Source organism: Anolis sagrei, chromosome 10 (genome assembly GCF_037176765.1).
Source record: "Anolis sagrei isolate rAnoSag1 chromosome 10, rAnoSag1.mat, whole genome shotgun sequence".
Lineage (NCBI taxonomy): Eukaryota > Metazoa > Chordata > Lepidosauria > Squamata > Dactyloidae > Anolis > Anolis sagrei.
Window position 1 is genome coordinate 3949624 of NC_090030.1, and position 121896 is coordinate 4071519.

Here is a 121896-nt window from a genome sequence, read left to right on the forward strand (position 1 = left end):
TCTCTCCAATCTCGTCTACAAGGATTAATGAGCTGGAGATGGGAGCTTTATGTTGCAAGTCCTGACTCCGTCTTCTGGTCTTGGTAACAAACTTTTTATTGATTCGGTACGAATTGTATTTCATTAGCAAGGCCATTTATCAGCAACGAGAGGTATTGCTGCTTCGGAGCTTTAGAGCTGGTTGTCCACTTTCTTGCATTAAGAGAAGGAAGAACGGAGTCGATTATACCAAAATTAGCCAAGCACACTGAGTTACATCTCCCCCGAAGGCCATGATGTAATCAGCCATTGTGAGGAGATCAAAGGGGAAACCATTGCAGGTGGGGGAAAAGGATTCAAAAATTGGAAAAGTGCTACTCTCAGGCATAGTCTACATCTGATAATAATAATAGCCAGGACCCTAAGATCTTCTGGGGAGGCCCTGCTCTCTATCCCGCCGGCTTCACAGGTGCGGCTGGCGGGAACGAGAGACAGGGCCTTTTCTGTGGTGGCCCCCCGGCTTTGGAACACCCTCCCTATAGAGATAAGGTCAGCTCCTTCGCTGTTGGCATTTCGGAAAAAACTTAAGACATGGATGTTTGAACAAGCATTCGGATAATCCGACGAAACGAACTTTGACGATTAAGGACTGGTAATTACGGACGACGAATTTGGACTGTGATCCCAGTTACGAGATGCACTTGGATTGTTATTGGTGGCCCAATAATTCTGTATTTTATATGTGTTTTTATGCTTTTAAATTGAATATTGTTGTCTTTAGATGTTGTAAACCGCAATGAGTCGCCGACTTAGGCTGAGATATTAGCGGTATACAAGTGTAATAATAATAAATAAATAAATAAATAATAATAATAATAATAATAATAATAATCGTACAGATGGACTACAAACAGAGGCACAACTTTGTGGCCCAGATGATTCACTGGAACTCATGTCCCAAGGACCACTTGCCAACAGTAAAGAATTGGTGGGATCATAAACCCGCAAAGGTCACGGAAAATGAACATGCAAAAATCCTGTGGGACTTTTGAATCCAGACTGACAAAGTTTTGGAACATAACACACCAGTCATCACGATTGTGGAAAAGAAAAAAGTCTGGATTGTTGATGTCGCCATACTGGGTGACAGTCGTATTGAGGAAAAACAACAGGAAATATTCAGCCGCTATAAAGACCTCAAAATTGAACTGCAAAAGCTCTGGCATAAACCAACAGAGGTGGTCCCAGTGGTCATTGGCACACTGGGTGCCGTGCCAAAAGATTTCAGCCAGCATTTGGAAACAATAAACATCAACAAAATCATGATCTGTCAGCTGCAAAAGGCCAACTTGCTTGGATCTGTGCGCATCATTCGAAAATACATCACACAGTCTTAGACGCTTGGGAATCATAGAATCAAAGAGTTGGAAGAGACCTCATGGGCCATCCAGTTCAACCCCATTCTGCTAAGAAGCAGGAATATTGCATTCAAATCACCCCTGACAGATGGCCATCCAGCCTCTGTTTAAAAGCTTCCAAAGAAGGAGCCTCCACCACACTCCGGGGCAGAGAGTTCCACTGCTGAACGGCTCTCACAGTCAGGAAGTTCTTCCTCATGTTCAGATGGAATCTCCTCTCTTGTAGTTTGAAGCCATTGTTCCGCGTCCTAGTCTCCAGGGAAACAGAAAACAAGCTTGCTCCCTCCTCTCTGTGGCTTCCTTTCACATATTTATACATGGCCCTCATCATATCTCCTCTCATCCTTCTCTTCTTCAGGCTAAACATGCTCAGCTCCTTAGGCCGCTCCTCATAGGGCTTGTTCTCCAGACCCTTGATCATTTTAGTCGCCCTCCTCTGGACACAGTATTCCAGCTTGTCAATATCTCTCTTCAATTGTGGTGCCCAGAATTGGACACAATATTCTAGGTGTGGTCTAAGCAAAGTAGAATAGAGCATGGGGAGTATGACTTCCTTGGACGTAGACACTAGGCTCCTCTTGATCCAGGCCAAAATCCCATTGGCTTTTTTTGCCACCACATCACATTGTTGGCTCATGTTTAACTTGTTGTCCACGAGGACTCCAAGATCTTTTTCACACGTACTTTATTAGGAGATAAAAGGGAAACCATTGCAGGTGGGAGAAAGGGATTAAAAAATTGGAAAAGTGCTACTGAAGTCAAACATGCCCCCCCCCCCATAAAAGATAGTAACTTATAGTTTTGCTAAGGGCAAGGACACCAGACTGGATAATAAGGGTTAAGCCTTGGTCACTTTGCCAAGACACTAACAACAACAAGGACCCTTCCCCTGTTAGATAGTGTGTACATTTAATCAAGGTTTTATGCCCTAGGTTTCATATATAGCAGAAGGTAGCACATTTATTACTGAGAAACCATCTCCCTTTACACTTATGTGCTTTCTTGAATTTCTATGGGACTCTGGTGGGAGAGATAAGTGGGTATATTTTCTATAAAATGATTTCTATAATTTCATATTTTCTCCCTGTGTATCTGACCTTTTCCTGACCCTTTTTGGCCCATTTCCCTTTGGGAAAAAATGTATAAAAAATATAAGGAAGCCACCCTGACCCTGGAAAGGAAGAAATTAACTGTTGAAAGAACTCTTATCAAAAGACATTCTTTGCATGGACTATAACAAAGGATCATGACCTCTGGCATCGGAGGTTTTGGTCACCAGAGGAAACGGCCGCTTGGCAATTTTGATTATATCACAATGGGACAGAGGGGAGCCTTCGGAAAGCTGCACCTCACCCTGGTCTGTCAACCATTCAATCTCTCTACCAAAACATCCACTCAAAGTTTCCCCCCATTGTTCCTCTGTCTTGGCATGAAAGAAAATCCGGATGATGGCAGTCAATGTTTATTAGAACCACTCAAAGAACAATAGAAGGCTAGCTCATAGGCCTTTAGGACTCACCGGCCCCTTGGACATTTCCTGAATTTCCATAATCCACTCAAGAATGCATTGTATTCCCTTGTCCCGCCTCCCTCTCTCCTGATTTGCTGAAGCGCCCAGGCGGCCGAAGCCCTGTGATTGGCCCAGGAGCGCAGCAGAAGCTTTGTGATTGGCCCAGGCGCTCGAGAGGTGGCCGAGCCTCCTCCCAGCTGTTGAAGCGCCAGCCAATCACCTTCAAGCCAGGCGGAGGGCGAGGAGCGAGAGATTCAAACCAGACAACTCTGTTTTTCTATAAAAATGGGTTTTATTTGTACTCATGCATGCTTAGCTTTCCGAAATATTGCTGCTTTGCATCCTTTTCAGCTGAATAGCAATGAAATCATCTCGGTGGCGCTTTCTTCAACTTTGGTGAGATTTCTTTTGGGAATTTAGGAAAACTTTTAAATTGGGCTTCTCTTTGCTCACCATTGTAGCGAGCCCTTTTTTGGTGGGTCCGCAGGGTCTCTCCTTCAGGGCCAGACCCTTTTAAATTCCACCATGATTTCACTACTCTCAGGCATAGTCTACATCTGATTAATAATAATAATAATAATAATAATAATAATAATAATAACTACAAAGACACTGGCACAAGCCAGTCAAGGTGGTCCCAGTGGTGATCGGCACACTGGGTGCAGTGCCTAAAGACCTTGGCCTGCACTTAAACACAATCACCGCTGACAAAATTACCACCTGTCAGCTGCAAACAGGATCTATTGGCATTATTGTGATGTATCGACATTATTCGCCAATACATCACATAGTGCTAGACACTTGGGAAGTGTCCGACATGTGATGCAATACAACAACCAGCAGAGTGATCTTGTTTGCTATGTACTAATCTTGTTATGTTATAATAATAATAATAATAATAATAATAATAATAGGACCTCAAAATTGAACTGCAAAGGCTCTGGCATCAACCAGTACAGGTGGTCCCAGTGGTCATCGGCACACTGGGAGCCATGCCAAAAGATCTTAGCCAGAATTTGGAAACAATAAACATTGACAAAACCCTGTTCTGTCAAATGCAAAAGGCCACCTTGCTTGGATCTGCGCGCATCATTCGAAAATACATCACACAGTCCTAGACGCTCAGGAAGTGTTCAACTTGTGATTTTGTGATACGAAATCCAGCATATAGATCTCATTTGCTGTGACGTACTGTGCTTTTGTGTCAGTAAAATAATAATAATAATATAATTGGGTTGCTGTGAGTTTTCCAGCCTGTGTGGCCATGTTCCAGCAGCATTCTCTCCTAACGTTTCGCCTGCATCTGTGGCTAATGGCATCCTCAGAGGTTCTGTTGGCAGTGAGGCAAGTGGAGTGTATATACCTGTGGAATAATGTCTAGGGTGGGAGGAAGAACCCTTATCTGTCTAAAGTATGCATTTCACAATTTTTGTGTGTGTCAGAAGCGACTTGAGATACTGCAAGTTGCTTCTGGTGTGAGAGAATTGGTCGTCTGCAAGGATGTTGCCCAGGATGTTTTACCATCCTGTGGAAAGTTTCTTTCATGAAGCAGCCAGGCTTTGGAGTTGCAAGGCCATTCAATGCTACTAAGGCTGGCCAATGGCAACATTCACACTTGCCTCCAATAGACAAGAGTTCTCTCTCCCACCTTGGGCATCATTCCACAGAAATATAATCCCCACTTGCCTAGTTTCTAACCTCTGGGGGTGCCTTTCATAGATGTGGGTGAAACGTCAGGAGAGAATGCTCCTGGAACATGGCTAGACAGTCCGGAAAACTCACAGCAACCTTATGTGAGTTCAGGAAGATGGTGGGCTTAGAAACACAAGGGGTCAACACCTGCTATGTGTCCTCCGCCAACTCTGTGTGCTCTGCCATTGCTTCTGCCTCCCTGCTCTTCCTTTGCATAGAGTCTGTCATATATTCCAAATATTGGTCTCATCCCTGCAGGCGATCTTCCTCCCCAAGGGGCTCCTCATAGCTATTAAAAAACATTAAAATGCTTTGTCAAATCCCAGATCCCAATCATGATTTGCTTTAGGGCAAAACCGTTGTGATAGACCTATTCGCAGCCATCCATCAGACAGTGATGTTACAGCTGCTCTCGATGACCCTTTCAAGGCTTTGACGCCATAAGAGAAATGACTTCTCACACTCCGTAAAATACTTTCTGACAGCTCTTAGCAATGAATGGATGCGCCTCCTAACCTACGTTGGCCCTACAGATCAGGCTGCGCTGATTTCCAAGCAGGTGAGTTTTCTTGAAAATGTCATGCTTCTTAAGCCAGACCTGCAGAAATTGTGAACTCACCCCAAAGAGTAGGCTCTGCCATCATTCCCCCTTTGCACTAGAATGCGTTCCCCTGGGAAACAATGTCATAAGACTGAGGGTGAAAGAGGACTGCCTTTGTTCTGGAGCTATCAGAGAAAGTTCTTAAAATGGATTATCAGAATATTGGATTATAGGAAGATTGACGCTGAAAAACATCACTGCCTGAGCTCTGCGAGTGCAGCATTCCTCCAAATGAAGCAGAGAGTGTTTGACGATTGGGATATCCATAGGAATACCAAGGTGCTTGGTATCCCTATGGATACTTACACACACACACTCCACTTGCCTCACGTCCAACAGAACCTCTGAAGATGCCTTCAGGAGCTATCAGGGAAGTTCTTAAAATGGATGATCAGAATATTGGATGATCAGAATATTGACGCTGAAATACAACACCGCATGATTTCTGCGAGTGCAGCATTCCTCCAAATGAGCTCTGCGAGTGCAGCATTCTTCCAAATGAAGCAGAGAGTGTTTGACGATCGGGACATCAACAGGAATACCAAAGTGCTTGGTATCCCTATGGATGGTATCCCCTTGGTATCTCCTTGATATGCCTAAGTTAGTATTAAGTATACACACACACACACACACACACACACTGCACTTGCCTCACTTCCAACAGAACCTCTGAAGATGCCTTCAGGAGCTATCAGGGAAATTCTTAAAATGGATTATCAGAATATTGGATTATCAGAATATTGATGCTGAAATACAACACCGCATGATCTCTGCGAGTGCAGCATTCCTCCGAATGAGCTCTGCGAGTGCAGCATTCTTCCAAATGAAGCAGAGAGTGTTTGACGATCAGGACATCAATAGGAATACTAAGGTGCTTGGTACCCCTATGGATGGTATCCCCTTAATATCCCTAAGTTGGTATTACGTACACACACACACACACTCCACTTGCCTCACTCCCAACAGAACTTCTGAAGATGTCTTCAGGAGCTATCAGGGAAAGTTCTTAAAATGGATTATCAGATTATTATTGTGCTGAGTGATTGTGGTTAAATCTGGTGAAATTGCTATTCCAGCAAAAGGCACCAGCCACTCCCTCTGCAATGCCAGAAATACAGCTTAATAGTGTAACATTAGAAAATGTTGACCATTTCCACTCCCTTGGCAGCCACCTCTCCACAAAAGTCAACATTGGGACATCCATAGGAATATCAAAGTGCTTGATATCCCTATGGATGGTATCCCCTTGATATCCCTAAGTTAGTATTAAGTATACACACACACTCCACTTGCCTCACTTCCAACAGAACTTCTGAAGATGCCTTCCGGAGCTATCAGGGAAAGTTCTTAAAATGGATTATCAGAATTTTATTGTACTGAGCGATTATGGTTAAATCTGGTTAAAGTGCTCTTCCAGCAAAAGGCACCAGCCAATCTCTCTGCAATGCCAGAAATACAGCTTAATGGTGCAACATTAGAAAATGTACAACACCGCCTGAGCTCTGCGAGTGCAGCATTCCTTCGAATGAGCTCTGTGAGTGCAGCATTCTTCTTAATCTAGCAGAGAGTGTTTGAGGATCGAGACATCCAAGGTATCCCTATGGATGGTATCCCCTTGGTATCCCTTTATTAAATGTACCCACACACACTCAACTTGCCTCACTTCCAACAGAACCTCTGAAGATGCCATTAGTCACACATGCAGGTTTATTTATTTATCGTGTCAGGGCAACCAGACCATTGTATTTCATTTCTAACAGAACAAAACAAACAGATAAAAAAACACAAAGTTTGCAAACTTGGTAGTTGATTAAATGTCCTTTGACCAGTATCTGTCCCCTTGGAGTGCCTCTGGTGTTGCTGCAAGATGGTCCTCCATTGTGCATGTGGCGGGGCTCAGGTTGCATTGCAGCAGGTGGTCAGTGGTTTGCTCTTCTCCACACTCGCATGTCGTGGATTCCACTTTGTGGCCCCATTTCTTAAGATTGGCTCTGCATCTCGTGGTGCCAGAACGCAGTCTGTTCAGCGCCTTCCAAATCACCCAGTCTTCTGTGTGCCCGGGGGGAGTCTCTCATCTGGTGTCAGCCAGGGATTGAGGTTCTGGGTTTGAGCCTGCCACTTTTGGACTTTCGCTTGCTGGGGTGTTCCAGCGAGTGTCTCTGTAGATCTTAGAAAACTATTTCTTGATTTAAGTTCTGTAGATCTTAGAAAACTATTTAAGTCGTTGGCTGATACCCAAACAAGGGATGAGCTGGAGATGTCTCTGCCTTGGTGCTTTCACTATTGGCTGCTACTTCCCGGTGGATGTCAGGTGGTGCAATACCGGCTAAACAGTGTAATTCCTCTAGTGGTATAGGGTGCAGACACCCCGTGATAATGTGGCATGTTTCATTAAGAGCCACATCCACTGCTTTAGTGTGGTGAGATGTGTTCCACACTGGGCATGCATACTCAGCAGCAGAGTAGCATAGCGCAAGGGCAGATGTCTTCACTGTGTCCGGTTGTGATCCCCAGGTTGTGCCAGTCAGCTTTCGTATGATATTGTTTCTAGCACCCACTTTTTGCTTGATGTTCAGGCAGTGCTTCTTATAGGTAAGAGCATGGTCCAGAGTGACTCCCAGGTATTTGGGTGCGCTGCAATGCTCCCGTGGGATTCCTTCCCAGGTAATAATCCTCAGAGCTCGGGATGCCTATCTGTTCTTAAGGTGAAAGGCACATGTCTGTGTTTTAGATGGATTAGGGATCAGATGGTTTTCCCTGTAATAGGCAGTAAGAGCACCTAGAGCTTCGGAGAGCTTCTGCACATGCAGGTGAAACATCAGGAGAGAATGCTTCTGGAACATGGGCATAGAGCCTGGAAAACGCACAGCAACCCTATGCAGTAAGATATATGCTGGTGATTCAAAAGTAAATCCTGCTGAGATTAAATATGCAGAGGATTATCCTGTTAAATAAAACAAGTCGCCTGAAATATGTGTTGTCGTCTAACATCACATTTTAATTTCATCCTATCAATACAATTAAACAAAAAGCAGTGAGGGTTTTTTTTTCCCCAAGGAGCCAGTTCCTTTCAAGATGTTGTTTTTCCCTTCTTTTTATGAGCCTTTTTTTCCTTAGGAATTCCTTTTTTTTCAGACAAGCAATGACTGAGAAAGAGAGATCTTGCTTTAACACACCTGACTGCCTGCCGACAAAGTCTGAAAACCAGGTGGTATGGATCATTGCTTTGACCCAGTGAGTTTGTCTGGCCTGTCATTTTTTCATTACTTTCCTTCTGACATTCCTCTCCTTGCTTTCGGCAGCCTGCCTCTGTTTTCTGACCTTTCCTACACATCCATTTGGACAACGAAAACAGAAGTGTTTGCTCTGATCTCTTCCTAGCTCTAACAAACATTCTCCTCTCCTCCTGCACACCCTGCTCTATTTGATTACACATTTCTTCATCTCAAATGCACACATTATGATACAGTTCCCAGGATATTGGTTATGCGCTGGATATCTTGTTGGAAGGACGGATAGAATAAAATTCAGGGTTGTGGGTTGTGACACAGCTAGTTGGGAGTCAGCTGCATTAAAATCACTACTTACCGAAAGGTCATGGGTTCGAATCCAGCCCAGGTCGGAGTAAGCTCCCAACCATTTGTATAGCTTGCTGTTGACCTTTGCAGTCCGAAAGACAGTTGCATCTGTCAAGTAGGGAATTTAGGTTAGGAGGCTAATTTAACTAATTTATGACGCCATAAAAAAATCTCCAGCAGCATGCAAAAGAATGAGGAAGTACTCAATTGGTGTCACAAGTGGACGGTGAAGCGACAGCTCCCCCAGTGGCCAGAATTGGAAGCATATCCTCATGAAGCTGGAAAGTTAAATAGCCTCTATGCGTCTGTCTATATGTTGTGTGTCTATGGCATTGAATGTTTGCCATGTATATGTGCATTGTGATCCACCCTGAGTCCCCTGTGGGGTGAGAAGGGCAGGATATAAATACTGTAAATAAATAAATAAAATTCAAGATCATATATAATCCAGAAAGAAAGCTCACCACTCCCACGCTAGATACTCAGTTGTAGCTCTTGAATAGGGCAGTGCAGAATTAATCTTGGAAACAATATGTCTTCTGAAAAATACTATAATCTGGTTAGCATAATTATATTATAATTATATTAATAATTATATTAAATTATAATTAAATATAATTATAAACAGCCATAATTATATTCCCAGCTTAAGAGCATTATTGCTGACTCCGTTGTTTTTCTTCTGTTATCCCCTTGGACCTTCCAGACCATCCAACTACTGGGTAATAGACGTTCAATGAGAGACCTTTCAAACAGAGGCTGCATGGCCATCTGTGAGGGGTGCTTTGATTGTGCTTTTCTTGCTTGGCAGAAGGGACTAGATGGCACACATTTGCTCACCATATCTATTCTGTGATAGATATGGTGAGTAAATGTCTGGAGTTCAAACATTTCACCGTCAACCATGTATCTCAGTGACACCAAGATTTTCCAAGCATGACTATTGGAATGTCTTCAAACTTGCATTGAGAACAAGCCTACATGTCCTTCCCTTTTCTTTCTCATGAGCATAAGTTTTAACAGAACTCAGAGGAGTCCTCAAACCCAAGGAGAGCCAACCCATCACAGCCAATGATGGCATGGAGTTCATTCAACTGTTCTGTTGCAAGAAGGAGGTAAGAAGCATCCGAGTCTCCATCAATGTTCAGTGCTGTCAAAGGTGACAGCTCCAGCTTAAATTCTCATTGGGATCTGAACTATATTAGGTAGAAGGTTTTGGCCAAGCCTGAAATGTCATCCCTGATCATCTGCTCTTGATAACTCAAATGATAATATCAGAAGGGCACCATCATTTCTGTCACTCATTGTTTGCTTGCAAGCGCATCTATTGAAAACATAATATGCTATTGCCAGATGGCAATGACAAGTGATGAGTACTGGGACTTGTCCTGCCTCCGATGATGATTCGAAGAACATAAAGGCAGCGTTAATTTCGGCAACCATGGTGAGGGAGGCCAAAATGATCTCCTTGTTTGTTTTTAGTTTGGAGAAACATGCAACAGCCTTCCAGCAGAGGAGCTTTCTGTATTTACATCAAATATATATTTCCATCTACAACTCTTTGGTTCAGAAACTCTTCTGATTCAACTTCATGGCTACTGAAATGCTAAATTCAAGTTTGCTAATTGCAACAGTCACATTTTCTTTAAAGAGATAAGGGTTCTTTCTCTCACCATGGACATTATTCCTCAGATATATATCATCCCGCTTCCTTCACTTCCAACGGAACCTCTGAAAATGCTTTCCATAGATGTGGGGGAAATGTCAGGTGAGAATACTGCTGGCCATACAGCCCAGAAAACTCACAGCAACCCAGTGATTCCAGCCATGAAGGCCTTCGACAATACATCTTACCGCATTATTTTGCCTTTATTTTTCTGATTATTTAATGTTTTTAATATGGAGCCCCCGATGGTGCAGTGGCACAGTGGTGCGGTGGGTTAAACACTTGTGCCGGCAGGACTGAAGACCGACAGGTCACAGGTGTGAATCTGGGGAGAGTGCAGATGAGCTCCCTCTGTCAATTCCAGCTTCCCATGTGGGGACGTGAGAGAAGCCTCCCACAAGGATGGTAAAACATCAAAACATCTGGGCAATGTCCCCTGGGCAATGTCCTTACAGAGAGCCAATTATCTCACAGAGTCCCCGGTGATGCAATGGGTTAAGCCCTTGCATTAGCAGGACTGAAGACTGACAGGTCACAGGTTTGAATCTGGGGAGAGTGCGGATGAGTTCCCTATGTCAGCTCCAGCTTCCCATGCAGGGACATGAGAGAAGCCTCCCACAAGGATGGTAAAACATCAAAAGATCCTGGCGTCCCCTGGGCAACATCCTTGCAGATGGCCAATTCTCTCACACCAGAAGCAACTTGCCGTTTCTCAAGTCACTCTTTGAAGTGAAACATGACCCCCCCCCCAATAAAAGATTGTAACTTATAGTTTTGCTAAGGACAAGGACACTAGACTGGATAATAAAGGTTAAGCCTTGGTCAATTTGCCAAGATACTAACAACAACAAGGACCCTTCCCATGTTAGATAGTGTGTACATTTAATCAAGGTTTTATGCCCTATGTTTCATATATAGCAGAAGTAGCACATTTATTGCTGAGAAACCACCTCCCTTTGCACTTATGTGCTCTCTTGAACTTCTATGGGACTCTGAATGGAGGGATAAGTGGGTATATTTTCTGTATCATGATTTCTATACTTTCATATTTTTTCCCTGTGTATCCGACCTTTTTCTGACACTTTTGGCCCCATTCCCCTTTTGAAAAAGGGGAAGACATTCACCTCTAGTGTCCCCCATTGTTCCCCTGTCTTAATCACAAGAGGAAAACCTGGATTAATTGGTATCGCCCACATAAATGTTTATCTTGATCAATCACAGCACAATAGACTAGCTTTGCTTGAAGGCCGTTCCGGACTCGTTAAGCCCCTGGACATTTCCTGTATTTCCATGATCCATTCAAGAATGCATTGTATTCCCTTGTCCTGCCTCCCTCTCTCCTGATTCGATGGAGAGCCTAGGCGGCAGAAGCCTCCTGATTGGCTCTGGTGCACCGCAGAAGCCCTGTGACTGACCCAGGCGCTCGGGGGGTGGCCGAGTCTCCTCCCAGCTGTTAGCGCGCCAGCCAATCACCTTCAAGCCGGGCGAGGGGCAGAGAGTGGGAGATTTGAACCACGCAACTCTGTATCTCTATAAAAATGGCTTTTATTTGTGTACATTATTATTATTATTATTATTATTATTACTTTATTTGTACCCCACTAGCATCTCCCAAAGGACTCGATGCGGCTTACATAGGCCAAGGCCTCAAAACACAATACAGCAATACAATACCAAAGCAAATTAAAAACAGTTAAGCAGAATAAACAACAACAATAAACAATACATTGAGACACTATAAAACTGGGCCAGGCCAGAGTAATGGGTACAAGATTAAAAGTGCTGATGTGGCAGGAGGTATGTAGGATTATAAGTAAGTGCAATGTGCGGTGTGCAGTGATCTTAGTTCTACTAAAGTGCTTCTAGGACTTGGTATTGGAGGTTCCTAATCTGAGAAGGCACATCGGAACAGCCAGGTCTTAAAGTTCTTTCTGAAGACTGCCAGTGTAGGGGTCTGTCTAAGATCTTTTGGGAAGGTGTTCCAGAGTCGGGGGGCCACCACCGAAAAGGCCCTGTCTCGAGTCCCCACCAAACGCGCTTGTGACGCAGGCGGGATCACGAGCAGGGCCTCTCCAGTACATGTTATGCTTAGCTTGGCAAAAGATTGCTGCTTTGCATCCTTTTCAGCTGAATCGCAATAAAATCATCTCAGTGGCGCTTTCTTCAGCTTTGGTGAGATTCTTTTTGAAAACCTAGGGAAATTATTTTAAATTGGGCTTCTCTTTGCTCACCATTGTAGCGATCCCTCTTTGGTGGGTCCGCAGGGTCTCTCCTACAGGGCCAGACCCTTCTAAAATCCTCCATGATTTCATCTTGACACACGAAAAAAGAGTATTTTGAATATACAAAGGGAAGAAAATTCTACTAGTGATGTATCATCTCTACATAAACTATATGCATAAACAACATTGCAGCTAAGTCTTACTATGCAATCTGCACAATTTTTCTGATATTTTATCTTCTGTTGTTTTTGTTCTCTGAATGGTTTTGAAGCACTAGGTTGGATTTGTCTTAATGGCTTAGGTGGGGAATCGGAGAGCAGTGTCTTGGCTGCAGAATATTCTTGACTGTGGACAGCCCTGGGTGTGACTTTTAGCAGGACATTTGCAAATCCTTGCTGCATCCCTGATGCACACGCCATGGAGCAGAGGGAAGGTTTCTAATCGGTGAGGCTGAAAAGGGACAAGAGGAAAGAAGCACAGCCTGTGATGTTTCCACGCAGCATTCAATTGCAAACGAGATAAATACAGTGTCCCTTCACAGCGGCATTTGCCGCGGAAGGAAGGCAATCTTCCAAGCTTTGCTACGCCAATTTAACACCTGTTGCGGAAGAGAATGGAGTCGTTAAACAAATAGGATCAAACTCGCTAACCAACGTTCGTCCAGAAATTTCACACTGGATTTTTTCGCATTGAAGTTTATTGAAGGCAGCAACGTAATAGGCAGGGAGAGTGAAGTGACACAAGGTTTCCTTTTGGAGTTTCCTGCAAGAGACTATTCCTCAGGAGGAAAACATTGTGAAGATATGATACACAATATAGTATACTTTTCCCCAGATCAATATTATTAAGCCAAATATATGTGTGTGTGCATTCTGAATGTGAAGATACTCGCAAATTTCAGTACCCTTCATACTGTATCCTTCGTACCCTTCTGCATTCTGGAATGGTGACTAAAATGATGAAGGGTCTGGAGAACAAGCCCTATGAGGAGCGGCTTAAAGAGCTGGGCATATTTAGCCTGCAAAAGAGAAGGCTGAGAGGAGACATGATAGCCATGTATAAATACATGAGAGGAAGTCACAGGGAGGAGGGAGCAAGCTTGTGTTCTGCTGCCCTGGATACTAGGACGCAACGGAACAATGGCTTCAAACTACAAGAAAGGAGATTCCATCTGAACATGAGGAAGAACTTCCTGACTGTGAGAGCTGTTCAGCAGTGGAACTCTCTGCCCCAGAGTGTGGTGGAGGCTCCTTCTTTGGAGGCTTTTAAACAGAGGCGTCCTGGCGGTGGGTCCATAGGTGACTGTGGAGCCCTATTCTTGACCTGCATGTTCTCCTGCAGTGAGGGCATTGGTTTCCAGGTGGAAGGCGGTCATGGTCGGAATTGACACGCCTTCCTCTTGGCACATTTTTCTCTTTCGCCCTCCATTCGTGCCACTTCAAATTCTACAGCACTGCTGGTCACAGCTGACCTCCAACTGGAGCGCTCAAGGGCCAGGGCTTCCCAGTTCTCTATGTCTATGCCACAGTTTTTAAGGTTGGCTTTGAGTCCATGTTTAAATCTCTTTTCCTTCCTTCCAACATTCTGTTTTCCGTTCTTGATTTTGGAGTAGAGTAACTGTTTTGGGAGATGGCGATTGGGCATTTGGACAACATGGCCGGTCCAGCGGAGTTGATGGTGGAGGACCATCGCTTCAGTGCTGGTGGTCTTTGCTTCTTCCAGCATGCTGACATTTGTCCCCTTGACTTCTCAAAAGATTTGCAGGATTTTTCAGAGGCAACGCTGATGGAATTGTTCCATGATTTGCATGTGACATCTATAGATAGATTATCGGCTGTGTGGCCACCCCACTGCTAGGCACCGTGCCATTCCAAGGTCAGGGAGTGCAGGTCTTTTCAATTCAAGAGCGGTCGTATGTTTCTTATCCAAAAATCTATAAACTTCTATTTAGAAAAAAAAATCACTAAATGTATAATATTTCTATGGTTCCTTCCAGAAAGTATACTGTTGTTTTTCCCCCCTCGCTAACTTTTTTCTTTTATCGCTGGGCTTTGGATAACTCTCACATTCTGTAAATCAAAGTTGCATGCTGCACTTATTTGACCTTTTCAATATTCTGTAATTAGATTGGCTGAGATTCCACTTTCCTTCCTGTTTACAGCCTCACTAGCCTCTGGGAAAGGGGGGAACGGCCAGCTGCTCAACATATAAAATACTGCAAAGGTCAGAGTAGTGCAGCATCAAACTGCAATGAATTAGATTTTGCAAAGAAGGCTGAGGAAGCTACACGTTTCTGCAAGATTTATTGAGAAAGGCTTGTTACAACCAAACCCTTAGTCTTGGCCACCCAAACAGGCAGCCATCCATGGATCTCTGAGCTTACCTGTTCTGCCCCCACGCTATCTTAACTACATGGAAGGTGAACAGATTGGAGACTATATAGTTGAATCAAACAAGAATTTATTAATTGGCAAGAATTTTAGACTTTCTCTCATCCTGAGTCTCACTACAAAGTCTTTATGGGAAGAGGTAAAGTATTTGAGAGATAGACACACATCTTCTTCTTATTTCTTCTTATTGTCTCTTTCTTGCATGGTGTTCAACTGTCTCTAAGATGGTCTCAATATTTAACTCTATTTGTTGTTGTTTATTCATTCAGTTGCTTCCGACTCTTTGTGATCTCATGGACCAGCCCACGCAAGAGCTCCTTGTTGGCCGTCACCACCCCCAGTTCCTTCAAGGTCAAACCAGTCCCTTCAAGGTCAAACCAGTTCCTTCAAGGACACCATCCATCTACCTTGACCTTGGTCGGCCCCTCTTCCTTTTTCCTTCCATTTTCTCATTATCATTGTCTTCTCTAAGCTTTCCTGTTTTCTCATGATGTGGGCAAAGGACCTCCTCTTTGCCGCTCATATCCTTCCCTCCAGTGAGCAGTCGGACTTTATTTCCTGAAGGTTGGACTGGTTGGATCTTCTCGCAGTCCAACTCTTTGTTTGTCTCGCAAGTCAAATGTTCCCATCTCAACATCTTTAAACTTACTCGCCGAACGATACACAGTACTCACATCAACACCATTACCATAAACAAATTGCATTGTCTGGTTAATCTCCTGTGGGGTGACACCTTCTGCTGTCAAGAATTCAATGACTGTACACTGCTTAAGTCGCATGGACCGACCGTTTGTGCAGGGTTCCATACTTGCACTTTAACAACACAACCATACAATGCTAAGGCTTCCCGCCAAAATGGAACTGTAGAGGAGAGTCTACTCAACAAGCTAGTACCTGCTGCATTCCAGTACTGCCATCTGTTGAGGAGTTGCGAAGGTGGAGGCATTACTTTTCATTCAACCCTCGTATATTTTGAATTGGAACATCAGCCTGCGGAGAGTGGAGAAGAAACCTTAATTGACATTTAGAGATAAGTGCAAAATACGACAAGGCTAATGATACAATTTTGTAAAAAAAAACTTTTTGCTTTTGCCTGTAGTCAAAATAAATATGGAGCTCCTTTAGAAATCTTCTTCTTTCTCTCCCAGCCATCTCTTTTAAAATGCCAAGATGCTGCTCCAAGGCATCCTGAGTGCTTTTATTATGTTTTCCCCTCTCTCCTGAACTTTATCATTAATGCCTTTATTTAGTTGACTAGAGATTATTTAACAGAATGCAACAGATTAGGGAAAACAGATGTCAGAAAGGATCACGGTCATCAAAAACTGCATTTTTGTAAAAACAATGTGGAGAGGTAGTTACACAGCTGCAGCATGTTTAGTGCTCTTTGCTTCCATTGGGGTTGCCAGCAGCCTGCTTCATAAACATCTTCAGAAACGCACTTTGGCTTTTTACAGAAAAATAACAAATGTGGAAATAACTCCAATTAGTAGAAAGCTGGTGGCAGAATTACTCTCAGCACCTGCTGAGTATCTCTTTATGGAGTTTGAAGCTGATCTCTGGAGCACACTTTGGAAGAGTCAGACCACAACTCCCCAAAACCACGGACTTCTATGGCCAGTTAGAATCCCAAAGGAACTTTTCCAAGCCTGCTACTCTTTGCAACACTTGCTTTCTCCAAGTGGGCAAGAAAGCAATTTAGTTGAGGTGGTTTCCACTGTCCTTCTGGACATTTGTGCAGATGGGGTTCAGAAGGATGAGACTGGATTGCAATGCGCCCGTACCTTGGGAAGTCTGACTTGGCCACGGTAGTCCACGCTCTGGTTACATCCCACATAGATTACTGCAACGCGCTCAACGTGGGGCTGCCCTTGAAGACTGCCCGGAAGCTTCAGATGGTCCAGCGCTTGGCAGCCAGGTTGTTAACAGGAGCGGCACTCAGGGAGCATACCACTCCTCTGTTGAGCCAGCTCCACTGGCTGCCAATTTGCTACCGGGCACAATTCAAGGTGCTGGCATTAGCCTACAAAGCCCTAAACGGTTCTGGCCCCTCTTACCTCTCCTCCTATGAACCGGCGCGGACATTAAGATCGTCCGGGGAGGCCCTGCTCTCGGTCCCGCCTGCATCACAGGCACGATTGGCGGGAATGAGAGACAGGACCTTCTCGGTGGTGGCCCCTCGGCTATGGAATGCCCTACCGGTAGACATCAGACAGGCCCCCTCGTTGCTGGCGTTTCGGAGGAAGGTCAAGACTTGGCTCTACGAGCAAGCGTTTGGCTAATCAGTGCAACTGAACAACTGAACACAGGACGTCGGTAAAATTGAACATAGGAATGGCACAAGGATTATGAGAATGGATCTTGTTCTGTTGAGGCGTCATGAATTGATAAGGAATTGATAATAATTGTTGATCTTGTTGTAATGTGTGATGTGTTTTTAACTGTATATTACTGTATAACTTGCACTGTGTAAACCGCATTGAGTCGCCTAATCTAGGCTGAAAAATGCGGTATAGAAATAAAGCAAATAAATAAATAAATAAATAATCATTCTCTCAAAGTAGAGGGGCAATGAGGGCATGGGGTATATGCCGTTGCGCCTGGGGGCTATAACTCTTAGTGAAAGAGACATAGACATGACATCGTTCCCCCAGGGAATTGCTTCATGCCTTCCTTTAGAGAACTGGAACTCCCAAGGACTAAAACACTGAAGATAACTCAAAATAGATTTTATTGTTCACAAAGAGTTATCCCTTTAAGGCAATAAGCTGGAAGTTTCAAAGGGGTAAAGGAAATATTCATTACAGTCTCTGGTTGTCTTGGGTCCAAGGAGATTTCGCAGCTGAGAAGCTTTTCCTGTTCCCTCTTTTCTCAATGGCTGTGAAGGTCGGAACAAACACAACCCCCAGTCCAATGGCCTATGTTGAAGGCACAGAGTCTTCCTTTTGATGCCAAAGGACCGGTTTGGAGGCGCTTGGGTCTCCTCAACGTTGTCCAGGGCGATCTGGACATGAAGTATGAGTCCCAAGGGTAAAAACCTTAGAATTGGTGATGAGAGGTAACTTAATTAAGGGCATTAGAGCCAAGTCTCTTTCTCACGTCTATCTGATAGAAAGCTTGATGGTGGAATGTAAAAGGAAAAACTTTTACATTCCACAGGAAGAGGTGGAGCCAAGCAATTGAGCTGAAGAAGCAATATAACTGGTGCAAATAACATTGATTGACAGCTATAAATAATCAATCAATCCAACTATACATTTACAAACTATGCAAGTTTGGGCATGTTGTACAGTTTAAACCTTTGCACTTTAAAGTTCTACACACAGGTGGCACCACTCACGCCATCACAGGGTACATCCATGGTGCATGGTTTTATATTATTGTAAGTGCCATGGCTTGCATAAAATAAGCTGATATTTAGGGGACTGGAGAGACATTCTTTAGTAAGGAGAAAACGTGAAACTTTATGCTACCTCAGCTATAAATTCTGGTGTTTCATAACTGAATGGACAGTGAAATGCACATAAATATCTGCAGACGGCATTCACATCACTCTGCAACATGCATGCACATTAATGCTCAACATGCACAATGCATCTTGATGCAAAATATGTATCTGCATATACATATACTTCATGTTGAGTTCCACTGTCACGACTTTGAACTGTTCTACATTGGACAGAAATGTCCAATACCTTTTGTTGAGGAATGTAGTCATATGCAAGACAATGTGCCATGGTAGCACATTGGCGATGTCTATGACAACATTTCCTTGGCATGGAAATATAAAACAAGAGCACCTCCCCATGGATGAAGTTGAGCATTGCCTCCAGACGCCGGAGATGGAAGAGGAAGGCCTTTATCTGTGAGCATATATTTCAAGGTCTATTTCCCCCAAACTCCACCAGTGATCGCATTTGGACATATTGAGTATTCATGCCAAGTTTGGTCCAGATGCATCATTGTTTGGATCCGCAGTGCTCTCTGGATGTAGGTCAACTGCAACTCCCAAACCCAATGCCCACCAAACCCTTCCAGTATTTTCTGTTGGTCATGAGAGTTCTGTGTGCCAAATTTGGTTCAATTCCATCATTAATGGAGTTCAGAATGCTCTTTGATTGTGGGTGAACTATACATCCCAGCAACTATAGATCCCAAATGTCAAAGTCTATTTTCCCCAAACTCCACCAGTGCTCATATTTGGACATATGGAATATTTGTGCCAAGTTTGGTCCAGATCCATCATTGTTTGAGTCCACAGTGCTGTCTGGATGTAGGAGAACTACAACTCCCAAACTCAAGGTCAATGCCCATCAAACCCTTCCAGTTTTTTCTGTTGGTCATGGGAAAACTGTGTGCCAAATTCGGTTCAATTCCATCATTGTTAGAATTCAGAATGCTCTTTGATTGTTGGTGAACTATGAATCCCAGCAACTGCAACTCCCAAATTACAAATCAATCCTCCTCCCCGCCCCCTCACCAGTATTCATATTTGGGCGTATTGGGTATTTGTGGTAAATTTGGTCCAGTGAAGGCAAATACATCGTGCATATTGGATATTTACATTATGATTCATAACAGTAGCAAAATTACTGTTATGAAGTAGCAATGAAAATAATGTTATGTTTGGGGTCACCATAACAGGAGGAACTGTATTAAGGTGTTGCGGCATTCAGAAGGTTGAGGAACACTTGCAGGAGAGTTATTCCCACACACAGAAAACCCACACACACAGATAGATATCTACATAAAAACTCCAACCACCACCCAAGTCAAAAAAGAAGCACCATTAAAGCCTTGGCAGACCGTGCAAAAAGAATCTGCGAAGCCCACCTCCTCCAAGGTGAACTGAACCACCTCAACTGGGCTCTCCAGGCCAATGGAGACTCCACCTCAGGCATCAGAAGAGCTGCAAGACCACCGAGAAGAAGCCACGAGAGTCAAGACAAAGATCCACCCAGAGGAAAAGTGTTCCTGCCATACATCAAGGGAACCACTGACTGCATAGGGAAGCTGATGAGGAAACACAACACACAAACTATCTCCAGACTCACCAAGAAAATCCAACAAATGCTACGTTTAGCAAAGGACAAGAGGGATCCTCTCACCTCTGCAGGAGTCTACCATTGTATACCATGCAGCTGTGGACAAGTCTACATAGGGACCACCAAACGCAGCATTGCCCAGACACGAATCAAGGAACATGAAAGGCACTGCAGACTACTTCAACCAGAGAAGTCAGCCATAGCAGAGCACCTGATGAACCAGCCTGGACACAGCATTTTATTTGAGAACACAGAAATGCTGGACCACACCAACAACCACCATGTCAGACTACACAGAGAAGCCATTGAAATCCACAAGAAGCAGGTGGACATTTTCAAGAGAAAGGAGGAAACCATGAAAATGAACAAAATCTGGCTACCAGTATTAAAAAAAACTCTAAAATTACAACAGCAAAACAACAGAGAGGAAACAAACAAGGACATCTAATCACCTCTCAACAAAAGATTGCCCCAGGCACTGCCAGGCCATCAAATGCTAATCAATAGGTGTGGGTAACCACGGAAAAATTTGGTTCTAAACTCGTTTCGTTTTTAGGGGGAGTCCTTGCGTTTCGTTTTTTTAAAGAATTCCGAAATTTTCCTTTAAAAAAGTTCGAAATATACGTAATTTCGTATAATTATGAATCGATTCGTTAATGGCGGACTCGATTGCGCAATATGCTAAAAAACCCTCCAAATGGGACAGGGGGAACTTCTGAAGCTTCCCTCTCCCTCTGTTGTTGACTGTTGGTGTGATAATTTATTTTTTATCACTGATAAAACAAACAACAACCCTAAAACTTGCACCAGACATACGGAAACAATTTCGAAACAATTTCGAAACAATTTTGAACCAATTACGAAACAATTACGAAACAGTACGAAATAAATTGGAAAAATTGTTTCGATTTTTAATTTCTCCTCACAGTAGTCCTGCATGGCTCAATATTGGATCGTAAACTAATTTAAATACGAATTAATAACAAATTACGAAATTAACGAACGAAACCGCCCAAGCCTACTAATCAAGGGGGTCAGTTGAAACATTCACACCTAGCCCCAACAGACAAGAGTCCTTTGTCCCACCCTGGTCATTCCACAGATATATAAACCCATTTTCCTAGTTCCAACAGACCTCACAACCTCTGAGGATGCTTGTCATAGATGCAGGCGAAACGTCAGGAGAGAATGCCTCTAGAACATGGCCATATAACCCGAAAAAACCTACAACAACCCCGTGATTCCTGCCATGAAAGCCTTCGACAATACAGAGTTATTCCTCTTTGTGACCACTGGGGGCAGCAGAATGACATGTATATTTTCCCCACTTTGTTCCAAGGATCTGAAGATTTCAATATTGAATGGAGGGAATAAGTAAAAATAACCACACAACAGTATTGATGTCAATGATGGTTCAGGATAAAAGATGATTCACATGGGAGAGCGCTTCAGTGAATTGCTGTCCATTATTCACTGCAGTAAAAATTGAAGGCAGACCTTGCTTTGGAGAACTTGCTGCATTAAGTGCTACTTAACTAATTTTCCAGGTGATTTTTGTAAGCTGATCCATATCCGGAAGGAAGCATTTCAGTTCCTATCCAATTCTCAACAAATTGTGCCTGGCAAGAGTGATTAGCCTTGATGACCCAAATAAAGCCAGTTTCTGTCAATGATGTTGAAAAAGAAGAAATTTCACATAAGAGCTCCACACAATTTCCCCCCCCTTCCACCTTCATGGCAAGCTGCACCTGCTGTATGCCCATTATCTACAAAATTGCCTTCCCTAACTGTTCTTCTCTCTTTGTTTGCTCCATTATTTATATTTGTTTTGCCACAGGAATAGCTTCTCTGCCTTTTCTCCAAACAGCTCAGGGTCGTTTGTGAAGGACCTTTTTATGTCTTTCCATCCTTTCAAATGTGTTGAGGTTAGGTTGACAAGGAGTCAAGGACCAAGGGGAATTCAATGAGTTTCATGGCCGAATGGGAAACTGAACCGAGGTCTGGTTACGCCTAAATCTAAGGAATATACTAAGTTGTCGAAGGTTTCATGGCCGGAATCACTGGGTTGTTGTAGGTTTTTTCAGGCTATATGGCCATGTTCTAGTGGCATTCTCTCCTGACGTTTCACCTGCATCTATGGCAAGCATCTTCAGAGGTAGTGAGGTCTGTTGGAAATAGGAAAAAGGGTTTATATATCTGTGGAATGACCAGGGTGAGACAAAGGACTCTTGTCTGCAGCAGCTAAGTGTGAATGTTTCAACTAAACACCTTGATTAGCATTGCCTGGGGCAATCTTTTGTTGCGAGGTGATTAGATGTCCCTGATTGTTTTCCCTCTGTTGCTTTGCTGTTGTAATTTTGTGTGAATGTTTCAATTAGGTGTGAATGTTTCAACCGACCACCTTGATTAGCATTTAATGGCTTGGAAGTGCCTGGGGGGATCTTTTGTTGAGAGGTGATTTGATGTGCCTGATTGTTTACTCTCTGTTGTTTTGCTGTTGTAATTTTTGAGTTTTTTAATATTTTGTTCATTTTCATGGTTTCCTCCTTTCTGTTGAACCACCATGTCAGGCTACACAGAGAAGCCATTGAAATCCACAAGCATGTGGATAATTTCAACAGAAAGGAGAAAACCATGAAAATGAACAAAATATGGCTGCCAGTATTTAAAAAACTCTAAAATTACAACCGCACAACAACAGAGGGAAAACAATCAGGGACATCTAATCACCTCTCAACAAAAGATTCCCTCAGGCACTGCCAGGCTATTATATGCTAACCAAGGTGGTCAGTTGAAACATTCATACCTAGCTGCAGCAGACAAGAGTTCTTTGTCCCACCCTGGTCTTTCCACAGATATATAAACCCTTTTTCCTAGTTCCAACAGACCTCACTACCTCTGAGGATGTTTGCCATAGATGCAGGCAAAACGGCAGGAGAGAATGCCTCTAGAACATGGCCATATAGCCTGAAAAACCTACAATAATCCAATATATTAAGTTTTTGTTAAGATTAGAACCTGGTCATTCAACTATCTTGAGGTTTTTTTTTTAATCCTGTGTTTGAATTGGTATAAATCTCCTCCCACCTCCTCTCCAAATAACTAATAAATAAATATATTTGCTATGACTATTAAAGATACAAAAACACCATCCTCCTCTTTTGTATCTGAACAAAGGAAGAAAGAGCAGGTTCAGGACTGACCGAAGGAAAATGTTGCATCTAAAGCAGAGCCGTGTTCTTGAATCCACTTCCAAAAGATGGAGCAAAGCTATTATTTACATCAGCTGAACAGAATGGCCCATATGCAGAACTATCATGCTGGCTGAATATGAGTTGTTGGGGACAGCAATTGGACCACATCTTTCCTTCTCTCCTCCACTCGAAACTGTTTTTTTTGGTACAACACATGAGGACAATCAGATTGGAAAAAATCAACTTATATCCCCATACCAAAAAAGGGAAATGTCAAAAAATGCTCCAACTTTTGTAAAGTGGCCCTTCTTTCTCATGCCAGGAAGGTAATACTCAAGATCCTGCAAGGAAGACTCCAGCAATACATGGAGCGAGAGTGGCCAGGTGGACAAGCTGGGTTCAGAAAAGGCAGAGGAACCAGAGACCAGATTGCCAATATCCGGATGCTGGATAATGGAGAAAGGCAGGGAGTTTCAGAAAACCTCTATTTCTGCTTCATTGACTATTCTAAAGCCTTGGACTGTGTGGATCATAATAAATTGTGGCAAGTTCTTGGTGGTCTGTATGGGGAGACCAAATCACCTTGTCTCCTGAGGAATCTGTGTAACAACTAAGTAGCAACTGTAAGAACAGACCATGGAACAACAGACTGGTTCAAGATTGGGAAAGGCGACGGCAGCGTTGTCTACTCTCACCCAACCTATTCAACTTGTGTGCAGAACACATCATGCGATGTGCGGGGCTTGATGAATGCAAGGCTGTGGTGAAAATTGCTGGAAGAAACATTAACAACCTCAGATATGCAGATGACACCACTCTGATGGCCGAAAGCGAGGAGGAGCTGAGGAGCCTTCTAATCAAGGTGAAAGAAGAATGATTGACAACTGGGAAATAGAGAGAGAAAATGTGGAGGCAGTGAGAGACTTTGTATTTCTAGGTGCGAAGATGAGTGGAGACGCAGACTGCAGCCAGGAAATCAGGAGATGCTTCCTTCTTGGGAGGAGAGCAATGTCCAATCTCGATAAGATAGTGAAGAGTAGAGACATCACATTGGCAATGAAGATTCACATAGTTAAAGCAGTGGTATTCCTATAGCAGTGTTTCTCAACCTTCCTAATGCCGCAACCCCTTAGTACAGGTCCTCATGTTGTGGTGACCCCCAACCATAACGTTATTTTCATTGCTATTTCATAACTGTCATTTTGCTCCTGTTATGAATTGTAATGTAAATATCTGATATGCAGGATCTATTTTCAGTCACTGGACCAAATTTGGCACAAATACCCGATACGCCCCAATTTTGAATACTGGTGGGGTTGAGGGTGATTGATTTTGTCATTTGGTAATACTGGAGTTGCTGGGATTTATAGTTCACCTAAAATCAAAGAGCTTTCTGAACTCCATGAATGATGGTATTGAATCAAACATGGCACACAGAATTCCCATGACCAAGAGAAAATACTGGGAAGGTCTGGTGGACATTGACCTTGAGTTTTTGGAGTTGTAGTTCACCTACATCCAGAGAACACTGTGGACTCAAGCAATGATGGATCTGGATCAAACTTGGCACAAATACTCAATATGCCCAAATGTGAACACTGGTAGTGTTTGGAGAAAATAGACCTTGCCATTTGGGAGTTTTAGTTGTTGGGATTTATAGTTCACCCACAATGAAATAGCATTCTGAACCCCACCAACGATAGAATTGGACCACACTTCCCACACAGGATCCCCATGACCAACAGAAAATACTATGTTTTCTGATGGTCTTTGGCGACCCCTCTGACACCCCCTCATGACCCCCACAGGGGTCTCGACCCCCAGGTTGAGAAACACTGCCCTATAGTAACATATGGATGTGAGAGCTGGACCATAAGGAAGGCTGAGTGAAGGAAGAGAGATGCCTTGGAACTGTGGTGTTGGAGGAAAATGCTGAGAGTTCCTTGGACCGCCAGAAGATCCAACCAGTCCAGACTCCAGGAAATAATGCCCTGCTGCTCATTGGAGGGAAGGATATTAGAGACAAAGATGAATTCCTTTGGCCACATGAGAAGACAGGAAAGCTTAGAGAAGACAATGATGCTGGAGGAAAGGGAAGGGAAAAGGAAGAGGGGCCAACCAAGGGCAAGATGGATGGATGGCATCCTTGAAGTGACTGGATTGACCTTGAAAGAACCTGGATGGCCATGGGTGAGAGGGAGGTCTGGACTGGTCCAGGAAGTCACAAAGAGGTGGAAATGACTGAATGAATAAAAAATAACAACAAGGACAATAAACATACTTTCACACTGAGGCCAACAGTCCTGGTGCCAACTGGGAGTAGATGGAGATGAGTGCACAGACCTTTAAGTAACTTCACATACAAAATATCACTGTCTCATCCCTGAGTGCTGCTTGGTCTTCATATCCTTGCCTGAAAACCTGGAGAAGCACTACAATTCCATAAAACTTCCATCAGTACTTTGACGTGGTGCAATCTAGCGCATGGCCTTACCTAGTGCATATATTTTGTACAACGAAGCCCAGCAGTCACCGAAGTATGGCCGTCTTCTTGGCATCTTTACAACTGTCACTTTGCCTTGTGTTAAAATCACTGTTGTTCCAGGAAGGGGCTTTTAAAAAAGTGGTTATTAATCTAACACAGGGTTTTTGTAAATGGCAGGGAACTTGGTGCCATTTTGTTCCTAATGTAGTCTCTTTGTCATTTAAACTCAAAGGGGGAAAGAAAAATGTGCCCATGCTGCGAATCAGTAAAATGCAGCTTGAGTGGTCAGCAGATTCAGTAACTCGGGGAAAAAAGAGGGCACATTTTAGTGCTTGCGGTGCATCCCATTTTCCAGGGCAAGCTTCATTGACGATCACCAGGTTGTCATCATAGTTGGCGATATCTGCACTTCGGCCAGGCCGTTTTTCACCATTCCTGAGCAAAGTGGCTTTATATAATCTCCATCCACAAGTGGTTATGGTCCAAAAGTCTCAAAATTGGTTGTTTGGGAACAGAACGACGCAAGTTTCCCTTCTTGTCAAATTTAATAGTGCTGGTTTATATATACTGCAGAGGATCTAAAATTTGCGTCTTTTTGTTCTATTCCGCGCTGCAGTGAAAAATGCTGAGAAAATCAGAGACTGATTGTTGCAATCAATGAAATCTTTGTGAACTTGAATAAGCTTTGAATATGTTTTAATTGATTTTAATTGCGATCTTTAAAAATACTGCTTATATTTAATTCTGTTTTAATGTTTGCATATTTGCATATTTTACATGGTATTCTAATGCTTTTATGTGAAACCACTTTGGGAGAGATAAAGTGGGGTATAATTAATTAATTATGTTTAATAATAATAATAATAACCATCATTACACCCATGTAGTGATATCAACAGACCTTACCTGCCCAGAAAATCAGGAGGCAGAGAGAGGGCTTCTGCAAGAGGGCTTCTGCAGGGTGAGCTCCTGCTGTTAGCCCTAGCTTCTTCCAACCTAATAATAATAATAATAATAATAATAATAATAATAATAATAATAAGCAGAGGTGGATGATCTGGACAGAAAAACAAGAAAACTGATGACAATCCAATAAGCATTACACCTGCGTAGTGATGTCGATAGACTTTATCTGCCCAGAAAATCAGGAGGCAGAGAGAAGAGGGATTCTGCAAGTGAAACAAATGGTAGAAGAAGAGAAACATGCACTGGTAGATTATGTGAAAGACAGTCAAGAACCAACATTGATGGACGTTAATAGTAGAAAACTGTTTGAAGTGCAACAGACAAAGAGGGAATACCATAAAAATACAATGCAGAACAGAAGAGAAAACTGGCAAAAGAAGGCTCTCCATGGACAGTTCCTGGGGAAAATTGAGAACCAAATTGACAAAGAGAAAACATGGCTGTGGCTCACAAATGGGACTCTGAAAAAGGAGACAAAGGAGGGCCTGATTCTGGCAGCCCAAGAACAAGCCATTAGGACCAATGACATCCAAGCCAGAATTGAAAAGTTGACAACAGATCCCAAGTGTCAACCCTGCAAGGAAGCAGATGACACAATGGATCACAAACTCAGCTGCTGCAAGAAGATCATGCAGACGGACTACAAGCAGAGGCATAACACCGTTGCTCAGATGATTCATTGGAACTTGTGCCACAAATACCATCTGCCTGTGACAAAGAACTGGCAGGATCACAAGCCTGAAAAAATCACAAAAAATGAACACGTCAAACTACTCTGGGACTTCTGAATTCAGCTCTGCGAGTGCAGCATTTTTCCAAATGAAGCAGAGAGTGTTTGAGGACCAGAACATCCATAGGGATACCAAGGTGCATATTTATAAAGCTATTGTCCTCCTAACCCTGCTATATGCCTGCAAAAAATGGACTATCTATAGACGTCACATGCAACTCCTGGAACGATTCCATCAGAGTTGCCTCCGAAAAATCCTGCAAATCTCTTAGGAAGGCAGGCGGACATATGTCAGCATGCTGGAAGAAGCAAAGACCACCAGCATTGAAGCGATGCTCCTCTGCCATCAACTCCACTGGAAGGGCCACGTTGTCCGGATGCCCGACCACCGTCTCCCAAAGCAGTTGCTCTACTCTGAACTCAAAAATGGAAAACGGAATGTTGGAGGACAGGAAAAGAGATTGAAAGATCGGCTCAAAGCCAACCTTAAAAACTGTGGCATAGACATTGAGAACTGGGAAGCCCTGGTCCTTGAGCACTCTAGCTGGAGGTCACCTGTGACCAGCAGTGCTGTAGAATTTGAAGAGACACGAATGGAAGGTGAAAGAGAGAAATGTGCCAAGAGGAAGGCACGTCACGCCAACCCCAACTGGAAACACCTTCCACCTGGAAACCAATGCCCTCACTGCGGGAGAACATACGGGTCAAGAATAGGGCTCCACAGTCACCTATGTACCCACCATCAGGACACCGACCTTGGAGGACAATCTTACTCAGACAATGAGGGATCATCTAAGTAAGTGAAGTAAAAGCAACACAGGGCTGGTGTTGATTATGGTTAGCTGTCCCAGGAGCACAGGTTTCAAAGCAAACTCTATTTATTTGGTATTTAGACCCAGCTGTAGGAATCATCTCACCTTGATAGGAAGTGATTAACAGAAGAAAACATGCGAACGTTATATCCCCAGGCTGAAGGACCCTTTGACGAAACTGTCTTGGCTGGCTGCTGGCTGCTATTCTTCTTTCTGTTGCCTTGGAATAAAAAAGGGATGTACAACCTTTCTTATGTTGAGGATTGGATTTTCCTCAAGGAGGATATGTCAGAGGTTTTGTGTGAGCAGTGAGCAGGAGCAAAAGCAATTGAAGATGTACCTGCTAGGAAGGTTTTCCTTCAAGGGCTCCGTGGAGCACACTTTGAGAACCGCTGTTCCGTTGGATACTGGAGGAAGGTATAAACTGAGAGGTAGCAAGGAAGCCTTGAAGCTAAGTTGAGGGACACATCAAATTAGGCTCAGGGCCACAGGCTGTCCATCCTTGGACCTCAATGTCCTATTTTTAATAGGAGAAAGCTCCTGTTTCTGGCATGTTCTACTCTTCCCCTCTCCTTTCGAGACGAAATGTACAAAGCCAAGTCCCACTTTTAAATAAGTAATAAGTAAGTCAGCAAGCGTTGTCCTCTGCCTTCACTGCGGTGTAGTCACCTTGCCTAAGGCCAGTGGGAATTCTGCCTTTGGTTTCCTTGGAAACGTGGCCATCTTGCAAGGGCAGGCTGATGAAATATGGCATTTGGAATTACGAGCCATGTTGGAATGGGTCAAGAGTCATCTTTCTCAAGCTTCGTTTTAAATAACACTACAAAAAAAGCATTCTGTTTTGTTGACCTTGTTACCCTTCTTCACAACCACTGTAATTTCTACAATGATGCAACTCTCTCTTTAGTCAACGCTTCATCTTCCTTAGTCAAGCAGCATTTTGTCTTGTGTTCATCAAATGTCCAAGTTTATGCAGTTGGAGACACGACATAGAAGGAGGAATGAAAAAGATGTGCTGTCTCCAAAAAAGATCTATGTCCAAGTAGGGCTTTGATGGAAACTTGGCCTGAAGCAACCAAAGGTTACTCAAGAGAGGTGGCAATTTCCTTGTGGGAACCTTGGGTAAATTTCTACTGGTGGATCACAGTATACATAGAGTATACATAGAGTATACATAGGAATTTCATAGGAATGGAACAATGGACGACGAACCTGGACTACGCTTGGATGATGAGAAGATTGGGTACGGTTGTTTTTTTGTAATAATTGTGCATTGTAATTGCTTATTGGTAATTTATGGATAATGTGTTAAGTCAATTGTTATATGTTGTATGGAACCACTGCTGTTTCTACTGTTTTTACTGTTTGTGAACCGCCGTGAGTCGCCTTCGGGCTTGAGATACAGCGGTATATAAGCAAAGTAAATAAATAAGTAAATAATAAATACATATAATGCATTATATTGTATACTATATTACAAGGATATTGTCACCCATGTACAACAATCTATCACATATTAGCTATTTGTCCTACTTGTACCTCTTAGGAAATATGGATCTATCTATCTATCATCAATTTATCATCAATCTATCAATCTAATTTTTATTAACACAAAGGTTTCGTGTATATAAAACAATATTAAGGGAAAGGTACATACAGAAACTATGCTCTATGTACTAGGCATGTGCATTCGGGCCAAAAGGCATGCTGTTTTCAGATCCGTTTTTGTATGACTCCTCATTTTATTTTCCTGAAAGTTACTAAAAGAGGAGGGATATTTTCCGTTTCATTCGGCAGAGATTCGGGCCATTGTCTACAAAGGGAAATTGTAAAGGCTCAGTCCTCAGCCATTTTAAGGACTATCTGCATGAAACCTACCTCAGCTGTAGACCCCATTTACAGCTGTAGTCCTGTTAAGTTTCAAAACAACTAACCAATCTACTGATTCTTAAGAATTATTTTAAGTTTTAACCATGACATTTGGGAATTGTAGTTGCTGGTTGTGTGCATTTTCAGCCAATTAGAGCATGGATCCACCAGGCTTTTTATTGGCTGAGAGACACACAGAAAGAAAACTTCAACTCCCATCATGCTCTGAGAGGAACTTTCAATGGCCACCCTGTTGCACTCCAGGACAGGAATAACCCTCTGACTTTAAAACACCACATGTTAAGTAGCGAAAAACAATCATTTTATTGAAGGTAAGTAAAAGTAGCAAAGTAAAAAAAGCACTTTAAAGGAATAGGTAAATCCAATTGGGTAAGAAGATAACCAGGAATAAATTAGTCCAAGGTAAAGTTCAGCAAAGTCCACACTTCTCTAACAAAATCCAAAGAACCAGGAAACATTGATCCAAGGCATGAGTATGCAATCACAAGAGACAAAAAGCCAAACCAAGAAACAAGAAATCCTTAAGCATGAATCTTCCAACTACGGCTTCCATGAAACAAGGACAAGAACTGAGCAGGATTCTAAACGATGCTTCATCAAACTATATTTCCCATGCTAAACGATGCTTCATCTGACTATATTTTTAAGCCCTTCCAAGCACACAGAAACTGGTTTTGCTTTCCTTTCTTTTTCTGTCGGAGCCTGGCAGAACACCGAAGGCATTGCTCGACCTGTCTGTTTTGACTAATTTCCGCCCGCCTATCTATATGCTCATTAGTTTCTGCAGGTGCCGAGTTGTTTTCAAGCCCCAAATCCTGGGAACTCTCTTGGAGCAAACCATCATCCCTACCCTGTAGGAACATTCTCATGAGAAACTACACTTTGAAAAGGTGTCTCTATGTAATTCTCTGCATCAATATCACTGACCAAACAATTGCCATCTTGAACCTCATTTACATCATTCCCCACATCCAAAGCACCCTGATCCTGAAACACAATCACAGGCTGAACTCCAACACATCCTCTGCTAGTGCCACTGGGAAAGCAAGTTCCTCTGGAGGAGGAAGTAACTTTCCAAGAAGAAATGGGGGAATCTTCTTCTGCCAGGGAGAGAAAAAGATGCCGCAAATCCCCCTGCCTTAGGTATTTTGTGGACTTAACACTTTCTGAAAATATCATCTCTCTGAATCCATTGCACTGGTCTTTTTGTCTCTTTCTTCCCCTTTCTGTTTTCAGAAATTAAACGAAAACGGGCCTCTGAAAACTACAAATCCTTTTGTTAACAGTGATTTGAACCCAAGTCTACTAGGTACTACAAGCAATGCTACATATTAAAGGGAAGGATAACACAGGTAAGTACATAGCGCAGGCAGCAGAGGTGCACATCTTTCTTTGATTCATTCTCACATTCAGCAATGGATAATTAAAAGAAACACATTTGATCTGTGAGTTTGGGAGATTGGGTAGAATATTTTTTGCATGGAGAACTATATTTTTTGTGCACAAAGTTTCTATACAAAATGTTGTTTATTTGTGCACCTCACTCCCTTCAATGCAATGGATACCTTGAATGGAAAAGCCTCAGGCTGAGTAAACAGGATCTCACTTTGTTGCAGCTTTCCCTTGTAATGCAAAGTATTACTGACTCTTCCCCTCTCATCATATAACTCATGCTGCCTTTATAAAACATTATAAAGTTGAATATTTCCCACTAGCAGACAGAGACTGAGACAGGCATTACTTTCCCAGCCACTTAGATCTCTGTTGTGTCACCTCCATCTCGCTGCCTATTTAATCAAGTTGGGAAGGGAGGCCTCCTGAAGTTCAATTGACATCTTCAGCTATATTGAATTAATGCCCATATTTAGTTCCATGAGTGACACTCTGCAATAGGAGAAGAACATTTCTCAAAGGGGAAATCTTGGGTAGTTTGGTTTCATTTGCTGTGAATACATATCAGTTTTCATATTCATCTTGAATTCTTTCTAAAGTTCCTGATTCCTGGGGAGAAAAAAAAAAACACCATTGGAAAGAATAACCATGATAGAGGCTTCGATGCTTTCCTTGCTCTCCCCTTGGGAGGGTGCTTAACACAGGGCCAAATCATAAAGTTTCATTTCCCCACTTTCTTCCTTTAAGCCAGGGATGGACAATGGCACGTGAGATAGTCACTGATTTCCCCTTGCGTTGTATCCACCCATTCAGGATGCAAATACCTCTTTTTCTGGCCAAATATTGACTGGATGATGAGTGGTGTATATTCAAAACATGGGTCAACAAGTGTCCAACCAAGCAGCTGATTGATGTGTAGGAGCTGTCAAATAGTCTGATATGAGTCATATGAACAAGATGCAGGAAGAAGAATGAGAGTGGTCCAGAAATCATATCAGCAATTCAGAAGTCTAGGTACATGAGGCAGCAGAGCGTACACGGAATAGTCCAAAACATAGCAGTCTACGGTAGGACAAAAGAGGAATCTGAGACAGTATTGCCAGGCATCCAGAAAAGACAGTTGTCAGCACTATGGCTGAGAAGGAACTGCTGGGAAAATTATGGAGAGGTCCTCCAAGGCCACAGGGGGCTCAGTAGTAACTTTTAGGTCAGCGTCTAGTACTTAATCGGCACTGGGCTCAGAGTTTGTTCCTGTTGCTAAAAACTCCTGCTGGGCAGCAGTGCCCAACTAACTAAACCCACAACTCCTTGGACTTCAAGAGTTCCATGGTTTATGGCCAATCTGCCTCATCTGAGCCATCCACAGTTTATGATAGATAGCAAAAATTGACACTAAAAGATTAAACCATAGGGGAAAAAATAAACTGTGGGGCTGGGTTCAAAAGTGGGTTTATTTCCAAACCCTCACCAAATAAAATAATATATACACAGGGATAATTTGCAGATACACTTGCCTAGGTAGCCAATGGGTTAAAGTGCTGAGCTACTGAACTTGCTAACCAGAAGGTTTGAATCCTAAGAGTGGGGTGAGCTTCTGCTGTTAGCCCCAGCTTCTGCCAATCTAGCAGTTTGAGAACATGCAAATGTGAGTAGATCAGTAGGCACCACTCCAGCAGGAAGGTAATGGCCCTCCATGCAGTCATGCCTATGGTCACATGACCTTGGAGGTGTCTATGGACAATGTCGGCTCTTTGACTTAGGAATGGAGATGAGCACCAACCCCCAGAGTTGGATATGACTGGATTTAATGTCAGGGGAAAAACTTCCATCTAGGTAGCCAACAGGATCCTGGCCATACTTCTTAACTATACACATGAAGACAAATGCAATTTTTTTGCAACCATTTGTCTAGTTTGCTGTTGACCTTTGCAGCCTAAAAGACAATTGCATCTGTCAGGTAGGAAATGTAGGTACCACTTATGCGGAGAGGCTAATTTAACTAATTTACAATGCCATAAAACTCTCCAGCAGTGTGCAAAAGAATGAGGATGCACTCCATCGGTGTCACAAGTGGATGGTGAAGCAACAGCTCCTCCGGTGGCTGGAATTCAAAGCATACCCTCATGAAGCTGGAAAGTAAAATAGCCTCTTGTGTGTTTGTCTATATATGTTGTGTGTCTATGGCATTGAATATTTGCCATGTATATGTGCATTGTGATCCGCCCTGGGTCCCCTGTGTGGTAAGAAGGGTGGAATATAAATACTGTAAATAAAATAAAACAGAATAAAATACACAAATGAATAAATAAGTAAATCGAGAGAACACTGAACTGAAATAGCCTGGGAAGACACAGTTATCAAGGTGACTCCTGCAAGGCTGAGTCAGACTAGAATGTGCACAGAAATGCAAATTCTGGTTTGCAATTGCCTGGCCATTCAGATATATTTCTAGACAGGAGAAGGCTGGATTTATTAAAGCAGAAGTAAACATACTCTAGCAATCTGGGGGCCTATTGACCAAGGTTCTGCTATTCCAAAGGTTCCTGGAAGTCCTGGAATTTGGAAAAACTAGACGCAGAACATGGATAGGATGTTACATCCTGTTTCTTTCTCCTTGAGAATGCCTCTTGCTGGATCAGGGCACGCCTGCCTTCTTCTACTTGGAGCCTCTCTCTGAATGCTTTCTTATCTGGGGCAGTGTTTCTCAACCTGGGGGTCGGGACCCCAGGGTGGGGGGTCACGAGGGGGCATCAGAGGGGTCGCCAAGGACCATCAGAAAACACAGTATTTTCTGTTGGTCTGGTCATGGGGGTTCTCTGTGGGAAGTTTGGTCCAATTCTATCATTGGTGGGTTTCAAAAGGCTCTTTGAATGTAAGTCAACTATAAATCTCAGCAACTACAGCTCCCAAAATCAATCCCCCTCAACCTCACCAGTACTCACATTTGAGCATATTGGGTATTTGTGTCAAATTTGGCCCAGTGAATGAAAATACATCCTTCATAGCAGAGATTAACATTTGGGCATATTGAGTATCCGTGCAAAGTTTGGTCCAGATCCATCATTGTTTGAGTCCTCAGTGCTCTCTGGATGTAGGTGAACTACAACTCCAAAACTCAAGGTCAATGCCAAACAACCACTTCCAGTATTTTCTGTTGGTCATGGGAGTTCTGTGTTCCAAGTTTGGTTCAATTCCATTGTTGGTGGAGTTCAGAATGCTCTTTGATTGTGGGTGAACTATAAATCCCAGCAACTACAACTCTCAAAACCAACCCCCCTCAACCCCACCAGTACTCACATTTGGGCATATTGGGTATTTGTGTCAAATTTGGTCCAGTGAATGAAAATACATCCTTCATATCAGAGGTTCACATTGGGCATATTGAGTATCCATACAAAGTTTGGTCCAGATCCATCATTGTTTGAGTTCACAGTGCTCTCTGGATGTAGGTGAACTACAACTCCAAAACTCAAGGCCAATGCCCAACAAACACTTCCAGTATTAAATTCTTGTGGGGTTTTTTGGGCTATATGGCCATGTTCTAGAGGCATTTCTCCTGACATTTCGCCTGCACCTATGGCAAGCATCCTCAGAGGTGAGGTGCTTGCCATAGATGCAGGCGAAACGTCAGGAGAAATGCCTCTAGAACATGGCCATATAGCCCAAAAAAACCCACAAGAACTTAGTGATTCCAGCCATGAAAGCCTTCGACAATACACTTCCAGTATTTTCTGTTTGTCATGGGAGTTCTGTGTACCAAGTTTGGTTCAATTTCATTGTTGGTGGAGTTCAAAATGCTCTTTGATTGTGGGTGAACTATAAATCTCAGCAACTACAACTCCCAAATGACAAAATCAACCCCAGCAGTATTCAAATTTGGGGATATCGGGTATTTGAGCCAAATTTGGTCCAGTGAATGAAAATACATCCTGCATATCAGAGATTTACATAATGATTCATAAGGTAAAGGTAAAGGTAGTCCCCTGACATTAAGTCCAGTCATGTCTGACTCTGGGGTGTGGTGCTCATCTCCATTTCTAAGCCGAAGAGCCAGCATTGTCCGTAGACACCTCCAAGGTCATGTGGCCAGCATGACTGCATGGAGCGCCCTTACCTTCCCACTGGAGTGGTACCCATTGATCTACTCACATTTGCATGTTTTCGAACTGCTAGGTTGGCAGAAGCTAGGGCTGACAGCGGAAGCTCACGCCGCTCCCCGGAATCGAACCTGCGACCTTTCGATCAACAAGCTCAGCAGCTCAGTGCTTTAACCCACTGCGAAACTGGGGGCTCCAATGATTCATAACAGTAGCAAAATTACAATTATGAAGTAACAACAAAAATAATTTTCTGGTTGGGGGTCACCACAACGTGAGGAACTGTATTAAAGGGTCACGGCCCTAGGAAGGTTGAGAAACACTGATCTGGGGGATTTGCACAATGTCTTTTCCTGGCATTTTCCTGACTGACGGATGCAGGCAATCCCACCCGGTTTCCAGTGCTCTGTCAAGATCACGTCCCTGCATGCCATCAAAGGCACCAGCCGCTTTGAAAGTATATTCCAGCTGTTCAGATTTGGACACATTGAGTATTTTTGCCAAGTTTGGTTCAGATCCATCATTGTTTGAGTCCACAGTGCTCTCTGGATGTAGGTGAACTACAACTCCAAAACTCAAGGTCAATGCCCAGCAAACACTTCCAGTATTTTCTGTTGGTCATGGAAGTTCGGTGTACCAAGTTTGGTGGAGTTCAGAATGCTCTTTGATTGTGGGTGAACTATAAATCCCAGCAACTACAACTCCCAAAGGACAAAATCAACCCCAGCAGTATTCAAATTTGGGCATATTAGGTATTTGTGCCAAATTTGGTCCAGTGAATGAAAATACACCCTGCATATCAGAGATTTACATAATGATTCATAACAGTAGCAAAATTACAATTATGAAGTAACAACAAAAATAATTTTATGGTTGGGGGTCACTGTATTAAAGGGTCACGGCCAGGGCCATAGCCAGAAAAAAATTTCGGGAGGGGTTGAAAATTTTGCCGGGGGGGGGGGTTGAAAATTTTGCCGGGGGGGGGGGTTGAAAATTTTGTGGGGGGGGGGTCTGAAACCTGCCTCCTAGCTCACGCTGAAGCAAAGAGCACAGCAGGGGGCAGAGCAGCCTTCAATAGCCTGCAGTTCCGCCCCTGTCAACCACCTCCACCAAGTCTGGCCTCCTTAATGAGAACATTCAGCACACACACCCAACTTGGTTGCTTCAGTACATCGGCTATTGCTGCAAGTAATGACAGTGTGAATAAATTGTCAATATTTGCTTGAGATAGTGCTTGCAGTTCTGGAGAGACTCTTAATTTTTTGCATCTCATACACTAAGCATGGGAATTTGGTTAACCAGTTAAAATTCATGGGTAAACCAGGTTTTTTAAAAAATTCTGAAACACTTCGGGGGGGGGGGGGTTGAACCCCTAAAACCACCCCCTCGCTACAGGCCTGGTCATGGCCTTAAGAAGGTTGAGAAACACTGATCTGGGGGATCTGCACAATGTCTTTTCCTGGCATTTTCCTGACTGACGGATGCAGGCAATCCCACCCGGTTTCCAGTGCTCTGTCAAGATCACGTCCCTGCATGCCATCAAAGGCACCAGCCGCTTTGAAAGTATATTCCAGCTGTCCGGCACTCTGCATTTGCTGGCACTAATGAGATTTCATCATCAAACAGTGCCTGATTCAGCATTTTAGGGCTGACAGGCTAAGCCGTGCTTCCCACGCCAATGAAAATCACTTTGTTTGAGTTAATTTAATAAGCTGTGTGGCTTTGAAACTTGCAGTCAAGTTGGTCTCCAAAAGGGAGCACGTGGTTGAGATGTCAGTCCCCAAATATTGTCATTCTTTTCCAATAAGCACCTTGGTTTTGGACACTTTCTGATGACCTGCCAGCCTCCCCAAGAAGAGTCTGTCGTTATTCAAATTGCTAATGCTATATTCAGAAGAGCACTTCATGTCCTGGACACGCTGACATTTGAAAAAGGAGGGACGGCTGTCTAATGAGGCCGTACATTAGTGGAAGAGCACAGGGTTTGCAGCCAAAAGGCCCCAGGTCCAGAACCAATAGCATACCCAAAGTCATTTAAGAAACCTTCTGCTTTTGTCTAAGACTGAATCTATAGTGCATAATAATAATAATAATAATAATAATAATAATAATAATAATAACCTTTATTTATACTCCGCTACCATCTCCCGCAGGACTCGGTGTGGCTTACAAGAGGCCGAGCCCAAATACATCAATAAAACACAATGACAACAATACAACAATAAATAACTCATAAACAAAGCAAAACAATAACAATAATATCACAACGCATTTAAAAACCTGTGGCAGGGCCAAATGTAATGATTAAAATTTAAAAAAATGCTGGGCATGTCAAGTGAAATGGGATGGATATTTTAGGGATAGGTGGGCATGCAGATGATCCTAAATTTCCCGTAAAGTGCATTTGGGACATATTACTTGGGATTCCTTATTCTGGGAAGGCACACTGGAACATCCACGTTTTCAAGTTCCTTCTAAAGACTGCCAACGTTGGGGCATGCCTGATGTCCTTGGGGAGGGAGTTCCAGAGTAGTGGGGCCACCACGGAGAAGGCCCTGTCCCTCATCCCCACCAATTGCGCTTGCGATGCAGGTGGGATCGTGAGTAGGGCCTCTCCAGATGAACGAAGAGATCATGTGGGTTCGTATACGGGAATGTGGTCACGTAGGTAGGCGGGTCCCAAATCATTTAGGGCTTTGTAGGTAAGCACTTTCACCTTGAATTGGGACCAGAAGATGAACGGCAACCAATGGAGCTCCTTAAACAGGAGGGTTGACCTCTCCCTGTAAGGAGCACCAGTTAACAACCTGGCTGCCGCCCGTTGAACCAACTGAAATTTCCGGGCCGTTTTCAAGGGCAGCCCCACGTAGAGTGCATTACAGTAGTCCAATCTGGACATGACTAAGGCATGGACCACACTGGCCAGATCCATCTTCATGAGGTACAGTCGCAGTTGGCGCACGAGTCTCCATTGTGCAAAGTCCTTCCCGGCCACCGCCGACACCTGAGCTTCAAGCGTAAGAGTCCAGGAGGAAACCCAAACTGTGGATCTGTGACTTCATTTTATTAATTTTATTAATAAAAAATTTATTAATAAAATTTTATTAATTTTATTAATTTGGTTTCATACCACTTTAACTTCCATGACTCAGTGTTATTATATCATGGGGATTATAGTTTCACAAGGTCTTTTTAGCCTTCTCTGCCAAGGAGTGATTGGTCCTCAGCCAGCAATTTCACATAATATTCCATAGCATTGAACCACAGCAGTCAAAGTTCTGCCAAACCACATTCAATCTACAATGTGGATGCATCTTAGTACTTCATCATACTAGAGAATGCATCCACTTTAAATCCATTTACCTGCTCCCCGCAGAATTATGGGGTTTGTAGTTTAGTAGGATCAGGTTGTGGCGCAGCTGGTTGGGAGTCAGCTGCATTAAAATCACTACTGACTGAAAGGTCATGAATTAAGCCCGGGTCAAAGTAAGCTCCCAACCATTTGTGTAGCAGCCTGAAAGATAGTTAAATTTATCAAGTAGGAAATTTAGATACCGCTTATGCAGGGAGGCTAATTTAACTAATTCTGATGCCATAAAAATCTCCAGCAGTGTGCAAAAGAATGAGGAAGTACTCCATCTGTGTCACAAGTGGATGGCAAAGCAATAGCTCCCCCGGTGGCTGGAATTCGAACACACCCTCATGAAGCTGGAAACTTAACTAGCCTCTTTGTGTCTATCTATATATTTTGTGTGTCTATGGCATCGAATGTTTGCCATGTATATGTGCATTGTGATCTGTCCTGAATCCCCTGTGGGGTGAGAAGGGTGGAATATAAATACTGTAAATAATAAATAAATAAATAAATCAATAAAGGAGCAGCCTTAACCCGATGGCACAGAAGGTTAAACCACGGAGCTGCTGAACTTGCTGACTGAAAGGTTGCAAGTTCGAATCTGGGGAGCGGGGCAAGCTCCCACTGTACAGGTAAACTGGGCCAGAACTGTTTAGGCTCTTATAGGACAAGACTAGTACTTTGAATTGCGCTCGGAAGCGAATAGGCAGCCAATGGAGCTGGTGTAACAAAGGGGTTGTACGCTCCCTGCACCCTGCTCCAGTGAGCAACCTGGCTGCTAAGTGCTGGACTAGCTGGAGCTTCCGAACAGTCTTCAAAGACAGCCCCACATACCATAATAATAATAATAATAATAATAATAATAATAATAATAATAATCCTCAGCTGCTGCAAGAAGATCGTACAGACGGACTACAAGCAGAGGCATAACACCGTTGCTCAGACGATTCATTGGAACTTGTGCCACAAATATCATCTGCTTGCGACAAAGAACTGGTGGGATCACAAGCCGGAAAAAGTTACAGAAAATGAACTCACCAAACTTCTCTGGGACTTCCGGATACAGACAGACAGAGTTTTGGAGCACAATACTTCTGACCTCACGATCGTGTTAAAAAACAAAATATGGATTGTCGATGTTGCAATCCCAGGTGACAGCAGGATTGCAGTGAAACAACTGGAAAAGCTGACACGATACGAGGATTTAAAAATCGAATTGCAAAGACTCTGGCACAAACCAGTAAAGGTGGTCCTAGTGGTGATCAGCACACTGGGTGCAGTGCCTCAAGACCAATAATAATAATAATAATAATAATAATAATAATAATAATAATGTCACCTGGGAAGTGTCTGACGTGTGATCCAATACAACAGTAAGCAGAGTGTCTGCTGTGGACTCATCTTGTTGTGTTTATAATAATAATAATAATAATAATAATAATAATAATAATACGTCACACCATCCTAGACGCTTGGGAAGTGTGGGATGTGTGATCCAATACAACAGCCAGCAGAGTGTCTGCTGTGGACTCATCTTGTTGTGTTTATAATAATAATAATAATAATAATAATAATAATAATAATAATACGTCACACCGTCCTAGACGCTTGGGAAGTGTGGGATGTGTGATCCAATACAACAGCCAGCGGAGTGTCTGTTGTGGACTCATCTTGTTGTGTTTATAATAATAATAATAATAATAATAATAATAATAATAATAATACATCACACAGTCCTAGACGCTTGGGAAGTGTGGGATGTGTGATCCAATACAACAGCCAGCGGAGTGTCTGTTGTGGACTCATCTTGTTGTGTTTCAAATAATAATAATAATAATAATAATAATAATACAACAACAACAATGTGTAGGTGGTAAACAAAAGAAAACAATTTCCTCCTGCTACCTAGCAGTTGGAAATGCTAAACGCTGCTTCGTTGCATGTCATCATCACGGTCATTGTCACCATCATCATCCCCAACTTTTTCCCCAGTTTGGGATTCAAAGTAACTTATAACAACACATTAAAAAAAGACATAATTAAAATGATTTTATTTTGTTCATTGTACTGTAAAAACAATTTTCTGCCTACTCGGATTTGCACAGTGATGCACAATGCAATATAGAAACAATGAAGTACAACCGTCTTTAAAAATAGTCTAACACTGTTTTGAAAGCCAAAGTCTTAATAGCATAATGTTGTTTTAGCAAACTGTCAAATGCCATCCGTGGTATCCATAGAGTAGGATTTGTTTTCCAAAATACATCCGTGTCGCAAGGTCTTCCTTCAGCAAACTGTTTGTACTGGTAACTAAATACCATCCATGCCAAAGAGGGATATTCCTGATGTTATTTACCTGCTTTGACCCACTGGAGAGAAAGTTCAATTTTGTCTTTCTAAATAAATGTTCAAACAAGACCTTCATTTTTGAAAAATGAGGAGGAAAACAGCTATTTCAAAGCAAGCAGCAATTTCTGATATAATTGAAGGGCAACGGTGCAGCTGGATAAGTGTCAGCTTGTCCTTTTACCTATGTAATCACCATAATTGAAGCTTCTACATGGCAAAGGCAAAAATAGCAATGCTATAATAGAAAAGAAAAAATGCTTCTGCAGTTTGTTAGTCATGGAAAGTGAGGGTGGAGGTGATGGACATGTTCTATGACTGACTCCTGTATATATATTTTAAGATGTGAATCAATTTTCATTTATATACGATTTCCATTTTGGAGCTCTCTCTGGGTAAATGACAGCAGGGTCTAAAGTAGAGATGGCCGTTACGTAAGAACACCTGGAGCAAGGGTCAAGGCCATGAGTGGCTTACAGTGAGAGTCCCATGGAGAGTTGTGGGCTCAGCAAGACCCATGCCTTTCTCTTGCATCTGTTGGAGTTCTGCCTGTGATGGTGTTTAAGGATCAGGGTGCTTTGGATGTGGGGAATGATGACAATGAAGTTCATGTGGGTCATGGTGTTTCCATTGATATTGATACAGAGAATGACCAGGAGATCCCTGTTCAAAGTGTACTTTCTCATGAGAATGTCCCTGATGGGTGTAGGGATGATGGTGTCCTCCCTGAATTGAGAATTCCCATAGTTTAGAGCCTGAGAATAGTTTGGCACCTGGCCCAGTAGCAGAAATTAATGAGCAAATAGATAGACAGGATGTTATTAATCAGAACAGAAAAACAGACCAGTCACTTCGGCATTCTGCCAGGCTCAAATAAAGAATGATAAGGGATTCAAGGCTAAAGCGAAACCCATTTCTGGCTGCTTGGGACATAGCATAATGAGGAGATAAAAGTCTCAAGTACAGGATCTGTAGTCAGATGAAGCATCGTTTGGAATCAAGTCAAGATCTCGTTCCTGTTGCTTGGAAGTCTTCTCTTGGAAAGATTCATGTGCTAAGTACCTTTGATTCATGGTTTTAATTATTGGATTTTGTGATCATGTGCTAAGTTCCTTGGATTCATGTTCCCAGTTTTTGGATTTTACTATAGAAGCCTTTGTTTTTCATGAACTTTGATGGACTAATTTCCTGGACTATTTGTTTTGGCTTATCTTCCTACCTAATTGGATTTACCTATTCCTTTAAAGTGTCTTTTTAATTATCTTCAATAAACGGATTGCATTTCTACACAACTGTGTGGTGTTTAAAGTCAGATGGCTTTTCCTGGTCTGGAGTGCAACAGCATCCTCCTTTCACCAGAAGTATACAGTGTTCCCTTGCTACTCCGTGGTTCACTTTTCACGGACTCGCTGTTTTTTGTTTATACACACACACAAAAGTAGCAAGGGAACACTGAGCAGAAAGGCACCACCTCCTCCTCTTCACCCTCTTTACCTTCCAGAAGTGGTGGAGGAGGCACCTCGTCGCCGCCTGGCCCTCTTGCCGCTTCTTGGGCCCCACAACCAGTGCAAGGAGGGAAGAAGAGCCACTCCCATACCCTCTTTACCTTCCTCTTCCTTCTTTCTCATGGAGCCTGAAGTGGTGGCAAGAAGCCCAGGAGGTGATGAGGAAGATGAAGGTAAAGAGGGTGAAGCGGGAAGGGGATGGGGCATCCCTACTTTGCAGAATTTCACTTATCGTGGGTGGTCCTGGAACATATTAGCCGCAATACTGTAGTACCACAAGAAGCTCAAGAAAAGAAAGTGGGATGTCGGTGGACAGCAGAAGAAATTAAAAGATGGGCTTAGAGCTAACTTTAAACAAATGTGGAACAAACACCAAGAGAGAACTGGGAAGCCCTGGCCCTTGAGTGTTGCAACTGGAGCTCAGCTGACAACTGTGGTGCCATGGATTTTGGAGAGGCATGAATCGAGGGTGAAAGGGAAGAATGTGCCAAGAGGAAGGAGGCACCTCAAGCAAACCCTTGTCGGGACTGTTTTCCATCTGGAAATGAATGTCCTTTCTGCACAAGAAAGACCATGCAGATCTAATATAGGTGTCTACAGTCACTTACGAACCCATCGCCAAGGCTCTACACTTTGGAAGACAATCATACTCAGCCATAAGTGATAGTCTATGACAGAGGTTCTCAAAGTGTTGTTGTAGGTTTTTTTGGGCTATATGGCCATGTTCTCAAGGGCATTCTCTCCTGATGTTTCGCCTGCATCTATGGCAAGCATCCTCAGAGGTAGTGAGGTCTGTTGGAACTAGGAAAATGGGTTTATATATCTGTTCTCAAAGTGTGCTCCACGGAGCTGTATGGGGCTCTGCAAAGCATACTGAGCAGATCCCTCATCAACTTCCCTATGCGGTCAGTGGTTATCATTTAACTTGATACCATCATCCATCCCTATAGTTTGGTGTGAACTACCTTCAAGTCAACTTCTTCCAAAGAGTTCATTGCATAGTTTGTTGGAGCAAAAACAACAGCATCCTATGGCATCCGAAGGTTAACATTTCTTATGGCATAAGCTTTCGGGCACTACACAAAAGTTGTTGTAGGTTTTTTCAGGCTATATGGCCATGGTCTAGAGGCATTCTCTCCTGACGTTTCATCTGCATCTATGGCAAGCATCCTCAGAGGTACCTCTGAGGATGCCTGCCATAGATGCAGGCGAAACATCAGGAGAGAAAGGTACCTCTGAGGATGCTTGCCATAGATGCAGGCGAAACGTCAGGAGAGAAAGGTACCTCTGAGGATGCTTGCCATAGATGCAGGCGAAACGTCAGGAGAGAAAGGTACCTCTGAGGATGCTTGCCATAGATGCAGGCGAAACGTCAGGAGAGAAAGGTACCTCTGAGGATGCTTGCCATAGATGCAGGCGAAACGTCAGGAGAGAAAGGTACCTCTGAGGATGCTTGTCATAGATGCAGGCGAAACGACAGGAGAGAAAGGTACCTCTGGGGATGCTTGCCATAGATGCAGGCGAAACGTCAGGAGAGAAAGGTACCTCTGAGGATGCTTGCCATAGATGCAGGCGAAACGTCAGGAGAGAAAGGTACCTCTGAGGATGCTTGCCATAGATGCAGGCGAAACGTCAGGAGAGAAAGGTACCTCTGAGGATGCTTGCCATAGATGCAGGCGAAACGTCAGGAGAGAAAGGTACCTCTGAGGATGCTTGCCATAGATGCAGGCGAAACGTCAGGAGAGAAAGGTACCTCTGAGGATGCTTGCCATAGATGCAGGCGAAATGACAGGAGAGAAAGGTACCTCTGAGGATGCTTGCCATAGATGCAGGCGAAATGTCAGGAGAGAATGCCTCTAGACCATGGCCATATAGCCTGAAAAAACCTACAACAACCCAGTGATTCCGGCCATGAAAGCCTTCGACAATACACTACACAAAAGTTTATGCCATCACCAATGCATCACCTTTCCAGTACTAGCAGTCTCTTTGCTGATTTGGTTCTAAGTTGTGACGGTCTCCTCAAAAGTCAGTCCTAACTTATTCTCAACGTTCAACATGCTTGCAGAGCGAAGAGGATCATTCATTAAAATTGAATTTAATCAGAGTAATTAAACAAAGCACCGAGACTGACAAACTACGAAGAAATGAAGACGGATGGAACAAAACCTGCCCAAAGGCAACCAACAGATTTTTAATTTCTTTTCCTTTAACGAAAGCCTCTCTCTTACGTCTGTCCCATGATGCAAGATGTGACACAAAGATTCTCATTAAAGCCTAAATTATGTAGACTATGATGGATTAGTGAACACAAAGGAGCTACGACCAAAAGCATAAACTTAATAACTTTCCATTTATCTGTTCAATTAACCTTGCGAAATTGTGATGTGTAGCCTTCAGTTAAGAATCCTTGGATTCTTCCTAAATAGCGTTGGACATAAATTTGGGGGAAATTTAGAAAAAGCAGTTATCCTGCCACTATTCAAGAAATACTACTTAGGCCGATGTGTCGCTTTATCTTTTCCTGATACATTAACTGGAGGGTTGGAACTGAGCCTCTAAACAATCTCAGGTCATAACCAGGACTCTGCACCCAACTTAAATGTCAGTATGAATTTGACATTAGACAAGCCTACAAATCTGAAATAAGAAGTATGGAGATCATCTAAGGACCTCATCACACTAGAGAATGAATCCACTTTAAATCCAGTTGCTGCCTCCTGCAGAATTCTGGGGTTTGTAGTTTAACAATCATTAAGTCCAGTCATGTCCGACCCTGGGGGTTGGTGCTCATCTCCATTTCTAAGCCAACTTACTTTACTTACTTACTTACTTACTTAGGTGATCCCTCGTAGTCCGAGGATGATGGTCCTCCAAGTTCGGTGTCCTGGGGGTGGGTTCGTAGGTGGCTGTGGAGCTGTATTCTTGACCTGCATCTTCTCCCACAGTGAGGGCATCGGTTTCCAGGTGGAAGGCGGTCTCAGTCGGGGTTGGCTTGACACGCCTTCCTCTTGGCACATTTCTCTCTTTCGTCCTCCATTCGTGCTTCTTCAAATTCTGCAGCACTGCTGGTCACAGCTGACCTCCAGCTGGAGCGCTCAAGGGCCAGGGCTTCCCAGTTCTCAGTGTCTATGCCAGAGTTTTTAAGGTTGGCTTTGAGCCCATCTTTCAATCTCTTTTCCTGCCCACCAACATTCTGTTTTCCGTTCTTGAGTTCAGAGTAGAGCAACTGCTTTGGAAGGCGGTGGTCGGGCATCCGGACAACGTGGCCGGTCCAGTGGAGTTGATGGCAGAGGACCATCGCTTCAATGCTGGTGGTCTTTGCTTCTTCCACCATGCTAACATTTGTCCGCTTGTCTTCCCAAGAGGTTTGCAGGATTTTCTGGAGGTAGCGCTGATGGAATTGTTCCAGGAGTTGCATGTGATGCCGGTAGACAGTCCACGTTTCGCAGGCATATAGCAGGGTTGGGAGGACAATAGCTTTACAGACAAGCACCTTGGTATCCCAACGGATGTCCTGGTCCTCAAACACTCTCTGCTTCATTAGGAAAAATGCTGCAAAGAGCCAAAGAGCCAGCATTGTCCGTAGACACCTCCAAGATCATGTGGCTGGCATGACTACATGGAACTCCGTTATCTTCCCACCAGAGCAGTACCTATTGATCTACTCGCATTTGCATATTTTCAAATTGCTAAGTTGGCAAAAGTTGGAGTGGGAGCTCACCTCACTCCCTGGATCAGAGTCCCATCTAACAAGAGGATCCCATGGATAACAATTGTCTCCGGTTTCCTTCCCTCTCCAGCTGGACTGAGGCCAAAGAGTTTAGGACACTTCCCTTTTGCTACCAATCTGTTTAACAAGTTCTCACACTTGATAGCAAATATTTATTTATCACACGAAGCCAGACTGAAGCAAGCTGAGAAAATCGTCAGAGAATCAAGTTGATGAATAGCGACAGGCAGCCTGAGTGCAATCCAGGCTGAGAAGATTTATGACACAAGGATGAACATTACTGGCTGCTTCCTGATTTCCATCCTCCAACTGAAATGGGGGATGAAACGTCCATATCTGACCTTAGAAGTGGTAGCAACAAAGTCCCAAAGTTTTCATCTCTGGTGAGGTTCTCATTCAAGTTCCAAAGTTGGTAAGATGTCGGTCTTTAAACTGAGACTCTTGTCTTTGGATTACAGGTGGAGCTCCCAGTGGCGCAGTGGGTTAAACTGCTGAGCTGCTGAACTTGCTGACCGAAAGATCGCAGCTTTGAATCCAGGTGAGCTCCCACTGTTAGCCATAGCTTCTGCCAACCTAGCAGTTCGAAAACATGCAAATGTGAGTAGATGAATAGGTACCACTCTGATGGGAAGGTAACGGCGTGCCATGCACATGCTGGCCACCTGACTTTGGAGGTGTCTAGGGACAACACTGGCATTCTCCCACCCTGAATTGCCTAGTTTCCAACAGACATCACAACCTCTGATTATGCCTGCCGTAGATGTGGGTGAAATGTCAGGAGATAATGCTTCTCGAACATGGCCAGACAACCCAAAAAATTAACAGCAACTCAAATCTGGAAAGCTGCCACTGTCCTTCCTCTTTTCCTAGTTTGTGACATTATTTATTTATTTATAAGATTATTTATTTATTTATTTACAGTATTGATATTCTGCCCTTTTCACCCCGCAATGGACTCAGGGCGGATCACAATGCACACATACATGGCAAACATTCAATGTCATAGACACACAACATATATAGGCAGAGACACAGAGGCTATTTAACATTCCAGCTTCATGAGGGTATGCTTTGAATTCTGGCCACCGGGGGAGCTGTTGCTTCACCGTCCATTTGTGACACTGATGGAGTACTTCCTCATTTTTTGTACGCTGCTGGAGAGTTTTATGGCACCATAAATTAGTTAAATTAGCCTCCCTGCATAAGTGGAACCTAAATTTCCTACTTGACAGATGCAACTGTCTTTCGGGCTGCAAAGGTTAACAGGAAGCTAGACAAATTGTCGGGAGCTTACTCCAACCCGGATTGGCTTCGAACTTAAGACCTTTCGGTCAGTAGTGATTTTAATGCAGCCAACTCCCAACCAGCTGTGCCACAACCTGGTCTAATGTGCATCCACCCCCAGAGTTGGACACAAGTGGACTTAATGTCAGGGGAAAACCTTTACCTTTACCTTAAGCAAGGGGAACTTCAACACATTTTAATAGTGATATTTCAAATAGATAAGGAACCACATTTTCAATCACTTGCTGAGGACCGTCCACTTAAAATTCTCATTTCCAAGGTCTTCAATTTACCCGAATGACTGTTCTCATTAAAAATTTTCAAGCCATTGAACTTTACTGTCTGATTTAACAGAATGGAATATGCATGGATAGTTTGAACATCACGCGCCCGGGTTTATTTTTAAATATTGCCCTTTGGAAGGATGATCCTCTTTCAGAAGGCATTATTTATTTACCTATTGATCTATCCAAAAGGAACACGCATTTGGGTTGCTGTAGGTTTTTCGAGCTATATGGCCATGTTCTAGAAGCATTTTCTCCTGACGTTTCACCTGCATCTATGGCAAGCATCCTCAGGATGCTTGCCATAGATGCAGGCAAAATGTCAGGTGAGAATGCTTCTAGAACATGGCCATATAGCTCGAAAAACCTACAACAACCCAGTGATTCCAGCCATGAAAGCCTTCGACAACCGACCTCACAACCTCTGAGGATGTTTGCCATAGATGCAGGCAAAATGTCAGGAGAGAATGCTTCTAGAACATGGCCATATAGCTCGAAAAACCTACAACAACCCAGTGATTCCAGCCATGAAAGCCTTCGACAACCAACCTCACAACCTCTGAGGATGTTTGCCATAGACGCAGGCAAAATGTCAGGAGAGAATGCTTCTAGAACATGGCCATATAGCTCGAAAAATCTACAACAACCCAGTGATTCCAGCCATGAAAGCCTTCGACAACCGACCTCACAACCTCTGAGGATGTTTGCCATAGATGCAGGCAAAATGTCAGGAGAGAATGCCTCTAGAACATGACCATATAACTAAAAAAACCTACAATAACCCAGTGATTCCAGCCATGAAAGCCTTCGCCAACAAACCTCACAACCTCTGAGGATGCTTGCCATAGATGCAGGCAAAACGTCAGGAGAGAATGCTTCTAGAGCATGGCCATATAACTTGAAAAACCTACAACAACCCAGTGATTCCAGCCATGAAAGCCTTTGACAACAGACCTCACAACCTCTGAGGATGCTTGCCATAGATGCAGGCAAAACGTCAGGAGAGAATGCTTCTAGAACATGGCCATATAGCTCGAAAAACCTACAACAACCCAGTGATTCCAGCCATGAAAGCCTTTGACAACCGACCTCACAACCTCTGAGGATGCTTGCCATAGATGCAGGCAAAATGTCAGGCGAGAATGCTTCTAGAACATGGCCATATAGCTCAAAAAATCTGTAACAACCCAGTGATTCCAGCCATGAAAGCCTTTGACAACAGACCTCACAACCTCTGAGGATGCTTGCTATAGATGCAGGCAAAACGTCAGGAGAGAATGCTTCTAGAAGATGGCCATATAGCTCAAAAAATCTACAACAACCCAGTGATTCCAGCCATAAAAGCCTTTGACAACAGACCTCACTACCTCTGAGGATGCTTGCCATAGATGCAGGCAAAATGTCAGGAGAGAATGCCTCTAGGGCATGGCCATATAGCTCAAAAAACCTACAACAACCCAGTGATTCCAGCCATGAAAGCCTTTGACAACCAACCTCACAACCTCTGAGGATGCTTGCCATAGATGCAGGCAAAATGTCAGGAGAGAATGCTTTTAGAACATGGCCATATAACTCAACCTACAACAACCCAGTGATTCCAGCCATGAAAGCCTTTGACAACCGACCTCACTACCTCTGAGGATGCTTGCCATAGATGCAGGCAAAATGTCAGGAGAGAATGCTTCTAGAACATGGCCATATAGCTCGAAAAATCTACAACAACCCAGTGATTCCAGCCATGAAAGCCTTCAACAACCGACCTCACAACCTCTGAGGATGTTTGCCATAGATGCAGGCAAAATGTCAGGCGAGAATGCTTCTAGAACACGGCCATATAGCTCGAAAAATCTACAACAACCCAGTGATTCCAGCCATGAAAGCCTTTGACAACAGACCTCACTACCTCTGAGGATGCTTGCCATAGATGCAGGCAAAATGTCAGGAGAGAATGCTTCTAGAACATGGCCATATAGCTCGAAAAATCTACAACAACCCAGTGATTCCAGCCATGAAAGCCTTCAACAACCGACCTCACAACCTCTGAGGATGTTTGCCATAGATGCAGGCAAAATGTCAGGAGAGAATGCTTCTAGAACATGGCCATATAGCTCGAAAAATCTACAACAACCCAGTGATTCCAGCCATGAAAGCCTTTGACAACAGACCTCACTACCTCTGAGGATGCTTGCCATAGATGGAGGCAAAATGTCAGGAGAGAATGCTTCTAGAACATGGCCATATAGCTCGAAAAATCTACAACAACCCAGTGATTCCAGCCATAAAAGCCTTTGACAACAGACCTCACAACCTCTGAGGATGCTTGCCCTAGATGCAGGCAAAATGTCAGGAGAGAATGCTTCTAGAACATGGCCATATAGCTCGAAAAATCTACAACAACCCAGTGATTCCAGCCATGAAAGCCTTCGACAATACATTTGACATGCATTTGATGGTAAAACAATAACAACAACGAAAACCCTTTTTCAGTCTTGATGTTGGGGAGAGAATAGAAAGAGAGACCTTCCTTCAGGAGAATTTCTGTTGGAATTTTTTTTCCAGCTTTTGGAACCATTAAAAATACGTGGCATTTCATGTTGAAGGTCGATCAACAATAAGCGTCAGGACCTGAAATGATGACAAACGTTGGCACCACTTGGGCACGTCTCGGTACATATGGAGACCATTTCCGTGGCAAGCAATGTGGCCATTTAACCTTTTCTCCCCCTCCCCTTGGAAATGGATTTAAAGTGCATCTAAATGCTGAGCTCCTGCTACCGGGGATGGAAATAAAAAGGATTTAGACGTTTCTGTGACAGCCTCCATCCTTTTCAAACATAAATGCCAATCGCCTTAAGGAAAAGCCGTTCCTTAAATTGAAAACACAGTAATATACTTTTCTTTCGGGCACCTTTCTTCTCGCCTTTTCATTTATTGGTCGGATTTATATCTCACCTTCTGGACAAAATGGAGAGTCAGGGCAGGACACAACACCGTGCAGCAGCAGCACAAATACAAACCAGCTCTGAATCTTATATAAATAAAAATGTAATGTTCGTTTGTGGGATTAACATGACTCAAAAAGCACTGGTTGAAATGGCACGAAATTTGGACATAATACACCTAGCAGGCCAATGAATGACCATCACTCATAACCTCCCCTCAGAAAAAAACAGTGGAAAGGACTTAAAACCCTCCAAAAGCGAAATGACAAAAAGCTAAATGACAATACAGAAAAAAGGGAAGAGGGAGGGAAGGAAGGGGAGAAATAAAGAAAGAGGGAAGGAAGGAAGGAAGGAAGGAAGGAAGGAAGGAAGGAAGGAGAGAAAGAAGTATGGAAGAATAGAGCAAGGGAAGGAAGGAGAGAACAAAAGAAAAAAGGAAAGAAGGAAAGAGGGAGCGAAGGAAGGAAGGAAGGAAGGAAGGAAGGAAGGAAGGAAGGAAGAAAGAAAGAAAGCAAGCAAGCAAGCGGGAGGGAAGGAAAGAGAGAAGGAAGGATGGAAGTAAAAAGCAAAGGAAGGAAGGAAAGAGGTAGAGAAGGAAGGAAGGAGAGAAGGAAAGAAAAAAGGAAAGAAGGAAAGGGAGCAAAGGAAGAAAGAAAGAAAGAAAGAAAGCAGAAGGAAAGAAAAAAGGAAAGAAGGAAAGAGGGAGCGAAGGAAGAAAGAAAGAAAGAAAGAAAGAAAGAAAGAAAGAAAGAAAGAAAGAAAGAAAGCAAGCAAGCAAGCAAACGGGAGGGAAGGAAAGAGAGAAGGAAGGATGGAAGTAAAAAGCAAAGGAAGGAAAGAGATTGAGAAGGAAGAGAGGGGAGAAAGAGGAAAAGAAAAAGGGGGAAGGAAAGAAAGAAGAAAAGACGGAAGGAAGCAAAGAGGGAGCAAAGGAAGAAAGGAAAGAGAGAGAAAGAGGGAGGGAAGGAAAGAAGGAAAAACAGAAGGAAGGATGGAAGTAAAAAGCAAAGGATGGAAGGAAAGAGGTAGAGAGGGAAGAAAGGGGAGAAAGTGGAAAAAAAGGGAGAAGGAAAGAAAGAGGAAGAGAAGGAAGGAAGGAGGGAAGGAAAGAAAAAAAGAAAAGGAAGGAAAGAGAAAGCGAAGGAAGAAAGGAAAGAAAGAGAGAAAGCAGGAGGGAAGGAAAGAGAAGGAAGGATGGATGGAAGTAAAAAGCAAAGGAAGGTAGGAAAGAGGTAGAAAGAAAGAAAGGAGAGAAAGAGGAAAAGAAAAGGAGGGAAGGAAAGAAAGAGGAAAAGAAGGAAGGAAAGAGGAAAGAACAAAAAGGAAGGAAGGAAAGAGGGAGCAAAGGAAGAAAGGAAAGAGAAAGAGAAAGAGAAAGAGGGATGGAAGGAAAGAAGAAAAAACAGAAGGAAGGATGGAAGTAAAAAGCAAAGGATGGAAGGAAAGAGGTAGAGAAGGAAGAAAGGGGAGAAAGAGGAAAAGAAAAAGGGGAGAAGGAAAGAAGGAGGAAGAGAATGAAGGAAGGAGAGAAGGAAAGAAAAAAGGAAAGGAAGGAAAGGGAGTGATGGAAGAAGGGAAAGAGGTAGAGAAGGAAGAAAGGAGAGAAATATGGAGGGAAGGAAAGAAGGAAAGATGGAATCAAAAAGCGAAGGAAGGAAAGAGGTAGAGAAGGAAGAAAGGAGAGAAAGGGAAGGAAAAGAAAAGGGGAGAAAGGAAAGAGGTAGCGAAGGAAGGAAGGAGAGAAGGAAAGAAAAAAAGGGAAGGAAGGAAGGAAGGAAAGGGAGTGAAGGAAGGAGGGAAAGAAGGAGGGAAAGAAGGAGAAAAAGAGGGAGGGAAGGTTGGCCACAGCACCCCGTGGTGGGTACAGCTAGTTTAAAAGAAAATTAGATTAAGAAGATGATATGAAACATCCTCATAAAGCAAAAGGGAATGGCTGGATTATGAAAAACTGTGGCATAGACACCAAGAGAGAACTGGGAAATCCTGGCCCCTAAGCTGTTGGAGCTCAGCCTGTGATTGTGTTTCAGGATCAAGGTGCTATGGATATGGGGAGTGATGTCAATGAGTTTCAAGATGGCAATGGTTTGGTCAAGGATATTGATGCAGAGAATGACCTGGAGATCCCACTTCAAAGTGTAGTTTCCCATGAGAATGTCCCTGAGGGGTGTGGGGATGATGATGTGCTCCCTGAATTGCTACCAGAGAGTTCCCAGGATTTGGGGCTTGAAAACAACTCAGCAACTGCAGAAATTAATGAGCAAATAGATAGAAGACAGAATAGTCAAAACAGACAGGCCGAACAGTTTGTTCAGCATTTTGCCAGGCTCCAACAGTAAAAGATAAGGGAGTCTCAATTAAAGCAAAACCAATTCCTGAGTGCTTGGAACAGCTTAACCAGGGAACAAAAGTTCCAAGTATGGGAAATGTAGCCAGATGAAGCATCGTTTAGAATCAAGTTAAGTTCTCATCCTTGTTTCATGGAAACCTTGCTTGGAAGATTCATGTTTAATATTCCTTGTTTCATGATTTTGATTCCTATATTTTATGATTGCATACTCATGCCTTGGATTAATGTTTCCTGGTTTTTTGGGATTATATTAGAGAAGTGTGGACTTTGTTTTCATGGACTTTGCTGAGCTGTACCCTGGACTATTTTGTTCCTGCTTATCTTTTAACCTAATTGGATTTACCTATTTCTTTAAAGTGTTTTTATTTTGCTGCTTTTTAATTATCTTCAATAAAAGGATTTTTTTTAACCTATTCAACGTGTGGCGTTTAGAACCAGAAGGCTTTTTCTGTCCTGGAGTGCAACATGAGCGCTCTAGCTGGAGGTCAGCTGTGACCACTAGTGCTGTAGAATTTGAAGAGGGATGAATGGAGGGCGAAAGACCTGGAATATTGTGTCCAATTCTGGGCACCACAATTCAAGAGAGATATTGACAAGCTGGAATGTGTCCAGAGGAGGGCGACTAAAATGATCAAGGGTCTGGAGAACAAGCCCTATGAGGAGAGGCTTAAGGAGCTGGGCATGTTTAGCCTGAAGAAGAGAAGGCTGAGAGGAGATATGATAGCTATGTATAAATATGTGAGAGGAAGTCACAGGGAGGAGGGAGCAAGCTTGTTTTCTGCTTCCTTGGAGACTAGGACGCGGAACAATGGCTTCAAACTACAAGAGAGGAGATTCCATCTGAACACGAGGAAGAACTTCCTGACTGTGAGAGCCGTTCAGCAGTGGAACTCTCTGCCCTGGAGTGTGGTGGAGGCTCCTTCTTTGGAAGCTTTTAAACAGAGGCTGGGTGGCCATCTGTCAGGGGTGATTTGAATGCAATATTCCTGCTTCTTGGCAGAATGGCATTGGACTGGATGGCCCAGGAGGTCTCTTCCAACTCTTTGATTCTATGATTCTATGATAAGAGAGAAACGTGCCAAGAGGAAGGCACATCAAACCAACCTCGACTGGGACCGCCTTCCGTCTGTAAACCGATGTCTTCACTGTGGGAGAACATGTGGGTCCACAGCCACCTATGGACCCATCACCAAGACACCACATCTGGAAGACCATCATCCCCGAGTTAAGAGGAATCACCTAAGTAAGTAGTAAGTAAGAAGTAGTAATGGTGAAGCTGCCAACCATATTTTAGTTCTTGGGGAACATTGGAGATCCAGGGACCACAGGTTGGGAACCACTAACGTAGAGTGCTACAAGAGATTGCCTAAAACACTGCAGTTCGAAGTCAGTCCAGCATTTGAAAATATTATTCAGCATTGGAAAAAGTAAATTTTCCAGGCTGGTTCAATTGTGAAGGGTGATGGCATGGCTCCATAGAAGAAAAATAGAGTTAACTAATTGTAATTAAATCCAGACAAGACAGAGGTACTCCTGGTCAGTCGCAAGGCTGAACAGGGTATAGGGTTACAGCCTGTGCTGGACGGGGTCGCACTCCCCTTGAAGGCGCAGGTTCGCAGCTTGGGTGTGATCCTGGATTCATCGTTGAGCCTGGATCCCCAGGTTTCAGCGGTGACCAGGGGAGCATTTGCACAGCTCAGGCTCATGCGCCAGCTGTGCCCGTACCTCGGGAAGTCTGACTTGGCCATGGTAGTACACGCTCTGGTCACATCCCGCCTTGACTACTGCAACGCTCTCTACGTGGGGCTGCCCTTGAAGACGGCCCAGAAGCTCCAGCTGGTCCAGCGCACGGCAGCCATGTTACTAACAGGAGCGGGACGCAGGGAGCACACAACGCCCTTGTTGTCCCAGCTCCACTGGCTGCCGATCTGCTACCGGGCCCAATTCAAGGTGCTGGTGTTGGCCTACAAAGCCCTAAACGGTTCCGGCCCAAAAATACCTGTCTGACTGCATCTCGGCCTATGAGCCCACAAGGACTTTGAGATCATCTGGGGAGGCCCTTGGCTTGATCCCGCCTGCCTCACAGGCACGCCTGGCGGGGACGAGGGATAGGGCCTTCTCGGTGGTGGCCCCCCGGCTGTGGAACACCCTTCCTGTAGACATCAGACAGGCGCCCTCCCTTATGACATTCCGCAAGAGACTAAAGACGTGGTTGTTTGAGAAGGCATTTGACTAAGTGCTACAACAATTGGCAATGATGATTGGAACGGAATATGGATAACGAGATTGGATTGTGATTCTATGATGAGACGTCGCAAATGATTTAGTGTAATTGTATTATTGATAGTGATGTTGTTACTGTTGTTTGTGACATTGCCTTTATTGTAAATTGTTTTTATATGTTGTACACCGCCGTGAGTCGCCCTAGGGCTGAGAACGGCGGTCTACAAGTGCAGTAAATAAATAAATAATTAATTAACAGGGACGAGGCGCCTACAGACATCCACTTTCTCATCCCAGCTCTAACTCATGCTGTAAATTAACTTCCTTGTCTAATAGGCTGCTTGGCCTGTGTGCATATATACATATTAGATTTTTTTGCTGATCCAAATTTAAGTTTGACACTAAAAAAAATATAAAATTCCTAGCAGATAAATCAAAAGAAGCATTTAAATTCAAACATATTAGTAAACTCACATTGGTGCATCTCAGAGATCAAAGTTATGATGCAATGCCATTTGTTTTGTGTGTATATATATATATATATATGTAAATTGTTGACAATGGCATCATTATCACTCTTCCATAAATGTTCTCGGGGAGAAGGGGTAAATGACTGTTATTTCTTCAAGGAGGACATTAATGCTTTCTCATTTCACATCTATCGCATTTCTTTGGGTCCCACGTGGCCACGCTCAGCCTCCTGTTCTGTTGAGATGAAAAATTAATGCAGGCAAATAAATGTGGATCAAACTTTAAATAAACCGAAAGACATATTTATTAGCCACCTAGTATCTAAATCAATTGAGGGGTTTCTCCAGGGGCTTCAGGAAGCAGTTGATATCCTATGTCTTGGTTGCTGTGAGTTTTCCGGGCTGTCTGCCACTCTGCTGCTGGGTGCGCATGCACAATGTGGCACATAGAATCATAGAATCAAAGAGTTGGAAGAGACCTCCTAGGCCAGCGTTTCTCAACCTGGGGGTCGGGACCGCTGGGGGGGTCGCAAGAGGGTGTCAGAGGGGTCACCAAACACCATCAGAAAACAGTATTTTCTGTTGGTCATCTGGGTTCTGTGTGGAAAGTTAGGTCCAATTATATTGTTGGTGGGGTTCAGAATGCTCTGTGATTGTAGGTGAACTATAAATCCCAGCAACTACGACTCCCAAATGTCAAGGTCTATTTTCCCCAAACTCCACCACTGTTCACATTTGGACATATTGAGTATTCGTTCCAAGTTTGGTCCAGATCCATCATTGTTTGAGTCCACAGTGCTCTCTGGATGTAGGTGAACTACAACTCCAAAACTCAAGGTCAATGCCCACCAAACCCCTCCAGTATTTTCAGTTCCATTATTGGTGGAGTTTAGAATGCTCTTTGATTGTAGATGAACTATAAACCCCAGTAACTACAACTCTCAAATGAAAAAAAAAAACCAATCCCTCTCCCTCAACCCCACCAGTATTCAAATTTGGGCATATTGGGTATTTGTGCCAAATTTGGTCAAGTGAATGAAAATACATCCTGCATACCAGATAGTTACATGACAATTCATAACAGTAGCAAAATTACAGTTATGAAGTAGCAATTAAAATAATGTTATGGTTGGGGGTCACCACAACATGAGGAACTGTATTAAGGGGTCGTGGCATTAAGAAGGTTGAGAACCACTGTCCTAGGCCATCCAGTCCAACCCCATTCTGCCAAGAAGCAGGAATATTGCATTCAAATCACCCCTGACAGATGGCCATCCAGCCTCTGTTTCAAAGCTTCCAAAAAAGGAGCCTCCACCACACTCCGGGGCAGAGAGTTCCACTGCTGAACAGCTCTCACAGTCAGGAAGTTCTTCCTCGTGTTCAGATGGAATCTCCTCTCTTGGAGTTTGAAGCCATTGTTCCACGTCCTAGTCTCCAAGGAAGCAGAAAATAAGCTTGCTCCCTCCTCCCTGTGGCTTCCTCTCACGTATTTATACATGGCTATCATATCTCCTCTCAGCCTTCTCTTCTTCAGGCTAAACATGCCCAGCTCCTTAAGCCGCTCCTCATAGGGCTTGTTCTCCAGACCCTTGATTATTTTAGTCACCCTCCTCTGGACACATTCCAGCTTGTCAATATCTGTCTTGAATTGTGGTGCCCAGAATTGGACACAATATTCCAGGTATCTCACCATGTTAAAATAGTGGATGTGGCTCTTAATGAAATTTGCCACATTATCACAGGATGTCTATGCCTCACACCACTGAAGAAATTATACTGTTTAGCCGGGACTGTGGCACAACTGACTGGGAGTCAGCTGCATTAAGATCACCACTGACCGAAAGGTCATGAGTTCAAAGCCAGCCTGGGTCGGAGTGAGCTTCTGACCAATTTGTGTAGCTTGCTGTTGACCTTTGCAGCCCGAAAAACAGTTGCATCTGTCAAGTAGGAAATTTAGGTACTGCATATGCAGGGAGGCTAATTTAACTAATTTACAATGCCATAAAAATCTCCAGCAATCTTGCAAGGAATGAGGAAGTACCTCATCAGTGTCACAAATGGACGGTGAAGCGACAGCTCCCCTGGTGGCCAGAATACCCTCATCAAAAAGCTGGAATATTAAATAGCCTCTGTGTATCTGTCTATATATGTTGTGTGTCTATGGCACTGAATGTTTGCCATGTATATCTACATTGTAATCTGCCCTGAGTCCCCTGCGGGGTGAGAAGGGCAGAATCTAAATACTGTAAATAAATAAATAAATAAATATTTTACCATCTGACATCTGTTGGGAAGTAGCAGCCTGTAATGAAAGGATCAAGGTATTAACATCTTTAGCCCATCACCTGATTGGATATTAGCAAATGTCTTAAATCAAGAAATAGTTTTTTAAGATCTACAGAGATACTTGCAAGAACACCTCAGCAAGCGAGAGTCCAAAAGTGGCAGCTCAAACCCAGAATCTCAAGCCATGGCTGATAGTGAATGAGAGACTCCCTCCTGGGCACACAGAAGACTGGGCAACTTGGAAGGCGCTGAACAGACTGCGCTCTGGCACCACGAGATGCAGAGCCAACCTTAAGAAATGGGGCCACAAAAGTGGAATCCACGACATGTGAGTGTGGAAAAGAGCAAACCACTGACCATTTATTTATTTATTATTATTATTATTTATTAGATGCACTTATTGACCGCCATTCTCAGCCCTTACGGGCGACTCATGGCGGTGTACAGTATACATAAAAGACAGTTACAGAGACCAGTATCAACAACATATGACTATACAACAAATACAAACTACATAAAAATCCGCTTCGTCTCTTAGTAGAATCATAGCCAGTCTCATCTTCCTTATACCATTCCAGTTCTCATTACCGTAATGTTGTTGCTTAGCACTTAATTAAATGCCCTCTCGAACAGCCATGTCTTAAGGCTTTTTCGAAAGGACATGAGGGAGGGCGCCTGTCTGATGTGTGCCGGGAGAGTGTTCCACAGCCGGGGGGCCACCACCGAGAAGGCCCTCTCCCTCGTCCCCGCCAGCCGTGCCTGTGATGCAGGCGGGATCGAGAGAAGGGCCTCCCCAGACGATCTCAAGGTCCTCGTGGGCTCGTAGGCCAAGATGCGGTCAGAAAGGTATTTTGGGCCGGAACCGTTTAGGGCTTTGTAGGCCAAGACCAGCACCTTGAATTGGGTCCGGTAGCAAATCGGCAGCCAGTGGAGCTGGGACAACAAGGGCGTTGTGTGCTCCCTGCTACCCGCTCCAGTTAGTAACATGGCTGCCGCACGCTGGACCAGCTGAAGCTTCCGGGCCGTCTTCAAGGGCAGCCCCACGTAGAGAGCGTTGCAGTAGTCAAGGCGGGATGTGACCACCTGCTGCAATGCAACCTGAGCCCTGCCACATGCACAAGGGAGGACATCTCACAGTGACACCAGAGGCACTCCAAGGGGACAGATACTGGTCAAAGGACATTTAATAGAATGCCAAGTTTTGCAAACTTTGTACTCTTAAAAATGCATTACAACTGTACCCTCGGTTCACTTCTGATAAATAAATAAATTCCAGGGTGTCTGGCCATGTTCCAGAAGCATTCTCTCCTGACGTTTTACCCACATCTATGGCAGACATCCTCAGAGGATGTGAGGTCTGTTGGAAACTAAGCAAATGGGGTTTATATATCTGTGGAATAATGTCCGGGGTGGGAGAAAGAACTTGTGCCTGTTTGCAGTTGGCTAGCTTGGTTCGCAATGAATAGCCTCACAAAGCCTGGCTGCTTCCTGCCTGGGGGAATCTTTTGTTGGGAGATGTTAGCTGGTCCTGATTGTCAGGAATCTCCCTGTTTTCAGAGTGTTGTTCTTTATTTACTGTTTTGATTTTGGAGATATTTTAAATGCTGGTAGCCAGATTTTGTTCATTTTAATGGTTTCCTCCTTTCTGTTGAAATTGGCCACGTGCTTCTTGTGGATTTCAATGGCTTCTCTGTGTAGTATGGCATGGTGGTTGTCAGACTTGTCCAGCAGTTCTGTGTTCACCAATATTATCCTGTGTCCAGGTTGGTTCATCAGTTGCTTTGCTATAGCTGACTTTTCTGGTTGGATTAGTCTGCAGTGCCTTTCATGTTCCTTGATTCGTGTTTGGCAATGCTGCTGTGTTTGATGGTCCCTATGTAGACTGTGTAAATAAATAATGAGCAGTACTCAAAAAACAGGGAAATTCCAGCCAGAAAACAATCAGGGCCAGCTAACACGTATCAACCAAGGATTTCCTAGGCAGGAAGCAGCCAGGCTTTGAAGCTGCAAGCAGGGCCGTAGCCAGAAAAAAAATTCGGGTGGGGTTGAAAATTTGGGGGGGGGGATTGAAAATTTAGGGGGGGGGTTGAAACCTGCCTCCTAGCTCACGCTGAAGCAAAGACCGCTTGCAGCTCCGCTCCTGTCAACCACCTCCACCAAGTCTGGCCTCCTTAATGAGAGCATTCAACCCCCCCCCCCCAACTTGGTTGCTTCGCTACATCGCCTATTGCTGCAAGTGATGACAGTGTGAATAAATTGTCAATATTTGCTTGAGATAGTGCTTGCAGTTCTGTAGGGACTCTTAATTTTTTGCCTCTCATAGACTTAGCATGGGGATTTGGTTAACCAGTTAAAATTCATGAGTAAACCAGGTTTTTTTTTAACCCGAAAAATTTCGGGGGGGGGGTTGAACCCCTAACTGGGCAAGGCTATTCAATGCTAATCAAGGTGGCCATCTGCAATATTCACACTTCCCTCAAGCACATCAGAGTTCTTTTCCCACCTTGGATATTCCACAGATATATAAACCCCACTTGCCTAGTTTCCCACAGACCTCACAACCTCTGAGGATAGATGTGGGCGAAACATCAGGAGAGAATGCTTCTGGAATATGGCCAGACAGCCTGGAAAACTCACCGCAACTCAGTGATTCTGGCCATGAAAGCCTTTGACAACACATTCTAAGTCTTGTTTGGAAGACGGTTATTTTTGTATGTGTCTGTGTGTTTGAGGAGGGACTGAGACCTGTTTCTTAGGTAAAGAATATTGCATTTTTTCATGGGAAAACCCCTTTACAGAAATTCCACAGAAAAGGACACAAAGTGTGATAAATACTTGAAAAGGTGCCCCAAAAAACTGGCAACCTTGAGCAGTGGGAGTATAAAAGAAGGAAAAGGAAACGGAAGACGGGAAAAAGAAATAAGTGCAGATTTTCCTTCTTAGGTGAAATTGCAGCAGGGACGGCTTCCTGATGAGAGCAGCTGCATGAAATATATATATTGAGGGATGGATCTGCTTCTTTAGCATATGAAAGCAAAAAATCTTTCTTTTGCATAGGCCCTTTATGAATTTAAGATTTGCATGCCCGCGGGGGGAAAAAACTTGTAATACTTAATTTCATCAGATTCCTGCGGGCAAAAAGATAACATACATTCATTTCATCGCAAGCAACATCTGAAGCACGATGAACAGTATTTCCCCCCCAACATAAATGTATATGGATAGTAATTTTGTCAATCCGTAAGCGAACAAACCAGGTAGGGAAGCATAGTGGTTAAAGGTGCTGTTGGGTCCAGACTTAGGACTGCTATTTTGTAGGCTTGGGCGGTTTCGTTCGTTAATTTCGTAATTCGTTATTAATTCGTATTTAAATTAGCTTACGATCCAATATTGAGCCATGCAGGAATAGTGTGAGGAGTATTTAAGATTCGAAACAATTTTTTCAATTTATTTCGTAATTATTTCGTAATTATTTCGTAATTATTTCGTAATTATTTCGTAATTATTTCGTAATTGTTTTCGCATGTCTGGTGCAAGTTTTATAGTTGTTGTTTGTTTTATCACACCAACAGTCAACAACAGAGGGAGAGGGAAGCTTCAGAAGTTCCCCCTGTCCCATTTGGAGGTTTTTTTTAGCATATTGCGCAATCTTGTCCGCCATTAACGAATCGATTCGTAATTTTACGAAATTTCGTAAATTTCGAAATTTTTAAAAGGAAAATTTTGGAATTATTAAAAAAAAACCGAAATGCAAGTGCCCCCTAAAACGAAACGAGTTTAGAACCAATTTTTTCCGTGGTTACCCAAGCCTACTATTTTGCATTTTGCACACCCTAACTTTGCTCAGCTGGTTCGAGGTTTTGGGCTTGAGTGTTACCAGTACACTGATGTCACTCAGCTTATGTTGAAGATGGAAGGCCGACGGGACTCTGTACCCGATAATTTTCATCAATGCCTTGAGGCCGTGACTGGATGGCTGCATGCCAGCAGGTTGAGGGTGAATCCGGCAAAGATGGAGATCCTATGGCTGGGTCACCGGGGCAGTGGGGACATCCAGCTGCCTACCCTGGATGGAGAAGCGCTATGCCCGTCATCATTGGTCAAGAGTCTGGGAGTCCTTTTGGACCCTCTGCTGACGATGGAGGACCAGGTCTCTCTCCGCTGTGAGCAGAACCACCTTCTTTCTTTCACCTGCGGCAGGCTAGACGGCTGGACCCCTCCCTGTCCAGGGACGACCTGGCTACGGAGATCCAGGCTACGGTCATCTCAAGACTGGACTACTGTAACGCCCTCTCCATTGGCCTTCCTCTGTTGGTGATCCGGAAGCTCAAGTTGGTACAAAATGCAGCTGCTCGGCTTCTTGCGGGAATTCCAATGAGATGCCACATCACCCCAATCTGACCACAGCTGCATTGGTTACCCATTGAGCACTGGATCACTTTCAAAGTGATGGTACTCACCTTTAAGGCCTTGCATGGTCTGGGGCCGATGTACCTGAGGAACCGCCTCACCCCCTACCAACCCCAGAGATCCCTCCGCTCCGAGGACCAAGATTTATTGGAAGTCCCCAGTTTTAAGATTTTGCGTCTAACAGCAACTAGACGCAGAGCCTTTACAGCAGTGGCACCATCACTCTGGAACACTCTGCCACCTGAAGTCCGTGCCTTGCAAATCCTGCTTTCCGCAGGGCTTGTAAGACATATTTGTTTCGACAGGCTTTCGATCTTTGATATGTTGTTTTAAATTGTGTTAAATTTGAGTTTGTTTCTTGTAAGCCACTCTGAGCCCTAGGGGAGTGATGGCATATAAGTTTGATTAATAAATAAATAAATAAATTTAAGTCAGGATACAAACACCCCTGGATGGATGGATTGAAGGCTTTCATGGCTGGAATCACTGGTGTGCTGTGTGGTTTCTGGGTTGCATGGCCAAAGTGTTCTAGCAGCATTTTCTCCTGACATTTCACCTGCATCTGTGGCTACTGGCATCTTCAGAGGATCTGATGGCAGCAAAGCAAACAGAGTAAATATACCTGTGGAATAATGTCCAGGTTGGGAGAAAACAACATTTAACCAAGTGTAAAGGGTGCAGTTGGCAAGCCTGGTTTGCAAGTTTTTGAGCAGGATATCATATCATATCCAATATCACATGAGTAGAGCATCTGCATGGAAGTAGCTAGACCTTTGTTTCCTTTGAATTGTTTGCTGCCTGTAGACATCCTTAGCCTGGTTGGCACTCACTGGCCTTTGATTGTTTGCTTAATGGAGACACCACCACCACCACCACAACAACAACAAAAATAATAAAGGATTTAAAGATTGAACTGCAAAGACTCTGGCACATGCCAGTCAAGGGGATCCCAGTGGTGATCGGCACACTGGGTGCAGTGCCTCAAGATGTTGGCCTGTACTTAAACACAATCGACGCTGACAAAATTACCATCTGCTAGCAAAAAAAGGCCACCTTACTGGGACCTGCACACATTATTTGCTGATACATCACACAGTCCTAGACACTTGGGAAGTGTCCGATGTGTGATCCAATACAACAGCCAGCAGAGTGTCTGCTGTGGACTCATCTTGTTGTGTTTCTAATAATAATAATAATAATAATAATAATAATAATAATAATAATTTGAAACATTATTATTATTATTATTATTATTATTATTATTATTATTATTATAGAAGTAGCCTGGCCTTTTTCCCCCTTTGAATTGTTTGCTGCCTTGGAGACATCCTTAGCCTGGGTGGTACTCACTAGCCCTTGATTGCTTGCTGCCTGGAGACATAATAATAATAATAATAATAATAATAATAATAATAATAATAATTATTATTATTATTATTATTATTATTATTATTTTAGAAGTAGCCTCCTTGCACTGAATATGAAACTGACTTTGGGAGCTTTCCAAGATTTACAAAACTAAAAAATATATGGGGTCAGTTTCAATTTTAAAATATTTTGTTTGGGCTTCAGATATGGCTTCCGACTTACAAAACTTCCGATTTTCTTACGATTTCCGACACATTCAAATTTTTTGCACATGCCTAATAACAATTACTTTTCAATGTAAGGACCACATAACTAAATAGGATATTAACACTTTCAAATTTTGTTACATTGTGTTATTCTTCTGTTGGATGTGCTTTAGTATGTCAAGGTCTTTCTTAAACCACAAAGTCCAGATTTCGGCACAACATTCTAGTGTTTTTGGTATTGAGACGGTGCCTTAGGTTATGAGTAGGAATTGTGAGTTGCTGTTGAACTGCAACTCTGAGCAGGCTAGGCTATTGTAGCCAATGGTGAGGAAAGTGGAGAATTACAATCCATCAACACCTGGAGGGGCTGGCAATTCCCAGACCTGTCCTAAATAGGCTGAAATACTATTTGATTCACCTATGCGCTGTGGATCGGCTTCTGTTCTTGCCTGGCAAATCTCTCTCGGATGGCCCGCACGTCAGCTTTTCATAAGGTTAAAGGGGGTAATCACCGGAGGATGCAATTCAGATTCCTTATACACTGACAACTCTGATCTTCAAGAGTAGCTTCTGAGCTGCTGGAGGGATCCATAGTTGGATTAATAACACAATCAAAGTGAAAAATGGTTTTCCTCCCTCTGCTGTGGAGATTCAGAGCCAGGTTGGGCCGTATCCTTGCCTTACACCCCACTCGCCGCAAGCCGTTTCTGATTTCCCACTTGGGCCGGAGGTGCATTTGGCACATCTTGTGATTTATTGCACGTCTGATCTATAACACGTTAGGGCAATTCATCGCAAAGAATAACCCAGACCTTACCACTTCCACTCTTGGGAATTGTGCCTAAGTAAAGAGGGAATCTAAGCTGGCATTTGTGTTTCCCAGCAAAATTGTCTTTCCGGTTAGATCGGCGGTTTGCTGGATCATGTTTGGAAGAAAACAAAGCTTTTGATTGTCTGGCTCACACCTCCGTACTCCGGAATACATTTGTGCTTTCTTCCCAGATAGAAAAGTAATTTGGTTTATGGCTCATATATTGTAATGTTCGGCATTTGTCACAAAATTGCAGGAGTAGATTTCATTAAGGCTCAGCTTCCAGAACTCACTGGTATAATTCTCCGAGTTGGAGATTTGGACATTAAAACAAGAGAGCTGGAGCTTTTCTCATTCTTCCAAGGATATCACCAAGCTACAAGCTCTCACTTGATTGGAAATGTTTCATTTGTTATGCATGGAGAGCAGGCGCACACCTCTCCATGCTTATCTGGGAGGATTTCCCATTTAGCGCAGCAGGAGATGCAAAGTCAAAAAATGCAGGAGAGCAAGCCGTGAAATCAATATGAAACAGAGAAAGGTAGCGGATATTGGCCTGGGTGGCAGAAGGAACCCACACCTGGCAATTAGAGTAATCAAAACAACTATTAATTAACGAATAGATCTCCATTTTCCCACTTATCTTCGGAGTATCTTGCATGCGACTGCAATGGCAGAATTGTAAGCAGTGGGAACTCCAAGAGATGAAAACCACAACAAGTTTCATCTCCAAGAGATGACAACCACAACATCAGTGTGGTCAGCATAGCAAAATATGAACAAGAAAGAAAGGCCACACTAGGAAAGTGCGCATCAGCTAGCTTTTGAGTTGTTGTAAGTTTTTTGGGCTGTATGGCCATGTTCCAGAAGCATTCTCTCCTGACGTTTTGCCTGCATCTATGGCAGGCATCCTCAGAGATTGAGGGGTCTTTGTTGAGGGGAGGTTGAGGGGACTTTGAAGAAACCATGAAAATGAACAAAATCTGGCTACCAGCATTAAAAAGAACTCTAAAATCATAACAGTAGATAAAGAACAACACTCAAAATATTGTTGAAGGCTTTCATGGCCGGAATCACTGGGTTGTTGTAGGTGTTTTTGGGCTATATGGCCATGGTCTAGAGGCATTCTCTCCTGATGTTTCACCTGCATCTATGGCAAGCATCCTCAGAGGTAGTGAAGTCTGTTGGAACTAGGAAAAAGGAAAACACTCAAAATGCTGCATGTTTTTGATATTGTTGAATGCTGTATGTTTTTGATATTGTTATTGTTTATTGCTTATTGTGTATTTTTTGTTTTTGAGTTTATTTCAACTGTTTTGTATTGGTTTATTGTTATTGCTTTTATTTATTGATGTGTTGTGGGCTTGGCCTCATGTAAGCCGCACCGAGTCCCTTGGGGAGATGGTAGAGGGGTACAAATAAAGTATTATTATTATTATTATTATTATTATTATTATTATTAAAACAGGGGAACTCCAGACAAGAAACAATCAGGGACAGCTAATCACCTCTCAACAAAGGACTCCCCCGGGCAGAAAGAAGTCACACCTTGAAACTGCTAGGCCATTCAATGCTAATCAAGGTGGCCAACTGAAACATTCACACCTACCTCCAACAGGCAAGAGTTCTTTCTCCCATCTGGACATCATTCCACAGATATATAAACCCCACTTGCCTAGTTTCCAACAGACCTCACACCCTCTGAAGATGCCTGCCATAGATGTGGGTGCAACATCAGGGGAGAATACTTCTGGAACATGGCCATACAGCCCGGAAAACTCACAGCAACCCATTATCTATCTATCTATCTATCTATCTATCTATCTATCTATCTATCTATCTATCAAGAGAAGCCAGCTGAACACATTCATCCTGGAAATATCACAACAACCCAGTGATTCCAGCTATGAACACCTTTGACAACGTATTCCGCACCTTGGTCAGTTACTTTAAAGTAGTAGAGTTTGGGGAAAGAGTTAGTGCTGTCTGCAAGAGAGAATTCTAGGAGTTCTGTTTCACTTAAGTGAGAAGGAAATAAGGACGCCCATGCAGCCATGCCGGAAACATGACCAGGAGATGTGTATGGACAACACGCTCCTCAGCTTGGAAATGGAACAAGAGCACCTCCCCATGGCCAGAGTTGAGCACCGCCTCCAGAAAGCTGGAGATGAAAGGGGAAGCCTTTGCCCCTGGTCTGTGTACTTGTATGTCATTGTCATTCAACTGTATTCAAGGCACTGAATGTTTGCCTATTTGTGTATGTTGTAATCTGCTCTGAGTCCCCTCGAGGAGAGAGAACGGAATATAAATAAAGTATATTATTGGGTTGTTGTAGGTTTCTAGGGCTGTATGGCCATGTTCCAGAAGCATTCTCTCCTGATGTTTCACCTGCATCTATAGCAGGCATCCTCAGAGGTTGGGCCAGCCCGAAAAACTTACAGCAACCCAATTCTCATATTCGTTTCATTAGTTTAATTTCAACTTTGCCCTGCTGTTTGCGTTCATTCCCATTCTCTCAAGGGCAACTGAGATTAATGTGCGAGATGGAGGAATGTTTGAGCATCTCAAGAGAGAGCCACTCATCCTCCAGGCCAGTTGAAACTGATCAATAATTAACCACACTTAATGATTTTCCTGAGCAATGCCAAATACAATAGGTAACCTGAGACAATCTATTTACAGTCTTGGCTCAAGATGGGATTGTGACACTCAGGACCCTTCCACACAGCTACGTAACCCAGAATATCAAGGCAGATGATCCACAACATCTGCTTTGAACTGGGTTATCTGAGTCCACACAGTCATATAATCCAGTTCAAGGTGAATTTTATACAGCTATGTGGAAGGGGCCTCAGAAGCCAGGAAAAGTGTGAGATATATGTGAATGGAGATTTACCATCCGGAGATAAAGTGCGTTCATGTGTTGCTCTTTCCAAAACAAGTGCATTCCTTAGGTGATTCCTCTTTATGTTGGTAAATTGTGTAAGTAGCTTTCCTTTTCAGTTTAACCAGGTATTGATTTATAATGCGGTGTCATAAAAGCCATCTGCTTACCTCCCCGAAATGCCTCCGTCAGCATTAAGCGGAGTAGATATTGCTTTTCCCTGGCACAGTCCTCCTGGGTTCTCTTTTCAGTCAGCCTTCCTCTCTTTCCAGGCTGCTATAGGGTTTCTCTGGGAACAATAATGGATTCAACCTGCGGGCCAACATCCCATTTGTAGCTCCCACTGCTTCTGTCAAGAGGAACAGAAAACATTTAACCCTTTTTATCAACCTGAGGCTCCTCTGGAACCCACTGACCCATTCCTCCAAGTAATCCCTGGCAAATGACTTTTTGAATGTCATTTCTTACATCATTCTTAGATAGGGGTCCTCAAAATACGAAAGTATTGCAAATGTTACAATATTTTCAAATTATCCAATAGTGTGTTCAGGCCCGTAGCCAGGATTTTGATTCGGGGGGAGCTGAGTTTGATTTGGGGGGGGGGGCTGAGTCTGAGTGAAAGAGGGTCTACCCTAGCTAACCTTTTGTATCATTACCCCAATACCCCCATGCATATGGGATATACTGAGCATGGTGATCAGATCATGATATGAATAAACATAACAGTTTAAATAATGTACCAGTAAGACCTTCTCATGGACCACCATGAGAATTTCGAGGGGGGGGCTGAAGCCCCCTCAAGAACCCCCCCTCCCCTGGCTACATGCCTGAGTGTGTTAATTTAACAAATTACTACATCCCTGAGGGAATTTGTTAAAGGGAATTTGTCGAGGAAAAAGTGGGATATAAATAAACAGAAGGAGGAAGGAAGAAGAACGAGAAGGAAGGAAGGAGAAGGAGAAGAAGTAGATCGAGATGGAGTAGGCAAAGGAGATGGAGAAGGAGATGGAGTAGGCAAAGGAGATGGAGGAGATGGAGTAGGCAAAGGAGATAGAGAAGGAGATGGAGTAGGCAAAGGAGATGGAGAAGGAGATGGAGTAGGCAAAGAAGATGGAGAAGGAGATGGAGTAGGCAAAGGAGATGAAGAAGGAGATGGAGTAGGCAAAGGAGATGGAGGAGATGGAGTAGGCAAAGAAGATGGAGAAGGAGATGGAGTAGGCAAAGAAGATGGAGAAGGAGATGGAGTAGGCAAAGGAGATGAAGAAGGAGATGGAGTAGGCAAAGTAGGTGGAGAAGGAGATGGAGTAGGCAAAGGAGATGGAGAAGGATATAGAGAAGGAGATGGAGGAGTAGAAGAAGAAGGATATGGAGAAAGAGATGGAGATGGTGATGGAGGAGGAGAAGTAGAAGGAGTGAATCACAGGAAAGTGATTTTGTTTATATAACTCACACAGCTAGTGGCTGTCTTTATCAACACATTACTTTTGAAATGTGTTTGTTAGACTCTCATTGCCAAAACAGTGGCTATAAAATGCACAGAGCTGGTGTGGATGAAGGTAGCCTTAGACCATATGAACCAAAGTCATGGGTTGTTGCAAATTCATTCAGAGAACCCAGAGCAAACAATGACTTTGAGTCTGTGTCAGTTGTTCAATCACTTCTGAGACCGAACTTGCAGCAACTATTCACAGCATGTTCCCATATTTTACAGACTCAGGCCACCTGGAGACATGGGGATGGCACTAACTATTCCTCCCTGCCCCCTCCCCTAGTTTTGTTGGTGCATTCTTGGGAAGCCCTGGTCCTTGAGCGCTCTAGCTGGAGGTCGGCTGTGACCAGCAGTGCTGCAGAATTCGAAGAAGCATGAATGGAGGGGCAAAGGCAGAAACATGCCAAGAGGAAGGCACGTCAAGCCAACCCTGACTGGGACCACCTTCCATCATGTGGATCAAGAATTGGGCTCCACAGCCACCTACGGACCCACCACCAAGACACCACATCTGGAAGACAATCCTTGAGCTATGAGGGATCACCTAAGTAAGTAAAGTATTACATTCAAAAATAAAAGCAAACACAGTCATGGGAAAATAAACATCCATAGCTTTTCTGGATTGTATAAATCATGAAAATCCATGGATCACTCTTTAAAAAGAGAGGTGTTCCTCAGCATTTCGTTGTCCTGATGCGTAACCTGTACTCAGAACAAAAAGCTCCCATTAGGAAAGAACATGGAGAAGCAGAATGGTCCCCATTTGGCGAGAGGGTCAAGCAAGATTGCATTTTATCACCCTATCTATTTAATTTGTATGCTGAACATCATATCAGCAAGATGACGCTCTGCGGAAAGAGGCATGAAAATTGGAAGAAGGAACACGAACAATTTAAGATGTGCAAAAGGCATCATACTTCTAGCAGAAAATAGCGAATACTTGGAACAACTACTGAAGAAAGCCAAGGAAGAAAGGGCAAAGGCACTGTTATTGCTAAATATTAAGAAAACAGAAGTAACTAAAAGAGAAGTCTGGGTTGTGACGCAGGACCAAGTTGTAGCGCAGCTGGTTGGGAGTCAGCTGCATTAAAATCACTACTGACCAAAAGTCATGAGTTCAAAGTCAGCTCGGCATCAGAGTAAGCACCCAACCATTTGTCTAGCTTGCTGTCAACCTCTGCAACCCGAAAGACAGTTGCATCTCTCAAGTAGGAAATGTAGGTGCCGTTTATACAAGGATGCTAATTTAACTAATTTACAATGCCATAAAAAACTTTCTAGCAGCATGCAGAGAATGAGGAAGTACCCCATCGGGTCACAAGTGGATGGTGAAGCGACAGCTCCTCCGGTGGCTGGAATTCAAAAAGCATACCCTCATGAAACTGGAAAGTTAAATAGCCTCTGTGTGTCTGTCTATATATGTTGTTGTTGCACTCCAGGATAGGAAAAGCCCTCTGACTGTAAACACCACACCGTCGATTGGAAAACAATCCTTTTATTGAAGATAGTTAAAAAGCAGCAAGTAAAAAGCACTTTAAAGAAATAGGTAAATCCCATTAGGTAAGAAGATAAGCAGGAGCAAAAATACTCCAGGGTAAAGTTCAGCAAAATCCATAAAAACAAAGTCCACACTTCTCTAAGTATAATTCAGGAAAAAGGAAACATTAATCCAAGGCATGAATAGGCATTCAAACAATCCAAGAATCCAAACCATGAAATAAGAAATACTTAGACAAGAATCTTCCAAGCAAGGCTTCCATAAAACAAGGATGAGAACTACTCTTATAGAATCATAGAATCATAGAATCAAAGAGTTGGAAGAGACCTCATGGGCCATCCAGTCCAACCCCCTGCCAAGAAGCAGGAATATTGCATTCAAACCACCCCTGACAAATGGCCATCCAGCCTCTGCTTAAAAGCTTCCAAAGAAGGAGCCTCCACCACACTCCGGGGCAGAGAGTTCCACTGCTGAACGGCTCTCACAGTCAGGAAGTTCTTCCTCATGTTCAGATGGAATCTCCTCTCTTGTAGTTTGAAGCCATTGTTCCGCATCCTAGTCTCCAAGGAAGCAGAAAACGAGCTTGCTCCCTCCTCCTCCCTGTGGCTTCCTCTCACATATTTATACATGGCTCTCATCATGTCTCCTCTCAGCCTTCTCTTCTTCAGGCTAAACATGCCCAGTTCCCTAAGCCGCTCCTCATAGGGCTTGTTCTCCAGACCCTTGATCATTTTAGTCGCCCTCCCCGGACACATTCCAACTTGTCAATATCTCTCTTGAATTGTGGTGCCCAGAATTGGACACAATATTCCAGATGTGGTCTAACCAAAGCAGAATAGAGGGGTAGCATTACTTCCTTAGATCTAGACACTATGCTCCTATTGATGCAGGCCAAAATCCCATTGGCTTTTTTTGCCGCCACATCACATTGTTGGCTCATGTTTAACTTGTTGTCCACGAGGACTCCAAGATCTTTTTCACACATACTGCTCTCGAGCCAGGCGTCCCCCATTCTGTATCTTTGCATTTCATTTTTTCTGCCAAAGTGGATTCCAAAGTGGATTCTTGATTCCAACAATGCTTCATCTGACTATATATTTCATACTTGGAACTTTTATCCCCTCGCTAAGCTATTCCATGCACTTAGGAATTGGTTTCATTTTACTTGAGATCCCCTTATCTTTTTCTGTCTGAGCCTGGCAGACCACTGAAGGCACTGTTCGGCCTGTCTGTTTTGACTAATTTCCTCTCGCCTATCTATTTGCTCATTAACTTTTGCAGCTAGGCCAGGTGCTGAGTTGTTTTCAAGCCCCAAATCCTGGGAACTCTCTGGTAACAATTCAGGGAGCACACTATTATCCCCACACCCTTCAGGGACATTCTCATGGGAAACTACACTTTGCACAGGGGTCTCCTGGTCCTTCTCTGCATCAGTATCATTGACCAAACTATTGCCATCTTGAAATTCATTGGCATCACTTCCCACATTCAAAGCACCCGGATCCCGAAACACAATCACAGGCAGAACTCCAACAGTTGTGTGTCTATAGCATTGAATGTTTGCCATGTATGTGTGCAATGTGATCCGCCCTTAGTCCTCTGTGTGGTGAGAAGGCTGGAATATAAATACTGTAAATAAATAAATAAATAATTAAATAAGTCTATAGATAACTTCTTAAAGGATTAGGAACCTTTCTTGTTTTGGATCAAAAGGATGAAAATATTCAGATGCCTATGGGATTTGACAATTAAAATAAGACTATTGTAGTCAAGAGGTAGAAAAGATTACTGACTTCATATAATAAGGAGACGGCGGCTAGCTGATTATAGAGCAATGTCTTGGTGGGGATAAACAGCAGGAAGTCTCCTCTCGTAAGAAGAAGAGAGGATAATAAGTTGGCCGTGGAGTTCTGCACTTCTGAATGCAGTCCTATTTCACGTCCACCTGCAAGTGCCAATTTCCTGGGCTCTGCTTGCCTTTTTCCGAGGTGATAAGATAAAAGGTTAGCAGTTTATGCTTCCCACAGGGCACTGAGCATGACTTGGCAGAATAATTAAAAGCCAGCTGAGCAGATTTGTGGGGCAATTCTATCTAAAGAGATATGGAAGTTTGGGAAGTTCTGAAGCCCTCCTCTCGCATATCTTGTGAGATGAAGACCTGTTTTTCAAATGGCATGAAATAAAGGTGCGTGAAAATTTATTTCACGCGTCTTTGCTAAGTGCCACTTCTTCTTCCTTTGCTTCCTCCTCCTTTTTGACATTTTAATCAATTTTTTTTGTTTTTACATCAAGTGGAACCACATTCTTTTCCGTCTGTCTTGCGGCTGCTCTTTGGGAGCAATCTGCAATATTTAAAAATTGTCAAGGAGAGTGCCTCGTGTCTTTCCCCAATTAGGAAAGAAACAGATTGTAATTTGAGGAAGTATAATTCATGGTGAACATATGCATATAAAGAAACCCTTTATAACAGGCATGGGCCAACTTAGGTCCTCCGGGTGTTTTGAACATCTATAATTCCTAAAAGCCTCAGGCCCCTCCCTTCCTTCTCCATCTTCATCTTCATCTTCATCTCCATCTCCTTCACCTACTCCATCTCCATCTCCATCTCTTTTTCCCTCTCCTTCTCCTAGTCCTCTCCTTCTCCTTCCCCATCTCCTTCACCTACGCCATCTTCATCTCTTTCTCCATCTCCTTTCTCCTTCTCCTACTTCATCTCCTTCTCCTAGTCCTCTCCTTCTCCATCTCCTTCACCTACTCCATCTCTTTCTGCATCTCCTTCTCCATCTCCATCTCTTTCTCCATCTCCTTGTCCATCTCTTTTGCCTACTCCATCTCCTTCTCCTCCCCTTCTCCCTCTCCCTCTCCTTCTCTTCTCTATCTCCTTCGCCAATCCATCTCCATCTCTTTCTCCTTCTCCTAGTCCTCTCCTTCTTCTCCTCCTTCTCCATCTCCTTTGCCTACTCCATCTCCATCTCCTTCCTTCTCTTAGTCCTTAAAAAAAAAGGAAAAAGGAAAGGACTGAGGCTGTTAGGAATTATGGAAGTCCAAAACACCTGGACGGCCAAAGTTGGCCCATGCCTGCTTCATAAAGTCCTTATGCCTTGATCCTTCTTTGGTTTTTCAAAAAGAGGAATGCACAGACAATGCATTCTCATGAGGCTACAACCAGTCATTAATGAGATCCAAGTTCTGCTGCATCCTTTAGTGAATTGGGCCAACTTGGACCAGGTTTAGATCTGGTGGGGTTAGTTCATTTCTGGAGTAGAAGTGAAGTTGTAGAATGAATGAAGCCAACTTGGACATTAAGATACCAACGACAACACAGCACAACAAAATAAAACTTTGGGCCCTTCCACAAAGCCCTCTATCCCAGAATATCAAGGTTGAAAATCCCACAATATCTGCTTTGAATTGGGTTATCTGACTCCACATTCAGATAATATGTGGTTTCCTGCCTTAGTATTCTGGGATATAGGGCTGTGTGGAAGGGCCCTCAATTTTCTCAATGGAAATGAAAACACTCTTTTATAGATTGACTTTTCATGCTAAAACCCATAATAGCATGGCAGGTTAAACTGCTAGTTGGAGGAGTAGCTGCTGAGCAAAGGGTTAGCTGTTCAAAGCTGTGAGTCAGGGTGAGCTCCAGACTGTCAGCACTAGCATCTGCCAACCTAGCATTTTGAAAGCATGCAATGCGAGTAAAACAATAGGTACTGCCTTGGTGGGAAGGTAAAAGGGCACCCCATGCAGACATGCTGGCAAAAGGTTTGGAGATGTCTACGGACAGCAGGCTCCTTGGCATGGAAAATAGAACATGAGCACCTCTCCAGGGAAGGAATTGAGTATTTCCTCCAGACGCCGGAGATGGAAAAAAAACGGGAATGCCTTTACCTTGTTTGTGTATCATATGTCATTGTTTGTTGTGTAAAAGGCATTGAATGTTTACCTTATATGTTTAATGTAATCCGCTCTGAGTTCCTCTGGGGAGATAAAGCAGAATATGAATAAAGTGTATTATTATTATTATTATTATTATTATTATTATTACTATTACTATTATTATTGGGATGACTTTTGCATTTTCTAAACATGCTAATAAGTTTAATTATAGTGAGCAAATTCAGTTTGCTATGAGAAATAATACTGAAGTTGTAACAATACTACCGACACATAATGCATCACATCACAAAACCTAGATGTGCTACCGAAAAACAAAACACAGATTTGAGATCAGCATCAAAAATGTATCTAGTCAACCACAATTCATGACTGGGGCAAATAAATTCACCAGGGCTCTCCAATCAAATTGTTTATTGGGATGGATTTGGTGAGTTACATGATCCTACCCAGCTTTTTGTTCAGTTGCTAAATTTAGTTGTTAGGAGCAGATCATGACTTGAAGGAGATGTGGGGAGGATGCTGGCTCCTGATTGACACCTGAATGTTGGTCTCGGAGGGCCCGCCCACACTCCACAATTATACTGCTATGATTGGAATTTGACTGCCATGGCAACATCCTGCTATTTGAGGTTCAGGGAGGAGTATTTAGAAACATCAGCCTGACAGGGCATTTTAGTACTGAGTCACATTGTGATATTTGGTGTGAGTGCTCAAATGAGAACCAGTTGTTCCCCTTGGTTCAAAGATCAAGGGTCTTTACTTGATCCTGTTCAAGAAAGGCCAAGAAATATTAGGCAAGGATGAAATAACTTTATGTAGTCCATTATAGAGCAATGAGGGAGGCATCATTGGAGCCCCAGGTCTCGGCGGTGACCAGGGGAGCATTTGCACAGCTCAGGCTCGTGCGCCAGCTGCGCCCGTACCTCGGGAAGTCTGACTTGGCCACGGTAGTCCACGCTCTGGTTACATCCCACTTAGACTACTGCAACGCTCTCTACGGGGGTTGCCCTTGAAGATGGCCCAGAAGCTTCAACTGGTCCAGCGTGCGGCAGCCATGTTATTAACAGGAGCGGGACGCAGGGAGCATACAACGCCCTTGTTGTACCAGCTCCACTGGCTGCCGATTTGCTACCGGGCTCAATTCAAGGTGCTGGCGTTGGCCTATAAAGCCCTAAACGGTTCCGGCCCAAGATACCTATCTGACCACATCTCAGCCTATGAGCCCACGAGGACTTTGAGATCGTCCGGGAAGGCTCTGCTCTCGATCCCGCCTGCGTCACAGGCACGCCTGGCGGGGACGAGAGACAGGGCCTTCTCGGTGATGGCTCTTCGGCTGTGGAACGCCCTTCCCGTGGACATCAGACTGGCGCCCTCCCTTATGACATTCCGCAAGAAACTAAAGACGTGGCTGTTCGAGAAGGCATTCGAACAAGAAGTGCAATAATTGGGAATGACGATAGGAATGGAACAACGGAAAACGATATTGGATTGTGGCTTAACGATGAGACGACGCGAATGACTTTTTTGTATTTTGGTATTATTGATATTGAGATTGTTGATGTTGTTGATGACGATGTTTTGATATTGCTAGTTGTTAGATTATGTCTTGTAATTTGCACCTTATTCTCTACATGTTGTACACCGCTGTGAGTCGCCCCTGGGCTGAGAACAGCGGTCTATAAACACAGTAAATAAATAAATAAATAAATAAATAAATAAATAAATCATTCAAAAACATCCAGGGACAAAGAAACTAAGTGTTAGACCCTTTGAGTTACTCCTCAATAACTTCATAGTCAAAAGGTCCGGTCCAGTGGTCAAATGCTGAGAGTTTAATAAACAAAGTCCAGGGATCAAGAGTCCATACCGTAGTCAAAAACCAGTCCAAAGGTTCACGGTTCCAGGAATACAGGAGACAGGTCAAGATACTGAAAAATCCAACAGACCTGGGGGAAAAACCAGCAGCATCCACCACCAAAATGCAACAGATACTTTTCTCCCAAAGATCAGTCTCAAGGTTAGTTCCTTAAATCCAGTAACACCCAGCTGCAACCCATCTCCTGCACACCTCCACCCTTAATTGCTTTCACCCATGAGCTCCCACTTACAGATTACCAAACCCTCTAGAACTAATACATTAACCCTTCCACCACCAACCATCAACTGCAGAACATATGACATTGGACTGAGTTGTGGCGCAGCTGGAGTCAGCTGCATTAAAATCACTACTGACCGAAAGGTCATGAGTTCAAAGCCAGTCCTGGTTGGAGTAAGCTCCTGACCATTTGTCTAGCTTGCTGTTGACCTTAGCAGCCCGAAAGACAGTTGCATCTGTCAAGTAAGAAATTTAGGTACCACTTATCCAGGGAGGCTAATTTAACTAATTTATGACAGCATAAAAATCTCCAGCAGCATGTGAAAGAATGAGGAAGTACTCCATTGGTGTCACAAGTGGACAGTGAAGTGCTGGAATTTCGATGGCTGGAATTCAAACAAAGCCTCATGAAGCTGGGAAGTTAAATAGCCTCTGTGTATGTTGTATGTCTATGGCATTGAATGTATGCCATGTATATGTGCATTGTGGTCCGCCCTGAATCCCCTGTGAGGTGAGAAGGGCAGAATATAAATACTGTAAATAAATAAATGAAATAAATAAATCTGTGAAAGAAACATAGAGGCATGATATGTATTGAAGGCATGGAATGGAATGAATCCCACCAATGTCAAAATGACATCTCTGAGATAAAGGCTGACTGTTCCCAATGGGTCTTGAATTATGGACAACATGAAGCCTTGGAGGAACTGTGCCATCCAATCTCGGAGCAATTATGAGCTTGAAGAGCTGTTATGCGCTCAGAAGGTACTTGAGACCTGACAACATGGAAACTAGAGAGATACTTAGAGGAGCTGATAGTCTGGATGCCTTTCCAGACATGTGGCTAATGTTAGCTGAACATTGGTTAGTTTCCAACACAGTATATATCAGGATTGGCTCTAAGCATTGATGAACAGCTGGCTGATTTCTGGAAATGTGATTGAGATACAATATGGATTGGGAAAATATGACATAAATGTGGTTGCATTCCATTGCGAAGATAACATATCCTCAGAAGAAACTATGGGTTGACCTGGAGTTTTAGACAAGCTCCTAAATCAGTGGTTCTCAACCTTTTTCATGCCACAATCCCTTAATGCAGTTCTTCATGTTGTGGTGACCCCCAACCATAACCATATTTTAGTTACTTCTTCACAACTGTCAGTTGGAGCCTCCGTTGGCGCAGGGTTAAACCCCTGTGCCAGCAGGACTGAAGACCGACAGGTCACAGATTCAAATCCGGGGAGAGGCGGATGAGCTCATTCTATAAGCTCCAGCTTCTCATATGGGGTCATGAGAGAAGCCTCCCACAAGGATGATAAAAACATCAAATCATCCGGGCGTCCCCTGGGCAACGTCCTTGCAGACGGCCAATTCTCTCACACCAGAAGCGACTTGCAGTTTCTCACGTTGCTCCTGACATGACAAAAACAACAACAACAACAACAAAAACCTGTCAGTTTGCTACTGTTATGAATCGTTATGTGAATATTGATATGCAGGATGTATTTCCATTCACTGAAACAAACTTGGCACAAATACCCCATAGGTCCAAATTTGAATATTGGCGGGGTTGGGAGGGGGATTGATTTTGTCATTTGGGAATTGTAGTTGCTGAGATTTATAGTTCATCTATAATCAAGGAACATTCTGAACTCCACCAATGATGGAATTGGGCCAAACTTGACACACCGAACTCCCATGACCAACAGAAAATACTGGAAGTGTTTAGGGGGCATTGACCTTGAGTTTTGGAATTGTAGTTCACCTACATCCAGAGAGCACTGTGGACTCAAACAATGGTGGATCTGGACCAAACTTGGCACAAATACTCAATATGCCCAAACATGAACACAAATGGAGTTTGGGGAAAAATAGACCTCGACATTTGGAAGTTGTAGTTGCTGGGATTTATAGTTCACCTACAATCAAAGAATATTCTGAACTCCACCAATGATGGAATTGGGCCAAACCTGACACACCGAAATCCCATGGCCAACAGAAAATACTAGAAGTGTTTGGGGGCCATTGGCCTTGAGTTTTGGAATTGTAGTTCACCTACATCCAGAGAGCACTGTGGACTCAAACAATGGTGGATCTGGACCAAACTTGGCATGCATACTCAATATGCCCAAACATGAACACAGATGGAGTTTGGGGGGAAATAGACTTCGACATTTGGAAGTTGTAGTTGCTGGGATTTATAGTTCACCTACAATCAAAGAACATTCTGAACCCCACCGATGATAGAATTGGGCCAAACTTCTGACACAGAACCCCCATCACCAACAGAAAGTACTGTGTTGTCTGATGGTCTTTGGTGACCCCTCTGACACCCTCTCATGACCCCCTCCCCGGGATCCCGACCCCCAGGTTGAGAAACGCTGCCGTAAATTTTCTTAGTCCAAGGCTAATTTTTGATGGTTTAACCCAGGGATAAGCACCAGAATTTGCAGAGTATCATGAAGATAGCCTGAAGTGACTGCACAATGAAAGAGGGCTATTAAGCCCATGTAGATGAGTCCAAGACTTCTGCTTTTGGAGTACACATTCTGAAGCTTAGCTATAGATTTGACCTCAATAGACTAAACACAACTGTATGTATGTGTATATTAAACAGATTAGCACCACATCAGCTATGCAGTTATCTGGGTAACAAAGTAAGTAATTATCAAGCGTCATTCTTTAGGGAATGTGATTAAAGGAATAGCAATGGTTTTCAGTGTATTAAGGATCTGCACTGCTTGCCTCTCTCTCTCTCTCTCTCCTTCAGACACATACAATGCCTTTCCTTATTGTTTTCCCCCCTATATACACCACACTTCAATGAATTCTCTGGCATTCTAATTGCTTGGCTTTTGCGGAGATACCATATCAAGCAATCAGTGTTAATGCAGCAAAAAGCAAGCTCCCTTGTGCCTCTACAAAGCCAATTTAAAATATTTCCAGAATGCACTTTTTTTGAATTATATCCCCCCTCCGTGTTATTGCCGATAACATTTTGATTTAAATAATATTGCCTGAGGTACACTTTAGTTTGATCTCAAATTGCTGCTCGACTCTATCAGCTAATTCCGTGGCACAGTAATAAATTATTATCATTGGGGAGGAGGCGGCGGAGGCGCCTTCATTTGAAATTCAAAATATCTAGGGCACTAGCCAGTCGAGGAAATGAAGCCTGGCTGGTCCCATTGATTACAATGGGAGAGAGTGAAGCCAGACTGTTGGCTTGCTCCTATTGGGTGTTGACTTTCTCCCTCCCTCCTTACTTCCCTTCCACCTTCCCGTTTTCCTCCCTCCTTCCTTCTCTCACTTTCTCCTTCCTTCCTTTCCCTTCCCTTCCTTTCCTTTCCTTTCCTTTCCTTCTTCCCTCCCTCCATTCTCTTCCACCCTTCCTTCCAAACTTCTCTTCCTCCCTTCCTCCTCTCTTTCCTTCCTCCTTCCTTCCATCCTTCCTTCCCTTCCACCCTTTCATCCTTCCTTCCCTTCCACCCTTTCATCTTTCCTTCCCTCTTTCCTCCCTCTTTCCCTTTCTCACTTTCTCCTTCCTTCCTTCCTTCCTTCCTTCCTTCCTTCCTTCCTTTTCTTTCTCCTTTCCTTTCCTTCTTCCCTCCCTCCATTCTCTTCCACCCTTCCTCCCATACTTCTCTTCCTCCCTTCTCTCTTTCCTTCCTTCCTTCCTTCCTTCCTTCCTTCCTTCCTCCTTCCTTCCTTCCTTCCTTCCTTCCTTCCCTCTTTCTCCTTCCATCCTTCCTTCCCTTCCACCCTTTCATCCTTCCTTCCTTCCCTCTTTCCTCCCTCCTTCTCTCTCTCCCTTCTTCCTTCCTTCCTTCCTTCCTTCCTTCCTTCCTTCCTTCTTCCCTCCCTCCATTCTCTTCCACCCTTCCTTCCATACTTCTCTTTCTCCCTTCCTCCCTTCTCTCTTTTCTTCCTCCTTCCTTCCTTCCTTCCTTCCTTCCTTCCTTCCTTCCTTCCCTCCCTCCCTCCCTCTCTCTTTCTCCTTCCATCCTTCCTTCCCTTCTACCCTTTCATTCTTCCTTCCTTCCTTCCTTCCTTCCCTCTTCCTTCCTTCCTTCCTTCCTTCCTCCTTTCCTCCTGGAGGATGTTGATCTGGGAGAAGAGAAGGTAGAGAGGGAACAGGAGAACCATGTTTCAGGATTTCAAAGGGTGTCCCATTAAGTGGGGGGGGCGCACTGATTTTCCGCTGCTCTGAAGACCAGTTCACAAGGGAGCAATGTTTTCATGTAGCAGGGAAAGAGATTAGGAAGAGTGGTGGAGTCTCCTTTTCTGGAGACTTTTCCACAGAGACGATTGGGAGTGCTTTGATTGTGCCTTCCTGCATGGCAGGGGGTTGGACTGGATGGCCCTCGGGGGTATTTTCCAGCTCAAGGATTCTAGGATTCTATATCAGGAGTACGCAAGACAGGGTCTTATGGATACAATTTTTCTCTCCCATCTACCATCTCATCCTGACCAAGGCCAGCCCTTTTGGGATCTAAATGTTTTCTGTCTTTCCACTTTCTGCCTCTGAATGAGAAAAGGAAAGGGAGGAAGGGGAGATCTCCCCTCTTCAGCTACCTCTCAGCTTTCTTCCTGCCTCATCTCAAATGGACCCCCCTTCCCTTCCCATACACCTTTTTGTGTAAAGGTGGATCCAGCCAGAGTTTCTAGATCAGGATTATCCTAGAAGCGGAGTCTTCAGAGTCAAGATTCGAGGTGTAGTGTTGACCCCTTTGATCTCAAAGAGAATGGATTCTGGTGAGGTTTCAAGGGTGACACTACAAAGGGAAATGTAAGAAAGGATGTCCTTAATCATCATACTGTATTTAGAGATGAGCTTCCACTAAGGGTCCATCTTTTCTGAAACATTTGTGGTTAGCACCTAAGAAACATGTGCAATCAACAACTTTCACAAGACAGTTCAAGCAGAAGACTAAAAAGCTGATAAAGTGTCTATTGCCATATATGGGGGAAAGAGTGATTCGTACTTTCAATTATCAAGAAATCATGTGATTTACAAGAAGTCAGTTAGTCAATGTGCCAAATAAGGAATTAGAGAAATTAGTTAGTCAATGTGCTAAATAAGGAATTAAGCCTAGGTGAAAGTTTGTAATTGGATAACTTTTGCTGCAATGCCAAAGGGACTTGTCTATATAATGTGTGACTGAGAAACACTGGGCATGGCAGCCTCTTGAAAGTACCAAGACCTGCGTGTTTGGTATGGCTGGCCCGTCTCATCATGATCATGACGAAAATAAATAAATAAATAAATAAATAAATAAGTTTATTTATACCTCACCACCATCTCCCCAGGGGACTCGGGGCAGCTTACATGAGGCCAACAACACATCAGTAAACAACAAAGCAATAAGCAAATAAAACAATATAATTAATATGACTCACATATAGACAATAACATGCAAAAATTTAAAAACCTATGGCTGGGCCAGATGTAATAGTTTAAAAATTTTAAAAATGTTGGGCATGAACAGAGGTGAATCTAAGTAGGAGGGTTTTTAAAAGAAATGTAGTGAGGGCAACCCAACATGTAGTTAAAGTGCTTCTGAGGACATTTTGCAGGTAATTGTTTCCTTTATTCAGGGAAGGCACACTGGAACAGGCACGTTTTCAGGCTCCTCCTACAGATTGCCAATGTGGGGGTTTGCCTGATATTTTTGGGAAGTGAGTTCCAGAATTGGGGGGCCACCACTGAGAAGGCCCTCTCCCTCGTCCCCACCAATTGCGCCTGCGAAGGGGGCGGGAGTGAGAGCAGGGCCTTTCCAGATGAACGTGGAACCATGTGGGTTTGTACACACAAATGTGCTCACGCAGGTAGGCGGGTCCCAAACCGTTCAGGTTTTGTAGGTAAGAACCTGCACTTTGAATTGGGTGCATAGATTGACAGAATATTTCACCCAAATAATAATCACCAAGTCTGAAAAAGAAGCACACACAGAGAGTTTTTCATGGCTGAGATTCTTCACTCTTCGCTTGAGGACCAGAAAAGAAGGCCGGGTTGTTGAGACTCAGAGCCAAGCCCGAGATCTTGAATTCTGATAGATTAAAGCCAGGCATTTTCTGAACTGTAGACGATAGGGCTGGGCGGTTTCGTTTCGTTAATTCGTAATTCGTTAATAATTCGTTAATTTTTTCAATTACAAAACGATAACGAACCATTCTGGAGCAATTATAAAAAAAAGAATTTTCAAAAACGTTTTGTAAATGCTTCGTATTTCGATATTGTATTCGTTTCGTTATTGTTTTGAGGTCGTTTCGTTATTATTTCCGCATGTCTGGGCCAGTTTTATGGTTTAATTAGTGAAAAAAATTATAATATCACACCAACAGTCAACAACAGAGGGAGAGGGAAGCTTCAGAAGGTTTTGGAGGTTTTTTAGCGTATTTCGCGGTCGCGTCCGCCATTAACGAATCGATTCGTTATTGTTTCGGAAATCGATTCGTTAATTTTTTACCATTTACGAAATTTCGTAAATACCGAACTTTTTAAAATGAAAATTTTGTAATTATTTTAAATATCGAAACAAAAAAAAAACCCCAAATACAAATCGATTTTAGAAACAAATTTTTCCGTTGTTACCCAGGCCTAATAGACGAGTCTTCACAAAATATGTTGTGTGCTTTAAAAGTGACACAAAGGTTCAGTTCAGGTAACTACTCTGCTTTTCCCCTTAGTCTACAAGAAATTACAAAAAGTGGCAATGACAATGCGAGTCTACTCCAGGAAGGGAGATTACGAAAAGAGCAAAGTGTTCGCTGCCTGTTTGTTAGGAAGACGAAATGGACTGGCCTGTTCGAGTCAGATGAAAGCGCCTGTTCCGCTGGGTGAGTAACTTCAGATAAATGCTAATCTCTTCGCCATGCCCTTGAAAAGAATTCACATCTTGCCTTTTTCTGCACCGCTCTGCAACTCTTTAGAGCGCTTTCCCTTTTGAAACGGGATGCTAAATTCCTTGGCGCTTGCAATTATAGAAACCGGCCTACTGCTTTTCTTCACTAAAAGACCACATTTGCCATACAAAGATGCTCCTTAAATGGGTGCTTTTATTGGAGATCGGGAGTGGGGGCAGACGTATTAGCGGAGCAGAACAATCTATTTCTCTCTTTGATGCATAGACGCACCTTTGCGGTCCTGTAATTACAGCCGCTATTTCGTTCTGGATTTATCAGATGGGGAGAGAAGCAGCCCAAATTTGGCACACCTGTATTTCATTGTACGTTTTGAAAGTGCTGAAGCTTCACAAGGGAGAGAGATGTGTTCTTCAAGGTTGAAGCAACTCTCGCCTCTTTGCCTGTTTACTTGCAAAAGTGACTCAGATTTTTTTTTGGGAGGGTTGAGGAAGAGATACTCTTGAAGAAGAATTAGAAAGATGGGAATGGCCAAGATCTCATCCAAATTAAGCACTTTCAGTAGAACAAAGAACTATACATGCAACAAGGATCTGGAGAACAAGCCCTATGAGGAGCGGTTTAGGGAACTGGGCATGTTTAGCCTGAAGAAGAGAAGGCTGAGAGGAGACATTATAGCCATGTATAAATATGTGAGAGGAAGCCACAGGGAGGAGGGAGCAAGCTTGTTTTCTGCTTCCCTGGAGACTAGGATGCAATGGAACAATGGCTTCAAACTACAAGAGAGGAGATTCCATCTGAACATGAGGAAGAACTTCCTGACTGTGAGAGCCGTTCAGCAGTGGAACTCTCTGCCCCGGAGTGTGGTGGAGGCTCCTTCTTTGGAAGATTTTAAACAGAGGCTGGATGGCCATCTATCAAGGGTGATTTGAATGCAATATTCCTGCTTCTTGGCAGAATGGGGTTGGACTGGATGGCCCAGGAGGTCTCTTCCAACTCTTTGATTCTCTGATTCTATGTCAATACACTCAATCAGGTCTAAGCCCCATGCTTTCTTGGAGAGGTTTAAGCTAGAGCAGTGTTTCTCAACCTACCTAATGTTGCGACCCGTTAATACAGTTCCTTATGTTGTGGTGACCCCCAACCATAACATTATTTTTGTTGCTACTTCATAACTGTAATTTCGCTACTGTTCTGAATCGTAATGTAAATATCTGATACGCAGGATGTATTTTCATTCACTGGACCAAATTTGGCACAAATACCCGATACGCCCAAATTTGAATACTGGTGGGGTTGGAGGAGATTGATGTTGTGATTTGGGAGTTGTAGTTGCTGGGCTTTATAGTTCGCCTACAATCAAAGAGCTTTCTGAACTCCACCAACGACGAATTGAATCAGACCTGGCCACACAGAAATCCCATGACCAACAGAAAATGCTAGAACGGCTTGGTGGGCATTGACCTTGAGTTTGGGAGTTGTAGTTCACCTAAATCCAGAGAGCACTGTGGACTCAAACAATGATCAATCTGGACCAAACTTGACATGAACACTCAATATGTCCATATGTGGAGTTTGGGGAAAATAGACCTTGACATTTGGGAGTTGTAATTGCTGGGATTTATAGTTCACCTACAATCAAAGAGCATTCTGAACCCCACCAATGACAGAATTAGGCCAAACTTCCCACACAGAACCCCCGTGACCAAAAGAAAATATTGTATCTTCTGATGGTCTTCGGGGACCCCTCTAACACCCCTCACGACCCCCCCCCCAGGAGTGCCAACCCCCAGGTTGAGAAACACTGAGCTAGAGGATATACTGCTATGTCATTGCAGATGGTACATGGAGAAGGCCATCTATAATCTCTCACAGTTGGATGACCATCTACTTACAATCATAGAATCATAGTTGGAAGAGACCTGGTGGGACATCCAGTCCAGCCCCATTCTGCCAAGAAGCAGGAAAATCCCATTCAAAGTACCCCCGACAGATGGCCATCCAGCCTCTGCTTAAAAGCCTCCAAAGAAGGAGCCTCCACCACACTCCGAGGCAGAGAGTTCCACTGCTGAACAGCTCTCACAGTCAGGATGTTCTTTCTAATGTTCAGGTGGAACCTTCTTTCTTGTAGTTTGGAGCCATTGTTCCATTGCATCCTAGTCTCCAAGGCAGCAGAAGACAAGCCTGCTCCTTCCTCTCTATGACTTCCTCTCACATATTTATACATGGCCTTCATCAAGTCTCCTCTCTGCCTTCTCTTCTGCAGACTAAACATGCTCAGCTCTTTAAGCCACTCCTTATATGGCTTGTTCTCCAGACCCTTGACCATTTTAGTCACTCTCTTCCTCTGGACATATTCCCGATTGTCAACCTCTCCCTTCAATTGTGGTGCCCAGAATTGGACACAGTGTGATTCCAGGTGTGATCTGACCAAAGCAGAATAGACTACAGGGGTAGCATGACTTCCCTGGATCTAGGTCAGGGGTCCTCAAACTAAGACCCGGGGGCTGGATGCGGCCCTCCAAGGTCATTTACCTGGCCCTTACTCAGGATCAACTGAAATTTGAAATGACACAACGACAACAATTCTATCTCATCAGCCAAAAGCACGCCCACACTTCCAATTGAAATACTAATAAGTTTATATTTGTTAAAGCTGTTTTTAATTTTAATTGTTTTACTATTTTAAGTGTTTTTGCACTACAAATAAGATATCTGCAGTGTGCACTGGAATTCATTCATGTTTTTTCAAATTATAATCCAGTCCTCCAACAGTTTGTGGGACTGTGACCTGGCCCTCTGTTTAAAAAGTTTGAGGACCCCTGATCTAGGCACGAGACTCCTGCTATCACCTGGGATTGCAACATTGATGATTCACACTCTGTTTTTTTAACATGATTGTGAGGTCAGGAGTATTGTGCTCCAGAACTCTGTCAGTCTGAATTGAAAAGTCCCAGAGTAGTTTGATGCTTTCATTTTCCGTAACTTTTTTTCAGGCTTGTGAAAGTCCCAGAGTAGTTTGACATTCATTTTCTGTAACTCCTTCTCCTTCTCCTTCTCCTTCTCCTTCTCCTTCTCCTTCTCCTTCTCCTTCTCCTTCCCCTTCCCCTTCCCCTTCCCCTTCCCCTTCCCCTTCCCCTTCCCCTTCCCCTTCCCCTTCCCCTCCCCCTCCCCCTCCCCCTCCCCCTCCCCCTCCCCCCCCCCGTCCCCTTCCCCTTCCCCTTCCCCTTCCCCTTCCCCCTTCCCCTTCCCCTTCCCCTTCCCCTTCCCCTTCCCCTTCCCCTTCCCCTTCTCCTTTTCCTTCTCCTTTCCTTTTCCTTTTCCTTTTCCTTTTCCTTTTCCTTTTCCTTTTCCTTTTCCTTTTCCTTTTCCTTCCCCTTCCCCTTCCCCTTCCTTTCCCCTTCTCCTTTCCCTTCTCCTTCTCCTTCTCCTTCTCCTTCTCCTTCCCCTTCCCCTTCCCCTTCCCCTTCCCCTTCCCCTTCCCCTTCCCCTTCCCCTTCCCCTCCCCCTCCCCTCCTTCCCCTTCCCCTTCCCCTTCCCCTTCCCCTTCCCCTCCTTCTCCTTCTCCTTCTCCTTCTCCTTCTCCTTCTCCTTCTCCTTCTCCTCCTCCTCCTCCTCCTCCTCCTCCTCTTCCTTCCCCTTCCCCTTCCCCTTCCCCTTCCCCTTCCCCTTCCCCTTCCCCTTCCCCTTCCCCTTCCCCTCCTTCTCCTTCTCCTTCTCCTTCTCCTTCTCCTCCCCCTCCCCCTCCCCCTCCCCCTCCTCCCCCTCCCCCTCCCCCCTCCCTCCCTCCCCCTCCCCCCTCCTCCCCCTCCCCCTCCCCCTCCTCCCCCTCCTCCCCCTCCTCCCCCTCCCCCTCCCCCCTCCTCCCCCTCCTCCCCCTCCTCCCCCTCCCCCCCTCCCCCTCTCCCCCTCCCCCTCCCCTTCTCCCTTCTCCCTTCTCCCTTCTCCCTTCTCCCTCCTCCCTCCTCCCTCCTCCCCCTCCCCCTCCCCCTCCCCCTCCCCCTCCCCCTTCCCCTCCTTCTCCTTCTCCTTCTCCTTCTCCTTCTCCTTCCCCTTCCCCTTCCCCTTCCCCTTCCCCTTCCCCTTCCCCCTCCCCTTCCCCCTCCCCTTCCCCTTCCCCTTCCCCTTCCCCTTCCCCTTCCCCTTCCCCTTCCTCTCCTTCTCCTTCTCCTTCTCCTTCTCCTTCCCCTTCCCCTTCCCCTTCCCCTTCCCCTTCCCCTTCCCCTTGTCATGCGCTAACATGAGAAGCATGCGGATTGACTCTAGCCCAGTTAACAGTGTGTGATGAATTGGCTCATTAAAAGAAAAAATACATGAGACGTTGACTTCAAGTAGAAAAAAAAAATATTGTTGTATTGGCAGCATACAAAATAAAGTAGCAGGATTACTGTTTCCACAAAAGTAACATAAAACAATATCTTCTGAGAGATATCACCACTCAGCTGAGATAAGCAGGAATCCTTGTCCTCTTCTCAAGGCTGTGTCTTCACAGGACATCTGCAGCATAGTCCCCGACAGAACGGCACAGAGGCAAACACGCACAATGGCATTAAGGCACAATGGCAAAAAACTAAACACACAGTAGCTATCTTTATACACATGAAAATAATACTCTCAATTAACTCTTCAATTAACTGAAACAGCTGTAGGACAAACAGCCTTGAACCTTACAGTAAGTTAAAGGTATAGCACAAACAACATTGATCCTTACAACAACTTAGATAAAGTACGTTGCAACCTCTTAGTAGCAACATGCCCCTTCACTTTATCTAAGTTACATTATTTACAAATTTTGTTTTAATTCTACTAGGCCTAACTTTCTGGTTGCTTCATCATGCTTAGCTGCCGTTAGAGGTTTTGTAAAAATATCTGCCAAGTTATCTTCAGACCTACAATAAACCATTTTGATAAATCCTTCCTTGATTAAGGTTCTTATATTTTGATACTTCACAGCTATGTATTTTGTTGTATTCTTTAAACTTTCGCTTTCTGATATAGCTATACACGTTTGAGAATCGTCATACACAGTAATAGGCAATTTACATTCTACACCTAAATCATCAAATAACTGTTTAATCCAAAGTAACTCATTTGCAGCTTGAGACAACGCCGCATATTCTGCTTCAGCCGTAGAAACTGCAACAGTTGTTTGCTTTCTGGACCTCCAGCAGATAGGAGATTTTCCATGTAGCACTATGTATCCACTTATAGAGTTTCTATCTTTTTCATCAGCAAAAGAACTGTCGGCGTACATTACCAGTTCTTTGTCAGCCTCTTTAGAAAAACACAAACAATAATTAGCAGTTCCTTTTAAATACCTAATCAACCTTTTTAATGCTAGCCAGTCACTTATAGTTGGATTTGATACTTTCCTACTAAGTAAACTCACTGCATATGCAATATCTGGACGAGACCAATTTGCAATGTGCAAAAGACTTCCAACAAAAGAATGAAATAACTTTGTGTTTTTTAGTTCTCTTGTGTCTTCCATTCTTAAGAAATCTCCTGTTAAAGGAGTTTTAACAGCATTAGCATCTTGTAAACCTGCTTTGGTTACAAGGTCTAAAATCTTCCTTGTTTGATTTAGAAATATCACCCCTTCATTGTTTACTACTTCGATGCCTAAATAATGTTTCAAACATCCCAAGTCTTTTAGCCTAAAATGTTTTGACAAATACGTATATACAGTTTGTATTTTAGAGTCAGTTTGTGCGGCTATACATAGATCATCTACATAAATTAACACAATTATCTTATCTTTGCCTTCACCTAGCGTATAAACACATGCATCGGCCACACTTTGTTTAAATCCTAATTTCACCAATACTTCATGTATACACTGGTTCCATCTCCGGGCCGATTGTTTCAAACCGTACAATGCTTTCCGAAGCCGACAAACCTTTCCTGCTTGAATTTCGTATCCAGGCGCTTGCCTCATATATATCTCCTCATTAATTGTGGCATTTAAATACGCTGTTTCAAAGTCAAAATGTTTTAACTTAAATCCTTCTTGCTCAGCTAAAGCAATTATAATTCTCATTGATTCAGCTTTTGCTGTAGGGGCAAAGGTGTTATCATAATTTACGAATTGCTTTTGCGCAAATCCTTGAGCTACTAGCCTAGCTTTATATTTACAACTTCCATCGGGTAATAGTTTCTTCCTAAAAACCCATCTGCACCCAATAACTGGCTTATTTATTGGAACATCAACAATATCAAACACTTCTAAATTTAGCAAAGATTCAAATTCATCGTCCATTGCCTTTTTCCAATTTCTTTGTTCTTCTGGACTACAATTATTTAAATCCTGAAAGGTTTCAGGTTCCATTTCAGGCTGACAAATCATTACCCCCTGAATCACGAACCTATCTGGAGGTACACCTTTGTTAGATCTTTGTGACCTTCTTGGTATTACAATTTGCTCCTCAGCATCAGCTTCCTGTAAACTTAATTCAGGCTCTTCTTTTATAACAGCCTCACTTTGTTCCTCAATGTGTTCATCAGACTCAGATTTTAAATCTATCTTTGATGGCGTATGTTCCTTTAAATGAAAAAACACTTCACTATTCTGATGAACATGTTCCCAACCTGTATTCTTTTCAAAGTTTGCACTTCTTGAAATCACAATTTTATTATTGTCTTTAATAAAACGATACCCCTTGGTATCATCCTGGTAACCGAGAAAACGTAGTCTCTGCCATTTTTTCTGACCTTTTGTTCTAGTTTGTCTAGGTACTAGCACATTAGCATAGCTTCCAAATATTCTAAGATGTTTTAGAACTGGCCTTTTCTTATGCAACAAATAATATGGAGTATTATTTACACATGAACTCCAACTTCTATTTAAGATATATGTAGCAGTGGAAATTGCTTCTGCCCAATACCTATTAGACATTTTCGCATCTACTAACATGCAGTCTTTCATAGTTTTCAAAACACCTATTTTTCTTTCTGCCACACCATTCTCAGCAGGTGAATATGGGTTTGTTTTATGGTGTCTAATTCCTCTCTTTCTTAACCAGTCTTGAAATTGTGTCCCCATAAATTCTCCACCACGATCAGTCCTTAAACATGATACCTTAAAAGGAAATCTTCTCTCAACCATGGCTACCCACTCTTTGAATTTACTGAAAGCTTGAAACTTTGATTTCAAAATAATACAATAAGTGAATCGTGAAAAATCATCCACTAACACAAATATAAATTTTGCATTTCCAAGTGAAAGAGGAAATGGTCCTGCTAAATCAGCGTGAACTAATTCAAATGGTCTGGTAGTTGTGTTTAAACTCTTCTTAGGTATTGGATGTGCCTTTACTTTTGCTTTAGAACACACAGCACAGTCTAAATACTTTTGACATGGCTTTACCTCTAAATCAGTCACTTTTGATAACTTTTGTAGATAATTAAAGTTCACGTGACCAAAAACTCTATGCAAGTAATGAATACAATCATTATGTATAGGTTTGTTATTTACACAGGAAACATTTGGTGAACTATCTTTGTTACTCATCACATATACTTTGTTAACTAATTTACCTTTGGCACATAACTTATTTTCTTTCCATACAGTACACCCAGAACTATTAAGTTTGATGTCATATCCTTGCAGACACAAACTTGATGCACTTAATAAACAAAAATCAAGTTTTTCAACCAACATAACATTATCTAAATATCTTCCTAAACTAGGAACAAATGCTGAGCCTACAAGCTTGCACTCAGCTAATGATCCATCTGCTAAAGTAACATGATTAATATCTGGCTTTTTAGTGTCCTTTAACAATTTTAAGTTATTAACACAATGCTCTGCACACCCAGAGTCAAGTAACCATGTGGCCTCATCATACTTAGCCTTTGATAACACAGTCATTACATCAGCATTTCTTCCCCTTGCATTTCTGTCATGCCACCCAGGGTTCCTCTTCATTTCTTCTTTCTTCTTCTTCTTCTTGGGACAGGCCTTGACAAGATGATTCACATCTCCACAACTGAAGCACCTCCTTACGTTACACACAGCAGGGTTCTTTCTGCATCCAACCCCTTCACAAGCTGCATTTTCTGAAATGGTGTTTGTTTCTTTAAGAAACTGCTTTCTTCTTTCTTCCTCAAGAAGCCTTGCAGAAACCAAATCCAAGGTTAACTGTGCTTCAGGCACACTCTGCATACTGAACACAAAATTGTCCCAACTAGAGTCCAAAGAAGATAACAAAATGAAAGCTTTATGTGTTTCGGTAAACACCATTTGTCTATTTTCCAACTCCATCAACAAATGCCTGAGCTTTTGCAAATGCTCAGTTATGTTGTCACCCCTTTTTAGCTTCAAATTATAAAGCTGCCGGGTCAAAATAATTTTTATGCCAGAAGTTTCAGTTTGATAAACTTCCTTTAACTTCTGCCAACAGTCTGCTGCAGATATAGTGTCCCTTAAGTAAATTAATTGCCCGTCCTCAACAGCGAGAAAAATGCTCGCCCTGGCAATTCGGTCTTGCTTTTTTACCTCTTCACTCGAAGCTTCTGTGGGTGGGGTTTCAACCACAGTCCACAAATCTTCTCTTATGAGAAAACTCTTCATTTTCACATTCCAAGCCATGTAATTGTCAGCATTTAAACGCTCAAATGGTAAGCTTGCCATATGATGAGCCATAGCTGCTTACTTTTCTATTTAAGCACAAAAAACACACACAAAAAACTCTCCCAAAGTCTCAGAGTTATGGGCTTTGGAGTCTTTATGCCGCTATGCTGGGCCCATAACCTATGTCATGCGCTAACATGAGAAGCATGCGGATTGACTCTAGCCCAGTTAACAGTGTGTGATGAATTGGCTCATTAAAAGAAAAAATACATGAGACGTTGACTTCAAGTAGAAAAAAAAAATATTGTTGTATTGGCAGCATACAAAATAAAGTAGCAGGATTACTGTTTCCACAAAAGTAACATAAAACAATATCTTCTGAGAGATATCACCACTCAGCTGAGATAAGCAGGAATCCTTGTCCTCTTCTCAAGGCTGTGTCTTCACAGGACATCTGCAGCATAGTCCCCGACAGAACGGCACAGAGGCAAACACGCACAATGGCATTAAGGCACAATGGCAAAAAACTAAACACACAGTAGCTATCTTTATACACATGAAAATAATACTCTCAATTAACTCTTCAATTAACTGAAACAGCTGTAGGACAAACAGCCTTGAACCTTACAGTAAGTTAAAGGTATAGCACAAACAACATTGATCCTTACAACAACTTAGATAAAGTACGTTGCAACCTCTTAGTAGCAACACCCCTTCCCCTTCCCCTTCCCCTTCCTCTCCTTCTCCTTCTCCTTCTCCTTCTCCTTCTCCTTCTCCTTCTCCTTCCCCTTCCCCTTCCCCTTCCCCTTCCCCTTCCCTCTCCTTCTCCTTCTCCTTCTCCTTCTCCTTCTCCTTCTCCTTCTCCTTCTCCTTCTCCTTCTCCTACTCCTACTCCTTCTCCTTCTCCTTCTCCTTCTCCTTCTCCTTCTCCTTCTCCTCCTCCTCCTCCTCCTCCTCCTCCTCCTCCTCCTCCTCCTCCTCCCCCTTCCCCTTCCCCTTCCCCTCCTTCTCCTTCTCCGTCTCCTTCTCCTTCTCCGTCTCCTTCTCCTCCTTCTCCTTCTCCTCCTTCTCCTCCTCTTTCTCCTTTTCCTCCTCCTCCTCCTCCTCCTCCTCCTCCTCCTTCTTCTCCTTCTCCTCCTTCTCCTTCTTCTCCTTCTCCTTCTCCTTCTCCTTCTTCTCCTTCTTCTTCTTATTATTAAAAGAAGCATACTTCTCTCCAGACAAACACTTCCTGAGGCGCAAACATCGATTCGAAAGTGGGAGAATACAGAGGGAATTGTCTATGAGGGCGAGTTGACATATACATTCCAAAGAAAATGTCACTGCAGATGAACCTAGAGTAGGATGGCAATGTTAGGATTAGGTCTTGGATGTAAGCTCTTCAGAGGATGCTTTGTTGCAGGTCCCAACATCGCATGAAGTCAGATTGGTGAGTATACACAACAGGGCTTGTTATATATCAATGCTCTGATAGTAGGACTCCCAACTCAAGGCCGATAGGTTGGCCTCATAACTTGTAAGTTTCCCAAACAATGTATTTCTGCATGGCATTCAGTGTTTGGAAATGCTCTGGTTGTATTGTTCTATTGTTTTTATATCTTTATCACCCTGGGACCCTTGTGTGCTGGAAAGCTATACAGAAATACTTAAAACAACATAAGATAAATGTGTGATCAATAAGGCCTTTGTCAGTGGAAGCTTTCCAGGGCAATGGGAGAATAACTCATTCTCCAGATGGTCAGCCATGCAATATTCATAATCAGGAACACGATTAAAAGCTTTCCGATACAGAAAATATGTTTGGGGACAGTACGTGTTTTGATCTCCCCTAAAAGAGTGGCTGCAGTCATGCTTCAGGAAAATGGAGGAGGAAATTAGGAAAATTCAGCCTATGACTGGAAATAATAAAACGGCAAGCTTCCAGAAGACGCTTTTATGAAATGCTCACTCTGCGCAAGTGTCAGAGGGCTGTTCAGATAGCGGTCCTTCAATTAGCAAAAGCAATATTGATTGCCGCACTCATTGTATTACACCCATCACGCAGGCTGCCCCATTGCAAAACATGAACTGTGCCCAGCTTCCATTTATCTCAGTCGCACGGTGCTATCGGAGGCCACTGCTGCTTTCCAAACAAATGAAACCAAAATGATGGGTAATTAAGGCATAATATAGATCATTCAAATATCTCTTTAATTAAGAAGGGAGCCTTTATTCCCGGAGTCTGTTTAAAGCCTTTTTTTCAAGCCAGCCCCTAATCAAAACCTTATAAACTTGGGTATGGTTTGGATGTATTAGAATTGTTATTGTAGCTAGAGGCTTGCAAAATGCAATTTTCAGCTCTGTGTTTAATGATGTGTAGCAATTTTTATATAAAAAAAATGAACTAGTGGGTTGCAGCTTATTGAAAGCTATGGCCTAACTCGTATTGTTTGTCTCAACTAGAGCTGAGTCATCAAATAAGTGGAATTTGCTAATGTTGTTGAACCTGAGTCCAACCTAGTTGAGACTAACTAAGTAACTACATCTGAAAATTCAATGCTCCCTCTTTTTACCGCTCCTAATGCCAAGACACCATTAATACCAGAGAGAGGAATGGCAAGGCAGAGAGGCAGGTTTTTTTTTTTTTTTTGGCTTAATGGCGTTGCTTCCTTGCACTGAATATGAAACTAACTTTGGGAGCCTTCTGAGAATTACAAAACTAAAATGAAAAAAGTATGGGGTAAGTTTTGATTCTAAAATATTGGGTGTGGGCCTTTTACACTCCAAACCAGGAAAGCCCTCTGACTTTAAACACCACACAGCTGAGTAGATATGCAATGCGTATCTACTCAATAAAACAGTAGCAGTAAAACTCAGTAAAACAGTAGCAGTAAAACACAGTAGCAGTAAAACACAGTAGCAGTAAAACACTTGAAAAGAATTGGTAAATCCAATTAGGTAGGAAGATAAGCCAGAACAAATAGTCCAGGAAATTAGTCCATCAAAGTTCATGAAAAACAAAGGAAGACACTTCTATAGTAAAACTCAAGAACTGGAAACATGAATCCAAGGCACTTAACACATGAATCTATCCAAAGCTAGGTTTCCAAGGAACAGGAAAGATGTCTTGACTTGATTCCAAACAATGCTTCATCTGACTACAGACCCTGTACTTGGCACTTTTATCTCCTAATGACGCTATATCCCAAGTGGCCAGAAATGGGCTTTGTTTTAGCCTTGAATCCCTTATCATTCTTTCTTTGAGCCTGACAGAACACCTAAGAGACTGGTTTGCTTTCCTATTCTGACTAATAACATCCCGTCTATCTACTGGCTCATTAATTTCTGCAGCTGGCCCAGGTGTCAAGCTGTTCTCAGGCTCCAAATCATGGGAATTCTCTGGTAACAATTCAGGGAGCACACCATCATCCCCAAACCCTTCAGGAACATTCTCCTCAGAAAATACACTTTGAACAGGGATCTCCTGGTCATTCTCTGCTTCAATAGCCACCCCATCATTGCAAACACCAGTACCTACATGAACCTCATTGTCGTCATTCCCAACATCCAAAATACCCTGATCCTTAAACACAATCACAGGCTGAACTCCAACACAGCCACGCAAATGCTTCAGAGGTGGATTCTGCTCGCGATCCCACCTGCGTCGCAGGCGCGTTTGGTGGGGATGAGGGACAGAGCCTTCTCTGTGGTTGCCCCCGACTTTGGAACACCCTTCCCAAAGACATTAGACTAGCACCCACGTTGGCAGTCTTTAGGAAGACCTTGAAGACTTGGTTATTCCGATGTGCCTTTCCGGAATAGGATAACCTCCAGCACTTTGTCCCAGAAGCACTTTATTAGAGTTTAATACTCTCTGCACATTGCACTTGCCCAGAACTCCAACATACCACCTCACACACCCAGCACTGTTAACCTGTACCCATCATTGGCCCGGCCCTGATTTTATTGTATAATAGTGTAATGTTTTGTTGTGTTATTGCTTATGTTTTAATTTGCTTGTATCGTTATTGTTTGTTGTTGTTATGTTGAGGCCTTGGCCTTTGTAAGCCGCATCGAGTCCTTCGGGAGATGCTAGCGGGGTACAAATAAAGTTTAATAATAATAATAATAATAATAATTTGCAAAACTTCCGATTTTCTTGCAAATTCCGACTCTTCCGATTTTTTTGCACAGGCCTATTAGATAGCTGTCTGTGTCCGTGGACATTTTGCATCCCTATCCAAATTCCATGCAAAACCATGCCAGCCCCTGTTCCGTTCTGTCCATAACTCACTTTGCTTCTGTTGCATAAGCCTTAGGGAGTCTCTTCTGAAATATTTGGCACAGGGAGTTTCTTTCAGCAGTGGTCATAAATCCAGGAGGAAAAATGACCAGTCAGTCTATGAAATAAATAGAATCAATTTGCATGAAATATGTACCCAGAGAGACCCCATTTGAGAAAAACAAAATTGCCCAGTTCAACAGTGTGAAGCTATTTCCCCCTTGCGAACACAGACTCCAGATTATGCATTTAGACATGTCACTCTGAGTATGCAAATGGAGACTGGCTCAAATGTTGGCATAGTCGGTGTACCCTCCTGAAAATCAACTGCAATAACAGTTTGTAAATTCTCTTTCCTCCTTTCTCTCTCTCTCTTTCCAGGGCTTGACGTAGCATGAAAAAAGGCTGCACGCACCATGCCTCGCACCCCTGATTGATGCAATTTTAATAAAGGTTTCTAACTAAATGTTGTAGAGTAGATTGAAAAGTAAATAATTTTATTTCCTCATAATGCGAAAAAATATATTTCGGCGAAGTACAACCTCGCTGCCAAATGTCACAATCCAGAAAGAGGGGGCACGTAATGAAACACCCACGAGATGAATGTTTCAAAGCTAGAGCGCGGCTAGTTTCATTAATTTTAAATACAGGCAGAGAAAATAATTGCAAATGCCCTGGGCGTGCTTTTATAGCTCGTGCTTCGAAATTCTATTTCCTCTTTTATCTCGTCCTCTTGGCCCGCACTCTTCATGGCTTCATTAAGAGTCACGTGCGTGAGCCGTCAGAAACGGCCACCTCTGTCACACTGATAATGCGCCGAATGCCACGGCAGTCATGTACAATGTGGAAAGCAGGCGCCGGGATATGTCTTGATCATTGGGCGCATCACTGAGCCCTTGGAGAGGAGTTTGTGGCCTTGAAGAAGACAGTGGTAACAGGACTACTTTTTGGACTATCGCTCCAGCATGGCTGAATGGTTCCAGATGTTTTAGCCGAAAGAGCAATGCTCCCATGCTGTGATGGGAACAAAAGAAGCTACCTTAACATTTGTCAGATCATCAAGCTCAATAACGCCTATACTAGGGATGGGGATTTGCTGGGTTTACAAAACCTTTTAATAAAATAGACTTTTAAACCAGATTTTTTACTATAACTCTCAGATCTGACAATCAAAAGGCATGCCGCCAGAACCAAGTGAAACAGACTTTCCCATTCATGTTTCCTGGCTATCTATATAAATAAAAGTGTAATGTTCATTTGTGCGACTAACAAAACTCAAAAACCGCTAGACGAATTGACACCAAATTTGGACCGAATACGCCTAATAACCCAATGAGTGACCATCACTCAAAAAAATTGAATTTTGTCATTTGGGAGTTGTAGTTGCTTGGATTTATAGTTCACCTACAATCAAAGAGAATTCTGAACTTCAGCAATGATGGAATTGAACCAAACATGGCACACAGGACTCTCATGACCAACAGAAAACACTGGAAGGGTTTCGTGGGCAGTGTCCTTTGGTTTTGGGAGTTGTAGTTCACCTACATCCCGAGATCTCTGTGGACTCAAGCAATGATGGATATGGACCAAACTCTACACGAATACACAATATGCCCAAATGTGAACACTGGTGGAGTTTGGGGAAAATAGAATCTTGACATTTGGGAGTTGTAGTTGCTGGGATGTATAGTTCACCTACAGCCACAGAGCATTCTGAACACCTTGAGTTTGGGAGTTGTAGTTCACCTACAGAGAGTTCTGTGGACTCAAACAATGATGGATCTGGACCAAAATTGTTACGAACATTCCATATGCCCAAATATGAACACAGATGGAGTTTGGGGGAAATAGACCTTGACATTTGGGAGTTGTAGTTACTGGGATTTATAGTTCACCTACAATCAGAGATCATGATTAACCCCACCAATGACAGAATTGGGGCAAACTTCCCACACAGAATCCCCATAATTAAAGCCATCCAGTCCAACTCTCTTCACCAAGACAAGAAAACATATTCAAAACCCTGCTGACAAAGAGCCATCTAGACATAGTATATATGATTCACACACACACAGATATAGTATCATAGATTTGAAAGGGACCCCTAAAGAAGGACAATTATATCTCGCATATTCCAGAGTAGGCAAACCAGACACTCTCCACATCAACACTGATAAAGAAACAGCAAGAAATACTGTTTACCCGCAAGCAGAAAGACTTGACATAGATTAGAAACCAACACTTTCTCATTACTTTATTTTCCAGATCACCAGACTGGGCCACAGTAATGCATGGCAAGGGACAGCTAGTATCTATATATATATATATATATATATATATATATATATATATATATATATATAAATGTAATGTTCATTTGTGCAATTAACATAACTCCACCAGAGAGTTCCACTGCTGAACAGCTCTCACAGTCAGGAAGTTCTTCCTAATGTTCAGGCGGAATATCGTTTGTAGTAGTTTGAAGCCATTGCTCCATTGCGTCTCCAGGGCGGAAGAAAACAAGCTTGTCCCCTCCTCTATGACTTCCCCTCACATATTTATACATGGTCCTCATCATGTCTCCTCTCAGCCTTCTCTTCCTCAGGCTAAACATGCCCAGCTCTTTAAGCCACTCCTCATAGGGCTTGTTCTCCAGACCCTGGATCATTTTAGTCACCCTCCTCGGGACACATTCCAGCTTAGAGTCAACACATTCCAGGTTGTGTATTATATTCCCAAGTAAAGTCTGGCCTAAAGCCTGATTTGCAAATATCATGGGGCATTTCTCAACCGAACTTCCTAAAGTCTTCAGTATGATACATGAAATGATATCCTTTTAAAGGAAATGCTACACCATTACAGCTAATGGACGTGGTTGTAGTCTAGGCAGTGTCCATTTCAAAGAAAACATTAAAGAGTGCCTGCAAATGACAAACGCATGACGGAGAGGCACCCGCTGTAATAAATGGCACAGCAGGAGCCTATAAAATCTGTAGGTTGTGGGCAGAAAACAAGGGAGAACAAACTAATGGTGTTATTTTAGCACATTTCATTTCGACAGCGTTTTTTTTTAAAGCAGCAGAATGTCATGGTGAATTGCATCCTCGGAGGATACATTTAAAAATGAATATATTTACCAGATTCACTCAAGCCTATTGAAATAACATTGCACGAAAAGGTATACTCATCCGGCTGGTATGCCATGGTTATTTTACAGGGTAAGAATCAGTGATGTCCAGAGAACAAACCTCTTGCAAGCATACTATTCAAGTACAGCCATGACTAGGGACTTCATCACATGCAATAAAATCAGCCTTTATACACATTCAAGAATCAGCAACCCACGGAGCCCATCCCATGATGCAAGCTTCAACCGTGGGTTCAAAGTATTTCACCATTTCTAAATGGTGGGTTTTCTCCATGATCCCCAAGTCAATTGGTAATTTACTTCTCTTTCAATTCCCCAAATAGAGACATGTAAAAATGTTGAAAATAGCAACCTTCTTCAAGCCTCCACTAGTTATGTATCTACTTCAGATTGCTTACTGTATTGTTTATGTGTGTATTGGTATGTGGTTTCCCTCAACTCTGTGTTGTGGGAGGGGCTGTAGACCATGAAGGGTTAGAAGGCAGGATCATCAAGTTTGCAGACGACACCAAATTGTGAGGGAGAGCCAAGACTCCAGAGGACAGGAGCAGGATTCAGTAGGTGTGAAAAAGATCTTGGAGTCCTCATGGACAACAAGTTAAACATGAGCCAGGAATGTGATGTGGTGGCAAAAAAAGCCAATGGGATTTTGGCCTGCATCAAGAGGAGCCTAGTGTCTAGATCTAAGGAAGTCCTGCTCCCCATGCTCTATTCCGCTTTGGTTAGACCACACCTGGAATATTGTGTCCAATTCTGGGCACCACAATTCAAGAGAGATATTGACAAGCTGGAATGTGTCCAGAGGAGAGCGACTAAAATGATAAAGGGTCTAGAGAACAAGGCCTATGAGGAGTGGCTTAAGGAGCTGTTCCAAGTGTAGTTTCCCATGAGAATGTTCCTAGAGTGTATAGGGATGATGGTTTACTCACTGAATTGCTCCCAGAGAGTTCCCAGGATTTGGGGCTTGAAAACAACTTGGCACCTGCAGATACTAATGAGAATATAGATAGGCAGGTAGAAATTAGTCAAAATAGACAGGCCGAGCAAGGCCTTCGGCATTCTGCCAGGCTTCAACAGAAAAAGATAAGGGCCGCCCAAGGAAAGCAAAACCTGTTTCTGAGTGCTTGGAAAGGCATGGAAAATGCAATCAGATGAAACATCATTTAGAATCACACCTAGTTCTTGTTCTTGTTTCATGGAAACTCTGCTTTGAAGATTCATGTTAAGATGTTTCTTGTGTCATGGTTTTTGATTCCTGGATTTATTGATTGCCCATCTAAGCCTTGGATCAATGTATTCCTGTTTTTCTGGATTATATTAGAGAAGTGTGGACTTTGCTTTATGGACTTTGCTGAACTCTACCTTAGATCAATGTGCTCCTGCTTATCTTCTTACCTAATTGGATTTGCCTATTCCTTTTAAGTGCTTTTTATTTAGAGGCATTATACTTGTCTTCAATAAAAGTATTGTTTTCCTATTCAACGTGTGGTGTTTAAACTCAGAGGATTTTTCCTGTCCTGGAGTGCAACACTTTCAGACTAGAGAGAGACTCCATTAGACTCTCAGAAGAGAGAAATGCTTTAGACTTTGGACTGTTAGAAAGATGCCCTGTGTTGCCTACTAGGCTTGGTTGATCCAAAAAAAAAAAATGGTTCAAAATTCATTTTGGATCTAGGGGGAGCTGTTAGTTCAATTCAGAAGTCATTTTCGAATTTTCTGAAGAAGTCAGAACTTTCCGAAAATTCCAAATTGCTTCGTTAATGGTGGATGCAATTGCGCAATGTGCGGAAAACAGCATTGGCACTGGGGAAACTCCAGGTTCTTCTCCTTCCCTCATTTTTAGACCAACCCTGATGAAAATTGCTACATTGGTAGAACACATCCTCCTATATTAGCATGCCATATTTCAACATGTTCAGATGATCCAAAATGTTATAGGGGATCTCTATCCCCAACTTACAGGCACACGTAAAAATGTTGGAAATAGCAACCTTCTTCAAGCCTCCACGAGTTATTTGTTATGCATCTAATTCAGATTGCTTATAGTATTGTATATGTATGAATTGGTATGTGGGTTTCCTTAACTCTGTGTTGTGGGAGGGGCTGCAGACCTTGTGATCTGGGACTTTTCTGCTCAGACTCCATTTTAGATCTCAGACTCCATTGGACTTCCACACTAGACAGAGACTCCATTAGACTCTCAGAACAGAGAAATGCTTTAGACTTTGGCCTGTTAGGAAGATGCCCTGTGTTACCTACACAGAGAAACTACTTCAAATCACATCTGTAATAATACTACTAATAATAATAATCCTTTATTTATACCCCGCTACCATCTCCCGCAGGACTCGGTGCGGCTTACAAGAGGCCGAGCCCAAAATACATCAGAACAAAAACACAACCACAACAATACAATACAACAATAGATAACTCATAGCAAAGCAAAAACAAAATATCACGACGCAATTTAAAAATCTGGCAGGGCCAAATGTAAAGATTAAAATATTTTAAAAAATGCTGGGTATGACCAGGTGAAAAAGGATGGATATTTTGGGGGGTAAGTGGGTGTGCAGACAATTCTAACTCTCTCATAAAGTGAATTTGGGACATATTGCTTGGGATTCCTTAATCTGGGAAGGCACACTGGAACATCCATGTTTTCAAGCTCCTTCTGAAGACTGCCAATGTTGGGGCATGCCTGATGTCCAGAGTTGTGGGGCCACCACCAAGAAGGCCCTGTCCCTTGTCCCCACCAATCGCGCTTGCGATGCAGATGCACGAAGAGATCACGTGGGTTCGTAATTGGATTGATAAGCAAAGTACCTGTATGCTAAGTACATGAACTATATGAGTAAACCAACTATGTTACTTTTAAAGAAGTCTACTTTATTTTTGTCTCTTGAGAGCATGAATTTAACTTAAGGGAGAGTAGATGTTTTGGGGCAACTAAAAGAGCACTTCTGAAACTCTGCACTCTCTCTCTCTTTCTCTCTCTCAATCTCTCTAAGTTTTGTGCATTGGCATATTTTTGTCCTTTACAGTTCAAAGAGATACCCAGAAGTTTGAACAATGCTACATCCCCACCCCATCAGATAGATGCCTCTATCCCCATCATATTCCCTGGAGCAATTTCCACTAATGTTAGAAAATGATTGATTAAACTTGACAGGCATGAGAATGCATCTGAAAAGTGATGCCAGTATAACTTCCTTTTAACTCCAATGACTGTCCATAACATTTCCAAAAAGTATTTTCAGATTCTTCTATGTGCCCAAATGAGCAAATTGCCCTACAATTCCCACCATGCTTTCTGGTTATGGTATAATAGAAGTGTGATGGTTGCATGCGTGAATTTTGCACAGAATCCATTCTGAACTGCACATAGTAGGCTTGGGTAACCACGGAAAAATATGGTTCTAAACTCGTTTCGTTTTTAGGGGGGCCTTGCATTTCGTTTTTTTTTAAGAATTCTGAAATTTTACTTTAAAAAATTTCTAAATATACGAAATTTTGTAAAATTACAAATCGATTAGTTAATGGTGGACACGATTGCGCAATATGCTAAAAAACCTCCAAACGGGACAGGGGGAACTTCTGAAGCTTCCCTCTCCCTCTGTTGTTGACTGTTGGTGTGATAAAACAAACAACAATTATATTATATTATATTATATTATATTATATTATATTATATTATATTATATTATATTATATTATATTATTATAATATAATATAATTATATTGTTGTAAATTATATTGTTGTATATTATATTATAATATTATTATATTATATATTATTATATTATATTATTATATATAATATATATAATATATTCTATTATATTATAATTGTATATTATATTACATTATAATATAATATATTATGTATATTATATTATAATATAATATAATAATAATATAGTAATATAATATATAATATTATAATATAATATACAATACTATAATATAATAGTATTATAATAATATAATGAAATATAATATAATATATAATGTATATTATATTATTATAATATTATTATATTATATATTATATTATAATTGTATATTATAAAATATAATTACGAAATTACGAAAATAATTACGAAAATTGGAAAAATTGTTTCAATTCTTAATTACTCCTCACACTATTCCTGCATGGCTCGATATTGGATCGTAATCTAATTTAAATACGAATTAATAACGAATTACGAAATTAACGAACTGGATTGCCCAAGCCTAGCACATAGTCTTTGAAAACTGTAAATTACTTCATCTCAGCCTAGTGTGGTTGTCCAAAAAGCCTGCCTATCTATCTATCTATCTATCTATCTATCTATCTATCTATATACTGTTATCCATTCTGAGTGCCACTGGGGAGATAGAGCAGAATATAAATAAAGTGTAATAATAATAGTAGTGATGATGATGATGATGATGATGATGTTTGGTCAGTGCCAGTTGAATGTTTGAATGTAACTATAATAAATAATAATAACAAAACTTAATTTATATACCGCTCTATATCCCCGAGGAGGACTCAAGTACATTACCAAAACATACAGAGCAAAAAGCATAACATAAAATTAAGAAAACAACATAAGCATAAAATTATCACAATAACACATCGATCTTAAAAATAATCCTGCCTATTCAGAGCAATTAAAAGGCCGTGCCAAGGCTAGTGCAAACTCAAAATATGAAGAGACCGTGAATTAAGTACTATTAAGTGCTATAATAGGCTAACAGCAATAGCAGGTACGGGTCTGTGGCTGCTCATTTTCAGGGCCTATTTGAGGGATGACTGGGGTAATAGGTAGGAAGTAGAAGGCCATATTCAACAATATTTTGGGCTGAGCTAGAACTGGTCATTCTCAAAGGCTTGTTGAAACCACCAAGTCTTCAAGCTCTTACGAAAGGAGGGGAGGGATGGGGCCTGTCTTATTTCCCTTGGAAGGGTGTCCCAGAGATGGGGGGGCACCACTGAGAAGGCCCTCTATCTCGTCCCCACCAACTGTACTTGTGATGATGGTGGGAGTGAAAGGAGGGCCTCTCCGGAAGATTTTGGGCCAGTTCATAGAAGGAGGTGCGATCGCAGAGATAGGTGGGGCCCAAACAGGGGCGGCTCAACCCATTATGCAATGTAAGTATTTGCAGTATAGTTGATTTTGCCCAGGGGTGCTCTTGGGGGAAAATAGACCTTGGCATATGTGAGTTGTAGTTACTGGGATGTATAGTTCATCTACAATCAAAGAGCATTCTGAACTCCACCAATGAAGGAATTGAACCAAATATGGCACACAGAACTCCCACGATGAACAGAAAATATATGTCAGTGATTGGTTGGGGGGGGGGGTGCCAAAATACTGTTTGCTTACCATTGAAAATTACCTAGGGCTGCCTCTGGGCCCAAACCATTTAGAGCAAGGGTCCTCAAACTTTTTAAACAGAGGGCCAGTTCACAGTCCCTCAAACTGTTGGACGGCCGGATTATAATTTGAAAAAAAAAAAAACATGAATGAATTCATATGCACACTGCACATATCTTATTTGTAGTGCAAAAAACACTTAAAAGCAATACAATAATTAAGATGAAGAACAATTTTAACAAATATAAACTTATTAGTATTTCAATAGGAAGTGTGGACCTGCTTTTGGCTGATGAGATAGGATTGTTGTTGTTGTTGTTGTGTGCTTTCAAGTCGTTTCAGACTTAGATTGACCCTGAGTGAGGACCGGGTAAATGGCCTTGGAGGGCCGTATTCGGCCCCTGGGCCTTAGTTTGAGGACCCCTGGTTTAGGGCTTTATAGGTCATGACCTGCACTTTGAATTTGACTCAGCAACTTATCAGCAGCCAATGAAGCTGTTTTAATAGGGACGTTGTATGCTATCTATAGTTTGCTCCAGTAATGAGCGTTTGGTGGGGACGCGAGACAGGGCCTTTTCTGTGGTGGCCCCCCGACTCTGGAACACCCTCCCCAAAGATCTTAGACAGGCCCCTACACTGGCAGTCTTGAGAAAGAACTTGAAGACCTGGCTGTCCCGATGTGCCTTCCCAGAATAGGAAAACTCCAGCAACCTGTCCCAGAAGCACTTTATTAGAACTAAGATTGTTGCACACTGCACACTGCACTTGCCCTATAATCCTTACACATCACCTGTCACATCAGCACTTTTAATTCTTGTACCCATTACTCTCATCGCTGAGCCTGGAGCCCCAAGTCTCGGCGGTGACCAGGGGAGCATTTGCACAGCTAAGGCTTGTGCACCAGCTGCGCCCGTACCTTGGGAAGTCTGACTTGGCCACGGTAGTCCACGCTCTGGTTACATCCCGTTTAGACTACTGCAACGCTCTCTACATGGGGTTGCCTTTGAAGATGGCCCAGAAGCTTCAATTGGTCCAACGTGCGGCAGCCATGATACTAACAGGAGTGGGACGCAGGAAGCATACAACCCCCCTGTTGCGCTAACTCCACTGGCTGCCGATTTGCTACCGGGCTCAATTCAAGGTGCTGGCGTTGGCCTATAAAGCCTTAAACTGTTCCGGCCCAAGATACCTATCTGACCGCATCTCGACCTACGAGCCCACCAGGACTTTGAGATCTTCCGGGGAGGCCCTGCTCTTGATCCCGCCTGCTTCACAGGCACGGCTGGCGGGGATGAGAGATAGGGCCTTCTCTGTGGTGGCTCCTCGGCTGTGGAACACCCTTCCCATGGACATTAGACTGGCTCCTTCCCTGATGATATTCCGCAGGAAATTAAAGACTTGGTTGTTCAAGAAGCCGTTCGAACAGGAAGTGCAATGATTGGTAATGACTATAGGAATGGAATAACGGAAAATGATATTGGATTGTGGTTTGGATGATGAGACAACGCTGAATGGTTTTCGTAGTAATAACCATGTTTTTGTATAATTGCTGTATTGTGAATTGTTTTTATACTGTGTCTTGAATTTTGTTGCTCCTATGTTGTACACCGCTGTGAGTCGCCCCCGGGCTGAGAACAGCGGTATATAAGCAAAGTAAATAAATAAATAATAATAAATACTCTGGCCCGGCCCAGTTTTATAGTGTCTTGATCTATTGTTTATTAATTGTTGTTTAATGCTGCTTTAACTGTTTTTAATTTGCTTTAGGTGTTGTGTTGATGTGTTTGTGTTTTGAGGCCTTGGCCTTTGTAAGCCACATCGAGTCCTTCGGGAGATGCTAGCGGGGTACAAATAAAGATAATAATAATAATAATAATAATAATAATAATAATAATAAGCCTGGCTGCTGTCCGTTGTATCAGTTTATTTGGGGTTCTTTTACCCCGCCCTTCTCACCCCGGAAGGGACTCAGGACGGCTTACAAAAGCAAAGGCACAATTTGATGCCTGCATCATAAAACAATCATACACAAAATTACATCAATTCACAGTTGACAACAATTCATGCATTATAACCATAAAATCAATAAAATCAATAAAACCAAATACAAACCCAATTCCTCCTCCTACATGGTCAGCGTTCGCTAACTCATAGTTCTAATTTTCAGTTCCACTTCGTCAATACTGTTGGTCTTACTTGCCTGATTGTCTTATTTAATTGCCAGATTGCCCAAAGGCCTGGTCCCATAACCACGTCTTCACCCTCCTCCTGAAGGAGAGGAGGGATGATGATGCCCTGATTTCCCCCGGGAGTGAGTTCCACAGGTGAGGGGGCCACCACTGAGAAAGCCCTGCTCCTCGTCCCCACCAGCCTCACTTGTGACAGTAGTGGGGTCGATAGCAGGGCCTCCCCAGATGATCTCAGACTCTGGGGTGGGACGTAGAGGGAGATACGTTCGGACAGATACACTGGACCGGAACCGTACAGGGTTTTGTAGGTCAAAACCAGCACCTTGAATTGTGCTCGGAACTGAATTGGCAGCCAATGGAGCTGTCACAGCAGGGGGGTGGTATGCTCCCTGTATGTCGCTCCGGTGAGCAATCTGGCTGCTGCTCGCTGGACTAGTTGAAGTTTCTGAACTGAAGTTGAAACTTCTGGGCTGTCTTCAAAGGCAGCTCCTCATAGAGTACATTGCAGTAGTCCAGTTTGGATGTAACCAATGTAAAACCCATGTTTGGAAAGGTGGTGGAACAGAGTGTTCATTCTCTGTTCATTTTCCGCGAAACATGCTCGAGCAACAAAGCATCAGCCTCGGCACTCAGTGGCACAGGCATTATTTACTCATTATTGAATTTCCATGATACTCATAACAACAAGAGCCTCGATTTAGACACACAGGTGTTTAAACTTGTGCACTTCTGTGTCAGATCTTTAGCAATCCAATTAGCAGTCACCACGGCGTAAGAACCCATCTCAGCCGGAGAAGCCACACAGGATAAGACCGGCTTGGAACGCGCACAAATTTAATGCCTCCAATAAATGTTTCACACTTGCCTAGTAATTGTTTCATACGGGAGCAGGAAAGAGGTTAAGATGTCTACCGGAGGAAGAGAAGGGGAGCTATTAACATAAGCACCATTGTTGTCCTCGGCAGCGATAGGAAACAATTGTTTTTGCCATCTTCCTTTATTGCAGCTTCGTACATTTTTAACGCCGTGATCATGTCTCCTGCATAATGTTATTTATTCAGAAAGCCGAATTCACCCAATTCTATCAATCCTCGCTTGCACACTGACCTTGTTATGACGTTGTTTGCTTTACAATTCGCCGACTCAATCTGCATTTGGTGGGGATTTCTTTTAAAGTGGCAAGGATTGAAATTCTGCTCAGACGTCGATCATGAGTGCCTGAATGCCAGCACTGGCAAAACCGATGCGCAGTCACTTGGTTCCATGAACAGACACTGTGCGCGCACTAATAACCACGCAGTAATGGGCACTAAGTAATTAAATTGAAGTAACTTATCAATTAAATTAGAAAATTTCTAATCTAAATGGACACCTGACTCACATTTATTTTTTAACTTAATTAAGTTAGAATTTCACCATTAACTTCATTCTAGAATTAAGTAATTAATTTAGGTATTCATTAGCTAAATGAGGGACCGTGCTTGAGAGCCAACACATTTCACACCTCCCAATGGTTCTTTACCAAAAGATTAGTTTTCCTGGGGATTGAAAAAGTTTTATATTTTTGCAACCCTAGACATACACTCTAGGCTTGCTGCAAAATCCCAAAATTTGCCCAAAGGCAGCTTTTAAATGCAGATAACTCGGCACAGGGATTTGCCACAAGACTCTCTTATCTCCTCTTCACCCCACTAACAACTCACATAATAGATGTGTGCATAATAGAACTCTTTTGGGTACATTTTCTTCTCTGAAGAGCCTACAAGTTCTGTTTTACTGTACAAGAAATCTGGAATGTGTCCAGAGAATGAGGGTGACTAAAATGATCAAGGGTCTGGAGAACAAGCCCTATGAGGAGCGGCTTAAAGAGTTGGGCATGTTTAGCCTGAAAAAGAGAAGGCTGAGAGGAGACTTGATGTATAAACATGTGAGGGGAAGTCATAGGGAGGAGGAGCAGGCTTATTTTCTGCAGTCCTGGAGACTAGTACGCAATGGAGGAATGGCTTCAAACTACAGGAGATTCCATCTGAACATTAGGAAGAACTTCCTGATTGTCTTTCCCTGTCTTTCCCCTTCATTCTCCCTCTTTCCATCACTTTTCCCCTTCCTTCTTTCTCTCATCTTTCCATTGTCTTTTCCCAACTTTTCTCAATTTTTCCCATATTTATCCGTTTTCCCCCCATCTTTCCTCATCTTTCCTCATATTTTCCCCTCTTTCCCCATCTTTCCCCTTCTTTCTCCCTCTTTCTCTCCTATTTCCACCACTTTCCCCCTTCCTTCTCCTTTCTTTCCCTCATCTTTTCCTTGTCTTTCCCCCACTTTTCTCCATTTTCTCCATCTTTACCCATCTTTTCCCCATCTTTCCTCATTTTTCCTGATCTCTCCCCATCTTTTCCCATTTTCCCCTTCTTTCTCCCTCTAACTCTCTTCTTTCCACCACTTTCCCACTTCTTTCTCCCTTCTTTCCCTCAAATTTCTGCTGTTCCCCCACTTTTCTCAGTTTTTCCCATCTTTACCCATTCTTTCCCATCTTTCCTATTTTTTCCTCATATTTCCCCCCTCTTTCCCCATCTTTCCCCTTTTTTCTCCCTCTTTCTCTCCTCTTTCCACCACTTTTCCCCTTCCTTCTCCTTTCTTTCCCTCATCTTTCCCACGTCTTTTCCCCACTTTTCTCCGTTTTCTCCGTCTTTACCCATCTTTCCTCATTTTTCCTCATCTCTCCCCCATCTTTTCCCATTTCCCCCTTCTTTCTCCCTCTATCTCTCTTCTTTTGACCACTTTCTCCTTCCTTCTCCCTTCTTTCCCTCATCTTTCCACTTTTCTCAGTTTTTCCCATCTTTGTCCGTTTCCCCATCTTTCCCCTTCTTTCTCCCTCTTTCCCTCCTCTTTCCACCACTTTCCTCCTTCCTTCTCCTTTCTTTCCCTTGTCTTTCCCCCATTTTTCTCTGTTTTTCCCATCTTTACCCATCTTTTCCCAATCTGTCTTTGTTTTCCTCATCTTTTCCCATCTTTTCCCATTTCTCATCTTTCCCTCCTCTTTCCCCAATCCTTCTCCTTCCTTCCCCGTTTTTCTCCCACTTTTCCCAGTTTCCCTGTCTTTCACCTCTTTCCCCCATCTTTCCTCATCTTTCCCTGTCTTCTCTCCACTTTCCTTGTCTTTCCCCTGTCTTTCCCCCTTGTTTCATCCATCTTTCCCCCATTTTCCCATCTTTTCCCCACTTTCTTCCATGTAAGAACCTCATGTCATGTGATGGCCTCCGTGGGACTTCCGTGGGGTTCTGTTTCCTAAGCGCATGGAAATAGAATCCAAAGCCCGTGGGATAAAACTTTTAAGAATTGCTGTGTTTATCCGATCCCATTTTGAAGTCTTTTTTGAGAATGAAAACAGAATATTGTAAATAGAAAATGATGGATAAATGGACAGATGGTCGATAGTAATTGAAAACATTTTGAGTGAGGGTAATGCAGCAAATACCTCACAACCTCTGAGGATGCCTGCCATAGATGCAGGCGATTTATTTATCATGTCAGGAGCGAACCAAACAGTTGTATTGCATTTAAAACAAACAAACAAATAAAATACAAAGTTTGCAAGCTTGGTAGTTGATTAGATGTCCTTTGACCAGTATCTGTCCCCTTGGAGTGCCTCTGGTGTTGCTGCAAGAAGGTCCTCCATCGTGCACGTGGCAGGGCTCAGGTTGCATTGCAGCAGGTGGTCAGTGGTTTGCTCTTCTCCACCCTCGCATGTCGTGGACTCCACTTTGTGGCCCCATTTCTTGAGGTTGTCTCTGCATCTCGTGGTGCCAGAGCACAGTCTGTTCAGCGCCTTCCAAGCCGCCCAGTCTTCTGTGTACCCAGGGGGGAGTCTCTCATTTGGTATCAGCCATGGATTGAGGTTCTGGGTTTGAGCCTGCCACTTTTGGACTCTCGCTTGCTGAGGTGTTCCAGCAAGTGTCTCTGTAGATCTTAGAAAACTATTTCTTGATTTAAGTCATTGGCGTGCTGGCTGATATCCAAACAAGGAATGGGCTGGAGATGTCTCTGCCTTGGTCCTTTCACTATTGGCTGCTACTTCCCGGCGGATGTCAGGTGGTGCAATAGCGGCTAAACTGTGTAATTTCTCCAGTGGTGTAGGATGCACACATCCTGTGATAATGCGGCATGTCTCATTAAGAGCCACATCCACTGTTTTAGCGTGGTGAGATGTGTTCCACACTGGGCATGCATACTCAGCAGCAGAGCATTGCATAGATGCAGGTGAAATGTCAGGAGAGAATGCTTCTAGAACATGGCCATACAGCTCGAAAAACCTACAGCAACCTACAATCACTCCGGCCATGAAAGCCTTCAACAATGCATTTGTTGAACAATTCCTTCTATTACCCCATGCCTTCACAGAGGCCTCATCTACAATGCCCTATAATGTAGTCAAAGCAGTGTCAAACTGCATTCATTCTGCAGTGTAGATGCACACACACTGACAAGCTCACCCTCATTTTAGTATGGGTCTACCATATGCATTTTGCTCCTCATTTAAGCTAACAGATACCACAGAAAAATACCCTTCCTGCAGCTCTGTTTACTGAGATAAGCAAAGAGGAAGGAACCATTCAAGCGAAACACCCCATTTGATATTTGTGATATTAGCACAAATATACTGATAGCTTCTTAATAGAATTCCATATTAGTTTGTGCAAGTCATATTCAACATGAGAGCATGGGCACAGTTACAAGAGTGGCGCAAGGCAGGTCCCTTTGCAATGCATGGAAAGTCTGGGATGTCTCCATTTTAGCCTTTACACTCACCTTTTACCCCTCCTGTTAGTAATAAAAAGGGGATCCTGAGCCGTCCTTCAATTAAGCCTGGCGGAATGCCAGGGCTGTGGATGCCAAATGCCACGGACAAGTCAATGCCTATTGTTCCCTGCAGCCATGTCTTTCTTGTACAGCTGGAGCCAGGCAGTTAAATTCGGGCTGCTCCGAGGCTAGAGAAATGCAGTGTACTGGAAGCAGCTTCAATTTCTAAAGGGAAAGAAATGGCGGTGGGATGGAGGGGAAGAAAAGTTCAGGTTTCTATTTATATAATGCAGATTTCTCCATGCCAGGGTGTTGCATTGAGGACCAATTTCCAAAATGTGTCATATGAAACCTCAGTGCTCCCGATAGCATGGAGTTCGCTTTCTCCCTCTGATTGCCATTCAAATTTTTGTGTACATAGAATCATAGAATCATAGAATCAAAGAGTTGGAAGAGACCTCAAGGGCCATCCAGTCCAATCCCCTGCCAAGAAGCAGGAATATTGCATTCAAATCACCCCTGACAAATGGCCATCCAGCCTCTGTTTAAAAGCTTCCAAAGAAGGAGCCTCCACCACACTCCGGGGCAGAGAGTTCCACTGCTGAACGGCTCTCACAGTCAGGAAGTTCTTCCTCATGTTCAGATGAAATCTCCTTTCTTGTAGTTTGAAGCCATTGTTCCGCGTCCTAGTCTCCAAGGAAGCAGAAAACAAGCTTGCTCCCTCCTCCCTGTGGCTTCCTCTCACATATTTATACATGGCTATCATATCTCCTCTCAACCTTCTCTTCTTCAGGCTAAACATGCCCAGTTCCCTAAGCCGCTCCTCATAGGGCTTGTTCTCCAGACCCTTGATCATTTTAGTCGCCCTCCTCTGGACACATTCCAGCTTGTCAATATCTCTCTTGAATTGTGGTGCCCAGAATTGGACACAATATTCCAGATGTGGTCTAACCAAAGCAGAATAGAGGGGTAGCATTACTTCCTTAGATCTAGACACTAGGCTCCTCTTGATGCAGGCCAAAATCCCATTGGCTTTTTTTGCCGCCAAGACTTTTATGACCAGAATCACTGGGTTGCTGTGAGTGTTTTGGTATGTTTGGCCATATTCTAGTAGCATTCTCTCCTGACATTTTGCCTGCATCTGTTGCTCATGGTATCTTCAGAGGGATGGAGGGAAAGAAAAGTTAAGGTTTCTATTTATATAATGCAGATTTCTCCGTGCCAGGGTGTTGCACTGAGGACCAATTTCCAAAATGTGTCATATGAAACCTCGGTGCTCCAGATATCATGGAGTTCTCCCTCTGATTGCCATTCAAATTTTCTCCCTCTGATTGCCATTCAAATTTTTGTGTTGTCCAAGGCTTTTATGACCAGAATCACTGGGTTCTTGTGAGTGTTTTGGTATGTTTGGCCATATTCTAGTAGCATTCACTCCTGACATTTTGCCTGCATCTGTTGCTCATGGTATCTTCAGAGGGATGGAGGGAAAGAAAAGTTCAGGTTTCTATTTATATCATGCAGATTTCTCCATGCCAGGGTGTTGCACTGAGGACCAATTTCCAAAATGTGTCATATGAAACCTCAATGCTCCAAATATCATGGAGTTCGCTTTCTCCCTCTGATTGCCATTCAAATTTTTGTGTTGTCCAAGGCTTTTATGACCAGAATCACTGGGTTGCTGTGAGTGTTTTGGTATGTTTGGCCATATTCTAGTAGCATTCTCTCCTGACATTTTGCCTGCATCTGTGGCTCATGGTATCTTCAGAGTTCTGTTGAAAATGAGGCACATGGAGTACTTGTTGGCGTTAGCAGAGTATCGCAGAAGCTCAGAATAATGGACTCTGGAGTCTCCGGTAAAAGCAGGTTTTCAGCTTTACTTAAGCAGCTCAAAATAGACAACATACACCATCAGAAGACAGACGTGAAGAACACAAACCGAAAGAGATAGGAACTAATGCAAACTGCAGCTGGAAGGAAGTTTATCCCTGGCACTCCCTAATCTTCCACAGAGCAAGAACTCAGGGTCACATTCTCACAGCTTGTTACTTTGCTGTTTAACCCTTCTGTGTCAAAATACATCCTGGCAATACAATTCTATTACAATCACAATCAATTTAAACACACATCATACATGAATTATACAATGACAGTACTTACTTAGGCAATCCCTCGTTGTCCGAGTAGGGTGGGTCCATAGGTGACTATGGAGCCCTATTCTTGACCTGCATCTTCTCCCACAGTAAGGGCATTGGTTTCCAGGTAGAAGGCGGTCTCGATCGGGGTTGGCTTGACGTGCCTTCCTCTTGGCACGTTTCTCTCTTTCGCCCTCCATTTGTGCCTCTTCAAATTCTGCAGCACTGCTGGTCACAGCTGACCTCCAGCTGGAGTGCTCACGGGCCAGGGCTTCCCAGTTCTCAGTGTCTATGCCAGAGATTTTAAGGTTGGCTTTGAGCCCATCTTTAAATCTCTTTTCCTGCCCACCAACATTGTGTTTTCCGATTATGAATTTGGAAAAGAGCAACTGCTTTGGAAGTGTATATATATCTGAAATGTCCAGGGTAGGGGAAAGAACCCTGGTCTGTTTAAAGCAAGTTTGAATGTAGCAATTTCCAAACTTGGTTAGCCTTGAGTAACCATGAAGCTGTAAGTCAATCAGTGAGAATGTCTGCATAGAGGTAGCCTAGGCTTTGTTGCCTGAAATTGAACAAAATCTGGTTAACAGTATATTTAAAAAAACCCTAGAATTAGCTGGGTTGGTGGTTCAAAGTGGGGTGCACTCCAGATGTAAGGTCCAGCTTCTACCAACCTAGAAGTTCAAAACCATAAAAATGTGAGCAGATCACATTACCTTGCCACATTACCTGTGGGAAGGTAAAGGCGCTCCATGCAGTCATGCTGGCCACATGATCTTGGAGGTGTCTATGGACAATGCCGGCGCTTTGGCTTAGAAATGGAGAGCACCAACCCCCAGAGTTGGACACGACTGGACTTAATGTTGAGGAAAACCTTTACCTTTTACCTACAAATAGTATAACATAACCCTGCTCAGGTAAAGCAAGGTTATGTAAAATATTATTACTGAAAAGTTCAGCTGGGATGACTTTTACAGGATTCTTTCCTTGGCATCAATGGAGCCCTTTGCACTTGTGTAGTCTGTGTAACATCACCTTTTGCCTGGAAGAAGCTGAATCACCTTATGAACTTCTGTTGTAAACTCTATGGAGAATACAAGTGTCTCCTAAAAGCATAACCTCGATCCTTTTTGGAACATGGCCGCCTACCATTTCAATGTGTGTCATTTGAATTTGTTTTAAAGCATATGCCATTTTTCCTCACTGATATATTTTAAGAGCAGAAACAGCCTGACTGAATCAAACTTGGAACATTTGGTTTTATCTAATGGATGGCGTTGCCAATAAGATGAGAACTGAGATAGATGAACAGTATACCAACCTTTCAGGCAACCTTCTGGGCTCGTTGTCATCTAAACAGCTGAGCCGATCAAACTTTCCTGGTTACAAAAAGGACAGGAATGGATGCTTTTCAAGAATGGATACTTCCAAGAAGCATCTGTACGCAGATGACATCCAACTCTGTCACTCTTTTCCACCTGTGGTAAGGAGGCTGGGCCAGTGCTTGGCAGCTCTGATGGTCTGGATGAGGACAAATAAATTGAAACTGAATCCAGACAAGAAAGAGGTCCTCCTGGTCAACTGCAAGGCCGAACAAGGCATAGGATTACAGCCTGGGCTAGACAGGGTTAAACTCCCCCTGAAGACTGAGGTTCACAGCTTGGAAGTTCTCCTGGACCCATCACTGAGCCTGGAACCCCAGCTTTTGGCAGTGCCAGGGGAGCTTTTGCACAATTAAAACTTGTGTACCAGCTGCACCCATATCTTGAGAAGCCAGACTTGGCCATGGTGGTCCATGCCAACTGTGCCCATACCTTGAGAAGCCAGACTTGGCCATGATGATCCATGCCAACTGTGCCCGTACCTTGAGAAGCCAGACTTGTCCATGGTGGTCCATGCCAACTGTGCCCATACCTTGAGAAGTCAGACTTGTCCATGGTGGTCCACACCAACTGTGCCCATACCTTGAGAAGTCAGACTTGTCCATGGTGGTCCACACCAACTGTGCCCATACCTTGAGAAGTCAGACTTGGCCATGGTGGTCCATGCCAACTGTGTCCATACCTTGAGAAGCCATACTTGGCCATGATGGTCCATGCCAACTGTGCCCGTACCTTGAGAAGCCAGACTTGGCCATGGTGGTCCATGCCAACTGTGCCCATACCTTGAGAAGCCAGACTTGACCATGATGGTCCACGCCAACTGTGCCCATACCTTGAGAAGCCAGACTTGGCCACAGTGGTCCACGCTAGCTGCACCTGTACCTTGAGAAACCAGACTTGGCCACAATGGTCCATGCTCTTGTTACATCTCAAATAGACTACTGCAACGGGCTCTACATAGGGTGGCCTTTGAAGACTGTTTGGAAGCTCCAAGTTGTCCAACAAGCAGCAGTCAGGTTCCTTACTGGAGCAGCGTACAGAGTGCATACAGCTCGCCTGTTCCATCAGCTCCACTGGCTGCCAGTCTGCTACCGAGCACAAGTACTGGCTTTAGCCTATAAATAATTCCGGCCCAGCTTACCTATCCAAATGTATCTCTCCCTGTGAACTTGCTAGAGCATTAAGATCTTCTGAGGAGAACCTGCTCTCAGTCCCACCTTTGTCTCAGGTGTGACTGGTGGGGACGAGAGGCAGGGCCTTCTCAGTGTTGGCCCCTTGGCTATGGAATTTCCTCCCCAGGTTTAGAAAAACTTAGTTATGCAACCAGGCATTTGGATAGTGCAATATGAATCCGGCATAATAAAGGATAATGACAGGAGTGGGTACTATGTTTTAAAATTTTATGATATTTATATGTTTTATTGTTTATATTTTGTATTATTGTATATTGTTGAATTGTGCATCGAATCATGTTAAATTATATAAGCCGCTCTGAGTCCCCTTCGGAGTGAGAAGAGTGGGACATAGATATAATAAATAGACAAATAAATAAATCCTGTGTTTTGTTGGAAAGTCGGTATTGCTTTTGCTTCTTTCCTGAAATCACCTGCTGAGAAAAGAAAGCACCCTGAACAAGCATGGCTAACTTTGCATAGATCCCGTCTGCATTTTAGTGTCAGTAAACAAAGCGTCTATGTGTTCAGGCCTCAATGTCACGCACGGCAGTGCAGCCTCCTTCCTTGGCAAGGGAGAAAACCATCAATGCAATGTGCAAGATCGGGCTACCTTTCTCTGTGTGGTACCTCGACATCAGAAGATTTCTCCCCAGCCTTCAAAGAAGGCCATTTGCATATTTATTGCCTTCGTGTTTGCATTCCTCGCTTTTATTTACCACCCAGCCTATTTTATTTCCACCTTATCATAATGCTCCTTAAGCACAGTTGCTTCATGCTTAGATGAAGGGAGCGGGATAATTCTCCCCCCCTCCGATGCTGTTGTTCCTTGTCAGCGTTTGTGTCTGTTCTTTTGGAGCCAGCCGTAAAGAAATGTGCTTTCAACCGTCTTGACCAATTCGATTCTCAGGGTTTTTTTGTTTTGTTTTGCTTTTTGCATTGCCTTCCGGAAAGCGCAACTCAACAATGACAAAAAAAGGTTAACGGAGAATCCGTGGTGGTAAGAGGGAGTGACAAGTCTTTATCAACTTCTTCGGCATCAGCATCCTCCTCCAAATACTCACCTGATGTTGGATCATCCTCTATGGCCGTTCAGTGGTTGTGGAGGACAAGGGGTACCTAGGCAGTGGCTGGATGTGCAAAAAAAAAAATTAACTTCAAGTATAGCATTTCTTCGGGAGCCTCCGGTGGCGCAGTGGGTTAAACCGCTGAGCTGCTGAGCTTGTTGATCGAAAGGTCGCAGGTTCGATTCCGGGGAGCGGCGTGAGCTTCCGCTGTCAGCCCTAGCTTCTGCCAACCTAGCAGTTCGAAAACATGCAAATGTGAGTAGATCAATAGGTACCGCTCTGGCGGGAAGGTAATGGCGCTCCATGCAGTCATGCTGGCCACATGACCTTGGAGGTGTCTACTAGGCCTGGGTAACAACGCAAAAATTTGTTTCTAAAATCGATTTGTATTTGGGGGGTTTTTTTGTTTCGATATTTAAAATAATTACAAAATTTTCCTTTTAAAAAGTTCGATATTTACGAAATTTCGTAAATGGTAAAAAATTAACGAATCGATTTCCGAAACAATAACGAATCGATTCGTTAATGGCGGACGCGACCGCGAAATACGCTAAAAAACCTCCAAAAACTTCTGAAGCTTCCCTCTCCCTCTGTTCTTGACTGTTGGTGTGATATTATAATTTTTTTTCACTAATTAAACCATAAAACTGGCCCAGACATGCGGAAATAATAACGAAACGACCTCAGAACAATAACGAAACGAATACAATAACAAAATACGAAGCATTTACAAAACGTGTTTAAAAATTCGTTTTTTTAAATGATTGCTCCAGAATGGTTCGTTATCGTTTTGTAATTGGAAAAATTAACGAATTATTAACGAATTACGAATTAACGAAACGAAACCGCCCAGGCCTAGTGTCTACGGACAACGCTGGCTCTTCGGCTTAGAAATGGAGATGAGCACCACACCCCAGAGTCAGACATGACTGGACTTAATGTCAGGGGACTACCTACCATAGCATTACTTCACTCCTGTATGTTGACAACTGAGAAATTTCCTGAAGGTCTGGGAAAATATGTTTCCTCCTGCATTGAGTCATTACAAAGTCTGAGTTTTAGCAATGGGACAATTAGGAGAGACATTTGCAGACACACAGTTGGTTCTGCCTTTCCAATATTTACTGGAAGAAGGGTGAAGAGCAGTGGTTCCCAATCTTTTCTTGACCAGGGATGTTGTATATACAACACCGTCTGAGCTCTGCAAGTGCAGCATTTTCCCAAATGAAGCAGTGGGTTAAACCCCTGTGCCGGCAGGACTGAAGACCAACAGGTCGCAGGTTCAAATCCGGGGAGAGGCGGATGAGCTCCCTCTATCAGCTCCAGCTACTCATGCGGGGACATGAGAGAAGCCTCCCACAAGGATGATAAAATATCAAATCATCCAGGTGTCCCCTGGGCAACGTCCTTGCAGACGGCCAATTCTCTCTCACTCCTGTCACTACAAAAAGAGAGAGAGAGAGAGAGAGAGAGTGGTTGAGGACCAGGACATCCCTAGGGAGACCAAGGTGCTTGTTTATCAAGCCATTATCCTCCCAACCCTGCTATACACCTGCGAGACGTGGACTATCTACACATGCAACGCCTGGAACAATTCCATCAGTGTTGTCTCTGAAAAATCCTGCAAATCTCTTGGGAAGACAGGCGGACAAATGTCAGCATTCTGGAAGAAGCAAAGACCACCAGCATTGAGGTGATGGTCCTCCGCCATCAACTCCGCTGGACTGGTCACATTGTCCGAATGCCCAATTGCTGTCTCCCAAAGCAGTTGCTCTACTCCAAACTCAAGAATGGAAAATGGAATGTTGGAAGATAGGAAAAGAGATTTAAAGATGGGCTCAAAGTCAACCTTAAAAACTGTGGCATAGACACTGAAAACTGGGAAGGCCTGGCCCTTGAATGCTCTAACTGGAGGTCAGCTGTGACCAGCAGTGCTTCAGAATTTGAAGAGGCACAAATGGAAGGCGAAAGGGAGAAATGTGCCAAGAGGAAGGCTCATCAAACCAAACCTGCGCAGGACCACCTTCCATCTGCAAACTGAAGTCCTCACTGCGGGAAAACGTGCAGATCAAGAATAGGGCTCCACAGCCACCTACGGACCCACCGCCAAGACTCCACATCTGGAAGACAATCATCCTCGAGCTACGAGGAATCGCCTAAGTAAGTAGTAAGTAAGAAGTAGTCATGGTGAAGCTACGGACTAGATTTTAGTTCTTGGGGAACATTGGAGACCCACGGACTACAGGTTGGGAACCACTAATGCAGAGTGTCACCACTGCATAGATCTATATTGCACAAATATGACGTAGGATCTCGGTTCCGATACTGCTAAGTTTAGAGATGAATTTTAGGTGGCAAATCAAGTGTTGTTCTTGGGCCACCCATAGAACATCGGCAAACACATGCTACATTGCTCTCTGAGGCATTATGGCTGCCCTTTCAAAAAAACAAAACAAAACTCCCATTTAACAATTGTGTTCCAAATGTGATGAAGTGAATGCTATTTGTACTTGGTATGTTTTTTATTTCTTCCTCCCCGTCGCTCAGAAGAAATAAGCTGTTAAAGGCGCCGAAACCGGGGAGGGCCAAAGCAATCTTCCTCTGAGTTATAAACGCAAGCACATTTATAAACTGCTTTACAGCGGCTTCCTGGAATGAGCAGATAAAAGTGGCACTAAAATGCAGAATATTTCTTAAGTAGATCAATGAAGGAAAACATGCAGCAAAGTCACAACAAGGAAGGACGGGGGCCTTGTAAAATTTCATGCCCGGCACTTACATGTTATCTTAAAATATTCATTCTGAACGTGTTCAGTGGCAAAGACATTTGTACATTTCCAAAGCACACTTGCAGTTCTCCAGAGACATGGAGAGAAATCAGAAACCCTCTGATTCATGAGAATCTCCTTGGGTGCATCTACACAGTAGAATGAATGCAGTTTGACACTGCCTTTACTGTCATGGCTCAATGCTTTGGAATCCTGGGAGTTGTGGCTTGGCAGAGAAAGTTAAAGGCCTTGTCAAACTACAGCTTTCATGATTCCAAGCACTGAGCCAAGGCAGTTAAAGTGGTGTCAAGCTACATTAATTCTCCAGTGTATATGCAACCCTAGTTTCATTTCCTCTGACTAGACAATTGCAACTATGTTGGGGGGGGGTAGGAGTGGGTGCTGCACAAGGGGTTAGTAAATAGCCTCTTGCCCTCTGTCCAAAGCTGAATTGTGCACAAATATGTCACCAAGGCTGTGCTGTCGTGCGCTGGGCCTATAGCAATTGGCTTTTGAACAGGACGTGCTCTTTGTGCCCAGCGGGAAGCCGGGGTGCCTCGGATGAGAGGCCCTATGGGTTTTCCTATACAAAAGTCTTTAGAAGCTTGAAAAGTTTAACAAGGTCCTTTATTATTGCTTAGGTCAGGGGTCCTCAAAATAAGGCCCGAGGGCCGGATACGGCCCTCCAAGATCATTTACCTGGCCCTTGCTCAGGGTCAACCTAAGTCTGAAACGGCTTGAAAGCACAACAACAACAACAACAATCCTATTGCATCAGCCAAAAGCAGGCCCACACTTCCCACTAAAATACTAATAAGTTTATATTTGTCAGAATTGTTCTTCATTTTAATTATTGTATTGTATTGCACTACAAATAAGATATGTGCAGTGTGCATAGGAACTTATTTATGCTTTTTCCAAATTATAATCTGGCCCTCCAACAGTTTGAGGGACTGTGACCTGGCCCTCTGTTTAAAAAGTTTGAGGACCCCTGGCTTAGGTCTTCAACAAAACAAACAAATACTTCTCAGATCTTCAACAGGTCAAACCAATGCTTCTTAACTTGTCTACAAA

The 121896-nt window shown here is 43.2% G+C and overlaps 1 long non-coding RNA gene across 1 annotated transcript; it reads right to left on the reverse strand.

Annotated features, from left to right (window-relative positions):
* Positions 1-12988: 12988 nt before the first annotated feature.
* On the reverse strand, positions 12989-112497 carry LOC137097648 (uncharacterized). Its single transcript, XR_010910321.1, has 4 exons — positions 112311-112497; positions 68292-68470; positions 15951-16046; positions 12989-13264 (listed from the first exon to the last, which is right to left on the reverse strand). It is a non-coding gene; the product is annotated as an uncharacterized lncRNA (long non-coding RNA).
* Positions 112498-121896: the final 9399 nt, after the last annotated feature.